Source organism: Dipodomys merriami, unplaced genomic scaffold, assembly GCF_024711535.1.
Source record: "Dipodomys merriami isolate MVZ:Mamm:240054 unplaced genomic scaffold, mDipMer1.0.p SCAF_7, whole genome shotgun sequence".
NCBI lineage: Eukaryota > Metazoa > Chordata > Mammalia > Rodentia > Heteromyidae > Dipodomys > Dipodomys merriami.
The window spans coordinates 46,526,619-46,669,645 of NW_027206290.1; the positions used below are offsets into that span (position 1 = coordinate 46,526,619).

The 143,027-nt window shown below is 44.5% G+C and overlaps 4 protein-coding genes and 1 pseudogene across 5 annotated transcripts; 2 read left to right on the plus strand and 3 right to left on the minus strand.

Moving 5' to 3' along the window:
- Positions 1–213: 213 nt before the first annotated feature.
- Glb1 (galactosidase beta 1) lies at positions 214–105,303 on the minus strand. The gene is made up of 16 exons (XM_070006499.1): positions 105,193–105,303; positions 80,831–80,997; positions 77,314–77,464; positions 76,264–76,324; positions 74,109–74,203; positions 65,296–65,476; positions 59,408–59,466; positions 55,506–55,627; positions 55,383–55,423; positions 47,016–47,128; positions 31,630–31,704; positions 27,606–27,695; positions 22,882–22,992; positions 20,335–20,466; positions 17,034–17,396; positions 214–742 (listed from the first exon to the last, which is right to left on the minus strand). The coding sequence occupies exons 1-16, from the start codon at positions 105,259–105,261 to the stop codon at positions 494–496; spliced, it is 2,079 nt and encodes a 692-aa protein (XP_069862600.1). The 5' UTR covers positions 105,262–105,303; the 3' UTR covers positions 214–493.
- Positions 34,768–36,475, minus strand: LOC138816621 (ATP synthase membrane subunit K, mitochondrial pseudogene; annotated as a pseudogene).
- Positions 96,196–102,055, minus strand: Tmppe (transmembrane protein with metallophosphoesterase domain). Its single transcript, XM_070006498.1, has one exon. It carries the CDS (start codon positions 101,961–101,963, stop codon positions 100,620–100,622), a length of 1,344 nt encoding a protein of 447 aa, XP_069862599.1. The 5' UTR covers positions 101,964–102,055; the 3' UTR covers positions 96,196–100,619.
- On the plus strand, positions 102,635–102,923 carry LOC138817164 (large ribosomal subunit protein eL33-like). Its single transcript, XM_070007548.1, has one exon. The coding sequence runs from the start codon at positions 102,635–102,637 to the stop codon at positions 102,911–102,913; it is 279 nt and encodes a 92-aa protein (XP_069863649.1). The 3' UTR covers positions 102,914–102,923.
- Positions 105,304–114,529: 9,226 nt separating the features above from the next.
- Positions 114,530–134,411, plus strand: Crtap (cartilage associated protein). Of its 2 annotated transcripts, none has more exons than XM_070006500.1 (7): positions 114,530–115,018; positions 118,472–118,621; positions 121,917–122,106; positions 126,078–126,206; positions 129,966–130,111; positions 132,068–132,151; positions 133,975–134,411. In XM_070006500.1, exons 1-7 carry the CDS (start codon positions 114,548–114,550, stop codon positions 134,026–134,028), a joined length of 1,224 nt encoding a protein of 407 aa, XP_069862601.1. In that variant the 5' UTR covers positions 114,530–114,547; the 3' UTR covers positions 134,029–134,411. The 2 variants fall into 2 exon arrangements, with proteins under 2 accessions (XP_069862601.1, XP_069862602.1); XM_070006501.1 differs by having other exon boundaries at positions 114,531–115,018; positions 121,935–122,106.
- Positions 134,412–143,027: the final 8,616 nt, after the last annotated feature.

Genomic DNA, 143,027 nt, shown 5'->3' on the forward strand with positions numbered 1-143,027 from the left:
TAGGCGTTGCCTGGTAGTTATCACAGAAATCCAAGAGCGAGTCAAATAAGGATCAGAAACGCAGCAGTCCACTAGATCAAACCAGGTCCATTTACGATTTCTTTGAACCTCTAGCAAGTGAAGTGGCTTATGCAGCCCACTCAAGTCTAGTTATGATTTAAGTCAGACAAGAACCGTTTAATACCAGCTCCAACATTAAAGAAAAAAAAGGAACACCATTGAATACAAATTTTATTCAGCAAAAAGACAACATGATTCTTCCAAAATCAGTGACACTTTTTCAGGCTTCCCTCTTTGCTGATTTGTTTGTGACTGCGCTGTCATCTCCCTTAAGTTCAAGGGAGAGAGGGAGTCAGGCACGGTGGGGCTCTAGGGAAACCTCCAGCGACAACCCTACATTTATTTTCCAATCTAAGTCTCTAGAGAGTGTCGGCTCTACTGGGGGGAACTCATGAGGGATGGGCAGGACGGGATGTCCAGGAAGCCTCAACCATCACTCATGGTTCTCTGTCAGGCCTCGGATTTGGTCGGTCTCCTCTGTGCTAATAACTGGCTCATCCACCAGTTCAACGATACACGGTTCCAGGGCGTGGATCCTGTAGGGTGCCCACTCCAGTTCCAACACTGTGATGTTGTTGGGTGCTGACGTGGTCAGGATGTGCTGTGGCACAAATAAGGTCTTCTGGGGTCCTCGTGCTGGCCAATAACGGCCAAGGTTAAAGCCATTGATCCACACCTGACCCTGAAGAGAGACAGAGGGAATATAAAACTGTCAACCCAGGGTGAGGTGACAGCTTTGAGTTACCACATCTTGGTTACATGTCCACTCAGTTTCTCAGGTGAGTAGTAGAACAATGAGGACAGAAGGAAAGAGCGCATGTCTACTCAGCATATGGCAGACCCTGAGAAACACTCATGTTCACATCCCACAGAGTAAGTCAGTGATCAAAAACCACCTGCTGGATTAAGTCATTTAGAGAAAGGATGACAGTTTCACACTTCTCAGAACTATTTTACTTTTTTTTTTTAAACCACGGGATGTTATCTCCATCCATCCTAAAAGATATATTCAGTGACTTTAGAGTCACTAGCTTTATATCAGCCTAAGATCTGCCAGGGCCTTGATTTCACAGTAATAGAGAACAGTAGCACTGACTCTTATGATAGAGGGAGAAAATGTCTGTGAAAGTAGATGAGCAGCACATGAGGCACAGCACAGAGGCTCAGGTTTCAGTGACACCTTCTTGGCCAATAACAAATAGAGCCAGGGAACAAAAATGAGCTTTGCAGATGTTCTACATCGATGAGTGAATCAAGAGCATGTGGTACATATGTACAATGGAATTTTACTCATCTATTAGAAAGGATAATAGACCATTTTCAGGGAAAGGGATGGACCTAGAAAAAATTACGTTAAGTAATGTATCAGAGAGCCCATGTATCTCTCACATGTGGAAGTTAGATCTAAATATAAACATACATAATAACATAGATGGGGGTTTATGCCTAGACACAAACACTGAAGGATGGTAACCATTGGACTCTTCATTCCAATGGTGTGATTCCTCTTAACAACCAACAACCTGTTTAACAAGATGAATACCAGGAAGCAGAAAATATGTTTTGAGGGGGAGGACAAAAGGAATGGAGGGAGGAAGGGTGAGCAAATGCAGCCATTATATTCAATGCACATTATGTAAAAACTGAACTACGTAACTGAGGGTAGGGACAGGAGGGGGGAAAGTGGGGGAGCACGAAGGAAGAGGTGACATTGATAAAAGACACATTGTATCTATAACCTAACTTACGGAATTGAAGCCTCTTTGTACAAGTACTTAATAATAATAACAAAACAACAAAAAATCTTGAGCTTTGGTCTTGTCTCACATCTTAGTATCTAAGAGAATGGCCCTCAATCCCTTGTGCTCAATGGTGTGCACTGATCTGCTAAGTAGGCCAAGAGCCATTCTGAGTCCCCGTGGCTAGGTGGCTGGGGATTGGGACTGGTGCAAAGAGAACTGAGCAGAGCCTGGGAAGGTGACATAGAAGCCATTGCTGCTTCTCCTAGGAAATCACCATGGTTGGCCTCGGGCAGATAGCAGTCTCTGGCATGTTCTAGCTTACTGCTGGGTCTCCTGGGTGCCACACCTTCTGTATCTTCCTGACTGCCGGTCCTGCTGGCCAACAAGCAGAGCAACTGTTCAGACAGATTTCTCTGTGGCTCCCTCAAATCCTACTGGAGTCTGGACTTGGATTGTGTGTGCATGTGCGCATGTGCTCAAGCACTCAGTGCCGGCCTCAAGTTTTTGTTTAGCTTTTCTGCTCAAGGCTGGTACTCTATCATTTGAGCCACACCTCTGTGTCTGGCTTTTTGCAGGAGAATTGGAAATGAATCTCTCAGATTTGTCTTCAGAGGATCTTGGCTCAAAGTGTCCTGAGTAGCTAGGATTAAAGGCATAAGCCACAAGTACGCTGCTAGGACTTACTTTCAGATTCCCTTTGGTCCCTGCCTAGGGCTCAGGAGAACAGGGGAGGTAAGTCTCACACTTCTGGTTCACCTTCCCAGCCCCTTCCCCTCTAAGCAGGTCTGGTTCCTTGAAGTGACTGCAGAGAGTAGCTGGCTCCTCTTCCCAGAATGAACCGTGACAGATATAAACCGCCGATGCCAGCAGCCTACTTTCTTTCCTCTTCACCCACTCTTCCTTCCTATCCACACCTGTTACCTGGGTCTGGGCTAATTTGCTGACGGCAGCACTGATGCCTGGAGAAGGCCTGTGATCTCATTATCAGACCACAGTCCCTCCACCTCCCTCCATCCTCTCAGCCAGTCTGCTCAAGGAGTCCTAATCAATGCGCTGTTAGATGACAGCAGCCTCCTTTCAGCCCTTCACATCTTCTACCAACTCCAGAACCACTGTCTCCTCTGCTCCACACCCAGTTCATCTGAATGCTGGCCTGCCCAGCAGCCGGTCTCCATACATTTCCTGCTTTCATCCTCCTATGACCCATGGCTCATGTTTCTTCCTCTCTTGCCTCCTCTGCTCTGCCCCTGCTCCCTCAGCTCTCCACGAGGCCTTTTCTCTACCGCTTTAATGCACCATGGCCATCTCACCTGCAAATCACTCATCTCCAGGCCTCAGCACTGTCTCCACATCTGCAACTTTTGGGGGTAAGCCACAATTGTACCTCATCTTCTCAAGAGGCAAAGCTGTGATCCTCCTGATCCAGGACTTCTCAGTCCAAGTCTCCCATCATCTCTTCACTCTCTTTTTGTATCTTCCTTTCCTTTTCTTCTCCCCGCTTTTTCCCTCCCCCCCCCTCTCCCCATTCTCCTTCTTTCCCATCACTGGAAAGGCACATCACGGCATCCCATTGATTGATGACTAGTCTAGCAATTATTTCAAGCAATATTGGCTTTATGAAGAGAAAGGTGGGATTCTCAGTACTGTATGTTCAATATAGCCTTATTCATTAGATGATAATTGTCATTCTGCCTGAGAAAAGGATTTACTGAAGAGGTGACATGAAGCCGGAACACCAAAGATACTTCTTGTTTCTCAGCTTTCCATTCAAGATTTTAAAAAATTATTTTTATTTTTTTGCTGGTCTTGGGGCTTAAACTCTGGCCTTATGTGTTGCCCCTGAGCTTCTTTTTAGCTCAAGGAGAGTGCTCTACCACTGGAGCCACAGTACTACTTCTAGTTTTTTTGAGTAGTTAGATGGAGATAGAGTCTCATGGAGTTTCCTGCCTAGGCTGGCTTCAAACCATAATCCTCAGATCTCAGCATGCTGAGTAACTAGGATTACAGATATGAGCCACTGGTGCCCAGCTTCCGTTCAAGATTTTTTTTTCTTTTTTTTCTTTTTTTGGGTCCGGTCGTGGGGCCTGAACTCTGGGCCTGGACGCTGTCCCTCAGCTCTTCAGCTCAAGGCTAGTGCTCTACCACTTGAGCCACAGCGCCACTTCCGGCTTTTTTCTTTTTGCTTATGTGGTGCTGAGGAATCGAACCCAGGGCCTCAGGCATGCAAGGCAAGCGCTCTACCACTGAGCCACCTTCCCAGCCCAGTCCATTCAAGATTTTTAAAAAATATATTACACATTGAAAGAAAAATAAAATGCCTTCCTTGACTTGGCCCTATCAAAAAATACTTTAGGTGGGCACTGGTGGCTCATGTTTATAATTCTAGTTACTCAGAAGCCTGGGATCTGAAAATTGTAGTTTGAAGCCAGCCCAGGCTGGGAAGCCTGGGAGACTCTCACCTTCAATTCACCACTTCCTGCAAAAAAGCCCCCAAAACAAAACAACAAAACAAAAAACAAAACAAACTGGAAGGAGAGCTATGGCTCTAAGTGGTAGAACACTAGTCTCAAGCATAAAAGCTCAGGGACAGTGCCCAGGCCCTGAGTCAAACCCCATGACCAACCAAAAGAAAAAACAAAACCCAAAGTGGAGGTTTGGTGAAATCTTAAGCATAAACAAGTTCAAGCTTTAGGACTAGCATCCCTGCCCTCTCTCCGCCAAATAGTACTTTAAAGCAGGCCCCAACAGCTCACATCTGTAATTCTAGCTACTTAGGAGGCTGAGATCTGAGGATCACAGTTCAAACTGAGCCAGAGGCAGACAAATCTGAGAAATTCTTATGTCCAATTAACCACCAAAAAAGCTGGAGGTGGGGCTGGGGCTCAAGTGGTAGAGTGCTAGCCTTGAGTAAAAACAGCTGAGAGAGCAGGGCACCGGTGGCTCACGCCTATAATCCTAGTTACTCAAGAGGCTGAGATCTGAGGATTGCGGTTCAAAGCCAGCCTGGGCAGGACAGTCCGTGAGACTCTTATCTCCAATAAACCACTAGAAAACCAGAAGTGGCTCTGTGGCTCAGATGGTAGAGTGCTCACCTTGAACTGAAGAGTACAGGGAAACCTCCCAAGCCCAGAGTTCAAGCCCCATGACTCACCAAAAAAAAAAAAAAAAAAACCCAAAACCAAAAACCAAAAAACAGCTGAGAGAGAGATGGGGGCCTGGAGTTCAAGCCCAAAAACTTGCATGAATGTGTGTGTGTGTGCATACACACGCACACACATACATATATACACTCACTCAAAAGTGTTTTAAGAGGGCTGGGAAGGTGGCTCAGTGGTAGAGCGCTTGCCTTGCATGCCTGAGGCCCTGGGTTCGATTTCTCAGCACCACATAAGCAAAAAGAAAAATAAAAAAGTGTTTTAAGAACTTGGTGGCTCAGGCTGGGCAGAAAAAAAGTCTGTGAGATTCTTCAACTACCAACCAAAAAGCTGCAAGTGGAGGTGTAGCTCAACTGGTAGAGCACCCAGCTGTGAGCAAGAAACCCAAGTGAGAGCACTGAGTTCAAGCCCCAGTGCTGCTGCCTTCCCCCCAAAAAGGAAAAACTTGTTTAAAGTATACTGTATGGCAGGCGCTGGTGGCTCATGCTTATAGTTCTAGCTACTCAGGGGCTGGGAAGGTGGCTCGGTGGTAGAGCACTTGCCTTGCATGCATGAGGCCCTGGGTTTAATTCTTCAGCACCACTTAGCAGATAAAGCCAGAAGTGGCACTGTGGCTCAAGTGGTAGAGTGCTAGCCTTGAGCTGAAGAGCTGAGGGACAGCGCCCAGGCCCAGAGTTCAGGCCCCATGACTGACAAAAAAAAAAAAAAAAAAAAAAAAAAAAAATCCTAGCTACTTGGAAGGCTGAGATCTGAGGACTGTGGTTCGAAGCCAGCCTGGGCAGGAAAGTCCATGAAACTCTTATCTCCAATTAGCCACTAGAAACCTGGAAGGGTGCTGTGGCTCAAAATGGTAGAGCACTAGTCTTGAGCCAAAAATCTTAGACAGTGCCTAGGCCCTGAGTTCAAGCCCCACGGCCGACATAATTAATTAATTAATTAATTAATTACTTTTAAAGTATTCTGTATGTATCCATGAAATTACCACAATGAAAATCTCTTGTGCTATTAATGTATGTTAATTTTAAAAACACTTTAAAAGAATGGAAGTTAGACAGGCACTGATGGCTCACGCCTATAATCCTAGCTCCTATACTCATGCTTATAATCCTAGGAGACTGATGTCTGAGAATTGTGGTTCAAAAGCCAGCCCAGGCAAGAAAGTCTGTGAGATTCTTACCTCTAACTACCAGAAAAGCTCAAAGTGGAGCTGTAGCTCAAATAGTAGAACACTAGCTCAGGGACAGCTCCCAGGTCCTGAGTTTAAGCCCCCAAGACAAGACAGACAGACAGACACAGACACAGACACACAGACACAGACACAGACACAGACACACACACACACACACACACACAAAGACTAGAAGTAAAAAAATTCTAAATATGTATGTTCATGTGTATATATGTACACACGTATATGTGAACATATATACATGTTATATGATCTATATGTTCTGATTTTTCTCTTTTTTTTTTTTTTTTTTTTTTTGGGTCCGGTCATGGGGCCTGAACTCTGGGCCTGGATGCTGTCCCTCAGCTCTTCAGCTCAAGGCTAGCGCTCTACCACTTGAGCCACAGTGCCACTTCCGGCTTTTTTTTCTTTTTGCTTATGTGGTGCTGAGGAATCGAACCCAGGGCCTCAGGCATGCAAGGCAAGCACTCTACCACTGAGCCACCTTCCCAGCCCTGATTTTTCTCTTTTAAAGTTATGCTGAAATTATTGGTAAATGTGACCTGAAGGAAGATAGCCTCCAAATTCATATGGTAAACTCTACAGAAAAACAAGCCTTTGTAGCACGTATTAGTGGCTTCCGGGGTGTCCAGAGGCTGAACCAGCTGCCATAGCTCCTGACACGTCTGCCTCTGACATCGCTTGGTATCCAGGTGCTTCCTACCCCCTTGCTCCCAACACTGAGCTGACAATCATAGAGGAATTCCCAGAAATGCCCACCCTGCTTCTTACTGCATCACCAATGAGTATGCCTGGGTATGTCCATCTGTCTTTTAATTTACCTGAATTTATCTTAATATTATCAGGAGGATATAAAATTTCAATACTATTTTAAGTTGTAGTTTACATTTTTTCAACTGTTTTCCCTGGGAGTACCTTTAAAAGTGGGACAAACACCACACAATCTGAAGGACATTTACCCATGTGGAAGAGTTGAAAAAGATGAAGGTCCAGTTCTGAAGTGGACAAAGGTTTTCAATACACATAACTCATAAACTGGAGAGTTAACTTGTGAGAAATAAAATTAAATAAGAAATAAAGGAATCCAGGAGTTGGTGGCTCATAGCTGTAATTGTAGCTACTCAAGAGACTGAGATCTGAACATTGAGGTTCAACACTAGCCAAGGCAGGGGCAGGAAAGTCTGTGAGAATCTTTGTTGTTGTTGTTGGTCTTGGGTCATGACCTCGGGGCCTGGGCACTGTTCCTGAGATTTTTTTTGCTCAAGGCTAGAGCTTGGCCACTTTGAGCCACAGCTCTGCTTCCAGTTTTTAGGCAGTTAATTGGAAATAAAAAGTCTCATAGATTTTCTCTAGGCTTCAAACCAAGATCCTTTTCCATCTCAGCCTCCTGAATAGTTAGGAATAGAGGAGTGAGCCACCAGCTTCTGGCTATCTGAGACTCTCATCTCCAATTAACCACTAGAAAAGCTGGAAGTAAAGGTGTGGCTCAGGTGCCAGTCTTGAATGCAAAAGCTTAGGGACAGTGCCCAGGCCTTGAGTTCAAGCCCCACAATCGACAAAGAGAAAGACAGAAAGAAAAGAAAGAAAAAAAAGAGAAGAAAGAAAGAGAAGAAAAGAAAAAAGAAACACTAAATCTTATATTGGTTAAGCATAATTGCAAATTGGGGCAAATAGAGTTTAAAAAAAAAAAAGCCCCTTAAGTTTAAAATGAAAGGGAGGAGGTCAAACAGCACAAAGCCATTGCGGAATATAGAGCAACAACAATAAAGGTCATTATCGTTTGCAGCAACCTCCCTGCAGAACTAGAATCAGTTTCTTTATCCTCAGATCTGGCAGATTTGACATGTCTTGTTTTGGTCAAAGAATATGGATGAAGTGTCCTGTGCTGGGCTGGGAATGTGCCTTAGTGGTGGAGTGCTTGCCTAGCATGCATGAAGCCCTGGGCCCATTCCTCAGTACCACATAAGCAGAAAAAGCTGGAAGGGGTGCTGTGACTCAAGTGGTACAGTGCTAGCCTTGAGCAAAAGAAGCTCAAGGACAGTGCCCAGGCCCTGAGTTCAAGGCCCAGGACTGGCAAAAGAAAAGAAGTGTCATTTGAATTTTGACTTGGGCCTTGAGAGAGAGAGAGAGAGGGAGAGAGAGGGAGAGAGGGGGGGGGAGTTCTAGTGTTTTTGCATTTAACTAGAGATGAGTCTCACAGACTTTCCTGCCCTGACTGGCTTCAAACCACAGTCCTCAGTCTCAGCCTCCTGAGGAGCTAGGAGTATAGGCGTGAGTCCCCAGTGCCTAGCGGCCATGTGGATTTTTGTTCTTTGAGTCCTGCCTCACATAATGCATAGGCTGAGGTCAGCTCTTGAGTGACAGGGACCCAGCCCAATCTTCTTGGTAGCCCAACTGACGGCCAGCTGACAGCCAAGGTTGCATGTCCACCCCAGCAGAATCATGCAGTTTGCAAATACTCTAGATTGCGAACTAAATCATTTAATTGCTTTAAACCACAAAAGGTAACTGATAGACATCTCCAGTGCCACAAAGCATGTTTGCATACTTTACAGGAAAGTAAATCAGATCTACAAACTAAACTTTTTTTTTTGTCAGTTATGGGCTTTGAACTCAGGGACTGGGCACCGTCCCTGAGCTTTTTTCACTCAAGGCTAGCACTCTACCATGGAGCCACAATTTTCTGGTGGTTAATTGGAGATAAGTGTCTTACAGACTTTCCTGCCTGGGTTGGATTTGAACCATGATTCTCAGATCTCAGTCTTCTGAGTACTTAGGATTACAGGCGTGAGCCGCCAGTACCTGGCCTACAAACTAAGTTTAAAACTGTAGGGTACAGGGCTTGGAGTGTGACCGAGCATTACAATACTTCCCTATCAAAGCACAGACTGAATTCAATCCTAGTACTATCAAAAAAAGAAGAAAAAAAGTAAGGTCATCCTGTTTGTCAACTCCTCTTTCACTGATCAATCCCCCAAAGTTCCCCAGCCATGCCAGTGGGTCTCATGGTTAAGTCAGAGGATACCCAGGTGTACTCTGCCAAGCAATCAGCAAGTGGATGCTCATGTTCTTCTTTCCCACAGGTGGACTTTCCCAGTCCTCACCATTACGCTCAAGTCAAAGCTTCATCCCTACCCCCTTCTCCAGCAGAAGGGCAGCTTTCAGGGCTGACAGGGAGGAAAAGCTGTTTCATCTCTTTCAAGCCAGCAATGCTGGCCTACAATGCCCCTTGAGCTTCCTAAGAGCTGGAAGATGGAAATGAGGGTCTGGCCAACTCAGTGGTAAAGATGGCATACCATGAAATGAAGGAGTGGCCCCAGGTCCAGGACTTAAGGACGACAGCCCCAAGGAAAGGCTAGGAGAACAGCTGTCTGAGTGACTGTGGCAGGTATTGAAGGTCTGAGAAATATCTGGGGCATGTGTTACCCTGGCAAAAGCCATCTCAGAAGGGTGTGGGAGAAGAGTAGAAGCTCTTGCCCACCTCCCTGCACTGCGGGGAGTCTTATCTGCTGGGTCCCTTGATGAACAGCCCACCTGTGTTCACTGGTGTCTTATGGACAGGGTAAAAATGGCTGACCTCTTCACACTAAACTCTAGTTGATGTTCATTCAGTGTGAAACAGAAAGCCACATCTGGCCAGAAAAATCAGAACTGATCTTTTTGTCTCATGAATCACGTTTATCAGTGATTTCATTCACTAAATCAAGCGTAATCAATTTGTAACAAATGAAGCATAAAAGTGGCCTTATCGAGTGCGGCTCATGCCTGTAATCCTAGCTACTAAGGAGGCTGAGCTTTGAGGATCACGGTTCAAAGCCAGCCCAGGCAGGAAAGTCTGTAGGACTCCCATCTCCAGTTAACCCCCAGAAAAGCGGAAGTGGTGCTGTGTCTCAAGTGATAGAGTGCTCATGTACAGTGCCTAGGCCAAGAGTTCAAGCCCCACAACTAACAACAACAACAACAATAATAGTTAAGTGGCTTCCTCTACTGATGGAAAGGGTTAGGGGTTAGTGTAATATGGGTTGTTCAGGCACCAGTGGCTCATGCCTGTAATCCTAGCTACTTAGGAAGCTGAAATCTGAAAATCACAGATTGAACCTAGCTGAGGCAGAAAAGTTGGTAAGACTCTTATGGCTGAGGTTTTAGGCATCATTTGGCCCACTCTCCTTACCTCTACACAAAACCATCTGTCAAAGTGGGAGAAGTCAGCAGTGTGGGGGAAGAGGTCTGTCTGATTATCCAGAAGTCTGGAGCTAAGGGTGTTCTCAGTAGCTAAGACCACAACAACCAGGGAATGCTAACTACCATGTCTGCTCAACATGCACTATATCTTCAGAGCTATTCAACTTGGATTCACAAATCTCTTGGATAGGCTTTCTTTTTCTTTTCTTTTCTTTTTTTTTAAAGTTAATTTGCTTTATTGTTATTATAGAGATAATATACAGAGGGGTTACATTTACATGAGTCAGGTAATTAAGTATATTTCTTTTTGCACAGTGTCATCTGTTCTCTTATTCTCTCTCTCCCTGGATGGGCTTTTCTGTGTATGAAGCTTTATTGATAGATATTTATCCACATACACACCCACACACAATTCAAGAAGAGATAAGACTGATTGTTAATATCTTAGGACAAGTTCTAAAACTACCCCTAAGGAACAGCAGGGCCTTTTAGTCAGCTGACTCCCAAAAGTGGAGAATTTCCTCTCATAATCAATTGCACTCTGCAGCTGGAGACATCACCTCATGGAAACCAGATTGCTCTCTTCAAGTAACAAATCAACTTCTCTGGAACCAAGGTAAACCAGAACTGAGGTAATGACCAGCCAGGCAACCTGGAATCAAGACTCTTAAATTATGTATCTCGTTATCGCCTGCTCTTAATTGTTTCTCTACTTGAACCTACTGCTCATGTCTGTACAGTGAAGATGGCTGACGGGGAAGGGTCATCTTCCCACAGCATCATTCACCAAATCTTTTTCTTGCATCTTTCTTTCTTTCTCTCTCTTTCTTTCTCTCTCCCTTCCTTCCTTCCTTCCTTCCTTCCTTCCTTCCTTCCTTCCTTCCTTCCTTCCTTCCTTCCTTCCTTCCTTTCCTCCTCCTCCTCTCCTCTTCTTCCTCCTCTTCCTTCTTTTTGTTGGTCATGGGCTTGAACTCTGGGCCTGGGCACTATCCTTCAGCTCTTCAGCTCAAGGTAAGCACTCTACCACTTGAGCCACAGCGCCACTTCTGGTTTTCTAGCGGTTTATTGCAGATATGAGTTTCACAGACTTTCCTGCACAGGGGGGGGGGGGGGGGGGGGGAAGGGCTGGCTTCTTCCATATTCCTTTTCCAATATTTTCCTATCTTTTTGTTGTTGTTGGTCATGGCAGGATTGAATCCAGGGCCTGGGTAGTGACCCTGAGCTTTTTTTTTCTTTTGCTCAAGGTTAGTGCTCTGCCACTTTGAGCCACAGCACCATGTCCAGTTTTCTGGTAGTTAATTGGAGATCAGGGTCTCATGGGAGACCAAAAGCTGGAAGTGGAGCAGTGGCTCAAGTGAGAGAGTGCCGGTCTTGAGCAGAAAAAGCTCAGGGATAAAGCTCAGACTGGTGCGTGCACATGTGTGCGCACACACACACACACAATTATCAAATCCTTCTCCTTTGAGAAGGATTTGATGAATGGGTAGAGACAGAAAGAATGAAAGTATATATCTGGCCAAAGGAAGTCCTAAAGGTTTACCTGTGCTTTGGGTAGGCTTCAACCATCTTACCCCCTAAAACCATTGTCTGAAGAATTAGTATCTTACTGGACTGACAGGTATTCTCCTGCCTCAGAAAGAATAAAAGCTTCAGATAGGAACTACTATTTTAGGTTCCATTTCCTGCATGGGGAACAGGAAATACTTCTCTCTCTCTCTTTTTTAATTTCTCCTTAACTTTAACCCTGCTATACTAAAATAAACCCTTGCTAGACTGTTCAGCTGGTGAGACTCTTTTTATAAGACACCTGAAATGCTTTATAACAGAGGACCTGAAGTTCCTGTGATTTTGTGGGCATACTGCAAATCCAAGGGAAACCCTCACCCACCCCCCAGGGACAATCAGGCTGACCAAATAAGCAAACACCATGCTTGGATAATGAGTCCAAGCTCCTTGCCTAGCTTTTTATATCCTGGTCCATGCCCCTGCCTTTCCACATGGACTTAGAGCTGGAAACCTATACCTCCTGCAGGCTACTCAGCTCTCCAAGCTGCCCACTGCTCACCTGCAAGCTGGAGATAGCCATAGGACATTCTGCACCACCGGTGACCAAGTCCTCCAAGTGCTAAGCAGAGGCCTGGGTGGGATCTAACCCGGCCAGGGTAAACCAACCCTGACCTCTAAAGTGCCCCATGCTTTTCATTTCTGTACCTTTGGTTGCACTAAGGAGGGCAGAAGAAAATAAGGGGCGGCGGGGGGGGGAATATGCCTGTTTGCTGAAGGGAATTGATCCAGGGAGGTGCTTCCTTTGGTTTTAGGTCCTAGAGCCTCCAGAGATCACTTCTTGGCTACGAAAAAGGAATTGGCAGAGATAGAAAGGAGAAATGAAGTGCAGGCTGGGTGGAGCAGTATGAGAACAGGGTTTTGGCCTGGAGGAAGAAGGTAGGGAGGGGATTCAGACCTCAGGCTTCCTCGTAGCAGTTCACTGGGCAGGAAGTGAGGGTAGAGGCAGAATCAGGTTTGACAGGAAGGCCCAGGGAACAAAGGAGTCACATAGTGAGGAGGATGAAGTCCTGGGGGAGGTGTGAGGTGAGGAAAGTACGGGAAGGCTTAAGGAGGTCAGGAGGTCTAGAAAGGCCAACAGAGGGGTCAACAGAGGTTGTGGCTCAAGTGGTAGAATGAATGCCTTCCTAGCAAGTACAGGGACCTGAGTTCAAATCCCAGTACCAACAAAACAAAACAGAAAGGCCAACAGGGAAGGGAGAAGAGAAACGAAGACTGAAAGCTTCTAGAGGCTGGAGACAGTGAGGGGACAGTGGCCATAACTAATGCATTGCAAAAGCCCACCAGCTCAGCTCAGTTATCCATGAACCAGCAGAGAAAAACCATAGTGGACCCCTCCCAAATGGAGGGAGAGAGGAAAGACAGGAAAGCAAGGGGTAAAGGACTCATAAAAAAAGGATAATGGGCCAGGTGCTGGTGGCTCATACCTCTAATCCTAGCTTCCCAGAAGGATAAAATCTGAGGATCATGATCGGAAGTAAGTCCTAGCAGGAAAGACTTTATTTTTTTTGGCCAGTCCTGAGACTTGAACTCAGGGTCTGGGCACTGGCCCTGAGCCTTTTTTGCTCATGTCCTGAACTCTACCACTTAACCACAGTGCCACTTCTGGCCTTTTCTGTTTATGTGGCACTGGGGAATCGAACCCAGGGCTTCATGCATGCTAGGCAAGCACTCTACCACTAAGCCACATTCCCAGCCCCTAGCAGGAAAGACTTTTATTTCCAATTAATCACAAGAAAAAAAAAGTTGGAAGTAGAACCATAACTCAAGTGGTAGAATGCTAGCACAGAAGCTCAGAGACAGTTCAAGCCCCACGACCGACAAAAAAAAAAAACAAAAACAGAAGCTCAGAGACAGCATCCAGTCCCAGAGTTCAAGCCTCAGGACTGGCACACATACAAAATAGTAGGCCAGGTATCAGTGGCTCATACCTGTAATCCTAGCTACCCACAAGCCAGAGATCTGAGGATAGCAGTTCAAAGCCAACCTAGGCAGAAAAGTTTGTGAGACTATCTCTAATTAACCAGAGAATCGGAAGTGGAACTGTAGCTCGAAGTGGTACAGTGATAGCCTTGAGCAAAAAAGCTCAAGAAGAGCAACTAGGCCCTGAGTTCAAGCTTCACAACAAAACAAACAAAAGACAACAGGGATGTCCAGTAGGAGGGAGTAAGAACTGAAGACCCAGTGTTCATGGTTGGACTCTACAACTCCCCTGGCCTGGTTTTTTGCTGGTTAAGTAGAGATGGAGTCTCTTGGATTTTCTTGCTTGGGCTGGCTTTGAACCTCAATCTTCAGATCTCTGCCTGCTAAGAAGTGAAGCTAGGAATAGAGGTATTAACCACTGTTTCGCTTTCTTATATTTTTAAGATCATTGTGTAACCATTATTAGCCCAGCCTGGCCTGGAACTCTCAACCCTCTTGTTTGAGCTTCACGTGTGCTAGGATTATTGGTGTGTACTATTGTATCTGGCCCTACATACAAGTCTTTCTGTGGATATGTTTTCTTTTCTCTTGGGTATAATCCTTAGGAGTGGATCTGCTGGTGCTACATTCCCATCAGTCATGCAAGATTTCCTTTGCTTCGTATCTTTGCCATTTTTTGTTGTCCCTCTTTTTGGGGAGGTGTCTGTCCTGATTTAACTTAGGATCTCATATGACCTGATTATTACAGTAACATTTTACTATGGTTTTGATTTGCATTTCTCTAGTGATAAATGATATTAAGTATTAGTAATCTTTTCATGTATTTATTACTTTTGCCCACTTTTATATTGGGTTTTCTTCCTATTAAGTTGTAAGAATTCTTTGTATGTTCTAGATTTGAGTCTCTCTTTTTTTAATAAAAGATATATATGATTTGAAAATTATTTTCTGTCAGTTTGTGGCTTGGAGTTTTATTTTTGTGATTTTTTTTATGATTAAGCATTTTTAATTTTGATAAAGTCCAATTTACCAAGTTTTACTTTTAATGCTTTAAGGTATTAAATCTAAGAAGGCTTTTGCTAACCAATGGCAATAATTTTCTCCTTCTAGAATTTTTATAGACATCAGATTGATTACATTATTTAATTAAAAGAGGAACCAATTAAAATGTTTTGACTGAACAACACAAATACATGTAAATGATTTTTTTTTTTAAGATACTGGAGTTTGAACCCTGGGCCTCCTTGCTATTCGTCAAGTGCTCTACCACTTGAGCTATGAGCCATGTCCCCTAGTCCTTTTTATTTTAGCTCTTTTTCAAATAGGGTGTCACTTTTTACCTGGGCCAGCTTGGACCATAATATTTCTAACTTTTCTCATAGTTGGGATGACCAGAATGTGCAGCCATGTCCGTCTTTTTATTGATTGAGATGGGGGGGGGTCTCATGAATATCTCTACCTAGTTTGGCTTTGAACCACAATTCTCTCAATCTTAGCCTCCGCAGTAGCTAGCAGTATAGATATGAGCCACCATGCTTGGCTAAACAATGCACTTTTGGGTCAAGAAAGAATTCATAAAGGAAATTAGAAAACATTTCAGACACAAGGATAATGAAAAATCTCTTTTTCTGGCAGTCCTGGGATTTGAACTCAGGGCACTTACTCTATCGCAATTGTATCATGTTAGCCTCCTACTTCAACAACACTTAATATAAAGTCAAAACTTGAAAGTGGCCTTTTCTCTATCCACTTTCTATACTTGCCACTCTCTCCAGCCACTTGGCCTTTGCAGATGTGGTTCCCTCTTCCCTGAATATACTTCTATCGCTTCTTAAGCTAGCACGCTACCACTTGAGCTACACCTCTAGCCTTCCCTCCTCTTCTTATTAATTCCTAATCATCATTCATATCTCTGTCAAGAATCACTTTTCTAGGGAAGGTATCTCTGTCACTCTTGGCAAGGTCAAATGCCCCAATTATTATCAATCCAATGATTAAATCTCTTGTTAACACTCATCATAGGTTTACCATTTTATTGGGATGACTATATGATTCAGGTCACCCTCTCTATTAGACCATAAGTTTTACAAGGGCAAGATCACATGTGGTTGTATTAATCATTGTTTCCCTAAGTACCTGACATGAACCTGAGCCATGGCGCAGCCGCAGTACAAGAATCTGTTGAAGGCCGGTACTGGTGGTTCACACTTATAATCCTAGCTACCCAGAAGGATGAGAACTGAGGATCAGGGTTCAAAGCCAGCCCAGGCATGAAAGTCTGTGAGACTCTTTATCTCCAATTAACTATTAGAAAACTGGAAGTAGCCGGGCTCTGGTGGCATGCCTACTCCTAGCTACTCAGGAGGCTGATATCTGAGGATCACAGTTCAAAGCCAGCCTGGGCAGGAAAGTCCATGAGACTCTTATCTCCAATAAACTACCAGAAAACTGGAATTGGCACTGTGGCTCAAGTGGTGGAGTGCTTGTCTTGAGCTGAAGAGCTGAGGGACAGTACTCAGGCTCAGAGTTTAAGCCCCATGACTGACAAAAAAGAAAAAAGAAAACTGGAAGTAGATCTGTAGCTCAAGTGGTAGAGTGCTAGCCTTGAGTAGAAAAGCTCAGGAACAGCACCCAGGCCCTGAGTTCAAGTCCCACTACTGACAAAAAAAATGTCGAATGACAATTTTTGTAAGGTCATGCAGGATGAAAACAGGATTTTCAGGGGTAAAGGAAGGGGAGTCAATGTCTTCAAAGAATCAAGGGAGTGACTAGTAAGGGGAATGGACAGAGTTGAGTTGGGCTTCATCTAGATTAAGACCAGACACTCAAGGATGTGTAGCTGAATGGAGGAGGGGACATTGGGAGTGCTGAACAGAGCACAAAGAAAATCAACTCTTCAGTCACTGCTGGACCAGATGAACTTTTGAACTGGATTTTCTTGTGGATGAAGAAGTTCTCATAAGCAGTGTTTATGACAGGAAAGTTGTCATTCACCAGTGGATGGTATCAATGAAAATGGAGCTGAGGGATCACCTCTAGGCCATCCCGAGTCCCTGAAGCCCTGCTACCATTCCATTCTTCAGGAATTGGTAATCAAACACAGAGAACCCCGGGCACCTCAAACAGAAGCACCCCATTAATGTTTCTTCCCAGTCCTTCTCAAACTAAAAATCTGAAGCTTGAAGCCTAAATAGAAACCCTTCCCATGAAAGTACATACCTTGGTCCAGCCAGGAAACTGAATGTAGGTGTCCTGGGGCAAGTCTGGGATTCCCCGGGGAATGGAGAAGTTGCCCACATAAAAGGCTGGGAGTGTGTATGAAGATGAGCCTCTAGGATCCTCTTTGGCAACATGGTGGCCAGATCTGTGGTGGCCAGCTCTGTGGTGGCCAGCTCTGTGGTGGCCAGCACCGTGGCGGACAGCCACACGGCGTCCAGCAACATGGCGTCCAGCATCACGGCGGCTAGCATGATGGTTTCTCCAGACTGCTAGGCGGCTGTGCAGCGCATCCTCAGTGTCCAGTGGGAAAATGGTCCAGTTTGTGAGAATATTGTCACCAAGGGTCAGGTTAGAGACTATACCCTATGAAGAAGAAATAGCACCATGAGCTGGGGAGGGAAGGAAAAGGACTTGCATGCCTCTGCATTCAGCACCGAATCCCTCGGAAAGCACACTGGGATTCAAAGCACCAACAAACTACACATACAAGCACCACAGCTCTGGCTTGAGGCCCAAATCACATCTTGGGAAGAGGTGTATGCCTACACTGCAGCATGTCCCTCTTTGGGAGGCTGTAGTCAACACAAGAGTAGATGAGAAGCCCATGGAACTCTTGGCCTCACTTCACCAATCCTCTGTGTTTGCTAAAATAGAAGACAAATGGATCTGAGAAAAGGGAAGGCCTCTGCTTCTCCCACAGAACCTGGAGCCAGTGTCGTATTGGAGCCCCTGAGCTCAGGATGCTCATACCTGAGTTCACCCAGCCACTGTGAAGTGAGAAACACTAGTTGAGAAGACTCTGAGGTCTATAAGAGGATATGAATGGCCATGGCAATAGTGGTGAGCCTCAGAATTGGTGTGGAATTACTCTATCTGTCCCAAGGGGCCAAAAGCTGGCAAGTCCCTGGCAACAGTTACCACACAGCAGCTTACACTCGAGACTATGTGAGAATACTGAAGCTTACCCTTAGCCTTGAGTTCTCACTCAGTTCAGTTGTTGACAACTGATGTGCTAGCACTTGAGCCACATTTCCAGCATGGAATTTTGCTGGTTATTTTGGAGATGGAACCTTACAGACTTTTCTGCCAAGGCTCAGTGCGAACAGTTATCCACCAAATTTCAGCCTGTTAAGGAGCTAGGATTACAGATATATACCTCTGGCACCTGGATTCTAACTTCTTCTTCTTCTTTTCTCTTTGGTGTTTTGAGACAAGGTCTCAGTATGTATCTCAGGCTGGCCTGGAACTCATTTGGTAGCCTAAGCTGGCCTCAAACTCACGATCCTTCTGCTTTTGCTTCCCCAAAGCTGGGTTTTACAGAATGTACCAATGGCACATTCTTCACTTTTTTTCCCAGTCCTGAGGCTTGAACTCAGGGCCTGGGCACTGTCCCCAAGCTTCTTTTTTTCAAGCTGCCATACTACCACTTGAGCCACAGCACCACTTCCGTCTTTTTCTGTTTATGTGGTACTGAGGAATGGAACCCAGGGCTTCATGCATGCTAGGCAAGCGCTCTACCACTGAGCCACCTTCCCAGCCACATTCTTGGCGTTTTATATGAGGAACTTTTCCATTCCCAATGAGATCCAGATTTGTTTCAGGATTCCTTCTGATACCAAGTTTCAACTGTCCATTTAGTGAGTGAGGTAAGTATATCACACTTAGTACTGCAATATGCAGCTATGTGGCACGCTTTTGGCTGGGTATTGGAGACTCAGAGACTACACAACAGAGTCCAGTCTCTTCAGAGGTCAGTATGGCCTATGACAGGCAGGCAGGGAAGACCCTGATTATAGCTGAGCCCAAGGATGATGAGAGACATTTATAATAGAGGCAAAGGCATCTAACACACAGCCTTTGTGTGTAATTGGTTAGCCTCTGAGCTGCTCCTGAAAGGGTCAGGAATTAGTCCCTGTCCTGTTCTAGACCAGGGGTGCATTTGTTTCTTCGAAGAGCCTTCTTTCCTCTTATAGACATCCTGTCGTTGTACCCTCCAGAAGCACCTTGTGGGGACACCCTGTAAGCTAAACAAAAATCTATGAGGCTAGAAATATTTGTTAGAACAACAGATTTTGACTAGACACCTGGATACAGAATAAAAGGCGAGAGTCAGTTCAGCAAGAAAAAAGGCTGTCCACAGCACTCAAGGGTCACAGATGTCCATGCAGCTGAGCTCTCCAGATGCTCAGCATGCTGGGTTGAAAAGGGAGTGTCTTTCATGAGCGAGGTGGGTTTTCAAAGCAGAGGAAGAGGAAGAACGTGGTGGAGAGGCTTCCGTTGCTTTCTGTGGGATGACCACACTCAAGCTCAAGGGAAGCATTCAACTGTTTATAAAGCTCCACTTTCTTATCACCTGCCAACGAAAGGAGCTCTTCAAAATAACTCATCATTTAGCTTGCAAAACAAATCAGGGAGGTTCACTCATCAAGCTTGGCAAATTGTGTGTGCTCTTAGAAACTGCCTCTCTCCTGTGACCATGTGTGACTGTGATGATCATGTCACAGTATATACATATATCAAAACATTAAGTTGAGGGTGGGCACCAATGGCTCATGCCTGTAATCTTAGTTTACTCAGGAGGCTGAGATTTGAGGATCACGGTTCAAGGTGAGCTGGGGCAGAAAAGTTCCTGTGAGACTCTTATCTCCAATTCACCACTCAAAAACCAGAAGTAGCACTGTAGCTCAAAGTGGTAGAATGCTAATCTTGAGCAAAAAGAGCTCAGGGATAGTGCCCAGGCCCTGAGTTTAAGCCCCCAAGACTGACAAAAGACAAATGAAAACAAAAGAAAAACCATTAAGTTGTACTGCTTAAATATAAGACATATGGGCTGGGAAGGTGGCTCCGTGGTAGAGTGCTTGCCTTGTATGCATGAGGCCGTGGGATTGATTCCTTAGCACCACATAAGCAGAAAAAGCCAGAAGTGGTGCTGTGGCTCAAGTGGTAAGCTGAAGAGCTGAGGGCACCCAGGCCCAGAGTTCAGGCCTCACGACTGACAAAAAATAAAAATAAAATAAATAAAAAACATATAAAACGTATTTCTGGGTGTCAGTAGTTCACAATTGGAATCTTAAGCTACTCAGGAGACAGATCTGGAGGATCAAGTTTCAAAGCCAGCCCAGGCAGAAAATGTAAGAACAAACAAATATAAAGCATATTAAAATTTGCTTCTATATTAATGGGAGTAGAGGCAAAGACTGCATTATGAGTTTTCAAATCAATCTATAAAACTTTCTCCAATTATTCAGACATATGCCCAGGAACCCTTCAGCCTCAGTCCTAACAGTGTTGCTCATCCTACCTTAAAATCGTTGATAGACTTGCCATAGTTTATGCGCCCCATGTTCTCTACCAGGATGTCCAATGTGGCTCCAGCTTTTCCCTTTATGAAAAGAAGGATCTTGTTGTTTCGCTCCAGGATTCCTTGAGGTACCTACGGGTTCAAGGTCAAATGAAAATAGAATGGAAGATATGAGAAGGAGCCTGTGTAGTTAGTCTCACACATTTCCTGCTGTTAGGGGCTACTGCACTTGTAGGGAGTATGTTGATAACCCTTAGCTCAAGTTACTCTAAGGGGCCAAGTTTCCCCAATCAAGGTCTCCTAAACTGCAGAACTGCCAAACACAGCTCTGAGCAAAGAAAGGGCCAGGCTGAGTTCCTTGGAATATTGTGCTGAGTGTCTGTTGTTGGTTTTGTTAGTAAAAGTAGTGCTGGGGTTTGAATGCAAGGTCTTATTATACGCTAGACAGACACTTTCCCACTGACAGCAAGCCCCCAACCTGAACATCACAGAAGGAACCAGAACTGAGGCAAAATTCCAGGGAAGCATTCCTAATAGAGGAACTATTTCATGGCTGCACAGTACAAAAGTCAGTTGTGAAGAAATAGCTTCTAAACAATGTGGAGAAATGAGACAAAAATCAGATAACTGAGATAAAATCAGAAAGTTAGGTGGGGTATTCTCACCTCAAAATGCTTGATATGATGCCTTAACCACAGAAATTACATAACAGAATGAAGGAAAACAACAGGCATTTTATCAGTTATATATTCCTAATTCTTTACAGGGAGTGTGTGTGTGTATGTGTGTGTGTGTGTGTGTGCGTGCTAGTAGTAGGGCTTGAACTCAGGGCTTTGTGCTCTAGCTTGGCTTTTTTACTCAAAGCTGGTACTCTAACACATGAGCTACACTTCTGACTTTCTGCTGGTTAACTAGAGATAAGAATCTCTGGGATTTGGGCTGGGAAGGTGGCTCAGTGGTAGAGTGCTTGCCTTGCATGCCTGAGGCCCTGGGTTCGATTCCTCAGCACCACATAAGCAAAGAGAAAAAAGCCGGAAGTGGCGCTGTGGCTCAAGTGGTAGAGCCCTAGCCTTGAGCTGAAGAGCTGAGGGACAGCGTCCAGGCCCAGAGTTCAGGCCCCACGACCGGACCCAAAAAAAAAAAAAAAAAAAAAAAAGAATCTCTGGGATTTGTCTGTCTGGGCTGGCTTTGAATCTTGATCCTCAGACTTCAGCCTCTTGAGAAGCTAGAATTATGGGCATGAATCATGTATACCTGGCTCTAAAGGTTACTTTTTTTTTTTTTTTAATACTGGCACTACTCTGACTACAAGTCATAAAGACAATTCATAAATTGGAAACCATGAAATAACCACCATAAATACAGCATAATATTTTAGAAACTTGTTCCCACTGAAATTAAAATAATGCATATATTTTCATTTAAAATCCTTTGAACTATGCCAGGCTGATGCCTCTAATTCTAGCTACTCAGGAGACTGAGATCTGAGAACTGAGGTTCGAAGCCAGCCCAGGCAGGAAAGTCCATGAGATTCTTATCACCAATAAAAAATACTTAGAAAAGGCCAGAAGTGGTGCTGTGGCTCAAGTGGTAGAGCACTAGCATTAAGCCAAAGGAGCTCAGGGACAGCGCCCAAGCCCTAAGCGTAAGCCCCAGGACAGTCACACATACATATAAATGCTCTGAATGAATTTTCTTGGTTTGGAATTTTTTTGTGTGTGTCTTTGCAGAGGACTGTTTCATAAGAAAGGGGGTGCTCTCTGTCTCTCTCTCCCTCCCTCCCTCCCCTCTTCCCTCAGTCTCGCTGTTTCTGTCTCTCTCTGTCTCCATTTCTCTCTTGGCTATGTAACCCAAACTGTCCTTAAAGTCACCATCCTCCTGCCTCAGATTCTTCAGGGTTGGGATTACAGATATGTCACAACACACATAGCCCTGGAATTAATATTCTCAAATGTACCTACATTTTGTTACACAACCAATCTTCTTGGTGCCTTTTAGTTATACCTGATGTGAGCACAACTCCAGATTATAACTTTTTTTGTGTTCTTATGTCAATACTAGGACTAGGGCATATGCACTAAGGCTAGTATTCTACCACCTGACCTGAGCCACAGCTTCATATCCAGCTTTTACTGGGTGGCCATTGGAGATAAGATTCTCATGGACTTTCCTGCCCCGAGGCTTTGAACCTTGATCCTCAGATCTCAGCCTCCTGAGTAGCTAGGGTTATAGACATGAGCCACTGGTATCTGGCCAGACTGTAACTCTTGATTTGCAGGAAGCACCAGGTTCAGAGACCATTATATACGACAAATATAAAAATGGGACTGTAGATAGAGGTTGTTCCCAAGGAGCAGAGAAGCAGGGTAGATCTGCAATTAGTCTCAGGATTAACATGGGCACAGGGTGTTTCTGGGCATAGGCAGGATGGCATATAGCTAAACCCCAGAAGGAAGAGGGCTGGCAGCTTGAGGCTGGAGAGGTGAATCATCATTTTGTAAGTACAGATTGCACAGACCCATGTGAGCAGAGAAACAGGGCTCTTACCCCATCCACAGCGACATAGGCCCGATCGTGGACCCCATTAAAAGAGGAGAGGGTCGTCTCGTTGCTGCAGTCTTCAGGAAGTGTGGTTCGGTACAGCACAAACCCATAGTACTGATTAGGAAGAGATTTAAGGAAAGCACATCACTCTTGGCTGTTCATTGAAAGTGAACTTGGTTTCCCCGATTTGTATGAAAACAAATGTTTCAAAACACCATCAAGAATGAAAAGCATGTCAAAATGAACTCCAGGAAATGAAAACGAGTTTTTCTTTTTTGCTGTTTTTGTTTTCTTTCCTTTTTGTTCTGTCTTTGGGCACCTAAGCGGAGGCACAGAAATGGAGAGCCAAAGGATAAACAAATGCAGCAGTGGTGCTCACTAGACACTATGTTGCAAATAAAGTATACAACTTGTGGGTGGGATGGGAAGGAAAAGCTGGGAGAGACTGAGGAAAGGGGTGTCATTGTTCAAAAAGAAATGTACTCATTAGCTGATTTATGTAACTGTAACTTCTCTGAACATCAGCTTTATAATAACAATAAAGATTTTTTTTTAAAGAATGAAAAGCAAAATTCAAATCCACAAGAAAGGAACTGGCTTCAGTTTTTTGTTTTTTGGTTGTGGGGCTTGAACTCTGGGCCTGGGTATTATTCCTCAGTTCTTCAGCTCAAGGCTAGTACTCTACCACTTGAGCCACAGCACCACTTCCAGTTTTCTGAGTGGTTTATTGGAGGTAAGAGTCTCACGGCCTTTTCTGCCTGGGCTGGCTTTGAACTGCAATCCTCAGTTTCTCAGCCTCCTAAATAGCTAGGATTACAGGCATGAACCACCATGCCTGGCTTTGGCTTCAGTTTTGATTATAGGATCACTATCCTGACAGCAAGCTTCTAGGAACTCTGGTGTGTCTTACCAAGCATTTCTCTTCCTCATAGGAAAACAACCCCAGGGAGCATAAATTGTTTACCCAGAAGGATCTGGGATCATCTATATCAGAAATTGCCAACATTAACTCCAAAAACAAAACCAAGAAAAACTACCACTAACAATAAAGAAGCCAGACAAACACCAACAAAACCAATGTCCTTGCTGGGCACTGGTGGCTCACGCCTGTAATTCTAGCAACTCAGGAGGCTAAGATCTGAGGATTGTGGTTCAAAGCCAGCCTGGGCAGAAAAGTCCATGAGACTCTTATCTCCAATAAATCACCAGAAAAACTGGAAGTGGCACTGTGGCTCAAGTGGTAGAGCGCTAGCCTTGAGCTGAAAGACAGCGCCCGCGCCCAGAGTTCAAGCCCCATGACCGAAAAAACAAAACAAAACAATGTCCAGGTCCTAGGGCTGGCTGACTGCACTCTATCATACAAACAAGACACAATCTGAAACTATGTAAAGTGGAAGTACAAGGGAAAGAGAGAGTTAAGGGACCAGGAAAGGGCTGTCTCCAAATCAAAAAGTTATTTTTTGATGCTGACTTTTGGGAAAGCCTTCGCTCAGCTCAGTGTTCAGTGAATTACTTGCTGACTTTGCCTGTTTCCTTCTTGCTGTGGATCTTACCAAGGCTGAACTGGAATGAAATCTGGAGTTATCAAAGAGAACCTCAAAAGAATCCCAGCATGAAACAGGGACAAAGTTCCCACTGCTGGGTTCTGACGTTGGAAGATGATTTGGGGGAGCCAAGGAAAGCATGAGCCCACTGCCCTGTGCAGACACACCCACAGAACACGCCATGTTCTTCAAGCACCAGTTTCTGCCCTACCATCCCAAGCATCTGCCCACCGTTTTTTTTTCAAAAGAAAGAAAAATAGTGTTTTATTAACTACCACACTGTTATCATACACTTTAAACGTACAATAAGGTAGCCTTTAAATTTGAGGTGGTCTTAAAGATAACAAATGAACAGAATTCCAAATTTCTGAAATAGGTGAACTGCTGCAGTTATAGGTAGGTATACATTTAGGAAAATTGTATAGCTCTTACAAGACCAGCAATGTAACTTTATTTTGTACACTTTTAATTGAAAATATAAACAATAATTAAAAAATAAAAGAAAATATAGCATAATAAAAAACATACCTTTCTCAATTAATGTATTGGATACATATAAATTTTAAGGGAACAAGCAAAAAAAAAGGAAAATGGTTGATATTTAAGTGCAGACTGACTACCTAGACAAAAAAAAGGCTTAAAAATATCATAAAACCTCTAGTTTTCTATGACTAATATCCATATGTTTGGAGTATTGTCACTATGGAAGTGATTTTGTTATGTGTTGCATATGTTATGCTTCACTGGTAATTTACATGATGGCTTTTAAAGCCCTGGCAGACATGGTTTTTGGAAACAAGATTGGATTAAAAAAAATTACTGCTAAGACACAATACACCTCATTTTTGGTCCTCCAATATTCAAGAAAATGCCCACCTTTTTATGTATTTATATCTTTTTTTTTTTTGCTAGTCCTGGGGCTTGAACTCAGGGCCTGGGCACTGTCCCGAGCCTCTTCAGCTCAAGGCTAGCATTCTACCACTGGAGCCACAGCACCACTTCCAGCTTTTTCTGTTGATATGGTACTGAGGAATGGAACCCAGGGCTTTATGCATGCTAGGCAAGCACTTTACCACAAAGCCATTTTCCCAGCTCATGTACTTATATTTTATAGACACGAATCAAAGGTGGGGTGCCACCTCTGAGGCTGAGGAAAAGTGTGCAGGGCTTTTAGGAGGAAGCAGAAGTCGGGGGGGTTCTTAGATGGCAGAGGAGGGCTGAGCCTCAAGAGATGAGGAGGAGTCACTGAGCTGGGCCCCACTACTGAACCCTGGAACTCCATAGGTTCATTGGAAATAAGTATTGTTTGAGCTTGTCCTAGAACTGAAAGAGCCAGGGCTCAGGATGTCAATGCCAGAGTGCTATAGGAGCCTGAGGTCAGATCAGGAAGAAAGGGCTAAGGACAATGGCTCAAGTGACCACTCGTTGACCTAGAGCTCTCTCCCCAGGCTCCAAGAGCAGTGTCCATGTTTTGTCAGGACTGCTCCATGACCCTGGAAAGCAGAAATAAGTGCCATTCTACTGATGTACACACATGTATAGGCAGGGTGTACGAGGACTGAGAACTTGTCCCCAGGGCCAATATAAATGTATGTGCACAGAGGATAGCATTCCTCAATGTACTGAACACAAGAGAGAGCTCAGCCCTGGTGGCCAGATTCCTATCTCCAGTTAACCACCCAAAAGCTGGAAATGGTTTGGCTCGAGTGGTAGAGCACCAGCCTCGTGCAGAAAAAGACCCTGAGTTAAAACCTCAGTATTGGCGGGGGAAAAGGAACGAAGGAAGGAAGGAAAGAAGGAAGGGAGGGAGGAAGGGAGTGAGGGAGGGAGGAAAACTGATCAGAGCCCATCCCTTTCCCAGCCTCAGTGGGGCTCATAGCCATGGCCAAAAGCACATGCACATGTACACACACATGTGCGTGCACACACATGTTGGAATAAAAGCATGAGAGTGAAAATAATTACAGTATACAAAAACTACACTAAGAGTAAACATGCTGTTACTATGTCACATTGCTTGCTGAAAGGAATCTCCATAGAAAATCAGACACTTCACAAAAAGGGGTTAAGACTACAGCACTGTGATCATGTTTGACACGGCAGCAGGGTCCAGGGACCCCACAGGCATCGAGGATCAGGCCCTAAGGAGAACATGTCTCTTCTGTTGTGAGCCTAATTAGTGAGGGGCAGTCTACAAACAGCCCGAATTATTCACAAATATCCAGGTTGTGACAGAGATGGAGGAACAGTGTCAGACGAGAGAAGTTCAAAGAAGGATTATAAATAAATGCAATGGGTTGGAAACTGGATTGAGCAAAGAATTAGAAAGGTACTACTGACATGACTAAAGATATTTGAACACAATACAAAATGTTATTAGATAATAGGGTAGTATTAATCTAAAATTTATTTTCATTTTAAATTACTTACTACTTGCCAGTACCAGGGTTTAAACTCAGGGCTTCAGCTTGCTTGGTTTGCTTGCTCATGGCTGGTGCTCTACTACTTAAGCCATGCCTCCAGCCTGATCTTTTTTTGGTGCCAGTACATGGGTTTGAACTCAGGGCCTCTCATCCTTGCTTGACTTTTTTACTCATCATTGGTGTTCTATCACTTGAGCCATGTCTCTAGTTCTGGCTTCTCAATGGTTCATTCAAAATGAAAGTCTCCTGAGTTTGTCTGCCCTGGCTAGCTCCAAACCCCAATCCTTTTCATCAGAATTTAAAAGTTGTAAAAAGCTTCTAAACAAATATGAGGCCAGTGCCTAGAGATTAAACCTATCCAAAACTATAGACACTAAAAACCAAAATATGCTCTGTTCTTTTCAAGAAGAAAAAATCCAGTCCAAGAATTTAGTCCCTATACTATTGAGCAAACTAAAACCAGACAAGCGAATCACCTTGTTAAGTATTAAAATGGTGTGTTCCATGTCCAGTACTAGGGATTTATTGATTAGATCAATTGGTGCACTCAATCTGTAACTCCTACAGGTGTGTGAAGCAAGCCAAGTGACAGGAAGAAACAAGAGGAAATATAGAAAGATCACCCACTGTGCCAGCCTCAGGCTCACGGCCTGGAGAGATGGTTCCCTTTCTTGAGCTTTGAATCAGTTGAACCAAGAATGTTTTGGCCCATCTTCAAAGCACAGTAGAAAAAAGGTGGGGTGTATCTTTGAAGGCCTACCTGTTTCACCTGGATAAATGTCAAGGGATAATAGCTTTGTATAGGGCCACCAGGACACAGAACATCAAGAGCTTCTGTCACGGTTGCTACCTGAAAAGAAGCAAAGGCAGTTTTCCAGTCGCTGTGGCCAGTGACCAGTAATCAGAGAAGCAGCTCCCATGAAGTCAAAATATCAAAGACATTGGTGGATTTGACCCAAGTCCTACTTAAACCTCAACCATTCAAATCCCACTCATTGTTGCTTCCCAGTCATTTTTCGGCCCTCCTCATCTCCCTCTCTTTTCTTTCTTTTTTTTGGGGGGGCAGGGTGCTGGGGACTAGACCTAGGCCTTGTACATGCTAGGAAAGCACTGTATATACCATTGAGCCACATTCCCAGGCCCTGTTCTTAGCTCTTGATGAAAAATAGGAATGATCAGCTAGGTGTCTGTGATCTAAGGATTGGGGTTCAAAGCCAGCCTGGGTAGTAATGTTCAGACATTTCTGCCCAGGCAACTCTTATCTCCAATAAACAACAACAACAAAAAGCCAGAAGTGGAGCTGTGGCTCAAGTGGTAGAGTGCTAGCCTTGAGCAGGAGCTCAGGGACAGCACCAGGCCCTGACTTCAAGCCTCAGGACTAGCAAAAAATAAATATAAATGATCATATCTTTTTTTAAAAAAAGTTTCAAATATATCCATTCAAATGATAATCTCCTTCAAGCTCCATGTGTAAGGTCCTAAAATGAATTAGAGATGAGGTTCAGAGGCCACCCCGTCTGAAAAGCTTTTTTGCAACCTCTCCAAGTGACATTAACTTGGAAGCAAAGAGAGGCCAAGGACTCTTAGCCTAGATACGCTGCTATCATGTCACTTCTCTGTGACAAGTTCAATTACTTTACCTCTTCTGATCTAAGCTGGGTCATTATCAATTTGTATCTCTTTCTCACCATACTATCAGCCCCTTGAATGCAAGATAAAGCACTCATAGCAATATCCAGCACCAATAGATCATTTTTAATATATATATTTTATTATAAAGATACTGTGCAGAGGGGTTACAGTTACATGAGTAAGGTAATGAACACATTTCCTATCAAGCATTGTTTCCTCCTTCTTTGTTTTTCCCCTACCATCCCTTCCCACCCCCACCTTCCTAACTCCTCCCTCCCCCCACCACTAGATCATTATAAATATTCACTATGTTCAATTCAATTCTGTATTCAGACGATCCAAGATGCTTAGTCCAGTGCAATAACAACATCAACACCCCCTCAATTATTGAGTCCTGTATACTTCAGGTCAGAAGGAGCATTGTACGATTGTACCATACCATGGTACCACTGTACCAAACCTTGTGAAGCTACTACCAGCCACCTAGGGGGACAGGCATGACTGTCTCCATGTTTATATGAGGAGCAGTCTCAAGAGGGCTCACTTGAGCAAATGTAGAGCCAAGATTTACCATGATGTTTGGCTCTCAAACCCAGGGCATTCCATGGCCTCATGATAATGGCTAACATTTATTTGTTTATTTATGCTGATATTGGATCTTAACTCAAGGCTTAGAGTTCTGGGTTAGCTTTTTCACTCAAAGCTAGACTAGCTGTGTCACTTGTACTATATTCCTGCTTCCAGCATTATGCTGGTTAATTAGAGATTAAGAATCTCTCAGATTTGTCTGCCCAGGTTGGCTTCAAACCTTTAGCTTCAGATCTCAGCCTCCTGAGTAGCTAAGATTATGAGCATGAGTCACCTGCACCTGGCTGGTGCAGAATCAAATAAGCGTTCTAAATTATGATTCTATGAAAGCAGCTACTCACATGGTGGTGTTCTGTTAGGACAACTAAAGGAATTCAACTCACAGTGAAAGCTTTATTCTATTAACTATGCTCTGCATAAATTTAACTCAATGTTCTGATATTTTTCCCTTCATGGTAAACATAATTCTGGTATTAAGCTACTCTGTGTGTGTGCATGCATGTGTGTGTGTGTGTGTGTGCGTGTGCAAGTGCAAGTCCTGAGGCTTGAACTTAGGTCCTGGGCACTGTCCCTAAGCTTTTTTGTCCAAGGCTAATTAACAACTCTATCACTTGAGCCACAGCCCCACTTCTGGCTTTTTGGAGGTTAATTGAAAGTCAGAGTCTCACAGACTTTCCTGCCTGGAGTGGTTTTGAACCATGATCCTCAGATCTCAGTCTCCTGAGTAGCTAGGATTACACGTGTGAGCCATCAGCACTCAGCATAAGCTACCCTTTTGTTGTTAATTTTATCATGTTACTTTAAACAATGGGAGTTATTTTCTGTTGCATCAAAGTAAATTTTCATAGCTCTAAAGCCAAAAAGCTTTTCCTTTAGTAGCTGTGGCAGTGAACAACTAGAAAACTCTCCCTTTGTAAGTGTGATTAATGTCTGATTGATCTAAAGGGAGATGCCTATCAGATCACAGTCTTTGAAGAATGTAGCACACAGACCTAACGCCAGGTGGAAACTATTACGACAGCTCAAGCAACCAGATCAGAAGGCTTCCTGAATGGAAAAATCATACAATCAGGTTTGGCATTTTGCTTCAAGATAAAAACTTACAATGCTATTTTAGAATCTCAAGATTTTTTAAGAAATAAGTAACCATTCATAGTTTCTCTTCTTGTAAATATATGTAGGAGTTAGGGATTATAAGGGGAAAACCTGAGGACCCAGAGTGCCAAAACAAATTGAATTTGGATAAAGTCATTTCTATTAAGATCTTTTAGTCTTTTCTAGAATTAAGATGATCATCCCTCCCTTCTTATTTATTTTTTTGCCAGTACCAGAGCTTGAACTCTGGGCTCGAGTGCTCAAAGCTAGAGCTCTAGCATTTGAGCCACAGCTCTACTTTTTGTGTGATTAATGAGGAGATAACAGTCTCATGAACTTTCCTGCCTGAGCAGGCATTGAAGTACAATCCTTAGACAGATCTCAGCCTCCTGAATAGCTAGGATTACAGGCATGAGTTACCAGTGCCCAGCATCCTCCTCTTAAAAAAAATTGGCTTATATTACTTAAGAAGGTGGGATGTAGAAAAAGATTATCGTAATTCTAATTTATGGTTGGTTTCTAGCCTTTCCCCCTGATGTCTCATTTTCTAATTAAGTCATAGGCCATAAAAGTTAGGACATGATTTTGAATTGAAACTAAGTATAATATGACAAGAGATATCAAAATTCCACAACCTGGGGAAATTCCTTAAAAAGGAGCAAAATGCCAGGTACTGGTGACTCATAGCTGTAACCTTAGCTACTAAGGAGGCTGAGATCTGAGGATCATGGTTTGAAGCCAGATGGGGCAGGATAGTCCATGAGATTCAGCTCTAACTGCCCACCAAAAGAGCAGGAAGTGGAGCTGTGGTAAGGGCTTTTTAAACTTGAGGACAGTGCTAGTCCCTGAGTTCAATTTTCAGTACTAGCATATGTGCACAAACGTACACGTACACATACACACACAAAAGGAAAATTATAATCTGGCAATGGTGGCTCATTGAGAGGCTGAAAGTGGAAGGATCATGGCTTTCGGCCAGCCTGGCAGAAAAGTTCCTAAGACCTTATCTTGAAAACAACCACAATAAAACTGGGCTGGAGTCACAGCTCAAGTGGTAGAGCACCAGCCTGAGTTCAAACCCTGAACTGCCCCCAAAACAAGTGGATAGGGAAAAGTATGGAGAAGAGCTTCTCAGGCCAGAATAATGAGATGGCCTGTCATATCCATAGAGTCCTAGCCCTGCCCGGGAAAGCTGAAAAGTGAACAGAATTACCTAAGAATGCCCACTACTCCATTTTGTACAAACGTGTACTTCCTGTCAACATGCACGCATTATCTTCTCATCTTCTCCTCTCCATTTCCCCAGAAACAGCGCCCACTCCCAGGCTCACTGAAACCCAATTCACAGAAAGCTCACGAGCCTTTCCCTGGCCAGCACCTCAACCCACTGCAGCTGAGCTCTACTTCCTCACTCCTGGCTTCCTCCCAGCACTGCTGTTATTTATGTACTTTATTTATGTATTACTTACCTTTTCCAGAACAACTTTTCCATATGCATATTTGGGTGTAGATGGAGGAATAGGTCCTTCTGGAATTCCTTCAAACTATAAACAAGACCAAAACAAAAAAAAAAAAAAAAAGAGAGCGAGAAAAGAAAAAAAAATGGTTAATCCATCAAAAACTGATCCTTAAAATTTGTTTTTCCAAAAGGGAGGCCAAAAATTCAAAGCTCAGGGCTGGTGATTCCTGGAAGGCAAAGGAACAAAGGACTTATTCTGGGAATCATACAGACAATTCTAGAACCAAAGGCTTGAAACAAATGGCAAAGATGAGCATGAGGCTAGATGCTCGGAGTTCAGGCCTGCAATCCTAGCTACTCAGGAGGCTGAGGTCTGAGGATCACAGTTCAAAGCCAGCCCAGGCAGGAAAGTCCACCAGACTTTTACCTCCAATTAAGCACCAAAAAAAAAAAACCCTCAAGTGGAGCTGTGACTCAAGTGGTAGAGTGCTAGCTTTAAGCAAAAAAGCTCAAAGGCAGCATCCAGGCCCTGAGTGATGACTTGGGAGAATATTTTCAAATTCTTATAAACCGTATAAAAGCCTGGCAGGATAATCCTAGTTACTCAGGAGGCTGAGATTTAAGGATTGCAGTTTGAAGCAAACATGGTAGGAAAGTCCATGAGACTCTTACTGCCAATTACACAACAAAGCTAGAAGTGGAGCTGTGGCCTAAGTGGTAGTGTGTTAGTCTTGAGCACAAAAGCTCAGGGACGTGCACAGGCCCTGAGTTCAAGCTCCAGGACTTGCTCCAGGACACACACACACACACACACACACACACACACACACACACTCCTGAAGTATTTAAGAGTAAAGGACTGTGTTGTATTCAACTTTCCAATGGTTTACCCACATACATACATACATTGGGAGAGAATAAACACAATAATAGAACAGAATGAAATACTGATATGTGTAAACTTGAGCAGAGAATATAACTTTTAACTTTGGAACTATCTTAAGTAAAAAGCTGAAAAAAATGTTATTAAGTATGTATTATATCCAATATGCTCACAAAATTGGAGCAGTTTCACTTAAGGCCTTTCCTGATTCTTACGTTCTTTGTTGTCTCTAAAATTATTTTTCTGTTTATTTCATCTTGGTCTATTTCCTATTGCAGTATTTATGGTTGTTCACATGTAGTGGCAATGCCAGGAGATGTATCAACTTTTCCAGAATCATCCTATCTAGCAGTCCTGTTCTGTAACAGAGCAAGTCTTGCTCACCTGGCAACTCTGTTTTAGGCTGATTTAATAGAGTTATATCAGGTGGAAGGTCTTTGCCCTTGGGTTGTTTGCTTTTAAAACTATTTTTAAAGAAAAAGATTTATAGGCCAGGTGCCAATGGCTCATGCCTGTAATCCTAGCTACTCAAGAGACTGAGAGCGAGGATCATGGCTCAAAACCAGCTGGGGCAGAAAAGTCCGTGAGACTTTTATCTCCAATTAACCACCAGAAAACCAGAAGTGGTGCTGTGGCTCAAGTGGTAGAGTGCTTGCCTTGAGCAAAAGATCTTAAGGACAGATTCCAGTCCCTGAGCCCAAACCCCAGTAACTGCCCCTGCCCCACCCCCTCCCCCACACACAATTAAAGGAAAAAAATTCACTTTTCTTGACTAGTGGAAATAGTCCCTCCCTGAGGAACTATCTGAGGGACAGAGGAATAAAAGACTAGATGAGAAATGCATTGGGATTAATTAACTGTCTCATTTCCAGCTCAATTATGTTATACCCTGTATTGTACTCTGTTATGGGCCTGCATTGCCATGACTGTAACAAAATACCTAAGGCAGGCTAGCTTTATAAAGAAAAGAGGTTTACTTGGCTTACAGAACACTGCAGCAAGGGCAGAGTAGCAGAATAAACTTTGGGGAGAATCTTGTGATGGATAGTGGGAAGACATGCAGAAGGAAGAGATATTACTTCACAACAGGAAGCCACAGAGGCCTAGTGGGGCCAGGCTCACATTTTCATAATAACTACCTTGGGAAAACAAACTACCAAAGTTCTAAGAAAAATACCTTAATTGATCTAAGGACCTTCTATTAGGTCTCACTTCTTTATTTCTTTTTGTGCCAGTGGTAGGGTTTGAACTCTAGGCTTTGTGCTCTCCCTTGGCTTTTTCACTCATGGCTAGAGATCTAACCCTTGAGCTACCCTTCTACTTCCAGCCTTTTGGTGGCTAATTAGAGATGAGTCTCATGGACTTTGCTATCTGGGCTGGCTTCAAACCACAATCTTCAGATCTCAGCCTCCTGAGTAGTTAGGATTACAACTGTGGGCTACTGGTACCCAGCTCTAGGCCCCAACCTAGCAATGCTGTTCGGTTCCTGAGCTCTTCAGCTCAAGGTGAGTGCTCTACCACTTAAGCCACAACACCACTTTGGATTTCTGGTGGTTAATTGGAGATAAGAGTCTCATAGGCTTTCCTGCCTAGGCTGGCTTTGAACCACAATCGTCAGATCTCAGCCTCCTGAGTAGCTAGGATTATAGGCGTGAGCCACCAGCACCAGGCTCTACTTCCTTTCTCTAGCAATCTTTTGAAATCCCTCATGCATAGACAGCTTCCCCTTGGTTGACTTCATTTTTTAAAATTTCCCTTCTTTTGTCATGGCAAGCTACATGGTAGGCTGAGATCAGGAGGACTGAGGTTTCAGGTGAACCCAGAGATAAGTATGAGTCCCTGTCACAACCTGTAGCAAGGTACAGTGGTTTGGACCTGTTATCCTAGTTCTGTGGGAAGCATGAATAGGCAGATCTTGGTCCAAGAGAACCTGGGTATACATTTGAGACAGCATGGCTAGGCCATTAGAATGCTTGACTGGCAAGCACAAGGCCCTGAGTTCAACACTCAGTATTCCCACCCCCATAAATCCTTTATCATCTTATAATATTTTGGAACAGAAAAGAGATGAATACAATAAGAACTTTCAATGAAAAAGTTCTTTGTGTTTCTAACATTCTATGAATCTGCATTTCTGTGACATTAAAAGAAGGCATTAGCTGAACTCTGCGCCCAGGCCCAGAGTTCAGGCCCCATGACCAGCAAAAAAAAAAAAAAAAAAAAAAAAAGGCATTAGCCAAGTGTAGTAGTATATACCTTATAATCCTAGCTAGAGCACAGAAATTTGGTCAGTTTTTAATATATTCTAGACTGTGAACTTGTGATCATTCAGTGCTGGGATTACAGGTGAGTACCTCAGACCTGGTTTCCTTAAGCTTTGAAAGTACTAAAAATCACTGTCTGTTATTCTCCCTGCTCCCAATCCTATGTCTACCTTTCTGAATCCTGGAATACATGTAAAGATTTACCAGCTCATTAATGTCTGAAGAGTAAGCCATTTCCAAAAAAACTCTGGAACAAAGCGTGTGTGTGTGTGTGTGTGTGTGTGTGTAGCTACTGGAGCTTGAACTCAGGGCCCGGGCACTGTTCATTAGCTTTTTCTTTTTTTTTTTTTTTTTTTTTTTTTTTTTTTTTTTTTTTTTTGTTCATTAGCTTTTTCTGAAGGCTGGTGCTCTACTCTACTAATTGAGCCATGCCTCTACTCCCAGCCTCTAAGTGGTTAATTGGAGATAAAAGTCTCATGTACTTTCTTGCCTGGGCTGGCTTTGAAATATGATCTTCAGATCTCTCAGCCTCCAGGTAGCTAGGATTACAGGCGTGCCACCAGTACCTATCTAGAACAAGTCTTTTTTTTTTTCCCAGGTTCATAATATTGTACAAATTGAGTATTACATGATGAGTTGATATTAGCTTCTCCAGGCTTGGGAATTTAACAGATGAGCTCAGAAAATGTAGAATCCATTTATGTTGCTTTCACCGCTGGAGTCTTTTTAGACCTTAACTTAAAGCATAAGACCAGCAAAGCAATGCCTCCATATGTGGCCAGTGCACAATTCATTCTACCCATGAGAGTATATGAGTTGAAATACTTCTTAATACCAGTGAACTGGAATTGGCCTTCATTTTCTGCGTCTGCCATGATGTCAATCTTTACCAAAGTCACAAATTTGATAGCCGACGTCCTTCAAACAACGAAGACACCGACTTAACCTAACCGGAAAGAGTACACCTGCCCCCGCCACTTGCACCCAACCGTAGAACAAGTCTTTTTCCCCCTCTGTTTTTATGTCTCTCCTTTAACCTCCCAAAGACAGATAAACAAAACAATACAAAAAAACAACAACACACAAAAACTTCTTGTTTCCATTTCCTGGAGTTCATTTAGATAAATATTATCTTCTTTTTTGTTGTTGTTGTTTCTCACTGGTTTGAACTCAGGGCCTGGGTGCTGCTCAAGTCTAGCATTCTACCACTTTGAGCCTCAGATCTACTTCTAGTTTTCTGGTGACTACTTGGAGATAAAAAGTCTCTTAGAGGGGCTGGGAAGGTGGCTCAGTGGTAGAGTACTTGCCTCACATGCATGATTGACTCCTCAGCACCACATAAACAGAAATGGCTGGAAGTGGTGCTGTGGCTCAAGTGGTGGCCTTGAGCTGAAGAGCTTAGGGACAGTGCCCAAGGCCTAGAGTTCAAACCCCATGACTGACCAAAAAGAAAGAAAAAAAAAAGTTTCTTAGACTTTCCTGCCTGGGCTGGCTTTGAACAGTGATCCTTAGATCTCAGGCTCCTGAGTAGTTAGGATTACAAGTGTGAGCTACCAGTGCCCAACTATAAATATTATCTTATATGATCAGAGGCACATAGGCATTGCATCTCTGGAATAAAACTCAAAGCAAGGTTTTTTATTTTTTTAAAGAAGCAAAGGGGAACAGTACTGGGTTTTGAACTCAGGTCCTTGAACTTTTTTTATGGGGGGGGGGTCCAGTTGTGGGGCCTGAACTCTGGGCCTGGGCGCTGTCCCTCAGCTCTTCAGCTCAAGGCTAGCACTCTACCACTTGAGCCACAGGGCCACTTCCGACTTTTTTCTTTTTGCGTATGTGTTGCTGAGGAATCGAACCCAGGGCCTCAGACATGCAAAGCAAGCACTCTACCACGAGCCACCTTCCCAGCCCTTGAACTTGTTAAACAAGTACTCTATAATTTTTTTTTTTTTTTTGGTCTACTTATGTGGTGCTGAGGAATCAAACCCAGGGCCTCATGCATGCAAGGCAAGCGTTCTACCACTGAGCCACCTTCCCAGCCCTGTACTCTGTAATTTAATGCCAGCCTCCAGCCCTGTTCATTTGCAGACAACTTTGGAGATGGAATCTAATGAACTTTCCTGCCTAGGCTGGCCTCAAACTTCGATCCTCCTCCAGACCTCCCAAGTAGCCTCCCAAGTAGTTTATGGGCATGAGCCACCAGCACGCAGCTTTTAAAACAAGTTTTAAATGTATTCAAAAGCATAAAAAGAAATTCAGCAGGAGGAGGGGACATTGCCCTATAGTATTATAGTTCATCCTCAAAGTCAAAGTGTTAACCATGTCTGGTTGAGATTTACCCACACCAAAGAGGACTATCTCAGAAAATGCAAATGTCATAAGCTTCCTCATGGCTTGAAGACTGTCATGCAAAGGTCTTTCTGTGCCCTTCAGCCCTTCACCACTGAGCACAGGCTAATGTAGTCTGCCTGCAAAGCCTCATCTCCTAAGTCCATGTGAGTGAAAGATACTGCCTATAACTGTCTAACATCCCTCCTCCTGAAATTGATTCAAAAGGAGACATTTTCCACTCCTTAAATCTTTGAATCACCAGAGCTCTATATGGAGGTAGTCATCCTTCAGTTGCCTTTCCTACATGCAAGCAAATATTTCATATACACCTTAACCAATCAGCCAACTGAATGTTTATAAAGGCTCATGAGAGAGTCCATACCTCCTCTTCTTGCATTTTGGGTGGTTAACTGGAAGTAAGAGTCACATGGACTTTTTGAACTACAGATCTCAGCCTCCTGAGTAGCTAGGATTAGATATGAACCACCAGTGCCCAGCCCCACTAAATCTTTTTTTTTTGCCAGTCGTGAGGACTGAACTCAGGGCCTGGGTCCTGTCCCTCAGCATTTCAGATCAAAGCTAGAGCTCTACTACTTGAGCCACAACACCACTTCTGGTTTTTCTTCTGCTTATGTGGTACTGAGGAATCGAACTCACGGCCTCATGCATGCAAAGCAAGCACTCTACCACTGAGCCACCTTCCCAGCCTAAATCTTTTTTTAAATTATTGTTATTATAAAGATGATATACAGAGGAGTTATAAGTTACACAAGTCAGGTAAAGATTTCATTTAGGGTGGGAGGAGACAATGCTATCCTTTCCCTTCTTCCCTCCTACTGAATCTTTTGAAGAAGGCTAAGTCTTTCTTCCAAACCTGAAATACTACGAAAAAGAAAAAGAAAAGGAAGAAAGAAAAGGAGGGAAATGATGACTAGATATTAGCCTGCAACCTACCACTTTTATTTCTAAAGCTGGTTTACGTTGTGTGTCTCTTACTCTGCTCACTAGTAGAAGAATATGTAGAAACCTCTGGAGTTATCTTTTGGCGGGCCTGCTGTCCTTCTCCCTGGCATTCCACATGAAGTCTCAGCCTCTACCTGGACTTCATTCCCATGGAGATGGTTAGAAATACCTCAGGTTATTGAAGCGTCACATAGAAATAAGGCTACCAGAGGGTGCTAGTGGCTCAGCTTCTCGGAAGGCTGAGATCTGAGGACCACAGTTTAAAGCCAGCCTGGGCAGGAAAGTCCAAAGTCCAACTAACTACCAGAAAATCAGAAGTGGTGCTGTGACTCAAGTGGTAGAATACTAGCCTTGGGCTGGGAAGGTGGCTCAGTGGTAGAGCACTTGCCTTGCATGCATGAGACCCTGGGTTCGATTCCTCAGCACCACATAAGCAAAAAGAAAGAAAAAAGCCGGAACTGGCGCTGTGGCTCAAGTGGTAGAGTGCTAGCCTTGAGCTGAAGAGCTGAGTGACAGCGCCCAGGCCCAGAGTTCAGGCCCCACAACTGGACCCCCCCCCAAAAAATAGAATACTAGCCTTGAGCTGAAGAGTTCAGGGACAGCCCCTAGGCCCAGAATTCAAGCCCCAAGACAAAGAAGAAAGGAGAAAGAGCCGGGCGCTGGTGGCTCACGCCTGTAATCCTAGCTACTCAGGAGGCTGAGATCTGAGGATCACGGTTCAAAGCCAGCCCGGGCAGGAGAGACCGTGAGACTCCTATCTCCAATAAACCACCAGAAAACCGGAAGTGGCGCTGTAGCTCAAGTGGTAGAGCGCTCGCCTTGAGCTGAAGAGCTGAGGGATAGCACCCAGGCCCAGAGTTCAAGCCCCACGACCGACCAAAAAAAAAAAAAAAAGAAAGGAGAAAGAAGAAAGGAGGAGGAGGAGGGGGGGGAGGAGGAAAGAAGAAGAAATATGGTTACCAACTAGAAAGGAAGTTGGCAATGCAGAGCTTACTTCTGAAGAAGGGTGCACCATCAGCCAAAATCTGGCAAGCAAACACACAGAACAGGTGAGCTGTTCCCCTTTTAACCCTAATGTAGTGGACCCTGCCTCTTTACCAGGATTGGTCAGGCTAAGGGTTCATAGTCTTTCATGATTGGCTAACAACTGGCCTTTGAACTACAAAGAGCAGGGAATTTTGTAGGCTGGCTCTTAATAAACAAAGAGACAAAAGGTTTGGCAGTGAAGAAGTTGAGAAAAGTCTGGCAGGACATTCATTAACAAAGAGTCCAGGAAGTCTTGGCCATACTCCCAACCTCACGTGGATAGAAAAGATTATCTCATATGTGATATTTGCATATCAGTGGCTGTCTTGCCTCTGCTCCCTGGAAAATAACCAGGTTTATTGGACAGATAACACCTGGATGTTCTCATGCACTTTGAAGTAAGCACGCCCACAGTTAAATTTGCCTTTGCCTCCTCTGCAAACACCTGTCTAAACTGCCAATCCCAATACCTACTCCATTATCTAGGTATTTTCCTTCTGCCAATCCAGCCAATCACCAAGTCCTACCAATCTGACTTCCTGTTTTTCAAGTCTGTTTCTTTCTTTCTACATCTTACTGTTCTTGCTGTTATCTTGCTCCTTGGAACCAGCTGGAATCCATTATCATCCACCTTTGTCTTCTGCATCTTCATGCTAGAAAGAGGTCCTAGCATGTGTCTATACAATTCGCAAAAGTAATGTAAATCAACCATGTTGTAGTTAACAGGTGTGCATGCAACTCTTTCTGGTTCAGCTTCTCTGTATCATGTCTTCTATGTCAGAAGGCTTCAAAGTGGTTACAGGCATCTTTATGACCCACCTACACTAGCTGGCTGAAGAGAAACATTTTAAAGCAGCTAGAGAAAGGAACTATCACCACCAAAGGAGCAACAACAACAGACAGCTAATTTTTCAGAAGAACTGATAGAAGTCATGCAACAGTGGAACCATATCTTGTCAATGCTGATAAAAAAAATAAAAATCAAACAAAACTATATAAGAGCTAGGCACTGATGGCTTATACCTGTAATTATTATTATTTTGCCAGTCATGGGGCTTGAACTCAGGGCCTGAGCACTGTCCCTGAGCTTCTTTTGCTCAAGGCTAGCATTCTACCACAAGAGCCATAGCACCACTTCTGGATTTTTCTGTTTATGTGGTACTGAGGAATCAAACCCAGGACTTCATAAATGCAAGGCAAGCATTCTACCACATTCCCAGCCCTTATACCTATAATTCTATGTACTGAGATCGGAAGATCATGGTTCAGAGCTGGCCTGAGCAGGAAATCCATGAGACTCTTAGCTCCAATTAATCATCAAAAAGCTGGAAGTGCATTATCCCTACCCATGAAGGAAATGCAAATAAAAACAACCCTGAGATACTGCCTTACCCCAGCCAGAATGGCCCATATCCTAAATTCAGCCAATGACAAATGCTGGCAGGGATGAAGAGAAAGAGGAACCCTACTGCATTGCTGGTGGGAATGTACACCAAAATAGCCACTTTGGAAAGCAATTTGGAGGTACCTCAGAAAGCTAACTATAGACCTCTGCTATGACCATGTATATCCCAGGCATCTACCCTGAGCAACAGGAACCAGGATACAAAGACATAAGGTACCTCCACGTTCGCTGCAGCACTGTTCACAACAGCCAAGATATCCAGATGCCCCACTATAGATGAATGGATCCAAACATTGTGGTACCTACATACAATTGAATATTATGCAGCCATTAGAAAGGACAAAATAGGGGCTGGGAAGGTGGCTCAGTGGCAGAGCGCTTGCCTTGCATGCCTGAGGCCCTGGGTTCGATTTCTCAGCACCACATAAGAAAAAAGCCAGAAGTGGCGCTGTAGCTCAAGTGGTAGAGCGCTAGCCTTGAGCTGAAGAGCTGAGGGACAGCGCCCAGGCCCAGAGTTCAGGCCCCACAACCGGACCCAAAAAAAAAAAAAAAAAAAAAAAAGGACAAAATAATGGCATTTGCAGGGAAATGGATGGAACTAGAACAAATCATTTTGAAAGGGTAAGCCAAGAACAGACAGACAAATGACACATGGTCTCCCTGATATGTGGATGTTAAATTCAAAATGCAAGGAGATATGACAAAGTAAGCAGGACTCAATAAACAAAGGAGCTCTACTTAATTTGCCATTATCATTTCTAAATGACGCCATGTTCTTGGCCACATATGGTATATATATATATATATATATATATCAACCTGAATAGATAGTATTACAGGTGTAAGCCACTAGTATTGGCAGTTCCACTGGCATAACATGACCTGACCTATGTATTTCTTTCTGCCTTTACCAGCCATGATCTTCTCTCACAGAAAGACCACCAAACCTTCTAGTTAAGTCTCTACTTAGCCTTCCTGCTACACCGCTGCTTTTTTTTTGCCTTTTCTTCCAAAGCTGTCTGTAGTACAGCAGCCTGAGTAAAATTTTAATTGCTCTGCCCAACTTGTCAATGGCTCTTCATTTCAAGGCCAGCCCAGGCAGAAAAATCTGCATGATTCCATCTTCAAAATAACCAGCAAAAAGTTGTGTTGAAGGGCTGGGAAGTTGGCTCAGTGGTAGAGCGCTTGCCTTGAACGCCTGAGGTCCTGGGTTCGATTCCTCAGCACCACATAAGCAAAAAGAAAAAAGCCGGAAGTGGCGCTGTGGCTCAAGTGGTAGAGCACTAGCCTTGAGCTGAAGAGCTGAAGGACAGAGCTCAGGCCCAGAGTTCAGGCCCCACAACTGGACCCAAAAAAAAAGTTGTGCTGAAGGCATGGCTCAGGTGGTAGAACACTAGCCAAGCAAGTGCAATACCCTGAGTTCAAACCCCAGTACTTACTAAAAACAAATGAATAAACAATCCTAAAGTTTATTGAGAGCCAGGTACCTAGGTATGCATCTTGACAAAATCATTTACATAATGTCCAAAATAGTAAAAATGAATCTATGATCAGTAGAGTAGTAAGCTCAGAGTGGGTAGGTGGGAGCTAAGGATGAGAAGAGGCACCAACAGACTCCTGGGTTGCTGGGCGTTGACCATAATTCTGTTTTCACTTTGCATAAATTCACTGAGGTATAAACATAGAAGGTGTGCTTTTCTGGGAATGCTATATTACACTTCAATGAGTAACCACTAAGAAAATAACATCCACATTAGAAGAAGGAAGTCAGAAAACAAAAACACCACCTTCAAACCATCCAAAAGAAAACAATAAATGGATGAAAGACAGAAATTCAACGTAAGATAGCTGATTATCTACATGTGCCAAGAATTATAAGCCAAGTGCTGTGGGCTCACACAGCAATCATAGCTTGGGCTGAGAATTGAAGGATTGTAATTCAAAGCCAGTCTGGGCAGAATAGCCTGCAAGACTCCATCTCCAAAATAACAAAAAAAGTTGCACTGAAGAGGTAGCTCAAGTGGTAAAGCATAGGTGAGTATACAAGCCAAACAAGACCCTGAGTTCAAATCCCAACAGTGGAAAAAAGAAGAAGGCTGAAGCAATGGCTCATGTAGTAGAGTACCTTTCCAGCAAATACAAAGCTCTGAGTCCAAATCCTAGTACCACCGAGGCTGGGAATGTGGCTTAATTGTAGAGTGCTTACCTAGCATGCATGAATCCATGAGATTGATTCCTCAGTCTCACAAGAACAGAAAAAAAACTCAAAGTGGTGCTGTGGCTCAAATGGTAGAGTGCTAGCCCTGAGCAAAAGAAGCTCAAGGATAATATCAAGGCCCTGAGTTCAAGCCCCAGGACTGACAAAAATAAATTAAATAAAATAATTTTTAAAAATCCTAGTACTCCCAAAAGAAAAGTTATAATAATAAATGAGAATTAATATATTAATATATTCACCAGTTAAAAGAAAGCACAAATTTTCACACTGGATGCTTAAATTTAGTTATGTTCTGTTTATAAGGATATACATAAAGAAAATAATAATGAAAATGTTAAAATTAAAGGTTAAAATAAAAGCACTGAAAAAAAACATGTTGGGTGCCAAAGGCACCTGTAATCTTAGCTATTTAGGGGGCTGAGATCTGAAGATCATAGTTCAAAGTTATCCCAGGAAGAAAAAAATGTTTGTGAAACTCTGCTCTCCAATTAACCAGCAAAAAGCTAGAAGTAGAGGTGTGGCAGAGCACTAGACTTGAGTTAAAAAGCCAAACAAGAATGAGAGCTCAAGACCCAGTATCAACTCGTACAAATACACACAAAAAGACATGTCAGTAAATGCTAACTAATAAAGATTGCATGCCAGGTGCTGGTGGCTCATGCCTATAATCCTAGCTACTCAGGAGCCTGAGATCTGAGGATCACATTTCAAGCCAGCCCAGGTAGAAAAGTCCCTGTGAGACTCTTATCTCCAATCAACTACCAGAAAACCAGAAGTGGAGCTATGGCTCAAAGTGATAGAGCACTAGACTTGAGCAAAAGAGCTCAGGGACAGTATTCAGGCCCTGAGTTCAAGCCCCATAACCACCACCAACAAAAAGAATACAGTAAGCCATATTAATAACATAGATTAAATTATTAATAACCGAAAAAAATCCTATAGAGCTAAAATATTACTAAAGTTTGAAGATTATATCATGAGGCTGGGGAGTTTAATTCTCAGTTTGCATAAACCTAATAAAGTAACCTAAAGATATTATGTATTTATTAAAGAATGATAAAATAAATAAAAGCACATCAAAGATGTCAATGGAACCATTGATAAGCTTTTTTTTTCCTGTCTGTCATGGAGCCTGAACTCTGGGCCTGGGCTCTGTCCCTGAACTCTTCAGCTCAAGGTTAGCGCTCTACCACTTGAGCCACAGAACCACTTCCAGCTTTTTCTGCTTATGTGGTGCTGAGGAATTGAACCCAGGGCCTCATGAATGCAAGGCAAGCACTCTACCACTAAGCCACCTTCCCAGCATTGATAAGCTTAATCTAACAAACAAGTACATAGAATATCACACCCAACTATAAAATACACATTATTTTCTTTCTTTCTTTTTTGGTTGGTCATGGGGCCTGAACTCTGGGCCTGGGCAATGTCCCTCAGCAATTCAGCTCAAGGCTAGTGCCCTACCACTTGAGCCACAGCTCCACTTCTGGCTTTTTCTGCTTATGTGGTGGTGAGGAATTGAACCCAGGGCTTCATGCATGCAAGGCAAGCATTCCACCACTGGGCCACTTCCCCAGCCCATATACATTATTTTCAATTACATGATGATCTATTAACCCTGGCATATGGTGGGATCAGAGACAAGGCTCACTGAATTTAAAGGGCTTAGTGTCATTCAGAAAACATTCTCTAATCAGAATACAAATATGCTACAAGTCAAGAGAACTAGGAAAATACTAATGCTTAATTAGTATTAATTAGTAGTAATGGGCTGGGCCTAGTAGCTGGCGCTTATAGCTCCATCTACTCAGAAGGCTGAGGTAGGAAAATCTCTTGAGTTTAGGAGTTTATGACCAACCTGGGCAATACAGTGAGACTCTATCTCAAATGCAAACAAAAAGAAAAATAAGAAAAGCCCTACACCACCCACATTTCTGAACATTTCAAGGTTCAATTTCAAAAGCAAATAATTATACAACAGCAATACTCACAAGACAATATGTTGGAAATGATCTGTACAACTTGGGGCAGGGGAGATTAGGGAGGGAGGGAGGGAGGAAGGGAGGAAGAAAAATGGGGGAAGGTATAACAAGTTAGATAAGAATGTAATCACTATCATACTTATGTAACTGTAACCCCTCTGTATATTACCTTGACAATAAAATTAAAAATAAAAAACAAAAGCAAATAATTATATAATCATTATATATATTATATATATATATATATTACATAAATAAATATATAAATAAAGTAGACAGACCTATAGTGGTACTGGAAGAGAATGTATTAACTCTGAGTTTTTCTTTCTTTTTTTTTTTGTCAGTCGTGAGTCTTGATCTCAGGACCTTGGTGCTGTCCTTGAGCTCTTTTGCTCAAGGCTATTACTCTACCACTTTGAGCCACAGCTCTACTTCTGGTTTTCTAGTGGCTAATTGGAGATAAGAGTCTCATGGATTTTCCTGCTTGGGCTGGCTTTGACCTTGATCCTCAGATTTCCGCCTACTGAGCAACCAAGATTATAGGCATGAGCCACCAGCACCCAGCTCTTCTTCCTTTCTCCTTCCTTCCTTCCTTCTTCCTTCCTTCCTTCCTTCTTTCCTCTTCCTCTACCTCCTCCTCTTCCCTCTTCTTCTTTTTGGTCTGTCATGGGGCTTGAACTTTGGGCCAGGGCACTGTCCCTCAGCTCTTCAGCTCAAAGCTAGCACTCTACTACTAGAGCCACAGCACCACTTCTGGTTTTTTAGTGGTTAATTGAAGATAAGAGTCTCATGGACTTTTCTACCTGGGCTTGCTTTGAACCTCAATCCTCGTATCTCAGACTCCTGAGTAGCTAGAATTACAGGTGTGAGCCACCGGTGCCTGGCTCTTTCTTCTTTTGTATTTCTTTATTTTTTTATTTTTATTTTTTTGCCAATCCTGGGGCTTGAACTCAGTGCCTGGCCATTGTCTCTGAGCCACTCTGTGCTCAAGGCCAGTGCTCTACCACTCAAGCCACACCACCACTTCCAGCTTTTTCTGTTTATGTGGTACTGAGGAATCAAACCTGGGGCTTCATGCGTACTAGGCAAGCATTCTACCACTGAGCCACATTACCAGTCCCTTTCTTCTTTTTTAAATCATCTTTAAGTAGTTATATAAAGGAACTTCTATTCAAAATGTCAGTTTCTGAGTACAATGCATCTTGATTTCTCCCAGCCTCACCCATCCCCTCAATTTACCCAGTTTCATTTTCACAAACGTACATTGCATATTATGACTGCAGCAAAATGCGCAACTTTGTATATGTATTAGACAAGGAGAAGGCTGGATCAAAAAACCCTATGCTTCACATAAAAGAAGGAAATAATAAAGGCAGGACGTGAGAGCTTTGAAACAGAGAACAAATACAGGAGAAAGCTTGGGAGATAATCACTTCTATTTCCCAGATGTAACCCATAATAAAAGATTAGCACCAGTCACAACACAACAACTGCATGTGAAGATTTAGACAAAATGAACAAATTCTAGATTGCATTTTTCTCTGTTTAAAGTGCTTCTTAACACAGAATTTAAACCCATGCTTAAAACTGATACTACATTATACTTAAAAAACCCAGACCGTTTATAGGCAGAAAAGTTGTGTGTGTGTGTGTGTGTGTGTGTGTGTGTGTGTGTGTGTGTGTGTGTGTGTGTGTGTGTGTGTGTGTGTGTGTGTGTGTGTGTGTGTGTGTGTGTGTGTGTGTGTGTGTGTGTGTGTGTGTGTGTGTGTTTAAACTTCAAAACTCAGGTGACTGAGCAGAAAAACTGTGGTGTTCTTTTGTTTTGTTTTGTTTTTCCTCCACCGCAGAGACAGGAAACCCCACCTGGGTGCTTTAGGTAGCTGAAGAGGTTATGCTGCTAGCAGGACTAAGCAGTTTAGAGCAGGCCAGAAGGATCTGATAATCACTTCCCCCAGGTAGAATAGTAGAATATTGCTTCTCTCCTGCTGGTGCTATGTTCCTTTTTTTCCGCCCTAAATATTTCAGCTATTTAAGGGGACACACATTTTCTTGCCTTTAGTATAAGCAATGGGAATGGCTACCACCTATTGTGAACAGGTGGTCCTGGATGGCGTTAAAAGGTCCTTTTGACCCTCTCCTAATCAGGTGTGATCATCCCAGTTTTACACCATCAGTAGAGTAACTTGTTCAGAGTCTTACCCCTAGTTGGTGTTTAGGACACTCAAGTGGTAATTTCTTGTCACCTACTCTTTTAAACATGCAGGCTCCAGGCAGGAAGTCATCTAGAGCACAATGAGCTCAAAGCACCATCACCCTTTTAAAGCACTCACCTTCTGGATTACCTTGCGAATAGCAAAATACTTCCCAGTGAGGTCCCCGGCCTCGGTCAGTGGGGCATCATAGTCGTAGCTGGTGGGCTGTGCTGCATAGGGTGTGTTGGCCCCTATGAGACAAAAGCCATGCCACTAGTTACTCCAGAAAGGCCTGACTTGGGACAAGTTCCTGGGGGACCCATGACCTCAGGATCTTGGAGAAGATAAATAAAGCACACGTTAAGTCAACTGCTAAAAGACACTGAAAAAAAAAATTTTTTTTTTCTCAAGGCTAGTGCTCTCCCACTTTGAGACACAGCTCCACTTCCAGTTTTTTGGTGGCTAATTGGGAGATAAGAGTCAAACAGGGACTTTTCTGACCTGGCAGGCTTTGAACTGCAATCTTCAGATCTCAGAGAGCTAGGATTACAGGTGTAAGCCACCAGTGCCAAGCTCACAGAAGTACTTTTTAGAGAGGTAAGTTTGTTCTACAGGTGTATCAAGCACCCTAGAGTCCCCACAGCAGACTTTCTATCCCTCCTTCCCTCCTCCCCTGACTTTCTGGAAGCTCATAGCTGTCATTCTAACAGATATCTCCTCCTAGGGATAAGCAAAGTACCTGGATCTTCCTTCCCCCACCCAAAATCTGTTAGCATCTCAGGACCAGTCATGGCAGGGCATATGACAAAATGTCCCTATTAACCTCTAATCCAGGGTCTTTTTTTCATGTCTTCAACCTGAGAGGTAAGTAGGCAAAGTAACGTGGGGAATGACTGCAGACAGGCAGGCCTTTGGATCTGCAGATACAAAGGAGGCAGCTGCTGTGCGCTCTTGGCTCCCCTCTTCAGGACAAAGGCACAGTCACTGCCTTAATGCCAGGGCATGGCTACCCACACTTCTCAAATGTGACCCTCGTGGGCGTGGCCTCTGCTCAATTGCCTTCCCCTAGGTTACAAGCCCCTAGGGATAGCTTGCATCCAAAGCTGATCAGGACAGTGACATACACACAGCCAGTTGCCTCAAAGGGCAATCCTGGCTTCAGAATTCCCTCCAGTGGGCCAAAGCCATTCATAAAATGGCATTACAACCCAACTCTGCAAACCTTTCCTCCCATGCTGTCTTACAGATGTAGTCCTGAGGGCAGCCCAAGGGCACAGTCATCTTGGACTTGTGTTTCCCAAGAAACCTGACCCACCTAACACACAAAAAAAAACAATGAAGGGCATCAATGCCTTGCCTACAAAAAGGCTAGCATTGTCCAAGAGTCTAGAGCACAGGCATCCTCTGTGACTAGGTCTTGATTCTGATGTTTACAGACAGAAAGCTGTCTGTAATAGTAGGAGGTCATCAAATTTTTGATCCTTGACAAGAGTCACATGGAGAGACTGTTAAGATACAATTTTTGATCTGGGGATATACTTCAGTGTAAGGTCCTGTCCTAATCTCCAGTACAAGGAAAGAGAGAAAGAAAAAAAAGAGAGAAAGAGGGAGAAGAGGAAGAGAGAGAGAGAGGGAGAAGAAGAAAGGAAGGAAGGAAGGAAGGAAAGAAGGAAGGAAGGAAGGAAAGAAGGAAAGAAGGAAAGAAAGAGGGGGGAAGAGAGGGAGAAAGAAAAAGGGGAGGAAGGAAGGAAGAAGGGAAGAAAGAGACCCCCACAATTTCTATTTTTATTTTTTTCTTGCCTGTCCTGGGGCTTGAACTCAGGGCCTAGGCACCGTCCCTGAGCTTCTTTTTACTCAAGGTTAGCACTTACCACTTGAACCACAGCACCACTTCTGGCATTTTCTAAGTAGTTTATTAGAGATAAGAGTCTCATAGACTTTCCTGCCTGGGCTAGCTTCAAACTGCAATCCTCGGCTCTCAGCCTCCTGAGTAGCTAGGATTTCCGGCGTGTGCCACTGGTGCCACTGGCTCATAACCCCACAGTTTCTAAGGCCCACCTCCAGAGACCTTGATTCAGCAGAGAGAACCAGATGGCACCCAGCTTTGTATTGGCTGAGATAGAATTTTGGAAGCTTTTTGTCTAGAGTGGACTGGAACCACAATTTTTCTTATCTGAGTACCTACTGAGTGACTAGGGTGACTGGAGGCATGGGTCACACCATACCCAGCTTGAGACTGCATTCTTAACAGGATCCTGGGTCATGGTACCCTCCTGGGTAAGGCCAGCTTGGAACCAGAAGGTTTTGTACCTTTCTCTTGTACTTCAAAAGACCCCTCAGCAACACAAGAAAGTGATTTTAGGGTTTCATCTTTTATCCAATCTAACTTATAATTAATTAAATGAGGCACAAAATAAGGTAGATCTGCCAGGTATGGCAGTACATATCTCTAATCCTGGCACATGAGAGGTGGAGACAGGAAGATTGGGAGTTCAAGGCCAGCCTAGCTTACATAAAGAGCCCCTGTCTATATTCTAAAAAGAAAAGAGACAGCTCACCCCAATATTAGCAATAAATTCCTTAAGACGGTTTACAAATGATGGACAGAGGGTGATTTTACCATTGGTGGAGGTAATGAGTGAGGGAGACTAAGGATCAAGGCAAAAGTGGGGTTTTTTAAGGGGGTGGGGGTCAAAGTTCTCTGCATAGAATCCCTATCTTTGAAGACCTGTCTCCCTCAACCAACTAATCTTCTTCCATTTCTTCTTAGCAAGGTCATAGCCAACAGGTCTGCCCGCCTTAGGGGAAGCACAGGTTAAAACACATCCCTTCATGTGAGACATCAAGAAACATAAAACCACATCCTCCCTCCGGGAGCTCACCTTCTTTGTGGCTCCGCTTCTACCGGGGAAGGTTCTCACTCAGGTCTTGCTCTGCACTGAACCTGCTCCCCTCCAAGGACTGACTGCGCCTCAGCTCTTTAGTCACGCCAAGTACAGTGCAGGCTCAGCAAGTGGTGCCACCCTTGAGTGGAACAGTGAGGCTTTGGAAACAAACCCATCAGGCCTCAGCCTCATCAGGCAGGGAGACCAAAGCTTTCATCTAGTTCTACCCTTCTTCCTGTGGATGCCTCCAGACCAGCCCAGAGTGGGGAAATAGTCCATGTTCAAGAGGATGACAAGCAGGAAGGCAGTAGAAAGGGGGAGACAGTGTGCTCCTCAATTCTCCACACTGTGGAGACAGCCTGGGTCTCCCAGGCAGCTGTCACACACATGTGGACACGCAGAGACACGGGATATGGGGACAAAAACGGCAGATGGAGGACAGACAGGCCAGAGAATGCAGCAGGGCTGGTTCGGGGGCTGGCTCAGCGACTGCAAAGGGCAGTGGCACTGGTTAACTGAGACCTGAGCTTGAATCCAGGTTCTACCCTATGCCAAGAAACATGTGGGTATTTGTGCACCCAGATACTCTTATCTATCAATTGCTGTTGACCTTCTCTAGCCCATCTGAGTCTGATATGAGAATTAATTGAAAATAGAGCAGAAAGAGGGCTGATGGATTCGCGGTAGAGGCAGGAGGAAAAGGAGCTGTGTGAAGACAGATTTTGCTTCCTGAGTGATGGGTTTTGTTTTATTTTTGGTGTGGGTACTAAGGTTTGAACTCAGGACCTTGTACTCTTGCTTGTTTGTGTTTGTTTGTTTGTTTTGCACTCAGAACTGGCACTCTATCATGTGAGCGACACCTCCAGTTTGGCTTTTATTGCCTGTTGTGAATTGGAGATGAAGTCTCAGGGTTGGCTTTAAACACCGATTCTCAAACCTCAGCCTCCTGAATTACAGGTGTGAGTCCCCGGTGTGTCGCTGAGTGATAGTTTTATTTTGTCTAAATTTCTTCTCTAAAAAGAATGTACTAAACAGTAACATTAGTGGGGAGGGGGATGGTAGACCTGGGGCTTGAACTCAGGACCTCTTGCTTTCACTCAGCTTTTCCATTCACAGCTGATGCTCTACCAGTTGAGTCATACCTCCACTTCTGGCATTTTGCTGGTTAAGCGGAGAACAAAGTCTCTCAGATTTGTCTATGTGGGATACCTTTGAACCATGATCCTCAGATCTCAACTTCCCAGGTAGCTAGGATCACAGGCATGAGCCATCAGCTTTGCCATAAGATTTTTAAGCCAGGTGCTGGTGGGTCATGCTTGTAATCCTAACTACTCAGGAGACTGAGATCTAAGGAATGAAGTTCAAAGCCAGCCCAGACAGGAAAGTCCACGAGATTCTTACCTCCAATTAACCACCAGAAAACCAGAAATGGTGCTGTGGCTCAAGTGGTAGAGCACTTGCCTTGAGCTGAAGAGCTCAGGGTCAGTGCCCGGGCCCAGAGTTCAAGCTCCATGACCGACAACAACAAAAAGAAAAGATTTCTAAAAATAATGTCACGCACTGTAAAGTTATATAATGTTCCAGTCTTTCTTCTTCAACCAATTAGCCTCAGTTCCATCACTGGCACCTGAGCTAGGTGGGGCCCCCTCTGCTAAGTGAACAAGGTATCACCCAGACTCAACCCTAGACACACAGAAAGCCTCACTCACATCCATAGCCAACCTCAGTGCACTACTTTTTGTCTGAATGCCAGGGCTGGTGCTTAAGCTTAGGGCCTTGCACTCTCACTTGGCTTTTTCACACTCTACAATGGCAGCACACCTTTACTTTGGGCTGTTGGTGGTTAATTGGAGTTGAGACCTCATGGACTTTTCTTCACTGACTAGCTTCAAACCATAACCTTAGATCTCAGCATCCTGAGTAACCAGAATTAAAAGTATAGCCATGATAGCCGGGCACTGGTGGCTCATTCCTGTAATCCTAGCTACTCAGGAGGCTGAGATCTGAGGATCGCAGTTCAAAGCCAGCCCGGGCAAGAAAGTCTGTGAAACTCTTATCTCCAATAAACCACCAGAAAACCAGAAGTGGCACTGTAGCTCAAGTGGTAGAGTGCTTGCCTTGAGCTCAAGAGCTGAGGGAAATTGCTCAGGCCCAGAGTTCAAGCCCCACTACCTACAAAAAAAATAAAATAAAAGTATAGCCATGAGTACCTAGCTTCAGCACACTTTTAAGACTGTCTTTTAAGCAGTGAGGGGTTTTCTACTCTCTTCTGCTTTGCTCTGACAACAGTAATGACATTGGCAACATTTGTAAGTCTGGGCTTCTCCTAGCCCATCTCACTCTGCCAGACAGATAGCAGACAAAAGGGAGCGGTTGGTCATGGGGTTTGAACTCAGGGCATGGGCTCTGTACCTGAGCTCTTTTGCTCAAGACTAGCACTCTATCATGTTGAATCACAGCGCTATTTCCAGTTTTCTGGTGGTTAATTGGAGATAAAGAGTCTCATGGACTTTCCTACCCAGGCTGGCTTCAGACTGTGAGCCTCAGATCTCAGCCTCCTGAGTAGCTAGGATTACAGGCATGAGCCACCAGCACCTGGCTTGAAACTCCATTTCTTAATAGTTGAAAGTACCTAATTTTAGATCCTGAGAGATTCACTCCCATACAGTTTCCAAAATACAACATTCTGGCATCATCAATAATTCAATGAGATAAATGCAGATGCTGAGAGGTGGGGAATGATGATTATACACAACACGTCATCTGCCTTTGTAAAATTAATAAAAATGCTGAGGAATTTGTCATAACCTTCCATATCCTCCCTCGAGATATGGGAATGTAAAGTGGTACTATCACTTTAGAAAACATCACAACTCAGAGTTACCATACAACCCTACAATTCCACTCCTATGACAAACTCCAAAAAAGCAAAGATCCAGACACCTATATTCCTACATCCACAACATTATTCACCAAAGCCCCAGAGTAAAATTAACCCACGTGTCTATCAACCAATGAATGGATAACAAAATATTGTATAACCACATCATAAAATAGTATTTAGTAATAAACATTTTTGAAGTGCTAACACATTCTACAACATGGACAAGCCTTAGGAATATTAGTTTAGCTGGGCACTGGTGGCTCACATCTGTGATGCTAGATATTCCAGAGGTTGAGATCTAGCATAGGCAGACAAATCTTGAGCGATTCTGATCTCCAATTAACCAGCAAAAAGTTGGAAATGGAGCTGTGGCTCAAGTGGTAGAATGCCAACCATGAGCAAAAAAACTAAGGCCCTAAAAGAACAATAAAGAAATATTAGGCTAGATGAAATAATTCATTTTTTAGTGTTCCTTTTTTGTTGTTGTTGTTGGTTGTGGGGCCTGAACTCTGGGCCTGGGCACTGTCCCTCAGCTCTTCAGCTCAAGGCCAGCACTCTGCCACTCACGCCACAGTGCCACTCCCAGCTTTTTCTGCTTATTTGGTGCTGAGGAATAGAACTCAGGGCCTCATGCATGCAAGGCAAGCACTCTACCACTGAGCCACCTTCCCAGCCCCTAGATGAAAAAGTTCAGATTGGAAACCTACATATTTCATGGTTTCATTTATATGGAATGTTTAGGACAGGTCATTGACAGGGATGGGCATGGAGGATATGAGATTCGTTTAGGTGTAACAAATATGTCCCAGAATTACTAACATAATAGTTAAACAATTTTGAGGATATACTATTATACAGTGTTTCATACAGTAAATCATATCTCAAAATAAACAAATCATAACTCAGCCAAACAAAGCATTAAAAAAAAAAACCAGGGGTCTGGGAATGTGGTTTAGTGGTAGAGTGCCTGCCTAGCATGTGTGAAGCCCTAGGTTCGATTCCTCACACCACATAAAGAGAAAAAGCCGGAAGTGGTGCTGTGGTTCAAGTGGTAGAGAACTAGCCTTGAGGACAGAGAGGCTCAGGGACAGGCCCAGGCCCTGAGTTCAAGCTCCAGGACCACAACCAACAACAAAAAATTCATTAAAAAAAATCCAGGGGGACTGGGAATGTGACTTAGTGGTAGAGTACATGCCTAGGATGCATGAAACCCTGGGTTCGATTCCTCAGTACCACATAAACAGAAAAGGATGGAAGTGGCACTGTGGCTCAGGTGGTAGAGTGTTAGTCTTGAGCCAAAGAAGCTCCAGAGATTGCCTAGGCCCTGAGTTCAAGCCCCAAGATTGGTAAAAAAAAAAAAAAAAAAAAAAAAAAAACAAAGAAAAACAACAACAAAACAGGACCATGATAGAAAACACAAATATCCACAGTCATAGTTTATGTCTGTGTGAATTCCACCCAGATACTCTGGTATTCGTAAGGCTTTTTTCAATGCTTACAACATGTCCCTTGATTCAAAAAAAAAAAGTAAATTGAGGTTAAGTGCCTATAATCCTAACTACTCAGGAGGCTGAGATATGAGGATTGTAGTTCTAAGCCAACCCAGCCAGTAAAGTCTGTGACTCTTCTCTCCAATTAACCACCAAAAGCTAGAAGTGGAGCTGTAGCTCATGTAGAGTGCTCTAGCCTTGAGCAAAAAAGCTCAGGGACAGCACTCAGGCCTTGAGTTTAAATACCAGGACTGGCCCCAAAATAAAGTAAATGGAGCCAGGTACCAGTGGTTCACAGCTGTAATTCTAGCTCCCAGAAGGCTGAGATCTGAGGATTGAGATTCAAAGTGATCTTAGAAGAGTTCATGAGACTCATCTCCAATTAACCACCAAAAACCAAAGTCAGAGGTGTGGCTCTAGTGGTTGACAGCCTTGAGCAAAAAGCTGAGGGACAGGGGCTGGGAAAGTGGCTCAGTGGTAGAGTGCTTGCCTTGCAGCCTTGCATGCATGAAGCCTTGGGTTTGATTCCTCCACACCACCAGCAGAAAAAGCTGGAAGTGGCGCTGTGGCTCAAGTGGTAGAGCACTAACCTTGAGCTGAAGAGCTGAGGGACAGTGCCCAGGCCCAGAGTTCAGGCCCCACAACTGACCAAAAAAAAAAAAAAAAAAAGCTAAGGGACAGTGCCTAGGTCCTCAGTTCAAGCCCCAGAACCAATGCATACACAAAAAAAGCTGAAAATAAAGCTGTCACTCAAGTGTAGAGTACCAGTCTGGAATGAAAAAGCTAAAGGGACATAACCCATGGACACTCAGAAGTAAATTAATCATATAGGTAATTCTCATATATGAAAAAATTTAGAAAACAAATTTAGAAAATAATTGTTCAAAGCTGGGCGCCAGTAGCTCACACCTGTAATCCTAGCTACTCAGGAGGCTGAGATCTGAGTATTGCAGTTCAAAGCCAGCCTGGGCAGGAAAGTCTGTGAGACTCTTATCTCCAATAAACCACTAGAAAACCAGAAGTGGCACTGTGGCCCAAGTGGTAGAGCGCTCGCCTTGAGCTGAAGAGCACCGGGACAGCGCCCAAGCCCAGAGTTCAAGCCCCACGACTGCCCAAAAAAAAGAAAAAAAAAAAAAGAAAGAAAATAATTGTTCATAGGTCTAATAATTGTTCATAGGTATACTTCCCCAAATCAAGCACCAGAAACATACATAGCTTCTACAAACAGATATTAAATTGTTCTTACCATTCCAATAGGCAAAATTGGTCCCGCCTATAAACATGTACCTACAAGGAAATAAGAGAACACACAGAACTTCATTGTAAGCCAAGATGGCTGGGGAGCCCTCCCCCCATATCTAATACTTACAAATTCACACTTGCCCCTCGGGAAAGGATATTAGTGAGAGTGGAGACCACAGTTGCCGTACTGACTGTGGAATGAGGCTGGCCCCAGTGGTCTAACCAGCCAGTATAGAATTCAGAGTTGATCTACAGGAGAAAAGGGGAAGTAGAGCATGTGGCTGAAGTGTTCAAGGACCAGTCTTGAATGAAAAAGCCAAGAAAGAACTTAATGCCCTGAGTTCAAGCCAGTAGCAGCGCGCACGCTCGCATACACGCACACACGCACACACGCACACACACACACACAAGAACAGAAAATGGAGCTTAGGACAGACTCATGACTTCTGGATGCTTGGGCACTCCTGTAATGCCCCTTCTGCCCCATCCAGGGACAGCAGAAAGGGCATATTGACATGCACTGTTTAACCCAAGAGTTGGTGCCAACTTGCCATGAGGTCTCATCTTCACAGTTTAAGTGCAGCCAGTTCTCATACCCATGGACTCTTCATCCATAGATTAAATCAAACATAGATCAAAACTATTTGAGAAAGCTGGATGTCAATGGCTCATGCATGTAATCCTAAACTACTCAGGAGGCTGAGATCTGGAGGATTCAGGTACAAGGTCAGTCCAGGAAGAAGAGATTCCATCTCCAGCAGTGGCTTATACTTGTAATCCTAGCTACTCAGAAGGTTGAGATCTGAGGATTGCAGTTCAAAGCTAGCCCAGGCAGAAAAGTCCTGTGAGACTTTTGTCTCCAATTAACCACTTAAAAACCAGAAGTGGTGCTGTGGCTCAAGTGGTAGAGCACTTGCCTTGAGCTGACGAGCTGAGAGACAATGCCCAGGCCCAGAGTTCAAGACCTACAACTGACAATAAATAAATAAATAAAATAAAAAAACAGACGTAGTGTACTGGCACATGTGGTAGAGAGCTAGCCTTGAGCACAAAGAGGCTCAGGGACAGCACCCAAGCTCTGAGTTCAAGCCCCACAATTGACCAAACAAAAACAAAAATCTGGAAATTGGGCACTGTTGGCTCACAGCTATAATCCTAGCTCCTTGGGAGGCTGAGATCTGAGGATCACAGTTCAAAATCATACCAGGCAGACAAGTCCATGAATATCTTTTACCTCCAATTAACCAGCAAAAAACCTGAAGTGAAGCCATGGCTGATGTGATAGAGCACCAGCCTTAAACAAAAAAAAAGCCAAGCAAGGATGTGAGGCCCTCAAGTGGTAGAACGCTAGCCTTGAGCTGAAGAGCTGAGGGACAGCGCCCAGGCCCAGAGTTCAGGCCCCACGATCGGACCCCCAAAAAAAAATTTAGAAGAAGACAAAATAAACAGTAACTCTAAATTCACATAGCATTTACATAGTATTTTGTTTCCTGGAGATTATTTAAAGTATACTAGAAGATGCCTGTAGGTCAAATGTAAATATCTGCTCCATTTTAATAACGGTCTTGAGCACCAACTGATTTTTTCCTGAGGAGAAGTTCTGGAACCAATGCCTGTGGATACTGAGGGGTTGCTCATTACTGGAAGGAGCAGGGTGCTAGCAAGCCCACCTCAGGGTGCTCAGCAACACCTACCCCATACGATCTTGCTGTTTGCTAAAAATGTAAGCCATCAAGCTCTATCCATACCCGGGAGACTTAATTTTTCCATTTTAATCAACACCTTTATTCCTAAAAGGTTTCACTACATCTATTTTGGTAGAAGTTCCCCAGTAGAAAAGTTTACTTGGGCAAAAGATTGTATAAAATAATCAGCTCCAGGGCTGGGAATGTGGCTTAGTGGTAGAGTGCTTGCAGGCAGGAAGTCCTGGGTTCCTTAGTACCACATAAACAGAAAAAGCTGGAAGTGGTGCCATGGCTCAAGTAGTAGAGTTGCTAGCCTTGAGAAAACAGCTCAGGGACAGTGCCCAGGCCCTGAGTTGAACAAGCCCTAGTATTGGCTGGCACACACACACACACACACACACACACACACACACACACACACACACACACACACACACACACACACACACACACACACACACACACACACACACACACACACACACACACACACACACACACACACACACACAGTCAGCTCCAAATTGCTGTTTTCATACCATTCATCATTAGTTTGAACACAGATTTTTTCAGATCTCAGGCTGACTTATAGAATGAAGACCCCTTGTCCAAGTTCATTTGCTTACTGGAATGGTAAGAACAATTTAATTTCTATTGTTCTGGGAGGGGGTGGAGAGAGAGAAACATGGATGATGCAGGTTCCAGGAAATAGCTCCACCCAAAATCTGTGTGTACAGGCTCGGCCCAGCTCACAAAGCAAAGAGTGGATGAGAAAAGGCTGTTTGTAAACAAGGCTTGCACACAGGTGCTGAATGAATAACAGCAACCACGCTGAAGAAGGAAAGGGCCTGCTAAGCACCAGTGGCTCATGCCTATAATTCTAGCTATTCAGGAAGCTGAGATCTGATGACTGCGGTCAAAGCCGGCTGGGGCAGGAAAGTCTGTGATACTCTTACCTTCCAATTAAACAACAAAAAGCCAGAAATGCATCTGATCATACAAAATAATAATTATCACAATGAAATCCAGAAAATGGAAATGAGCATTTTTTTCTTTTTGTCTTCTTATCCTTTTGTTTGTTAGCTGTCTTTGGGAAGGTAAGGAGGGGGCACAGAAATGGAAGGTAGATAAATACAGCAGTGGTACTCATTAGAAACTATGTTGAAAACAAACTATACAACTTATTGGCAGAGAAGGAAGGGAAAACTGGGAGAGAGAGAGAGCGAGGGAAGGGGAGACATTGTTAAAAAAGAAATGTACTCTATACCTGCCTGATGTAACTGTAACCCCTCTAAATACCACCTCACAATAATAATTTTTTTTTAAAGCAGAAGTGGAGGTGTTATTTCATCCTTGAGAGAAAAATCTAAACAGGAGCTTAAGACCTTGAGCCCCAGTATAGAACCAGCACAAAAGAAAAAAAAAGGGGGGGGGGTAGAGTGGGGGAAGGGCTTCAAAACATTCACACAATCTCCCCTGCCACAATCTCCTCTTCCCAGTAGCTCCACAATGTGCCAGCAAGCCCACTACAGGGCAGTGGGCAAGCTACATCCCCAGTACCACCTGGCTGCCTGAAAATGCAGTTGTCACGGCTCCATTCAGACTTGGCAGAGTGAACAGCATATTTTAATCAGATCCCTAAGTAATTCATAAATACTTGAAAAGTGGACACGTTCTGCCACAAAGAGCTCTCAAAGATACATACAACTTGCTGGGCACCAATGGCTTACGCCTGTAATCCTAGCTACTCAGGAAGCTGAGATCTGAGGATCATGGTTCAAAGCCAACCTGCACAAGAAAATCTGTGAGACTCTTATCTCCCATTAACCACCAGAAAAGTGGAAGTGGTGATGTGGCTCAAAGTATAGAGCACTAACCTTGAGTGAAAAAGCTCAGACAGTGCCCAGACCCTGAGCTCAAGACCCATGACAAGAAAGAGAGAGAGAGAGAGAGAGAGAGAGAGAGAGAGAGAGAGAGAGAGAAAGAAAGAAAGAAAGAAAGAAAGAAAGAAAGAAAGAAAGAAAGAAAGAAAGAAAGAAAGAAAGAAAGAAAGAAGATCTGAACCAGATCACAACCTAGCCACTCCTGGCCTGTGCAAAGTGATATATGCACCTGTGACTCATTGTACATTGGGACACTAGGACCACTTGTGGGATTTGCCTGGTCCACTCATGTTAATCTGGCTTTGGTTTCAATTCACTGGGTTGTTTCTGCTGTTATCTATGAGTCCAGAAAGTTATATCATCCTTCTATGCATATGCTGATCCCACAGCCAGACAAATGAAGGATGTACTATGTCTCTCTTGAACCAGCAACAGTCTCCAGCCCGTATCCCAATTCTCACCAAAGGTCCTTGGGGCTCAACATTCCTCTGGAATAGGAAAGCCTCTGTGACGTTGCTGTCTGAAAAGTAAAAGGAGGAAAGGAAAGGTCAGCTATCAGAATGGCAGGAAGTTAAGCAACAAGGACCTCCATGGGACTTGAGCTAATACCCTGCTATGGGTGAAATTGCACCAACCACTCAAAATTCGTAATTTGGAATCTCATCTCTAATATGACAGCATTTTTGGGGGGGGGGGATCCTGTCGTGGGGCCTGAACTCTGGGCCTGGGCACTGTCCCTCAGCTCTTCAGCTCAAGGCTAGCACTCTACCCACTTGAGCCACAGCGCCACTTCCGGCTTTTTTCTTTTTGCCTATGTGGTGCTGAGGAATCGAACCCAGGGCCTTAGGCATGCAAGGCAAGCACTCTACCACTGAGTCACCTTCCCAGCCCCAATATGACAGTATTAAGAGGTGGAATCTTAAGCTCGATGCTGGTAGATTAAACCTAAGGATCAGTGGTTCAAGCCAATGTAGGAAGACAAGTCCAAAAGACTCTTATCTCCAATTAACAATCAAAAAGTTGGAAGAGAGCTAGGCACTGGTGGCGGTTCATTCCTTCAATCCTAGCTACTCAGGAAGCTGAGATCTAAGGATTGCAGTTTAAAGCCAGCCCAGACAGGGAAGTCCATGAGACTCTTACCTCCAATTAACTACCAGAAAACGGGAAGTGGCACTGTTGCTCAAAGTGGTGGAGTGTGTGCTAGCTTTGAGCAAAAAAGCTCAGGGAGGCTGGGCACCAGTGGCTCATGCCTGTAATCCTAGCTACTCAGGAGGCTGAGATCTGAGAACGGCAATTCAAAGCCAACCCAGGCAGCAAAGTCAGCGAGACTCTTATCTCCAGTGAACCACCAGAAAACTGGAAGTGGTGCTGTGGTTCAAGTGGGAGAGTACTTGCCTTGAGCTGAAATGCTCAGGGACAGCACTCAGGCCGAGTTCAAGCCCAATGATGATGACCACCACCACCAACAACAACAACAAAAAGTGCTGATCGTGAAGGAGCAGAAGAACTGCATTTACTACAAAGTCACATTTTCCCTGTCTCTGTTGGTCTCTCTCTCCTTCCTTCTTTCCTTCCCTCCTTCTGTTCCTTCTTTCCTTCTTCTTCCTCCTGGTATCAGGCTTTGAATTCAGGGTTTCACTCACTTGACTTGCTTTCTTGTGTTCTATCACTTGAGCCATGCCTCTGGTCTGGTATTTTGCTAAATGGAGATGGAGTCATGAGGCAGACTTTTCTCAGCCTGGGCTGGCTTTGAACTGTCATCTTCTGGATCTCCACTTCCTCTGTAGCTAGGATTCAGGCATGAGCCACAGATACCTAGTAGAGTTCCTTGATATTAAGTACTGGATAGCTTGATACATGGTACTCAGAATAGCCACTCAAGATCTAACTGTACCTTATTGGGCAGGACTCCTCCTCCTCTTACAAGTGACGCTGGCATGACCTCAGACAGAGCATGACTGCCCCAGGCACCGGGATGCCACAGTACCCTCTTTCTTCTTCTAAACAGCAATAGTCACACTCACAATCATCTTCAGTTTGTGCATCTCAACAGAAATATGCTAAGCTTTTTCACTTTGAGAGGAGATATGCAGGAGGAAACAGGCACACCACTCATCTGCAGCTGGGTAGATGAGCTAGGTCACCACCAGCATTGACCAATGGATGGTTCTAGAAATACTCAAATCACTTCATGTTAGTTGTTCTCATCTCTTTTATGGAAGGCTCTCCACAAAAATGTAATTTCAAGCCGAGCACTGATGGCTCATATCTGTAAGTCCTAGCTACTTGGGAGGCATAGATATAAGAATCAGGGTTAGAAGCCAGCCTGGGCAAGAAAGTCTGTGAGACTCTTAATTGCCAAACAACCACCAAAAAAAAGCCAAAAGTAGAGTTGTGGCTCAAGTGGTAGAGTGCTAGCTCAGGGACAGCGCCCAGGCCCTGAGTTCAAGCCCCAGGACATACACGCATGCATGTGTACACACACACACACACACACACACACACACACACACACACACACACACACACACACACACACACACACCATAATTTCAGGAAGTGAAGGTGTGGCACAAATGGTAGAGCAACAGCCTTAAGTGAAATAAGCCAAGGGAGAAAGCACAGACATTGAGTTCAGGTGCCAGTACTGGCACATGCGTGTATGTACATGTACACACACACACACACACACACACACACACACACACATACACACACACAAGAAATTTCTAATTCTCAAACTCTGTCTTCTGCAGTCCCTTCAGAGAGATGCAATGGGTTTGAGTGTCTTATCCCTCCAGGTACAGCAAAATCTTTATGCAACTTGCAGAGCTGGTCTTTTATTTTGCGGGGTATACCGAGGATAGAATCCAGGGAGGCCTTGTGCGTACTAGCACCGTCATGGGGCTTGAACACAGGGGCTGAGTGCTGTCCCTTAACTTTTTCACTCCAGGACTTCTGTTTTGTTTTGTTTTGTTTTACGTGACTAATTGGAGATAGGAGCCTCATGGCCTTTCTTGCCTAGTCTGGCTTTGAACTGCAATCCTCAAATCTCAGATCTCAGGAGTGAGCCACTAGCATCTGGCTGCCACATTTATTTTATCAGCCCTGCTTTCTACATACTTTTTTCTGAGCCATGTAAAATTATATCAGCCATGAGGGTCTTTTGCTTCTAAATTTGTGTTGAGGACAGGAGATTCTTTACAAAGTATAATATAGGAATATAGGAATAATATAGTGCATTCCGTAATCCCAGCTACTCAAAGACCAAGACGAAGGATTAAAATTAGAGGCCAAACTGAAGAAGTCAGTGGGAACCCTATTTGATAAACTAAAAGCAAAAGGAACAAGGTGCCAATGGCTATACCTATAATCTAGCTATTCAAGAGGCTGAGAACTGAAGAGCTTGGTTCAAGGTAGCTTGGGCAGGAAAGTACATGAGAGTCTTATTTCTAATTAATCACAAAAAAAAGCTGGATGTGGAGCTGTGACTCAAATGGTAGAGTGCTAGCCTGGAGTGTAAAAGCTAAGCGACCGAGTCCAGGCCCTAAACTCATTTGCCCAGTACTGGTACACACACACCAAAAAAGCAAAAGCACAAGGAGTATGACTCCAGTGGTAGAACATTTGCCTAGCAAGCAGGAAGCCACATACACACAAATCACTAATACGACAGGCTACAAACTTTAAAAGATTATCATTTTCTCCATAATGCCCTTCAATGGCAAAATAAATAAACAAATGAAGTCCGGTATAGGAGCCCCTTCAGGATCATCCCCTGGCCTTGGCCTGTCACATCCTTCAGGAACGCTGCTCTGAGTCTAAACAAAGGATCCGTTAACTCGCCCCCTCCCCTCTCTCTTTTGTTGGTCACAGGGGCTGAACTCTGGGCCTGGGCACTGCCCCTCAGCTCTTCAGCTCTAGTGCTAGTGCTAGTGCTCTACCACTTGAGCCACAGCACCACTTCAGGTTTTTTTCTACTTATGTGGTGCTGAGAAATCAAACCCAAGGCCTCATGCATGCGAGGTAAGCGCTTTACCACTGAGCCACCTTCCCAGTCCTCTCTCTCTTTTTTTAACAGCCAAAAACATTCACAGCCTGCCCATTCAGAACATTTTATTTGTTGAATCTTACATCTGACAGGACAACTGCCCTCGCATCTGGCAAATGCTGCAGCTCTGAGTTATGCAAAAAGATATTTACCTGACAAATATCTCGGGTTTTTTTTTAGTCATGGGGCTTGAACTCTGGGCCTGAGCACTGTCCCTGTCCTTTTGCTCAAGGTTAGCACTCTATCACTGAGGCCACAGCTCCACCTCCAGCTTTTTTCTGTTATTTATTGGAAATAAGAGTGTCTGTCATAGACTTTCCTATCCTGGCTGGCTTCGAACCTTGATTTTCAGATCTCTGCCTCCTGAGTAGACAGGGTTATAAGTGTGAGCCACCAGTGCCCACCCCTGACAAATATCTTAAGAGCGGGGCTCAGCTCACAGGCCATTAATACCAGTCAGTGGCTGACTTCAAAATTTGCGAAGGCTACAACATGGCCCTGAGAATCCTGCCAAGATGGGAGACAGGGAAAGCTGAGTAGTAGGGAAAGGGGCGACAGAAGATGGGAGGAGAGAAGAGAATGGACAGGAAAGGAGAGGAGGGCAGGGAAGGGCGAGAGAGGGGAGGGGAGAGAAGGAAGGGGATGGAGGGGAGGGGAAGGGAGCACTCAGGAGTACTTGGGAGGAGAGCACATGGAGGGGAGGGGATGGAAAGGCAGGACATGGGAGAGGAAAGCAAAGAGGAGAAGGCAGGGTGGGGGTGTGGGGGGGGGACAGTGAAGTCTTCCTGGGACTGCTCAGCCCCTTCTTCATCCTGTCTAGACAGCCCAACCACTGAGAGAAGATACACCAGAGTCCAGGCTAGCTGCACCTGTGTGGACATCAAGACACACTAGAAACTCCCCTCCTACAGGTAGACATAAGATAACCTTCTGCAAATAAGGGGTATAATGACTCCATTTTACTTGTTGATTGATGCTGCAGTTTAGATCTTAAATATCCCCCAAAAGTTCATGATGCTACTTGTAGACAGAGGAAGTTTTAAGATATGGGCCTAAGCTGGGCACTGGTGGTTCACCCCTGTAAGCCTAGCTACTCAGGAGGCTGAGTTTGAGGATCAAGGTTCCAAGCCAGCCAAGAGTCTTATCTTCAAAAGATTCCAAGTAGGGCTGTGGTTCAAGTGATAGAGCATCAGTCTTGAGTGAAAAAGCTAGGGACAGCAATCAGCCTCGGAGTTCAAGCCCCAGTATAGTCACAATCTCATACACACACACACAAACATGTGGGGTCTAGTAAAAGGTGTTAGGTTACTGGAGGCACTGTCTCTGAAGAGGATTATGGGAGCCTGGTCTCTTCCTCCTCTTTCACTCCCAAGCTAAATATATCCTGAATCAAAATGCTACAGCACAATTATGGACTGAAACCTTTAAAACGGTGTGAGCCACACAAATGGAAGCCAGGAGGAGGAACAGAATAAGTGGGAACAGCCTACACTAAGCAGAAGGAAAGAAATGTAAACATCACCTGATGTGGAAAAAATGACTTGTATTGTCAAAGCTCATAGAATTCACAGACTGTATGGACCATGATGGTGACAGTTTGCCTTGTGAGGGTTGGAATGTGTTTGTGACTTTAACTAAGTATCACTATTCCACAATACTGTGAAATATGTGAAATTTAGGTAATCACCTAATCTCAATTAAAGAAAACAAGTGAGAGAAGGGATGGGTTAGGAGAGGGTGACAATGTTGTCAGACACTTTGTACTCATATACTGTTTTGTAGAATGGGAACTTCTTTGTACAACTACTTAAAGATAATAATAATTAAAAAAAACTGTGTGAGCCAAAAATGAATCTTCCCTCTTTTTAAGTGGATTGTCCCAGGTATTTTGTTACAGTAATAGATGAGCGCACTTGATAAAAAAAAATCTGAGTGATCGCACTGAATCTGCTCATGCCACTTAAAACAATAGCTGCTGCCCACAGTGACCAAGTGTAAGCTGCGTTTTCTTTTTCTTTGTTCCTTTTTTTTTTTTGGTTGGTCGTGGGGCTTGAACTCAGGGACTGGGTACTGACCCTGAGCTTTTTCATTCAAGGCTAGTGCTCTACCACTTTGAGTTGCAGAGCCACTTCTGGGTTTCTGGTGGTTATGGAGATAAGATTCTCAAAGACTTTCCTGTCCAGGCTGGCTTTGGACCACAATCCTCAGATCTCAGCCCCTGAGTATCTAGAATTACAGATATGAACCATTAGTGCCCAGCTATAAGCTGCATTTTCTAGTTACTATACAAACACTGACCTGCTCCAAAATCCACTGTGGCGTAGAGGCCCTGTAGGGTACCACAATGCAGGTAATTTTCATTTGCTCCATCAGTGGTGAACAGTAGCACATCTTTACCCAAGTAGTAGAGGAAGCGGTTTTGCAGGAAACGCAAATAGTCATAATCACAGGCAAAGTAGGAGCCATATTCATTTTCAACCTGCAAATTTAAAAAGGGAAGAGGGAAAACAGTAAGTCTCATGTAGACATTCTAATAAAAGCTTTTCTTTTTATTTCCCCCAATACTGAACTTGAATTCATGCCTGGATGCTGGTCCTTAGCTTTTTCATTCAAGGATGGTACTCTACCACTTGACTCACCACTCCATTTCCAGCTTTTTGCTGGTTAACTGGAGATGAGAGTCTCATGGCTTCAAACGGAGATTCTCAGATCAAGGCCTCCTTAATAGCTAGGATTATAGGTTCAAGCCACTGGTACCTGGCCTGATGCAAACTTTTTGGGAAACATTCCTGACACTTGCTGAAATGACAAGACCTCATGATCCCCAGGAAGCCAGGAGAGTCTCTGCTGAGACATCAAAACTTTTTTTTTTTTTGGTTGGTTGTGAGGCTTGAACTTTGGGCCTGGGCGTTGTCCTTGAGCTCTTCAGCTCAAGGCAAGCACTCTACCACTTGAGCCACAGCTCTACTTCCGGTTTTATGGTGGTTAGTTGGAGATAAGAGTCTCACGGACTAGCCGGGTGCTGGTGGCTCAAGCCTGTAATCCTAGCTACTCAGGAGGCTGAGATCTGAGGATCTCGGTTCAAAGCCAGCCCGGGCAGGAGAGACTGTGAGACTCCTATCTCCAATAAACCACCAGAAAACCGGAAGTGGCGCTGTAGCTCAAGTGGTAGAGCGCTCGCCTTGAGCTGAAGAGCTGAGGGACAGCGCCCAGGCCCAGAGTTCAAGCCCCACGACCGACAAAAAAAAAAAAGTCTCACGGACTTTCCTGCCCTGGCTGGCTTTGAACCGTGATCCTCAGATCTCAGCCTCCTGAATAGCTAGGAATACAGGTGTCAGCCACTGGCACCTGGCCAAAACTCATTTTTTTCCAGAAAAGCAATTCAGCATGGAAATTGACCCTCCATGAATCCTTCCTACTGACAGACAAGTGAACCACCAAATTAGCTTTAGATTATAATGATATTCTCTTCAGTAATAACAGATACTTTGATCTTACATAGATAATACCTTTCCATGCTATATAGAAAAGAAAATGTTAGAAAAAAAAATCATCAGGAGCTGGGAAGGTGGCTCAGTGGTAGACTGCTTGCCTTGCATGCATGAGGTCCTGCGCTCGATTCCTCAGCACCACATAAGCAGAAAAAGCCAGAAGTGGCGCTATGGCTCGAGTGGTAGAGCGCTAGTCTTGAGCTGAAGAGGTAAGGGACAGTGCCCAGGCCCAGAGTTCAGGCCCTATGACCAGCCAAAAACAAAAACAAACAAACAAACAAACAAAAATCATCAGCCAGGTGTTGGTGGCTTATGGGTATAATCCTAGCTGAGATCTGAGGATCAAGGTTCAAAGCCAGCTGGGGCAGGAAAGTCCATAAGACTCTTATCACCAATAAACCACCAGAAAACTGGAACTGGCACTGTGGTTAAAGTGGTAGGGCACTAGCCTTGAACTGAAGAGCTGAGAGACAGCTTCTAGGCCCAGAGTTCAAGCCCCATGACTGACAAAAAATAAATAAAATTTAAATTAAAAAAAAAAAAACCATCAACCAGGTGCTGATGGCTCACACCTGTAATCCTAGCTACTCAGGAGGCTGAAATATGAGGATCATAGTCCAAAGCCAGCAGGCAGGAAAGTCCGTGAGACTTTTATCTCCAATTAACCACCAGAAAACTAGATGTGGTTACTTGTGGGTCAAAGTGGTCGAACACTAGCCTTGAGCAAAAAAAGTTCAGGGACATTGCCCAGGCCCTGAGTTCAAGCCCCACAACTGAAAAAAAAATAAAATAAAATCACCCACTAATTCCATTTGTAAGAAAAGTGACTTAGTTATGAAAGTAATTAGCTTTCTGTTAATCTTGAGAGAACTGTTTTTCTGAAGGGTACCTGTTTTGGCTTGGCCCTTACTAGTTGTATTTTAGTTACATACATCCTTTTCCTGCTGTACTTTAAATAGGACACTCTATTAGAAGCTCCTTGAATTTTACTTATGTACTGTTAATTAAGCTACATCTTTTTGCAGATTGTGAGCCTGAGCTCATCCGATGTGAGCAGAGGGGCAGGGCCTGCCGTGTTAGGGATAAAAAGGGAGCAGCCTGCCTGCTCTGTGTGCTCACTTGCCAGGTTTTTGGCTAATGGCCATAGCTCTGAAAAAGTAAACTTTGCCTTAATGAGTTCCTAATTAGTCTCTATTCCTGTGTGTCACTTCAACATCTCAAGCTATTTCTAATGGATAACCATTGTAAGCATTTTAGTAGATAGCCCTCCAAGTTTACATAATATACATAGCATCTTCTTTCCTCAAAATGGTGTATATTTATACCAGTTATAATAACACTGCGTTCTTTACCTATTACTCAAATTATCCAAGGTAGGTAGTAAGGAGGGCAAATGCAAGATATAAATGCACCATGATTTGACTTATCTTCAGCTGTCAAAGACCCAGGGTATTTCTGGCTTTGTTCTCCATAATCAACACCTGGCTTGAGCTTAATAACATCAGGATTTAAACCAGCTCTCCTCCATCCTTCTGATAGGGGACATCCTGCAATGTCCAGAAACATTTGGGTCGTCACCACAGTGATGACCCAGAGGGAATGGTGCTAATGGCACAAAATGGATTGAGGCCAGGGACACTGCTAAATATCGTTCCGTGCACTGAATGAATACCAAGAGCATGAACTCAAGACCTCATGTTCTTGCTTGGCTTTCTTGCTCATGGCTGGTGCTCTACTACTTGAACCATGCCTCTAATCTGGTTTTTTGCTGGCTAATTGGAAGTAAGTCCCTCAGACTTTTCTGCCTGGGCTGCCTTCATACTGAGATGCTTAGATCTCAGCCTTCTGAGTAGCTAGATCTATAGATATGAGCCACCAGTTTCTGGCATCTATTTTCTTTATATATAAAACACAGGTATGTGTTTATATACAAGATAATTTGGGTATATATACATAAACAATCTTACACTATCTCAGATATCACATTTCCATGAGAGAATGGAAGGAAAAGCAATAAGAAAATAAAACCTAAGAAAGTTTCTTAGGGAGAAAAAGGAAAAATTCAGTAAAAGAAACATTGCTCTTTAATAAAATGAACTTCCAGATTTACCCACTACTACTACTACAACAAAGAACCTTAGAAATATAATGTATGAGGGGCTGGGAAGGTGGCTCAGTGGTAGAGCGCTTGCCTTGCATGCATGAGGCCCTGGGTTCGATTTCTCAGCACCACATAAGCGAAAAGAAAAAAGCCGGAAGTGGCACTGTGGCTCAAGTGGTAGAGCGCTAGCCTTGAGCTGAAGAGCTGAGGTACAACGCCCAGGCCCAGAGTTCAGACCCCACAACCGGACCAAAAAAAAAAAAAAAAAAGAAATATAATGTATGAAAGAAATGTGATACTGAAAAATACACCATCCAATACTCAGTGGAAACCTCAAAAACTCTTGAGATTAGACTATAAACTACTATTTCCACCAAAGCCAGGATAGGGGAACAAAATGAAGTATGATCAAAGATACTTGGGAACCTTTTAGGGTGCTATTTCTTTTCCTTAGGTGGTGTTATATGGTTCCTTATGTTACAACAATTCATTAGAGTGCTCATTTATGTAATTGTGCTGTATTTCATAACTTCATATAAGTTTTTTTTTGTCTAAGAATAAAATTTCAACCTGCAGGCTGGGTGCAGTGGCTCATACCAGAAATCCCAACTACTCTGAGGGCACAGATCAGGAGAACTGAGGTTTAAAGCTATCCTGTAGGGCTGGGAAGGTGGCTCAGTGGTAGAGCGCTTGCCTTGCATACATGAGCCTCTGGATTCGATTCCTCAGCACCACATAAGCAAAAAAAAAAAAAAAAAAAAGCCGCAAGTGGCGCTGTGGCTCAAGTGGTAGAGCGCTAGCCTTGAGCTGAAGAGCTGAGGGACAGCACCCAGGCCCAGAGTTCAGGCCCCACGACCAGGCCCTTCCCCACCCCCCTCAAAAAAAAAAAAGCTAGCCTGTAGAAAAGGTTAGAAAAAGCTGGGTGTGGGTGTGGGTGGTCTGAACCTTTCACCCAAGAGGAGGCATAAATAGGAGGGTTGTAGTCTGGGCCAACCCAGGAAAATATGCAAGACCCTAATGGAAAAACTGTAAGTCAAAAGGGTTGGAGAGTCAGGCACTGGTGGCTCATGCCTATAATCCTAGCTCCTCAAGAGGCAGAGATATGAGGATCATGATTCAAAGCCAGCCCAGGCAGGAAAGTCCATGAGACTCTTATCCCCAATTAACCACCAAAAAACCGAAAGTGGAACTGTGGCTCAAAGTGGTAGAGCGGAAAAGCCCAGGGACCGTGCCCAGGCCCTGAGTCCAAGCCCATGACCAGCCAAAAACTAAAAAATAAAAAGGAGGTATTTGATACACACAGAGTAGAAAACTCTACCTTGGGTAATTTTTGCTGACACCCTTGTCTCATGAAAGTTCCTTTGAAATCATTGAGATGCGTGTTAAGAAAAGCTTTGCAAATTCTGGTAAGGTTCTTTTTTCCCTCATTTTCTTCACGCCTCCTCTCCCTTTTAAGAGCTACATAAATGACTATGCTGTCCTTTATCATTTGACTGCCAAGAAATTCAGAGCTAAATTTGAGGGTCAATTCTAGAAACTAAGTGAGCCAGAGCCTCTATACCTATGTCCTTTTCTGCCACCAGCCTTGGTTTCCTTCCCATAACCCTACCTGTTCATTATATTTATCTATTACCAACCAAACACAAAGTGGCTTCTAATGAATACATGGACATTTATTTATTATAAGGAGAGGAGAAAGGGGAGGGGAGAAAGGAGGAGAGAGAGAAGGGAGGAGGGAGAGAGGGAGAGAAGGAGAGAGTGGGGAAGAGAAAAAAAGAGAAAAGGGGGGGAGAGAAACATTTACAAAACAAAGCCCAGCAGCATGCCTGTAATCCTAGCTACCCAAGAGGCTGAGATATGAGGACCACAGCTTGAAGCCAGCCTGGGCAGAAAGTCTTATCTCTAATTAACTATTAAAAAATTCCAGAAGTGGAGAGCTGAGGCTCAAGTAGCAGAGCAGCCTTGAGCAAGAAAACCTCAGGGCCGTCCATTAGAAAGAATAATATTTCTGTCATTTGTGGGGAAACAGATGGACCTAGAACAAATCATGTTGAGTGGGGTAAGCCAAACTCAAAGAGATGAGCAGCACACATGTGATAACCTAAACATGACCCCAGGCATTTACATACAGAGGATACTGGTAGGGGAGGAACCCAAAGGTTCCTGAACATATAAAATATTATCTATTGAAACAAATTCCGGGAAACAGAAACATGGGTGGGTTAGGTTTTTTTTTTTCTGCTTCTTATGAGGGGAGCAAAGGGAAAGCGGTTACAGAAAAGGGAGGAGGAATAGTGAACAAATGCAATCAAGATATTCATTACACACCAAGTAGAAACTGCATCTTGTGGGCAGGGACAGGAGGGAGACCCTGGGGGAAAGTGAAGGAAGGGGTGATAGTGTCCGAAAGAGAGATATGTATTACCTGAATTGTGAAATGGGAATCCCTCTGTACAATGTCTTAATAATAACCATAAAATTATATTTAAAAAAAAACCTTCAGGACCAATGTCCAGGGCCCAAGTTCAAGCTCCAGGACTGGTACCAAAAAACAAAAACAACAACAACAAAAAAAACAGCTTAAAGTCATGGTCATAAGCATCAGAGGTCTCTATTGGCTGCATGCAAATCTGAGCTCTGCCACTTCCTGTCCATGGGACTCCACCTGTACAAGGGTTTCTCATCTGGAGAGGTTGTAACACCTACTTTGCTGAGTTGTTATGAGGTTTAACTGAGTCAATTCAGGAAAAGACCTTTGTATAGTACCTAGCCTCTGCTTAGTCCTCAAAAAGCTAGCAAAGCAATGACGACCAAACTCAAGTTTTACATCACTGCCAATTAGTAAAAAAATAGAGTTGTGCAAATGTTAGGGCTGAGAGTGGGAAAAATGAACACAAACAGAAAAAGGCAAGACTCACAGAAAAGTCACAATGAGATTCAGAAGAACACCAATTTTTCTAGTGTTTAACAAACTTTTTCAATGAAAAACCAGGAAGTGCGGCGTCAGTGGCTCACATCTGTAATACTAGATACTCAGGAGGCTGAGATGTGAAGATCGTGGTTTGAAGCTAGCCTGGGCAAGATAATCTGTGAGATTCCTATCTCCAATTAACCACCAAAAAGGCAAAAGTGGAGATGTGGCTCAAGTGGTAGAGTGCTATCCTTGAGTGAAAAAGCTAAGGGACAGTGCCCAAGCCCAGAGTTCAAGCCCCACAACAGACCAAAAAAAAAAAAAAAAAAAAAAAAAAAGGAGAGCAAGAAAGAGATCCTGAGATCTGCGGAAATAGCATGAAATCCTGACTGCCACATGACAACTGGGTGGGCGTGGCCAAATCACTTCATCTTGAATTCCTCCAATAGCAGTTTTCAGCATCCAGGACAGAGCTGGATATCATTAAATAAGTATACTATAAGAACTAGAGCTGGGTGCCAGTGGTTCATGCCTATAATCCTAGCTACTTAAGAGGCTGAGATCTGAGGACTGAAGTTCAAAGCCAGCCTGGGCAGGAACATTTGTGAGACTCTTATCTCCAGTTAACCACCAGAAAACTGGAAGTGGTGCTGTGGCTCAAGTGGTAGAACACTAGCCTTGAGCTAATTGCTCAGGGACAGGGCCCAGACCCAGAGTTCAAGCCCCACAACCGACAAGAAAAGAAAAAAGAACTAGACATTGCAGTGAACTCCTGTAGTCCCAGCTGCTCAGGATCCTCCTGTTGAGGCAGATAGAGCTCAAACTCAGGAGCTAAGGGCCAAGTGGGCAATACAGTAAGACACAAACTCTTTGTGTGTGTGTGTGTGTTGGTCCTGGGTCTTGAACTCAGGGCCTAGGTGCTGTCCCTGCACATTGGAGCTCAAAGCTAGTATTCATGGATTTTCCTGCCCAGGCAGGCTTCAAATTGTGAACCTCAGATCTCAGCCTCAGCAACACAGGAGGTATTACAATACCAGATTTCAAATTATACTATAGAGCCATAATAACAAAAAGAATCTGGTACTGGCACAAAAACAAATATGAAGATTAATGGAACAGAAGACCCAGAAACAGAAACACACAGCTTCAGCCACCTAATTTTTAATAAAGGAGCCAAAAACATACATTGGAGAAAAGATACCCTCTTTAACAAATGGTTCTGGCAAAACTGTTTATCTACATGCAGGAGATTGAAACTAGAACCTTATCTCTTACCTTGTACAAAAATCAGCTCCAAATGGATCAAATATCTAAATGTAACATCTGAAACTCTGAAATTACTACAGGAAAATTCTAGATCAAATAAGCACAGGTAATTATTTTCTGAATATTAAGACTCTACTTGCCCAGAAAATGAAAGCAAGAATGAACAAAATGAACTGCATCAAATTAAAATGCTTCTGCACAGCAAAAGAAGTAATTATCCAAGCCAAGAAACAATCCACAGAGTGAAAGAGTATCTTTGCCAACTATTCATTTGATAAATTTAGCCTGGCGTCAATGGCTCACACCTGTATTCCTAGCTATTCAGGAGGCTGCGATCTGAGGATCGCAGTTCAAAGTCAGCCCAGGCAAGAAAGTTTGTGAGATTCTTTTTTTTTTGTCAGTCGTGGGGCTTGAACTCTGGGCCTGAGTGCTGTCCCTTAGCTCTTCAGCTCAAGGCGAGCGCTCTACCACTTGAGCTATAGTGCCACTTCTGGTTTTCTGGTGGTTTATTGGAGATAGGAGTCTCACGGTCTTTCCTGCCCGGGCTGGCTTTGAACCGAGATCCTCAGATCTCAGCCTCCTGAGTAGCTAGGATTACAGGCGTGAGCCACCAGCGCCCGGCTAGTCTGTGAGATTCTTATCTCTAATTAACCACCAGAAAATGAGAAGTGGCACTGTGGCTTAAGTGGTAGAGCACTTTGCCTTGAGCTGAAGAATTCAGGGACAGTACCCAGGCCTAGAGTTTAAGCCCCACAATCAAAAACAACACCCCTTCCTCCCCCAAAAAACAAGAAAATGTCATTAAAAGCTGTTAAACAATAGGAAGTGGCAGAATGGGAGAGAGAAAGAAATCAAGGGGATTATTCTGATTAAGATATAATATACGTACATGAGAATATTCTTGGTACAATTAGTATATACTAGAAAAGAGAATGATAAGAGAGGAAAACCAGCTCTGCTGAGGGAAGGGAATCAGCTTCTGAAGCATGAAGGGCGAATGAAGAGAGTAAAGAGGACAAAAACACTGTCAGAGTAGTTTACTTGTGCATATGAGAATAAAATGATGAAACCAGCTGAAATTACTTTAAGAGGAGTGAGAGATAGAGGAGAGTGACAGAAAGGGTGCGGGTGGTAGTTCTCTTGTATGCATTTATGGAAATGTCATACTGAACCCCCTTTTTATTAAAAAAAATCAAAATATGATATATTAAAGTATTTAAGTAAAAGCATCATCCATAGCATCTCCTCTTCAAGTAACAGATTGACACGGTGTGTGTCCACATCTATCATGTATACAGTATAGAGGATGGAAACCCACCCCTTAGCTCAGTTCCACATTTACCTGCACTGTTATAATCGGTCCTCCATTCTGATAGAGAAGAGGCCTCATCTTAGGCAGAAGGACTCCCAACCACTTATCCACAGCTTTGAGGTAATCTAGAAAACAAGATTGGTGTGACGCCTTAATATACTTTCAGAACCAAGACAGTGCCCAGGCCCAGAGTGCAGGCCCCACGACCGGACCCAAAAAAATTAATTAATTAATTAATTTTTAAAAATGAACTAATTTTCCATAGAATAAACTTCATATCATCCACTATTACAATAATCTCCACCATCCCCAAGAGAAATGGAGTCTTCAGGAAACAGCAATTCAGTGAAATAGGAATTTCTGACTGTTCAGGGTTTAGAGCTAAAATAATCTCTATTTTTTTTTTTTTTTTTTTTTTTGCCAGTCATGGGGCCTGAACTCTGGGCCTGGGCGCTGTCCCTCAGCTCTTCAGCTCAAGACTAGCACTTTACTGCTTGAGCCACAGTGCCATTTCTGGCTTTTTCTGCCTATGTGGTGCTGTGGATCAAACCCAGGGCCTCATGCATGCAAGGCAAGCACTTACCACTGAGCCACCTTCAAAGCCCCTCTCTATTTATTTATTTTTTTATATATTTTTTATTTTTTTATTGTGAACATACTGTACAGAGGGGTTACAATTACATGGGCAAGTTAATGAGTACATTTCTTATCAAGCATTGTAGCCTCCTCCTTTGTATACCCTTCACATCCCTTCCCAGCCTCTCCCGGAAAAGGTAGACCTCGCCTTACTCACTAAATTTGTGTGCCATTTTATTTTATTTTATTTTTTATTTTTTTATTTTTTGGGTCCGGTCATGGGGCCTGAACTCTGAGCCTGGGAACTGTCCCTCAGCTCTTCAGCTCAAGGCTAGTGCTCTACCACTTGAGCCACAGCACCACTTCCAGCTTTTTTCTTTTTGCTTATGTGGTGCTGAGGAATCGAACCCAGGGCCTCACGCATGCAAGGAAAGCACTCTACCACTGAGCCACCTTCCCAGCCACGCCCCTCTCTATTTAAAAAGATAAGAAAAACCAAGTGCCAGTGGCTCATGCTTCTTCTGAACTGGCCCTGGCTGAGCCTGGTTCAAAGCCAGCATAGGCAGATAAATCCAAAAGACTTTTATCTACAATTAATCAGCAAAAAGCCAGAAGTAGAGACATGACTCAAGTGATAAGAGTTTCAGCCTTAGCTGGGTGCTGGTGGCTCACGCCTTAATCCTAGCTACTCAGGAGGCCGAGATCTGAGGATTGAGGTTCAAAGCCAACATGGGCAGGAAAGTCCATAAGACTCTTATCTCCAATTAACCACCAGAAAACAGGAAGTGGTAGAACACTGGCCTTGAGCTGAAGAACTCAGGGACAGTGACCAGACCCAGAGTTCAAGCCCCATGACCAACCTCCCCCCCACCAAAAAAAATGCCAACCTTGAGTGAAAAAGCTAAGCAAGAGGGCTGGAAATGTGGCTTAGTGGTAGAGTGCTTGCCTAGCATGCATGAAGCCCTGGGTTCCTTCCATTCATTAGTACCACATAAACAGAAAAATCCCGAAATGGCACTGTGGTTCAAGTGGTAGAGTGCTAGCCTTGAGCAGAAAATCTCAGGGACAGCACCTAGGCCCTGAGTTCAAGCCCCATGACTGACCAAAAAACCACTAAGCAAGAGTACCAGGCCCTGAGTTCAAGCCCCAGTACTGGTATGCATGCATGAATGAATGGTTGAATTAATAAATAGGTAAGAATGTCTTATAAATGTCATCCAATTGTCACTCTATATAAGTAGACACTACAGCTACCAAGAAATCTAGTTATATCTAGAAAGTACATATGGCATTTTGATTATCAAAGTATCACAGGCTGTGTCATACATTGAATATGTAAAAAAGAGAAAGAGCATCATTAGTGGGCCAACCACAGAGTTCAATGCCAATTCAAAGTGTTACCAGGCTATCTGTAAGATCTGGCCAAGGGGTGCAAGGAAGCCAATCTCCTACATCTTCAATGTCTGGTGTGGTGTGGTGCAGGGTATTTCATACTCACTCTGCCAAGCTCTTAGAAGTACTTGTATAGTAGCTCAGCTTTCAAATGATCTGTCTCCTTCTATTAAACTGTCTAATTATTTCATAAATTCTGAGGATCTCTCTGACTTACCTGGGTCAGAAGAGCGGAGAATAATAGATTCCTTCTCTAATAGCCAAGCAGGCAAGCCCCCCTATGAAGAGAGAAAAGGGATGAAAGCTATTATCATGTCCTGTTCGTGAAAGGAGCTTAAAGAAGATTGAAATTGCTGTTAGCAGTATATGCTTCAGCTGTCTGGTTTGTAACTTTTGGGAAATTGGAACATAGTAAAACTAAGATCCCAGTTGTTAATTTAGAGATTCAATGCTATTTTATGTAGATGACTCCAGTTCATTTCACAGCCCTGTGTGAGAAAGAACAGACATCATTAGCTGCTGCTGTGTGTGTGTGTGTGTGTGTGTGTGTGTGTCACACACACACACACACAAACACACCAGTACTGGGGCTTGAACACAGGGCTTTGAGCCCTGTCCCTTAGTTTTTTCACTCAAGTTGTTGGTACTCTACCACTTGAGCCACACCTGTATGTCTAGCTTTTTGCTAATTAACTGGTGAACTTTCCTGTATGGGTTGGCTTTGAATTGTGATCCTCAGAGCTCAGAGTAGCTCCTGAGTAGCTAGGATTACAGGAGTGAGCCACTGGTGCCCAGCAGCTTTTGACAGATAAGGAGACCAAGTGATATGAGTGATCATAGAGAGGACTCATGCTCTCACCTCAGCTGCTCCTCTCTGCCCAGCTCCTAATATATACCTGTGCTGCACAGTCACAGGCCTCACATTAGCTAGACATACAGTGTGTGTGTGGGGGGGGTGTGTATGTACATGTGCATGCATGCTGGAACTACGGCTTGAACTCAGGGACTGGGCACTCTCCCTTAGCTTTCTCTACTCAAGGCCCGTGCTTTACCACTTGAGCCATAGCTCTATTTCTGGATTTTTGCTGGCTAACATGGAGATAAGAGTCTCATGAACATTTTTGGCTTTGAACTGTGATCCTCAATGCTCAGCCTGTTGAGTGGCTAGGATTACACATGTGAGCCACTGCACCTGGCTCTACAGTCTTATTTAGACTACTCTAGTTGACTTTGCCCAGGTGCCTGCCTGCCAGCCCGCCACACTCACCATGTCCCACTCCGCACAGATGTAGGGCCCCGGCCTCAGGATGACGAGCAGTTCCAGCTTGTGAGCTAGCTGAAGAAAATACTCCACATCATGATCTCCAGAAAACTGGTAGTGTCCTTGCTGGGGCTCATGAAAGTTCCAGGGCACATACCTGTAAAGACACACACAGCCTGTCTGCAGATAGTTGGCAGGGGTGAGAAAGAAGGAAGGGGCAGAGATCTTCTTAGGACAAAAGGGTGAAGAAGGGGAGGGCTTTGAGGAATATAACCCAGAACTTGGAAATAAGGTCAAAGGCTGACTGTTTATTTCTTCTCAGTATTGTTCTGGAGATTATTCAAGATTATTACTAAGACTTCTTTTATTCTCTGGGGGAAATAATGTAACTAGTAAGTACTGATTAAGGCAAGTTATGGATTAACTTATACTTGTTATTGCCTTATAAGGGTGTCAAATGGCTGCTGCTGTATAGAAAAGACAATTCCAAAAGGAATATCAAATATCACCTTTGTGTGTGTGTGTGTGTGTGTGTGTTTTCTAGTCCTAGGGATTGAATTTGGGGCCCTGATGCTTTCCCAGGCCCCAATCTGTTCCCTTGGAAGTGTTTTCTTTCACTCTAGGTTGGTGCTGTCACTTGAGCCACAGCTCTACTTGTGGTTTCTTACTGGTTAATTGAAGAGTCTCTTGGATTTGTCTACCTGGGCTGGCTTTGAACTCTGATCTTCAGAGCTCAACCTCCTGAGTAGTCCAGCAACCTCACCTTTTTTTTTTTTTTTTTTGTCGGTCGTGGGGCTTGAACTCTGGGCCTGGGCGCTGTCCCTCAGCTCTTCAGCTCAAGGCGAGCGCTCTACCACTTGAGCTACAGCGCCACTTCCGGTTTTCTGGTGGTTTTTATTGGAGATAGGAGTCTCACGGTCTTTCCTGCCCGGGCTGGCTTTGAACCGCGATCCTCAGATCTCAGCCTCCTGAGTAGCTAGGATTACAGGCGTGAGCCACCAGCGCCCGGCCCAACCTCACCTTTTATGGTATTATATTTATCAGTTTAATTTCCCAAGATAATTAATTTCAGCTCCACTTTCTTGGCTCAATCTATAAACATCTCTTCCTCAAGGTCTCCTTCAATTAGGCTTTACCATTAGCTAGTTGCCTCCATTATAAGTAAAACCATTTTTGTTTATTTGCAGTGCTGGGGATCAAAGCCAGGCCTTTTTTTTTTTCCTCCTCTATGTGTGGGTCCCAGTACTGCCTTTGTAGGTGTGTGTTCCAGTACTGGGGCTTGAATTTAAGCCTTGAGCTCACAGTGAGTGCTCTATTATTTAAGCCACACTTTTGAGTTCCTCAAAACTAGGACTTGATTATGCTCTACCATTGAGCCACATTCATAGCCCCCTATGACAACAATCTTTACAGAAACTGTGTGACAGAAAGGGGGGGGGGTGGAAACAATGATAATTGTTTTGTTTAAATAGTGTAAATATAAAGCAAAAACCAGAATAACATGAACACTAATTCCCATTATAGAAATGTTATATATGCCTGTGTAAAGCATATATACCAAGTAGCTTGCTAAACTAGTAAGAGGTATATTTAAAGAGATAAAACTTCACCAGGTGTTGGTGGCTCACACCTATTATCCTAATTACTCAGGAGGCTAAGATCTGAGAATTGCTGTTCAAAGCTAGTCCTGGCAGGAAAGTCCAAGAGACTCTTATCTGAAGTGGCGCTGTAGCTCACGTGGTAGAGCACTAGCCTTGAGTAAAACAATAAGCTCATGGGGGCTGGGAAGGTGGCTCAGTGGTAGAGTGCTTGCCTTGCATGCATGAGGCCCTGGGTTCCATTCCTCAGCACCACATAAGTAGAAAAAGCCAGAAGTGGTGCTGTGGCTCATGTGGTAGAATGCTAGCCTTGAGCTAAGGAGCTGAGGGACAGTGCCCAGGCCCAGAGTTCAGGCCCCACTACCGACAAAAAAAAAAAAACAACTTCACAACTTGCCTCACAAGTAGGAAGCCCTGAGGTCAACCCTTAGTACCACTAAAAATAAACTTTAACAAAAGTAGAAATAAACCAATGATCCTAGCACTTGGGTGTGGAGGCAGGAAACCTGCAAGTTTGAGGTCACCTGAGCTCCATAGTAATATCCTGTCAATAAATGAACAAATCCCTCAACCCCTATACATACACAAATGATTTTGTCAGGAATTAGCATGGAGGAGGTAAAAATAGCCAACATTTCTGCCAATACTTCCAGCTATCTCAGGAAGCAAACACAAACACGGGGCCAGCCAGTTCTATCACGAAAATCACTTTGATGACCTTGGCCTGAGTTTTTCCCCAGTGTCAGGATTTCAGGGCTCCCTCAAACCTACTAGAACTCATGTATAAACGACTTAAGGGGGAACTTGGGTTTGCCCCTCCCATAGAACCAGAAGAGCATTGAACCATCTGAGGTTGTTATTCTTTTGATACTTGAATAGTTATTGGCCATCCATATCAGCTCTGCCAAAACCAACAAAATAGAGACTAGGTGAGGATGACTGGGTTGACTTATAGCATGGGCATATATAGTCACCCCCAGCAAACCAAGAAGGCATAGGGGTTCAGATATCTACCTAAGCACAAGACTTAAGTTATAAGAGCCAAGAGAAACTATGGCTGCCTACAAACTCCCTTACACTCCAATCCTAGCTGGACCCTTGCCCAAAGATATGACCTTGGGGGAACTTGAATTTTACCAGCCTACCTTAGAGAAATGGGACATAAGGAACATGGTACCTCAAAGTGCTGTCACTTGCCTTTATTGATTGATTGACTGATGGATTGATTATACTGAGGATTAAACTCTGGGCTTTGGGGCTTACTCCACTTGAGCCACATGCCCAGCCTTTTAATTGATATTCAATAAGGTCTCCAGACCTTAAATGGTGGAATCACATCAAATGGTGATTCTACTACCTGCCTAGCTGGGATTACAAATAAGTACCACAAAGCCCAGCCCACCTTTACCTTTTTTTTTTCTCCCCAAATTTCTAACTTTCATGGAGCAACTAGTCTTTATCAAGGTCTATAAAGTTTGTGAATTCTATGAGCTTTGACAATACAGCTATTTCTCCCGCATTAGGTGATATGGACATTTCTTTCCTTTTGCTTGGTGTCAGTTGGTCCCTCTTTCCCTCTCATTCCCTCCCTCCCATCTCTGCCACTGAGTTGCTTAATTCCTTTTGATTAATAACCAGTGCAGCTGATGGGTCCCGCTGTTGTATGTTTTCCTCTGTTTCCCTCTGTTTCTGTGTCCTCCTCCTAGTTTCCACCTTTATCTTTTTAAGCTGGTATTTCATGATGACTGGAAAAAGTAGCAAATTATCTGAATGCAGGTCTAATCAAGTTCATACCAAACACCTCCCAGAAGGCCACTGGCGCCTACTTCCCCATTCCTGAGCAACAAAACAGCTGCTCTGAGAAATGCAGCTGTACTGTTTTCCAAGGCACTCAGTCCCCAGTGGGCACTGAATGTCGTACTTACGTCTGGATGGCATTCAGCCCGGCCATCTTCATCTTCAGCAGCCGGTCCATCCAGTAGAAGCGAGGCACTCGGAAGTAGTGGATGCTTCCTGAGATGTAGCGGAATGGCTTGCCATCCTTGAGGAAGCAGTCCTGATCGTAGTCTACCTCAAATGTCCGGGAGGTATTCTACAAAGCAAGGTGGAGACAAATGAGAACTTCCATCTTCTTCAGAGTTGCAGGCGACGCCCTGCCAGCTCATTCCCATCATTAATGCATGGTTTTCTGGTCTATCAAACAAACTCCTGCTAAGCTAAGTCAGGACCACCCTGTGTGAACTCAGGTAACTGAGTCACTAGGATTCCATAGCTCTAAACCCTCAGAGAGTACTGGTCAAACAGGCTGAGACCACATTCCATTGTGCTGCTCATGGAGACTGGGAACAAAACCACACACATCTGAGCACTTCCATGAGCTCAATATTAGTGTCAGTGGGATCACCAGAACCCATTCAGAAAATTCTAATACAGAGCAAAAAGAAATGGAATAAAAGCTTCATTCCTAGCTGCTTCTCTGCACCCCATAGCAACCCTGTTCCCTTTCTATTCCTACATCTCATCCCTAACTATCCAACCCTGGATCTGGTACCCAGCAGACTAGAGGAATTTTTTTATTTTTTATTTTTTGTTGGTCATGGGGTGTGAACTCTGGACCTGGGCACTGTCCCTCAGCTCTTTAGCTCAAGGTGCATGCTCTACCACTTGAGCCACCATGCCACTTCCATTTTCTGAGTGGTTTATTGGAGATAAGAGTCTCACAGACTTTCCTGCCCAGGTTGGCTTTGAACCGCAATCCTCAGATTTCAGCCTCCTGAGTAGCTAGGTACAGGCGTGAGCCACTGGCGCCTGGCAGCCTAAAGGAATTTTAAGGCAACATTCTTTTTTCCAAGTTATAGGCTGTAATCCAATTTGTTAATAATGAACTGAATTAAGGCAGTGATCAGTATCTTTTTGAAAAGAGAGAATAGAAAAGCATATAGAGTATATAGCAAAGTTTCACTTTATGAAACTTTTGTTGCATATATGTATGTGGTTACATTGTATCGATGTCTCCACTGGGTTGGAAGGTAAGAGTAGAAACATGGTTTGAGGATCATCTGAGGAACTAAAATGCTAGGCTGTAAGATAGAAAAGACCAGAGAGGCTGGTGCAACACTGCACCCCAGTGGATAAAAGAGGTAACAACAGGCTACAGGTGTCCACACAACCCGGTACAAGAAACCATGTGACCAGTGTTCTCCAGCTCAAAGGTCACAGTACTAGTCCATGGTAGGCAACCTATTGGGTGTTACCCTTGAAACCATATAGCGAAGCACTATGAATACTAGATCACATGTGGCCTGAATTGAAGGCAAATAGTTCAGAGTGCACAGAGGCAAATGGATAACATGCAATAAAAGCTAACCCAAGCCAGGTGCCGGTGGCTCACACCTATAATCCTAGCTACTCAAAAGGCTGAGATCTGAGGATCGTAGTTCAAAGCCAGGCCGGGCAGGAAAGTCTGTGAGACTCTTATCTCCAATAAACTACCAGAAAACCGGAAGTGGTGCTTTGGTCGTAGTGGTAGACACTAGCCTTGAGCTGAAGAGCTGAGGGACAACGCCCAAGCCCAGAGTTCAATCCCCCATGACCAAAACAAAAACAAAAAGCTAACCCAAAATAAACAAAATAATTTTTGTGTATGGGTGTCAGGCCTTGAGCTTTTGATCATTAGCACTTTCTTTTTTTTTATTTTTATTTTTTTGTCAGTCATGGGGCCTGAACTCTGGGCCTGGGCACTGTCCCTCAGCAATTCAGCTCAGGGCTGGTGCTCTACTACTTGAGTCATAGCACCACTTCCAGCTTTTTCTGCTTATGTGGTGCTGAGGACCCGAACTCAGGGCCTCATGCATGCAAGGCTAGCACTCTACCACTTGAGCCACAGCACCACTTCCGGTTTTCTGGTGGTTACTTGGGAGATAAGAGTCTCAGGGACTTTCTAGCCCGAGTTGGTTTTGAACTGCCATCCTCAGATCTCAGCCTCTTCAGTAGCTAGGATTATAGGCATGAGCCACCGGTGTCCAGCTTTTTGTTTTGTTTTGAGACAAGGTTTCATCCTATAATTGGTCTGGAACTTTCTAAGCAGCCCAGCAAAGTCTGAAACTTGTGATCCTTCTGCCTCTCTTTCTTTTTTTCTTGACAGTCCTGGGGCTTGAACTCAGAGCCTGGGCACTGTCCCTGAGCTTCTTTTGCTCAAGCCACAGCACCACTTGAGCCACAGTGCCACTCCCAGATTTTTGTTTCTGTAGCACTGAAGAATTGAACCCAGGGCTTCCTGCATGCTAGGCAAGCACTCTACCACTAAACCACATTCCCTGTCCCTGCCTCTCTTCTTAAAATGCTGGGACTCAGGCCAATAATCCTAGCTACTCAGAAGGCTGAGATCTGAAGATCATAGTTTGAAGCCAGTCTGGGCAGGAAAATCCATAAGGCTCTTTTGTGCCAGTCCTGGGGCTTCAATTTGGGGTCTGGGCACTGTCCTGAACATTTTTTGCTCAGGCTATCACTCTATCACTTACACCAAATCTCCACTTCTGGCTGTTTGGAGATAAGAGTCTCAAAGAATTTCCTTCCTGGCTGGCTTCAAACCACGATCCTCAGATCTTAGCCTACCAAGTAGCTAAGATTATAGGTGTGTGCCACAGGTGCCTAATTATGACTTTTTTAAAATTTATTTTATTTTATTTTTGTGAACACACTGTACAGAGGGGCTACAATTACATGGGCAGGATAATGCATACATTTCTTATCAAGCATTGCAGCCTCCTCCTTTGTTTACCCTTAACATCCCTTCCCAGCCTCCCCCCCATCCAATCCTCCCCGCCTCCCCCCCCCACCAACGTTGTAAAGCTCGTTTTCAACATGACAACTTGTACTTCTCATTGTTGCAACAGGTCCACCTGTATCCTTAAACGACTTGTTTTTCCCCATCTCCTCTACAAGTTATACTGACATCAAATATAGTGAAAGCAGGGGTTATACTGTGGGGGAAGGACATACAAAGCAACAAAGAGATAATCTTATAAAAGCGTTAGAAATAAATGCATGAAAGAAAAAAACATTAAAATACATATCTAAGGGTTCATTTTCCTAACATCACATTATCTGACCTTTTCCGCTTGACTCATACATATACTAGATATTGCAAATAAGGGAAACCATGGGACCTATGTTTCTTTGGGCCTGGCTTACTTCACTTAATATGATTTTTTCCAAGTTTTTCCATTTCCTAACAAATGGGGCAATGCCATTCTTTCTGATGGAGGCATAGAATTATGACTTTTAACTCCAATTAATCACCAAAAATCCAGAAGTGAAGCTGTGGCTCAAGTGCTAGAAGGATAACCTTGAGCAAAAAATCCAAGGGACAGTGTCAAGACCCTGAATTCAGTAAGAATTGCCCCACCTCCCCCCACCCCCAAAAACCTAACAGCCCCATGCACGTATTTCTGAGGCCACAGATGAGAACCACAGTTGGAGTGCTTTTCTGCTGGGCAACTGTCCTCCCCCCCAACTCCTTCGTCCCATTTTCTTGGTGCTCTATCCCTTACCTTACTAGCCAGGCTTCACTGTGAGTCCCTAGGTATCTTCTGTGATAGACGTAACTATCGGGGGCTGTGCCACATCTGTGTTTCAGAGGAACCACACATCTGGTTACTCAGCACATAGGTACTTGCTAGTATACAAGTGTTAGAGAGATGTTCGAGCTGAATTGGAGGTCATTTGAATAGTGCCTATTATATGTCAAAGTCAGATTCCACTATCAGCCACCATCTAGCGTTACCTCCGGCTCCACTGAGTTCCTTCCTCTTACACAGGTGGGCCTTCAACTGCCTTCCCTCACCCAGCCCTGCCCAGACTTACTTTGAAATCTCAGATATCAGCCTCCCAATAGATAGGGTTACAGGCACCCATCCTTGCAACAGCTTTTAAAAACAGCAGTCAGGGGCTGGGAAGGTGGCTCAGTGGTAGAGTGCTTGCCTTGCATGCATGAGGCCCTGGGTTCGATTCCTCAGCACCACATAAGCAAAAAGAAAAAAGCCGGAAGTGTCGCTGTGGCTCAAGTAGTAGAGTGCTAGCCTTGAGCTGAAAAGCTGAGGGACAGCACCCAGACCCAGAGTTCAGGCCCCACAACTGGACCCCCCCCAAAAAAAAAAAAAAAACAGCTGTCAGGCTTTTCCTGACACTTGGGGTTTCGGTGGTGATGAGTCACCAGTGCCCAGGCACTGTATTTCTTAAAACTCCCCAATTATACAATATGCAGGCAAGGAACATTGGTCTAAGCCAAATCCTAGGATGCAAGAATCAGCAGAGTGGAAAGGACAAACTGTGGAAGGACTGGCAACACCAGGGCAGAATTGCTGACAAGGAGTACAGGACTGCATTGCAGAGAAAACACCACAGCTGCGGAGGTAGCAGGCGGGGCTGGAAGAAATGGACCCTCAAGTTCAGGCTCAAGAGGCTAAACTTGATGCCAGTGTGTGGAGAACTTAAGAATGACAGGTGTTTTCAGTGTTTGATATTCTGGTGTTTTCCTGAAGGAACAAAGAAGAAGCAGCTAGTGATACCAGGTAGACAGAGGGCAGAAAATGGAACCCACAAGACTGGGTGGTGGTTTAGATACAAGGCACAGGGATTCATTTAACAGGGATTAACAAGTGCCTACTGGCCTTATGGGGGAAATATGAGAGGGGAAGGACTCAGAGGCATAGAGACAGATAGACAGCTGGATGCTGGTGGCTCATGCCTATAATCCTAGCTACTCAAAAAGCTGAGATCTGAGGATCAGGGTTGGAAACCAGCCTGGGCAGGAAAGTCTGTGAGACTCTTATCTCCCAATTAATCACAGAAGAAAGCTAGAAGTGGTGCTGTGGCTCAAGTGTCAGCCGTAAGCAGAAAAAGGAAGATGCCAAGTAAGAATGCAAGGCCCTGAGTTCAAGCCCCCAATAAAACAAACAAACAAACAAACAAAAACCCAGTGAGTTAAACACAAGATGTGGGATGTTCCAAAGTTCGATGATCCAGTTGCTCCAACAAAGCAGTAGTATTAAAGCAATAATATCAATAGAGTATTACTAGAAAATAAAGAACTTAAGTAGAACAACAACCTGGCTTGGATCCTGATTCTGACAAAATGTTTTAAAAACAAAACCAACATTCATTTAAGAAAAATCTGACAAAGGACACAAGACATAGATAGTATTCAAAGAATCAGCATTAATTCTGTAACAATTTATATATCAGCTGGGCGCTGTTATATAATCCCAGCTCAGGAAGCTGAGATGGTTTGAAGCCAGCCTGGACAGGAAACTCAGTGAGACTTTTATCTCCAATTAACTACCAAAATGCCAGAGGTGGAGCTGTGGTTCAAGTGGTAGAGCACTAACATTGAGCAAAAAATCTAAGGGATAGTGCCCAAGCCCTGTGATCAAGTCCTACTGGCACAAAAAAGAAAAAGAGCTTAAAAAAAAAATAGAAGTCCTAAATTCTGGGGCCTGCATGTGGAAGGGTGTTCATGCTGTGTTATCTCATAGAAAAGCTGGAGGGATAAAGAGTGTCTGGGAAGAAGGAAACAGGAGAGACAGCCAGGTGCCAGAGACTCACACCTGTAATTCTAGCTACTCAGAAGGCTGAGATCTAAGGATCACGGTTTGATGCCAGCCCAGGTAGAAGTCTTTGAGACTCATCTCCAATTAATCAGCAATAAAGCTGGATTGGAGGTGTGGCTCAAGGGGCAGAATGACAGCCGTGAGTGCAAAAGTCAACACAGAAGGCTGTAATCCTAGCTACTCAGGAGGCTGAGATCTGAGGATCGTGTTTCAAAGCAAGCCCGGACAGGAAAGTCCGTGAAACTCTTATCTCCAATAAACCACCAGAAAACCGGAAGTGGCGCTGTGGCTCAAGCGCTTGCCTTGAGCTGAAGAGCTGAGGGACAGCACCCAGGCCCAGAGTTCAAGCCCCACAACTGACCAAAAAAAAAAAAAAAGAAGTCAACACATAGACAGGGAGAGACAAACTCACTTATAACAAAACCAGACTTGGGATAAGGAGTCTGTTCTTATTATAACAAAACTAAATATCGTAAAGATCCTACTTCTCAGCACTGTTGCACTGATGATAAATTTTCCAACACATGAACTCTAAGGAGAGTGTAAAGGCTGCAGGTATTGCATGCATGCCTCGCATGCATGAGGCCCTGGGTTCAATTCCTCAGCACCACATAAGCAGAAAAAGCCCAAAGTGGTGCTGTGACTCAAGTGATGGAATGCTAGCCTTGAGCTGAAGAGCTGAGGGACAGCACCCAGGCCCAAAGTTCAGGCCTCACAACCGACCAAAAAAAAAAACAAAAACAAAAAAAAAAAGAACTTTCTTAACATTGGTATTATTCTATCATTGGATGAGGCTTTTGGATTCTGTAGATATAGTCACCTGTTAAAGTTCATCAAGTAGTCCACTTTAGATTTGTGCATGTAAATGTTGCCCTACAATAAGAACAAAAAAGAGCTACAAATATTGATCTCTATAATGCATGCTGAAGCATTTGGGTGGGAAGTGAACACTAAGGTCTACAAGTTACTTCGAAATTAATTTTTTAAAATAATAATGGTAGTGGTGGAATCTTTTTTTTTTTAATTTAATTTTATCTGTGAACATACTGTACAGAGGAGTTACAATTACGTGGGCAGGATAATGCGTACATTTCTTACCAAGCATTGCAGCCTCCTCCTTTGTTTACCCTTCACATCCCTTCCCAGCCTCCCCCCTCCCCCCCAGTGGTGGAATCTTTTTGTTTTTTGGTTGGCCATGGGACCTGAACTCTGGGCCTGGGCATTGTCCCTCAGCTCTTCAGCTCAAGGCTAGCACTCTACCACATGAGCCACAGCACCACTTCCAGCTTTTTCTGCTTATGTGGTGCTGAGAAATGGAACCCAGGGCCTCATGCATGCAAGGCAAGCACTCTACCACGAAGTCACCTTCCCAGCCCTAGTGGTAGAATCTGAATCATAGCCTCTTTCAAACTAGTCTGATTTTTTTTTCCTAGCAAAAGCCTGAAAAAAATTGAAAATTCATGTTATGTTGGGTACCGGTGGCTTGCACCTGTAATACTAGTTACTCAGGAGCCTGAGAGCTGAGGATCACAGTTCAAAGCCAGCCTGGGAAGGAAAGTCTGTGAGACTCCTATCTCCAGTTAACCACCAGAAAACCAAACTGGGGCTGTGGCTCAAAGTGGTAGAGTGCTAACCTTGAGTGAAAAGCTCAGGGACAGTGTCCAGACCCCTGAGTTCAAGCCCCACAACACAAAGAAAGAATGAAAGAAAGAAAGAAAGAAAGGAAGAAAGAAGAAAGAAAGAAAGAAAGAAAGAAAGAGAAAAAGAGAAAGAGAGAGAAAGAAAGAGAGAGAGAGAAAGAAAGAGAGAGAGAGGAAGGAAGGAAGGAAGGAAGGAAGGAAGGAAGGAAGGAAGGAAGGAAGGAAGGAAGGGAGGGAGGGAGGGAGGGAAAAAGGAAGGGAGGGAGGGAAAGGGACGGAGGGAAGGAAAGAAGGCAAGTAAACTGATGTTATCAATATGGTCCCAAGGAATATCAACCAGTGCAGTAGCATATACATGTACACACATAAGCTCAGCATACTTGGTTCTGCAGTCTCATCTCAAACTCAGGTCTTCTTGCCTTCCTGTCCCTACACCAGAAGGATGTGCTGAACACAGAGGCCAGGGTTGCTCGAGTGCAGGCCTCTAGGTGCAGCCCTTAGCCACTTGGGGACATAAAAGGCATGCCACTACCTTCTCCTATCTTTTCAGGAAGGTTCTGGCAGAACCATCCGTTGTCCACAGTTCTATGTTACAGAGGTTTATTTATACAAGCTTTTCCCTTTTTTCCCCTCTTGAATGCCTTTACAAGCCTCCTGCATGCTGAACCTCTGGTTCATATTGTTTCCAGAGGAACCCAGGTTAAGGTAAGTGGTACCAGGAAGGGCCTAAACTGGTGCTCAAAATCAAATACCAAGTCCCTCACCTATGCCGGGCTGAGAGGTCCAGGCAGGACAGAGAAGTGCCGAGGTGTCAACAGCTCTCTTTAGTCGCTGCTAACTCATAAGGATCATGAACTGGCTGGCTTCCATCAACGTATATGGAAGCTCTCAGGAGATAAGACTACGTTCCTTTTGATAAGGAACATGTTCATGAGAGAGGCTCTGTGGGTCCCTGGTTATTACTGGGGATGAGAACATCTTTGCATTATCAAGGAAGGACCACTATACCCATTAAAGCTGGTAGATACAATGATCAAGAAGGCCCAAGCTGGGTGCTGGTGGCCTACACCTGTAATCCTAGCTACTCAGGAGGCTGAGATCTGAAGATCACAGTTCAAAACCAGCCCAAGCAGGAAAGTCTGTGAGACTCTTTATCTCCAATGAACCACCAGAAAACTGGAAGTGGTGCTGTGGCTCAAGTGGTAGAGTGCTAGCCTTGAGCTGAGGAGCTGAGGGACAGCACCCAGGCCCAGAGTTTAAGCCCCATGACTGGAGGGTGGGGGGGCAGGGGCAGTGGCAGCTAATAGCGATCTTATGGAATGGCCCATAAGCCATAGCATCCAGCATGGTGAGATGTTCAGGCAATTGGTGGGGCTGTTGCTTAGTGTGTTTAACAAAATTAAAAAAAAAAAATCTGGCTCACATCCAGAATCCCACCTACTCAGGAGGCTGAGATCTGAGGATCACAGTTCAAAGTCAGCCCATGCAGAAAAGTCTCTGAGACCCTCATCTCCAATTAGCCACCAAAAAGCCAGACGTGTAGTTGTGGAAGCCAAGCTAGAATGTAAGGCTCTGAGTTCAAGCCCCCAGTACCAACTAATGAATGAATGAATGAAAACTTGTGAGTAAAAGGGTGATGTCAGCCACTGCAATGGAAAACTGTGATGCCCTCATTCAGTTCCAGCTTTGGACCAGATCTCTGACATACAGCCAACTGGATGAGGAAGGTCTCTACAATGCCATCCCAGCTACATAATGAATATTCCCCAATCCCTAAGTCCCCTAGACATAGGGTACTTGTGTCCTAAGAGGCACCTCAGGCCTTGCGAATGCTACTGGTTATGAGCTGACACTAATACCAAGGCTATACAATGCTATCATTCCACTGCTTTTACAGTGGCCAGGGGATTATGGGAATCTTGACCCAAGTCCTTCACATAGTAAATCTAGTAAGTCAGAGGAGCACTCTGTGGTTATTTCCCTGGTCCTGAGTGCCAATTGGGATAGTTCTAATTAACAGCCAGCAGAACCCTCTCTGTGTGTAAGAGCCTTTAGGGATCAAGTGGTAATTTCCAAAACTTCTTGCCCTCCCCTTCCCACCCAAAATCAATCTGAAGCATGATCACACTCTGGGAATAGTAGCTGTTGGTGTGTCTTTCAATAAATATTTAAAAGTCATTCCCATTATATCTTCATTCATATATGGTGTGTGGCCCTTTAAATGACAAACTAATTGTGGTGGATGAGGGTAGGCAACTTATTTAGCCAAGTACAGTTCTTGTGGCAGCAACCTTGGTTAGTGTTCAATTGTTACTGAGCAGGTAAAATAACTCAGTCTCTAATACTTGGTCTGGTAGGAATGTTCTAATCTTGTTTCAACCCTATGGCTACAAAGGCATTTTGATCAAAGGCAGTTTGATCAAAAGTAGGACAATAATGTACTCATTCTTTCTTGTCTCAGGGCTATTCTCGCTGTCCAACTCCATAACGTGACTAGCTCTGTCTCTTAGGACATTAATGGACTGTCTTGCTTGACCAACAACAAAGGGCACTACATTATTTGGCTCATATGAGCAGGGATGAGTCTCTGAAACTGAAATGCAGAAAATAAGCAAGGGGGGGGAGTACTAAATCAGCTCCAGAGGAGGTTCATCTAGGGTGCAGCTTGCAAACGAACATCACAGCCAATGTGAACAAGGACAATCTACCTTATGAATTCAAAGTGATGGGGTTAGAGGTGTGGCTCCGTTGGGAGAGCATCAGTCAATGAACAAAAGCATCAGGTCTAAGATCCATTCCTGGTGCTGAACAACAACAACAAAACTGAATTCAAAATCTTCTCCTCTGAGAAGATTCTACCTGAAGTGTCAGCTTCATTTTGAACTTCCTGAGCTGTAGCACCATTGACAGATGATCAAGAAATGGGGTAGGAAGCTGGGCACAAGTGGGTCATCCATGTAATCCTAGCTAATCAGGAGGCTGAGATCTGAGAATCATAGTTCAAAGCCAGCCTAGGCAGGAAAGTCCATGAGACTCTTATCTCCAATTAACTACCAGAAACCTGGAAGTGGTGCTGTGGCTTAAAGTGGTAGAACATTAGCCTTGACCAAAATCCACTCAGGGACAGCACCCAGGCCCTGAGTTAAAACCCACGACTGAGGGAAAAAAAAAAGGTTAGGGAGAGTAGGAGAAAGAAAATCAGAAGAAATGGGGGGGAGGAAAGGAAGCTGCCTTCAGAATTTTTTTTAAATTACACTAAAACACAAATATCTCAATTTCCCTTGTGTGCAAATTCTGAGCCATACCTTGAGCCATAACTCCACTTCTGGCTTTCTGCTAGTTAATTGGAGATAAAGAGTCTCAAGGACTTTTCTCGCCTGGGCTGGCTTTGAACTGCAATCCTCGGTTCCCAACCTCCTGAGTAGCCAAGATCACAGGAGTGAGTAACCAGGGCCTAACAAATTCTCTCTCTTCTAAATGAATTGGCACTGGAATGGAATACTGAAGAAAGATAATTTTATTTCACAGTTGCAGGGGTATGGAAGCATTATTACTTACAAGGCATGAGGTCACAGGTTTTACTCAAATCAAAAAGGAATCCAAGCAAAACAAAACTCACACCTTTTCAGGGCCCCCATATATATATACACATATAATGCAAGCAATGCTGGAAACAAAAACAGTTAATAGAAATGAAACGTCCTTGGACCAAAATATACATCAAGGATCTAATACTGACAAGTGTGATTTTTTAAATTATTTATTTCAGTGGTAAATAAGCATCTTGTAAAAAGAAAAAAAAAACAACACATCAAACATACCATACGTACATAATATTCACATCACCAAGTAACATGAAAATCCCCAACTTTCCTGACTCTCAGGAATAAAAATATTTGTATTTACATTGCTTATGTACATTTCTTGAGTCTCACAAAGAAATAGAAACAGTTCAGTGATATCAGATCACAGGTCATGCTGATTTCATGGAGACAGCTATTCTTTGGATCATTCCAGAAAACTCTGATACCAACCTACTCCATAGGTCTCCATCCCTAGCACCCTATAGACCCTTCCAATTCATCCCAGAGACCAAGGACCTGGATAATTCCTGACATGAGCTAGTCACCTGCAGGGTGGCAGATGCCCCAATCCCTTCTTCACTGGCACCCAAAGCTAAAGGAAGAGGGACAGAGGCTAGGGGACAGGCAGGAGTGAAGGGGGGGGGGTTGTAAGCCATGGGCTTCTCAGTCCCCTCAGTTCATAGATCAAAGAGAAAGGAAAGAAATACTGGAGAAGTATTTCTGGTGATTATAGCCAGGCTGTGGTCATGCCTAAAGCTAAGAGACTGTTGTGGACACACCATTATTTTGGATGGACTGGAGAAGCGACAGAATTGATCATTGGTGGCCATCACTTCCAAACAGAATTGATCATTGGTGGCCATCACTTCCAAGAGAGAGGTGGATGATCAGCTCTGTCTTAAAGTCTACGTTTGTTCATTTATGCATACCCATTTTGTGCTAAAAATATTTTCCCCCTATTCCAAAAGTTTGTAGATAGGAAAGATAAATTACAACAGAAGAGGAAGGAAAATGGTGGGTGGCAGGGAGGCAGAGGAATGAAGGGAAAGCAGACAAGCTGAGTAGTTCTGGATTGCACTCATGTGCATTCACACATTGAATAAAAGTTTTAAAAATACTTTTGGTTGTTGTTTTTTGGTCCATCCTGGGGCTTGAACTCTGGGCCTGGGTGCTGCTGTCTCTGGGCTTCTTTTGCTCAAGGCTAGCACACTACCACTTGAGCCACAGTGCCAGTCCCAACTTTTTCTTAGTAGTTTTTATTGGAGATAAAAGAGACTCACAGACTTTCCTGCCCAGGCTTGGCTTCAAACCACAATCCTCAGATCTCAGCCGCCTGCGTAGCTAGGATTACAGGCATGGACCACGGGCACCTGGCTTGAAACATTTTTTGAGACAGGTCTTGTTATATAGCCAGCCTGCCTCAGCTTCCTGAGTTGAGATTCCAGGCATGCAGCCACTATGCCTAGTTAAAACAATTCTTAACTATTAAAAAACAGAGTGAACAAATGCAGCAGTGGTACTCACTCGGCACTATGTTAAAAATGAACTATACAACTTGTGGGTGCAGCTGAGGGAAAAACAGGGAGGGAAGGGGTGACACTGACTAAAAAGAAATGTGTTTATTACCTGACTTATGTAACTATAATCCCTCTATATCGCTTTTACAACAATAAAATATTAAAAATTAAAAAAAATTAAAAACAGACCTAACTTTCCACATAGGCAAAGGATTAGTTCAACTGAACTTGAAATACTAATTTGACTGCCTTTTAGCCCAAGGGGAATCAACCATATTCAATAGATTCCATTTTGGTAACAACAGGGACTTTACAGTTTCAAATCTAGTAACCTACAGAGTAGGAGAAAGTAATTATATCAGGCCTAGTAACATATAGAGTAGAATAAAGTAACTATATCAGGTTACTAGAAACTAAAAAATTCAGCACAAAAGCCAAATATTTTTTTTTTTAATCACAAGACTAGTACCAAAAAAAGCAGCTTAGAGACAGTGCTCAGTACCTGAGTTCAAGCCCCATGACTAACAAAGATAAAAAGAAAAGAAAAGACACTGCAGCCAATATTCCTGGCGAGTGCTGAGGCAAAAATCACTAATAAGCTGGGAGCGGTGATTCAACTATAATCCCAGCTCCTCAGGAGACTGAGAGCTGTGAATCACACTTCCAGGGCCAGCCCAGGAAAGAAAGTCCACAAGAGGAAGTGGCGCTGTGGCTTAAGCGGCAGAGCGATCGCCTTGAGCGCAGGGACAGTGCCCAAGCCCGGAGTTCAAGCCCCACGACTGACAAAAAGAAAAAGAAAAAAGTCCACAAGATTCCTATCTCCAATTAAGCACCAAAAAGCCAGAAGTGAAGCTGTAGCTCAAGTGGTAGAGAGCTAGCCTTCAGCAAAAAAGTTCAGGGATAGCACCCAGGCCCTGATTTCAAGCCCCAGTACCAACACTAAAAAAAGAAAGGAAGGAAGGAAGGAAGAAAGAAAGAAAAGAAAAGAAATCATCAATGAAATACCAGAAAGCTGAGCTGAACATATTAAAAGTACTATACAAAGTTGGGTGCCGTGGCTCACGCCTGTAATCCTAACTACTCAGGAGGCTGAGATCTGAGAATCATGGTTCAAAGGCAGCCCAGGCAGAAAAATACATGAGACTCTTATCTCCAATAAACAACTCTGAAAACCAGAAGTGGCACTGTGGCTCAAGTGGTAGAGTATTCACCTTGAGCTGAAGAGCTCAGGGAAAGCGCCCAGGCTCACAGTTCAAGCCCTACCATGAACAAAACAAAGTACTACATATATCAGGTGGGGCTTATTCCTGGAATATAACCTTAGAAAGTCATCCATCTGGGAGAGAGCAGGGGAAAAAAAAGAAAGAAAAGAAAAAGTACTCTTTATCTAACTAAGAAAATTCAAAAATAGAAAATCAATCCATGTATTTTTACCTCATTAATAGAATGGAAAGTAAAAATCACATGACTACCCCATCTGAAGCCAAAGAGCAAAATTCAACCTCTTTCCTGACTAGGAACAGAAGGAAACTACCACAACATAATGAAGGCCATAAATGCAAAGCTCACTGCTAATATTATACTCAGTAGTGAAAGAGATTAGGAATGAGGTAAAGACAGCTGTTCTTGTCACTTAAATTCAAAAGAGTAATTAGGGCTGAGGAAGCATTCAAACCAGAAAGGGAAGAAGTAAAATTGTTTATGAATGATCTGGTCTTACATACACATAAAAACTCATAAAGATTCTACAAAAGGACACTGTTACAATAAATGAATTCAGCAAAGGCACACAATACAAAATCACCACAGAAAAATCAGTTATTTCCATGCACTAACAATCCCAAAAGGAAATGAAAACAAATCCATATATAAAAGTATTAGAAAGTATGAAATGAGTTTGATCCTTGTGGTTCACGCCTATAACTCAAGCTACTCAAAAGAGCTGAGAACTGAGGATCAAGTTTTGAAGCCAGCATAGACAGAAAAGTTTGTGAGACTCTCATCTCCAAATAACCAGCAAAGAGCCTAAAGTAGAGGCATGGCTCAAGTGATAGAGTACCAGCCTCACGCAGAAAAAGCCAAGAAAGAGCACAAAGCCCTGAGTTCAAGCCTGAGTACTGGCATGCATGCACACACACACACACACACACACACACAAAGAAATAAAATGTTTAGGAATAAATCTAACCAAGGAGAAAAAAAATCTTCTTTTTTTTTTTTTTTGTCGGTCGTGGGCTTGAACTCTGGGCCTGGGCGCTGTCCCTCAGCTTTTCAGCTCAAGGCTCTACCACTTGAGCTACAGCGCCACTTCCGGTTTTCTGGTGGTTTATTGGAGATAGGAGTTTCAAGGTCTCTCCTGCGGGGGGGGGGGGGGGGGGGGGGGGCTTTGACCCGCGATCCTCAGATCTCAGCCTCCTGAGTAGCTAGGATTACAGGCGTGAGCCACCAGCGCCCGGCTAAAAAAATCTTATAAAGTAAAAACAATAACACGGGGCTGGGAAGGTGGCTCAGTGGTAGAGCGCTTGCCTTGCATGCCTGAGGCCCTGGGTTTGATTCCTCAGCACCACATAAGCAGAAAAAAAAAAGCTGGAAGTGGCGCTGTGGCTCAAGTGGTAGAGCACTTGCCTTGAGCTGAAGAGCTCAGGGACAGTGCCAGGCCCAGAGTTCAAGCCCATGATCAACAAACAACAACAAACAATATTGAGCCGGGCGCCAGTAGCTCACACCTATAATCCTAGCTGTTCAGGAGGCTGAGATCTGAGGATCGCGGCCATCCCAGGCAGGAAAAGTCTGAGACTCTTATCTCCAATAAATCACCAGAAAACTAGAAGTGGTGCTGTAGTTCAAGTGGTAGAATGCTAGCCTTGAGCTGAAGAGCTGAGGGACAGCTCTCGGGCCCAGAATTCAAGCCCCATGACCCCCCCCAAAAAAAAAAAAATATATATATATTACTATATATATATATATATATAAACACACACACACATATAGAAAAAGAACAAAAACAAAAGACTCATATTTACCAATTTTTCAAAACATATTACTTAACACAGTACAAAATAGTATGGTAATGGTATAAAGACAAACATTAATGGAAGACAACAACAGAAAGCCCATGTACATGTTCAAATGATTTTTACAAAGATGTCAAGACCACTTGAAGGAGAAAGGATAGTCTCTTCAACACGGTGCTGGAAAATTAGAAATCCATATAGAAAACAGTGAAGCTAGAGTCTTATAACATAAAACCCAAAGAGGGATAAGGTTGTAGATCAATGACACAGCACTTGCCAGGCATGAGGCCCTGAGGTTGATCTCTAACCCCACAAATTAAAAAGAAACCTGATTCTGGTGGCTCAGGGCTATCATACTAGTTATTCGGGCGGCTAAGATCTGAGGATCAAGGTTTGAAGCCAGCCCCCCCACACTTAAAAAATTTCAATGAGACTCTTATCTCCAATTAAACACCAAAAAAAGCCAGAAGTGGAGGTAGTAGAGTGCCAGCCTTGAACAAAACAAGCTAAGCAAGAGTTCGCAGACCTGAGTTCAAGCCCCAGTGCTGGCATAAATAACTAGATAAATAAATACTATTGTCATCCATTGCGAACATCCATCCCCCCTTTTTAAGGAATAAATCTGAGACAAAAATCACATAAAATGAAAACTATAATAACAGCATACTACACTGTTTTTTCTTTACCTCGTAACTTAGCCACCTAACCATGAGCAATACAAGGAAGAAACACAAGTTAAGAACATTGAGCCTGGGTGCTAGTACCTTATACCTGTAATCAAGCCTAGCTGTTTGGGAGGCTGAGATCTGAAGATTGCAGTTCAAGGCCAGCACAAGCAGGAAAATCCCGAGAGGCTTATTTCCAAATATTTAGCAAAAGGCTGAAAGTAGAAGTGTGCCTCAAGTGGTAAGAGTGTTGGGCTTGAGCACCTTGAATTCAAACCCCAGAACTGGCACTCAAAAGAAAAGAGCATCATTGGACAGAGTCGCCAAGGGTACCATGGGGAACTACAGTCCAGGGCACATTGGACAGCAGTGGAGATGTTTCTGCTGCCCAGGCAGCAAAATCAGACAAGAATGAGAAGCTACAGACTGCACATATCCATTTCCTTTCTGCTAATAGAAAAGCACTGGTCAAGCAGACTTTGGAGTGGATGAAAACTATGACATCTAAAAGAAAGTGGAGAGATAAGGATGCAAGATAAAATAAAAACAAAACTTGAGGAAAGCTTATTTCACCAAGCCTGGAGTAGTGATGGGAAAAATCCAAGAAACTACTAGTATGAAGGGCCATAGTGGCTCATGCCTGTAATCCTAGCTATTCAAGAGGCTGAGATCTGAGGAACATGGTTCAAAGTCAGCCCAGGAAGTGAACTCTTATCTCCAATTAACTATCAGAAAACCAGAAATGTAATAATCCTAGCTACTTGGAAGGCTGAGATCTGAGGCTACAGGTTTAAAGCCAGTCCAGGCAAAAAAGACCCCAGGAGACTCTTTATCTCCATTTAACTCACTCAAAAACCAGAAGTGGAGCTGTGGCTCAAAGTGGTAGAGTGCTAGACTTGAGCAGAAGAGCTCAGTGACAGTGCCCAGGACTTGAGTTCAAGTCCCACAACTGACAAAAAAGAGAGAAAGAAAGGAAAAGAAAGAAAGAAAGAAAAAAAGGAAGGAAGGAAGGAAGGCAGGAAGGCAGTCAGGCAGGCGCTGGAAGTGGCGCTGTGGCTCAAAGTGGTAGAGCATTAGCCTTGAGCAGAAAAGCTCAGAAACAGTATCCAGACACCAAGTTCAAGCCCCATGGCTGAAAACAAACAAACAAAAAAATAGTAAAGTAACAGGAATGGCAACTAAGCTACTGACTAGAAGCAGCACCAAAAGGTAGGAAAGAAATGGCACCAACTGGTTAAAAGGTGAGACACATGAGAACTGAAAGGGCACATGAGAATAAACCCCAAATGGGGCTGAGTCACAAGGGTGGCAAAACTGGTAGAGGTAGCCAGCGGGAGGCAGGCAGGAACTGAACGCAGATACACCCCTCCAGAATCCCAGCATTTCCGTAAAGGCTTTATAAAAGAGACCTTCCTACCGACAGAAGCACCTCCCAGCTCACTGAGCACCAGGAAGCACTAGGTATCATGCTGTGCATTCCCAAGCCCCAACTGTTCCAAAAACTCTGACCACTAAGTCCAGCAGAGGTCTTTACCAGGCCCCAATGTGTTAAAAACTTAAGGTAACACAGAGTACTCATGGCTTATGCTGGGCCACACAGAACTCAACAATCATCCAACAAGACAGTCTTATGCGTGACAACGTTACTTTAAGATTGAATAAAACCAAGGCTCTGTGAGGTCAGCTCACTGCAGGATGCTGTCCCCTTGGTGAGCAGCAGGGTGAGCCCCTCTGGTCAGAGAGGGCTGTCTGTGTGCCTAATCACAAAGACTTTGAGCACCAAGTCTAAAAATTACCCAGCTAGACATCACTGCTGAACCCAGGGCCCTCTCAGTGAAGACTCAAGGGCGTCCCAAGATCAAAGTCTCCCTAGCCTCTAGCAAGGACAGAACTAACAAGTTCCTCCTCCAGAGGGTAATCTCTCCTGTTTTGCTGCAGGACAGAGGCTCCAGCAAGGCTCAACCTCAGATGAACAGAGCCAAAAGCCACTCCCAGGCCCAGCATATGGACTGGAGTTTGCCCAGTAGGAAGCACTGTGCCAACATTCCACAGCCAGGGCGGGAGAAGGAGGAAGCAAGCTGACCCTACACAAACAACAGCTTCTTCATAGTACACAAAACCTGCGCTTCCCACGAAAAGATCCAAAGCGGAAGGCTGGAGGAGCTCGTTTCCTGCTTCCTCACATGGAACAGCCAGCCAACACAGAAACAGGCAACTCCTTTACAGACCTGCCTTCTGCTAGGTAGAAGTAAATTGAAATCAGCCTCAATCACTGTGAAGGAGTATCAGGTTCTAGGGTTCTGTTTGTCTTCTTTTTATATTTATTTGCATGAAACTCATTGGGAACATATAAAGCTACTTAACCATTGGTCTATGGAAAGAACTTTCTGTCAGAGGTAGACCTGGTTTCTGGCCCCAAATATCTGAACACATACACATAAATACACACAGACACAAAGAAGACAGACAGACAGAAACAGACAGACAGACAGACAGACACACATACACACACACACACACACACACACACACACAGTGCTGGGGCTAGAACTTAGGGACACACACACACACACACACACACACACACATACACACACACACAGTGCTGGGGCTAGAACTTAGGGCTTCTCCCACACTAGGCCACATCCTCAGCCCTGGTAACCTATCTTGTCAATTGGTAGTCCCCTATCATTCTTTTTAGTTTCCTCTTCTCTCAGTAGGAAAGCAGCCTCTCCTAATTACCTCACCCAAGGGTTATATAAAATGCAACCAGGCAGGCAAAACCCTTCTGAGGTTTTAAGCAGGAGCTGCATCACCAGCGCTGGCCACCATGCTCATAGTTTCTTTCTACCCACTCCAGCCCTGTCCAGGCCAGCAGCGGGCAGTTGAACAGTATCACTCAAGTTAAACAGTGGGATGTGTTGTTTCAGTAGGTTTTACAAGTGCCTTCAACAAAGATGATTCTGACAGAATCAAGAAGGGAAATAACTTCCCTTCCCAACCAGCAGGGCTTTCCATCTGCTTGTTTCCCTGTATCACCTAGCAGCCTTGCTCCATACCCAGAGTGATTGGACCAACAATTCTAGAAACTATCCACATAGTAAAAGGAAAGGCTCCTGTCCCTTCCCAACTCTTAACTTTTCTGGGTGGGGAGGGGGGCGGCTGGTCATGGGTCTTAAACTGTGGGTCTAGGTGCTGTCCTTTAGCTCTTCAGCTCAAGATTAGTGCTCTATCACTGAGCCACCATGCCACTTCCAGCCTTTTCTGTTTATGTGGTGGTGAGGAATCAAACCCAGGGCTTCATGCATGCGAGGCAAGCACTCTACCACTGAGCCACCTTCCCAGCCCTCCAACTCTGCATATTCTTAAAGCTCTTTCTAAACCCCCACATTGTGGATCAACATGGCACACGGTGCAGGAAGGCCTTGTGCCACCTCTGCTGGAAAACAGAATCATGGCCTCTGTTATGTGCCTTAATGCATCTTAAAAGCAATTGACCACCTAGAGTTAAGCCTGCCTGAAATACCAGGCAACCCAATCATAAACCATTGTCCGTGACAGGTTGTGGCCAAGGGGACCCTGGCAGGGCTGGGCAGGAGAGGCTGGAGGAGCAAAGCAGGCAAACTACTCTGAAGGATCAGGCTGGGGTTGGGGGGAAGGAATGAAGGACAAGGGCAGGGGCACTCAGGGTGCCCGCTGTAGAATGAGCTCGGTGATCTCCGCTCTGCTCCCCAGTCTCATGGGTATCCCATAGTAGGCCGTGCCTGGGCTGACATATACATATGTTTCCTGGGCCACTCGGTAGAGCCCAGCAAAGAAAGGGTTCAGGAGATACACTGCCACATTCAAAGGGAAAATCTGCCCAGCATGTGTGTGCCCCGAAAGGATCAGATTAATATCCGGACGTTCCTGGAGGGCTCTCTTGGCAGCCAGGGGTTGGTGAGCTAGCAAGATAGTGGTGTGGCCTGGGCTACAGCCCCCCAAGGCTTTGGCAAGATCCATGCCATGACCAGAATAATGAAGAATGTCTGCTTCGATATCATCCACCCCTGCCAAGCAGACCCAGTCTTTTTCTTCCCCACCCTCGTGCTGGGTCTGGGTGGCAGAAATCTTCACGTTATCATTGTGAAGAGGCCGGACGTGGAGGGATTCCAACAGTGCAAACCAGTTGCTGACATCTGACGTGTAGTATTCATGATTGCCTGTGACAAAGTAGGTGCCGAGTCGAGAACGAAGCTGGCCCAAAGGAGCGACAGCCGTGCGCAGGACGGAGGCTTCTGAATCAGACAGGTCACCCACAATCACGGTGATGTCTGGTCCCAGGGCATTCACCATCCTCACAAACATCTCCATCTTGGTCCTGCCCACTGTGGGCCCCAAATGAATGTCTGAAAGAAGCGCAATCTTGAGGTTGTTCATAGAAGAGGGCAGCTGATGAATGGGCACCTCCACAGTCTTCACAGCTGGGGGCTGCGCAGCATTCAGAAGCCCAACCACACTGAGCAGAGTGGTCACGAGGACTGCCAGCACAGGCCTGAGTACCAGCTTCCTCGTCTTGTCAAGGCTGCCCACAACCCTCCCACTTCGCCAGGCCAAGAGCTGGTAGGCCTGCTCCATGCCGCTGAGGATACAGAGGAAGAAGAGCATGATGATATAAGCGCCCAGGCAGGAGTAGGCTGCCAAGGAAAGGAGATAGGGCTCCTCGGCCACTAAGAAGACCATGGTGAAGAAACTGGAATGTGCCAGGGCCAGAAACAACATAACAACCAGCTTCCAAAGCTGAAAGCAGGTGGACTCCCCACTGGGGAAGGGGCAGAGGTTGCTCACTATGCTCCGCCATATGTAGAGGGAGCCAATAAGCATGAGTGAGTTGACAAAGAAGGCAAGCTGCAGGCGAAACAGCCACCGCCAGGCCCTGAGCTCAAGGCTCTCCGCCAGAAAGGAGCGGGAAAGGATCATGGAAACGAAGACAGTGACAGCAGCCAGGGCAGCCTTAGAGCCCAGGGACAGCTGCCTGAAGAGTGCCATGTTCTCTTGCTCCTGAAGCGTCCCCACCAGTTCTGTGCAGGTGGGCACTAGAAGGTGAATTCCTTAGAAAGGACAGTGGCCAAGAAGAGACTTCCAGGTCAGCTCCGCCTGCAACCAGGAACCGGCATCAGCTTTGTGGGATATTATAGAATCCTTGCCCCCATTCAAAACCCAAAGGCTGCTTACATCTGTCCAACCCACCCTGAATCTAAGTCACTCAAATATCATTAAGTGGCTACACTTGACTATTAAAATATAGAGCGTTGAAGTGATGAGCAGATAGGCAGTGTGTTTCCATTTTGGTTTTTTTATGTGTGCATGCCAGTTTTGGGGCTTGAACTCAGAGCCTGAATCCTGTCCCTGAGCTGTTTTGCTCAAGGCCAGCACTCTAGCATTTGAATTATAGGCATAAACCACTGGCACCCTGATAACTAACAGTGTTCTGTATAAAATGTTTCCAAAGAGGCTGGGAAGGTGGCTCAGTGGTAGAGCGCTTGCCTTGCATGCCTGAGGAACTGGGTTCAATTCCTCAGCACCACATAAGCAGAAAAAGCTGGAAGGGGGGGGGCTGACATTCAACTGGTAGAGTGCTAGCCTTCAGCTGAAGAGCTGAGGGACAGCACCCAGGCCCAGAGTTCAAGCCCCACGACCAAGAAAAAAAAAAAGGCAAAATGTTTGGAAGGCTATGGTGCAAGGCCATTTTTGCTGGCTATAAGCTGGGTCTCTGGAAACAAAGGGAGCACACGGCTCTCCTTAAAATTGAAGGCATTTATGCCCGAGGTGAAACAACACAGTTAGGCAGCAAGCCTAACAAAACCAGAGTAATCTGGGGAAAGGTAACGCGTGCCCACGGAAACAGTGGCATGGTTCATGCCAAATTCCAAAGCAACCTTCCTGCTAAGGCCATTGGACACAGAATCCGTGTGATGCTGTACCCCTCCAGAATTTAAACTAATGAAAATTAAAGTAAATCTGTGCTCTTGTAAAAAAAAATATTCCAAAATGAGTATGAACTGTTTTTTTGTTTAAACAAGAAAATCAGTCAGGCACTGGTGGCTCACGCCTGTAATCCTAGATACATGTAGGAGGATGAGATCTGAGGATTGCAGTTCAAAGTCCACCTGGGCAGGAAAGTCTGTAAGACCCTTATTTCCAATTAACCACCAGAAAACCAGAAGTGGTGGAGTGCTAGCCAAAAACACAAAAGCTTAGGGACAGCGTGTAGGCCCTGAGTTCAAGCCCCACAGCTGACCAAAAAAAAAAAAAAGAAGAAAAAGAAAAAAGGAAAGAAAGAGAGAGAGGGAAAAACATTACATTAGTACCTCCAAAAGTGTGGTCTGGGAGCCTCTCAGAGCAGGTCCATTTAGTCAAGACTTTTTTCATAGTAACCCTAAACCATCACTGTTTCCATTCTCTCTCCCCATGAGTGTACAATGGAGTTTACCGGACATGTGCTCTGGCAACAGACCATATGCAAGAATGTAAACAAATGAACTCCTCCCTCAAATTATGGCATAGATACTCTTATTTCCCTTGAGATATATTGTTTATATTAACATTTGAGAGATTGTTTTTCTTTTTAAAGAATAACATATTAAATTTTCACCTATGATAGTTGTAAATAAACCCAAACAAGGCAATGATGGAAAGCCAGCCTGGAAACTTCCTTCCACTCTAGATCCAGGAGTCTAGTAGGAACACCTAGACACCTAAGTATTCCTGGGTTGATGCCAGCTTCCCCGTGTGGACCACCTAATGATGTCAGCATGGTGACCTAGAATCTGAAGGCTACTTACTCAGTCCACCAGTTCCTCCTTCCCTTCCACCCTGATAATGGTTAAGATTTGCTGTCTCCCCTTCTGCCTGAGTCTGTTTCCTTGAAATCTACCCCAATTCCACCTTCACCACTGGTTCTCACAACTCACTAGCTCAGACCCAGAGCTGCTCCAGGTCTACAAGGAAGAAAACCTAGTCTACAAAAGAAGGCAGGAGAGGGAGTAGCAATTTGAGAGGGTGTCTTCCCAATGTAAAAGCATTCTTAGCAGCTGCGTTCCAAACACTTAAAATTTTCAAGCACGGGTGCTGGTGGTTCATGCCTGTCATCCTACTCAGGAGGCTGAGATTCTGAGGATCACAGTTCAAAGCTAGACTGGGCAGGAATAGCCCGTGAGACTCTTTATCGTCAACAAACTACTCAGAATACCTGAAGTGGTGCTGTGGCTCAAGTGGTAGATCTCTAGCCTTGAGCACAGAGTCTCAAGGACAGAGCCCAAGCCCTGAGTTCAAGCCTCAGGACCAGTAAAAAAAAAAAGAAAAGAAGAAAAAGGAAAAAGAAAGAAAGAAAGAGAATCTCTCCATTTTCTACCTTGGTTTTTAAGTTTCTGAATTTTCTCTGTTCCAGACCCACATATGCATAGCATTTTATCAAATGCTATGTAACTTAACACGTCAATGGGCACAAATTTCACTAACCTGTACTTAAAACATGCCTTTGATCCCAGGAGATACCCAAGTTTAAGCGCCCCGCACGTGCGGCCGGGCGCCTGCCCCTCCTTCCCGCAGAGGCCAGGCCGACCTCCCAGAGGCGTCCCCGGGCCTCACCTACTTGCTCCTGTGCGTGGCTGGAGGCTCCCTGCAGCTGACCTGGTCCCCCATTCCACCCGCACCGCCAGACCCCAAAGGAAAAGCGTCCCCACCGACGCGACGGGACACCCAAGCCCAAAAGCAGGCGGCGGGGACTGGCGAGAAGCCGAGTAGGTGCGTGAACAGGGAGATTACCCAGCAGGAAAAACTCCCTCCACCCTCCCTCCCGCAAAGGGGGGCCTTTCTGACCCCACTTTTCTCCTTCCAGAGCGTTCTGCAGAGCACCGGCTCGAGAGGGGTGGGCGGCCCGCATCCGAGGCCGCGCGAGGGCGAAGTCCCTCCGGTGGCCTCCCGCTTGCTCAAATGGGGAAGCAGGTCCACGCGAAAGGGGCGAGCAGAGCGGAACACAAGCGACCCAGCCTGCCGGGAAGGACCCGCGTCCGTTCCGCCCTCCCGCCCGCCCCTGGCAGCGGGCCGGTCCACTGCCTGCGCCCCGTTGGCCGCCTGCCCGGCCGGCGCCAACACGTTCGGGGATCCCCGGATCCCCGCCCTGCGGTGCGGGATGGCGAGCGGCCGCGGCCTCGTCCCCTTCCCAGCCATCCTGCCCTTCCCGGTGCATCCCCGCGCGGGGATGCCGCAGACTTACCCAGGGTGCAGAGTCCAGCAGCAGCGGAGCCAGCAGCAAAGAGAGTGCGGGAACCAGGATCGCCGGCATGACCGCCCGTGCGCCCGGCCTCCGCTGCGCTCCGCTCCGCAGTGGGCGCCGGGGCCAGCCGCTTGGCCTCCCCGGGCCGAGGACCCGCCGCCTGGGCCCGCCCCGCGCAGTCTCCGCCCCGATCCCTCCCCTGCCGCTCAGAGGTGGCCGGGAGGGGGGGTTGCGGGCGCGGTGGAAGGGGGAGCCCGGCTCTGCCTGGCCGACCGCGTGATTCAATGTATAGGCTTAGGCTTTGACCCGAGAAGACCCTTTGGAATGGCGACCCAGAGGCCCTGCTGTCAGCAGCGTGATAACACGCACATTCAGAGGCATTTCCTTGCTCCTCCGCGAGGAGGGGAAAGGAGGAGATTGATAACAACTAAACCTAAATGCGCTACAAAGAATCTTAGCCTCATAAAACCCTACTCCGGGGACTGCAGGTGTGGTCCATAGTCCATCTAACTGGAGAGTACCAGGAATTTAGAAACGCTGAATCATAGAACATAGGGAAGAGGCCTAACTTTGGTTATCTTATTTTACAAACTCTCCAGGTTATTACAATGCATGATAAAGTTTGAGAACCTCTGTTCTGGTTACTGAGTTAGTCCAAATGCCAGCCAGCAGCACCCAAAGAAAGCACCAGGCCTAGAAAAGTTTTATTTCATCACAAGGTGTTGAAGAATGGCAGGTACATTTGATCCTCTCAGCATTTTTATGTTTGCAGGAAGATCTGCAAAATGGCCATCGAATAGTTTTTTTGGGGGGTTGTTGTTTTTGTTTTTTTAGTGTGTGTGTGTGTGTGTGTGTGTGTGTGTGTGTGTGTGTGTGTGTGTGCAGGGCTGAGAACTGTACTCTTTTTTTTGTCGGTCATGGGGCCTAAACTCTGGGCCTGGGTGCTGTCCCTCAGTTCTTCAGCTTTTAAGGCTAGCTCTCTAGCACTTGAGCCACAGCACCACTTCCAGCTTTTTCTGCTTATGTGGTGCTGAGGAATGGAACCCAGGACCTCATGCATGCAAGACAAGCACTCTACCGCTGAGCCACCTTCCCAGCCCAGAAGAGGCTGGGTACTCTTGCTTACCTATTTCACTCAAAGCCACTACTCTACTTTTTTGGTGGTTAACTAGAAAGTCTTATGGAAATCCAGGTGTCAGGGGCTCATGCCTGTAATCCTAGCTACTCAGGAGGCTAAGATCTGAGGATCATGGTTATTTCTAATAAACTACTCAGAAAAAGCTGAAAATGGTGCTGTGGTTCCAGTGGTAAAGAGTTAGTCTTGAGGGGCTGGGAAGGTGGCTCAGTGGTAGAGCACTTGCCTTGCATGCCTGAGGCCCTGGGTTCAATTCCTTAGCACCACATAAGCAAAAAGAAAAAAGCTGGAATTGGCGCTGTGGCTCAAGTAGTAGAGCGCTAGCCTTGAGCTGAAGAGCTGAGGGACAGCACCCAAGCCCAGAGTTCAGGCCTCACGACCGGACCCAAAACAAAAAATTAGTCTTGAGCAAAGGAAGCTCAGGGACAGTGCCCAGGTAGAGTTCAAGCCCCAGGACTGGCAAAGTCTAAAAGAATCTCATGGACTTCCCTGCCCAGGCTAGCTTTCAACCAGGTAGCTAGGATTACAATTGAGTTAGTTGAGTTAGTTGGTTAGTTTGAGGCTGGGTCCAGGCTGGCCTGGGACTTGCTCTATAGTTCAGGCTGGCCTCCATTCCAGTATCCCCCTTCATCAGCCTCTGCAATGCTAGGTTTACTAGCATGCATGCACTTTTCCTTTGCTCAGCTGTGGAAAAAGAAAGGCAAAATTGTTGTGTGAAATGACTTTTCCCAGACCTCCAATAAACACTAGATCTAGTTTAAAGTTAATAACATTTTTCTATCTGGTTCCTTGATTGCCTGAAAATCCAACTGTCATCTCACAGAATGTTTTAGCTTTAATAACTACTGAGTGTAAGGAATGTTTAGATTGCTTTTTTTTTTTTTATTTTTTGCCAGTCCTGTGGCTTGAACTCAGGGCCTAGGCACTGTCCCTGAGCCTCTCTGTGCTCAAAGTTATCGCTCTACCACTTGAGCCACAGTTCCACTTCTGGTTTTCTGGTGGTTTACTGGAGATAAGAATCTCAATCTCCTGCCTGGGCTGGCATGGAATGGAGATCCTCAGATCTCAGCCTCCTGAATAGGTAGGATTACAGGCATGAGCCACCAGCACCCAGCAGTACCAGTCCTTATAAAATGTTTTATGCTTAAGTTTTCCCAGCTATATTGAGTCATAATTAACTTACCAAAATCACAGTCATTTAAGATATTGTTTTTTTATTTTGTTTTTTGGTGCCAGTCCTGGGACTTGGTGCCTGGGCCTGGGCACTGTCCCTGAGCTTCTTTTGCTCAAGACTAGCACTCTACTACTTGAGTCAAAGCACCACTTTTGGTTTTTTCTGTTTATGTGGTACTGAGGAATTGAACCCAGGGCTTCATGCATGCTACACAAGCACTCTACCACTAAGCCACATTCCCAGCCCTTTTATTTTGTTATTCTTACTTTGAAAAGTAAATGGGAGCCAGATGCCAGTGTCTTAAACCTGTAGTTCTACCTGAGAGACAGCACCCAGGCCCTGAGTTCAAGCCCCAGTACCAAAAAGATAAAGAAAGAAAGAAAAGAAAAGAAAGAAAAAAAAAGAAGTCTTTTTAGGGGAAAGGTCTTTATCAGTAGCTTAATTTACCTCCCCCCCACCCCACATGGGGTTTGAACTCAGGCCCTAGGTGCTGTCCTGAGTTCTTTTGCTCAAGGCTTGCTTTATACCACTTTGAGCCTTAGCTACACTTCTAACTTTCTGGTGGGTATTTAGAGATAAGAGCCTTATGTATTTTCCAGCCCTGGGTTGGCTTTGAACTGCCATCCTCAGATCTCAGCCTCCTGAATAACTAGGATTACAGGTATGAGCCACCAGTGCCCATCCTAATTAGACTTTACTTGATTTTTTTTCAAGTTATCTAAGAGAATTTTCTTTTCCTTTTTAAACAAAAGTGTATTATTTTTGCATCTGACTCAACCAGTTCAGAAAAAATATGAAGAGAAAAAAATGGAATTCTAGAGTTGGTATTCCAGGAATAAAAAAAACCTGGGAAAATACAACAAATGTGGGAAAAGTGTTACTGTTTGGGAAATCAATGAAGTAGTTCTTTGAACTGTTTCTTCAACTATTAAGTTTTTTGAGCCACAGTTCCACTTCCAGTTTCTGAGTGATTAATTGGAGATAAGGGTCTCATGGGGACTTTCTGCCCAGGCTGGCTTTGAACTGCAACCTTCAGATCTCAGCCTCCTGAGCCACGGTTTTTTTGTTGTTTATTTTTTATTTTTTTACTTTTTTTTTTTGTTTTGTCGGTTGGGGGGCCTGAACTTTGGGCCCGGGCGCTGTCCCTCAGCTCTTCAGCTCAAGGCTAGCACTCTACCACTTGAGCCACAGCACCACTTCCAGCTTTTTTCTGCTTATGTGGTGTTGAGGAATCGAACCCAGGGCCTCATGCATACAAGGCAAGCACTCTACCACTGACCTACCTTCCCAGCCCCCCCTTTTTTTAATCTTTGTGTATGTGTGGGTGTGTGCACACCAGTTTTGAGGCTTAAACTCAGACCCTCACAGTCTTGCTCACTTTTTTTTGCCCATAGCTGGTACTCTGCCACAGTTTTGTTTTTGTTTTTTGTTTTGAAAATTGAAGATAAAGTCTTTTGGATTTGTCTGCCAAAACTAGCTACAAATCATGATCCACAGATCTTAGCCTCCTAAATAGCTAGGAATACAGGCATAAGCTAGTGGTATTTTGGCCTTGCTTTCATTTTTTTTTAGTAATCAATTTTATATATTTAGAGAAAGATGAGTACCTTATAGATAGAAAAGAGCACTATTAACAGAAGACACAACCCTGAGCCTTCACCAAAGGTTGCTGGTGGAACATAGACACCTTAAGAATAGTGATAGCAATGAGAACTAGAAATGTGCTGCCCCCTAACACAGATTAAAATTGTTTTTTGTCTGGTGCCAGTGGCTCATCTGTAATCCCAGATAATCAGGAGGATGAGATCCAAGGATCAAGCTTTAAAATCAGCCCTGGAAGAAAAGTCTACAAGACTCTTATCTCCAGTTAACCACCAGAAAGCCAGAAGTGGCACTGTGGCTTAAAGTGGTAGAGTGCTAGCCTTGAGAGAAAAAGCTCAGAGACAGTGCACAGGCCCTGAGTTCAAACCCCAGGACTGACAGAAACAAAAACAAAAAACAAAACTTTTTCTGCCTAGTGGAACTCCACATGCAAGCCCCAACCTCAATCTGTTTTCCTGATGGCCTCAACAGACCCTTCTTCCTGCCCTCAAATTTCAGCTCACAATTTCAGTTTCTGACCAGTGTAAACTTAGCTGCTTATACTGCTAGTATTTTTTAATGCTATTCAAATGTTTGCAACGTACGTTTTAGGAATAGTTAAATGAAATATGTTCACAACAAGGGGGAATAAAAAAGGTACCCCCTAGATATATGACAACTAAAATGTGCTATGTGATGTTAGACTGAATCTTGGACCAGAAAAATAGTAGTGATAATAGCCTGGCCCAGGTCATTCAGGTCTGTTATTGAATTGAATAATAAAAGAAGAATGTGAAAAATGAGATGTTCAGTTAAAACATATTCTGCTGAGCAGCAATCTCTTATCTTCCTACTTAGAAATTCCTGAACCATGTATCTTGGGCTAAGTTGTGCAACGGATACATTTGGTTATGAAATAATGAAAAGGTAAAATTGTGACATAATCAGCCAAGAGTTCCCCCACAGATCTCAGTAAGTTAGTGGGTGAGTGTCAGGAACTGGACCATGCATGGCAATCATGGGTTTGGCCACATTTGTTCTTTCAGAAGTTTGAGATACTTGGGAATAGCAGATGCCCCAAGTGAGACCTGTCTCACAGGGAACTAAGATGATTTTGTTTCAAACATGTGTCTTTCCTAACTTCTTCTATAGTTTTCGTTCAAGGGTTCTGCTTCCTGCACCTATGCAGGATTTCTCTGCTTTGCTGTTGTTTTGTGTTTGGTGTGTCCCCAAATCCTCTACTGCCAAAGCCTCTACTACCTCTACTACCCCTAGATTTATCCCACCGTCTCTCTGGATTTTTTTTTTTTGGGGGGGGGAGCAGGGTTGGTGCTGGTACTGAGGCTTGAACTTAGAGTCTCATACTCTTGCTTGGTATTTTTCAAGGCTGGCATTCTACTACTTGAGTCATACCTCCACTTCATCTTTTTGCTGGTTAATTGGAGATAGATGTCTCAGACTTTCCTACAGAGGCTGGCTTCAAAATGAAATACTCAGATTTCAATACTTTGTAGCTAGGACTATAGGTGTGAGGCATGAGTGCCTAGCTACCACAGTCTATTGTTTTAATAACTAAACCTGCAGTTGCTGATCTCTCAGTGATTATAATAGCTTTGTGGTTACATCAAAGATCCCAGCTAGATGTGACCCAAACAACTACATGATTTGACCCTCAACATATTGGTGAGTAACTTCATTGAAGTACTATATTCATCAACAATTAGTTAGGCCAATATACATAGTCTGGATTTCTAGTTTCTCCTCTTAGATCCTCCTGGTTATACAAGGTCCATAGTCCTATGAGGTAAGAGTAGACAGGAAATTTGCCCTGGGACACTTAAGGCTGAATAATTCCTTCAAGTTGGGATGTTTGTTCTCCATCTGGTTCACTTCACGTGTTTTTAAATTTTTTTTTATTGTTATTATAAAAGTGCTATACAGAGGGGTTACCAGTTCATAAGTCAGGTAATAAGTAACTTTCTTATTTATTTATTTATTTTTTGGTCGGTCTGGGGGGCTAGAACTCTGAGCCTGGGTGCTGTCCCTCAGCTCAAGGCTAGTGCTCTACCACTTGCGCCACAGCAACACTTCTGGCTTGTTCTGTTTATATGGTGCTGAGGAATCAAACCCAGGGCCTCATGCATGTGAGGCAAGCACTGTACCACTGAGCCACCTTCTCAGCCCATAAGTACATTTCTTTTTGGACAATGTCACCCCTTCCTTCATTCTCCTCCAGTTTTTCCTTCCCATCACCACCAATTTGTTGTTGCTGTTTTTTTTGTCCGGTAGTGGGGCTTGAACTCTGGGCCTGGGCGCTGTCCCTCAGCTCTTCAGCTCAAGGCTAGTGCTCTACCACTCGAGCCACAGAGCCACTTCCGGCTTTTTTTCTTTTTGCTTATGTGGTGCTGAGGAATTGAACCCAGGGCCTCAGGCATGCAAGGCAAGCTCTCTACCACTGAGCCACCTTCCCAGCCTCACCATCCAATTTGTATAGTTCATTTTTTAATTTTTCATTTTGTTGGTCATGGGGCTTGAACTCTGAACCTGGGCACTGTCCCTGAGCTCTTCAGCTCAAGGTGAGTGCTCTACCACTTGATCCACAGCGCCACTTCTGGTTTTCTGGTGGTTTATTGGAGATAAGAGTCTCATGGACTTTCCTGCCTGGGGTTGGCTTTGAACCTCCTGAATATCTAGGATTACAGGCTTGTGCCACCAGTGCCCAGCTGTACAGTTCATTTTCAACATAGTTTCTACTGAGTACCTCTGATGCATTTGTTCACCCGTTTCCTCCATTTCTGTGCCCTCTTTATTCCATCAAAAACAGATCAATGGGGCTGGGAAGGTGGCTCAGTGGTAGAGAGCTTGCCTTGCATGCCTGAGGCCCTGGGTTCGATTCCTCAGCACCACATAAGCAAAAAGAAAAAAGCTGGAGGTGGCGCTGTGGCTCAAGTGGTAGAGCGCTAGCCTTGAGCTGAAGAGCTAAGGGACAGCGCCCAGGCCCAGAGTTCAGGCTCCACAACCGGACCCAAAAAAACAAAAAAAAACAAAAAAAAAACAGATCAATGAACAAACAAGACAAAAGAAAAGAAAAAAAACCTCCATTTCCTGGAGTTCATTTTGATAAATATTATTTTACATGATCAAAGGCACTGTGCCTTTGTGTTCCTCCCCTAAAAGTATCCTCCTTTGGTTTCACTGTGTGTGACAGCCTAGAGTTCTGTATAATTTATCATGTATTTTAGATCTGCTTCTGCATATGAGAGAGAATTTGTGTCATTTGTCACTGTGAACTTGGCTTACCTCACTTAATGTGATTTGTTCTAGGTCCATCCATTTCCCTGATGACATAGTATTCTTTTCTAATTCCACTTCACTTTTTATTTTTGGCCAGTCCTAGGGATTGAACTCTGGGTGTGGGCACTATCCCTGAGCTTCTTTTGCTGAAGGCTAGCACTCTACCACTTGAGCCACAGCACTGCTCCTGGCCTTTTCTGTTTATGTGATTCTGAGGAATAGAACCCAGGGCTTCATGCATGATAGGCAAGCACTCTAGCACTAAACCACATTCCCAGCCCCACTTCACTTTTAATATGATCTCTAGCAGGCTCCAAACTGGACTTACATTAACAACTTCTAGGGCAGTGAGTCTCAATAGTAATGATGATGGCCGAGTCAGACTTTTTTTTTTTTTTTTTTTTTTTTTGTCGGTCGTGGGGCTTGAACTCTGGGCCTGGGCGCTGTCCCTCAGCTCTTCAGCTCAAGGCGAGCTCTCTACCACTTGAGCTACAGCGCCACTTCCGGTTTTCTGGTGGTTTATTGGAGATAAAGAGTTTCACGGACTTTCCTGCCAGGGCTGGCTTTGAACCACAATCCTCAGATCTCAGCCTCCTGAGTAGCTAGGATTACAGGCGTGAGCCACCGGCGCCCGGCCCTGAGTCCGACTTTTGCAGCCGTTTATCTCCTGAATCCTTGGCTGCCTGATCCACCACAGCTGCTGCTGAGGCATCTGCCATCTAAAGCTAACTGTCTGGGGTCTCTGGCTCCTCCAGACACTTCTGAGGAACTATTTGATGAGCTATTTGCATGTTTTTTTCTGGATAACCTGGTCAGTCATTTGCTCTGTCCCAGTGGCCATCCAAGACAGGTTGTCTTTAAACCAGTGGTTTGCCCATGACATCCCATTCCATAGCTTCTCCTCCCTTGCCTCCTTTCTCCTCCTTCTGTCATGGACTAGAAATCCCAAGTGAAGGACTTGACATTTTATTCCTGTCAGGTGCTGGTTTCTAGAGGGCTCCAGATGAGATCATTACTTGATCAACATAATGAAATTGAACTTTCTGATTAGTGAATCTCCTTTTTGTTCCCTATAAGATCATGACGACAAAGATTTAGGGGCCTGTGCTTATTGCCTCTTTTTGTCCTTGCACTTAACAGGCACCTTACTTTTTTTTTTTTTTTAAGCCTCACACCCTCCATTTCCTTGTCAGGCAGGTTTTGTCCTAATAGCTTATCCTGTCGATCTGTAAGTTGTGTAGACTGGAATTCTGACTGCAAGTCTTTTTGACTGACTCCTTCCTATCAGCAGGGCAGTTATTTGTGAAACTTAAAGAGCATATAGTTTTGCGTTCTATTACTACTTTATTGCAAATAATCTCAAAGTAAGTTCAAAGAGATTACTTCTGTGTGTGTGTTGTGTCTTGTGCGCACAGGTGCCGGGGCTTGAACTCGGGACCTGGGTGCTGTCCTTCTCTTTTCCACTCAAGGCTGGCGTTCTACCATTGAGCCACAGCCCCACTTCTGGCTTTTTGGTGGTTAACTGGAGATAAGAGCCTCATGGACTTTGCTGCTGGGGCTGGCTTCTAACCACGATCGCAACGTTTCCACCTTCTGAGTAGCTAGGATTGCAGAAGTGTGCTCCCAGATTAAAGCGCTACTTTTTATTTGTATCTCTCAACGCCCATGCTACAAGTTTTCCGTTTCTTCAGCCTGACTAGCTAGTGTTCATAACGTTTCTCGATGTTACTCAGAATCATTCTCTCACTTAAACCTACAGACCCATGGCAGCGCTATTCAATGCATAGTTCCAGGCGGCTTGTTAGTTAGATAAATCCTCGGACCCTATCCTAGACCTGAGTCAGAAATTTGGAGGGGAGGCTTCCCAGAAACCTGCGAATTCACAGGTCGGCCTAAGTGATGGTAAAATTTAACCTAAGACCCACTGGGTCCGCATGTGGTTTGCAGCCCACCTCGAAGCAAAGCAATCGCTGACACCTCGGTGGCACCGGGTAGGGACCAGCGGGCCGGGCGCACAGCCGGGATCCCCCAGCTAGGCGGGCAGAGGCGGCCGGACAGGGCGGGCCCGAGCTCGCGTCCCCGCCTCCAAAACTTCGGGCCTGCCGCGTCGCGCGGTCCCGCTCCTTCCTTTCCCTCGCTTCCTCCCTTCCTCCTTCCTTCCGCCGGGCGCGATGGAGCCAGGGTCCCGGGCGGCTGCAGCGCTGCTGGCGCTGCTGTGTGCGGGCTGCGCGCTGCGCCCCGCGCGCGCCCAGTACGAGCGCTACAGCTTCCGCAGCTTCCCCCGGGACGAGCTGATGCCGCTCGAGTCGGCCTACCGGCACGCGCTAGACCAGTACGGCGGCGAGCACTGGGCCGAGAGCGTGGGCTACCTGGAGATCAGCCTGCGGCTGCACCGCCTGCTGCGCGACAGCGAGGCCTTCTGCCACCGCAACTGCAGCTCGGCTCCCCAGCCCGAGCCGGCCGCGGGCCTCGCCCGCTACCCGGAGCTGCGCCTCTTCGGGGGCCTGCTGCGCCGCGCGCACTGCCTCAAGCGCTGCAAGCAGGGCCTGCCCGCTTTCCGCCAGTCGCAGCCCAGCCGCCAAGTGCTGGCGGAATTCCAGCGCCGGGAGCCTTACAAGTTCCTGCAGTTCGCCTACTTCAAGGCAAGTCAGCCCCGCCCCACCCTGGCTTCCAGCCCCGCCCCATACCAGGGCACGCCTCTTCCTCCCCGCCCACCGAGGCCCCGCCCCCGCGAAGGCCGCACCCCCCTCCCTCGGCCCTAGGCCCCACCCCCAGGCCAGGACGCCTACATCCTTGGCCCATCGAGGCCCCGCCCCTTGGAGGCCCCACCCCTACTGAGCTCACCACCGCCCCTACCCAGAGTCTGTTCTAGACCCCGCCCCGCCCCCTGGACTCATTCCCTGGCTCCGCCCCCAAGCCGGGTCTTCTCCGCCTGGGGTCGTGTTACGCTAGCCTCTGGACCCAAGTCTCACCTGGCTCTCTAGATCCTGCCTCTTAAAATCTTCAAGGTAGAAATGAAAATCCCCTCTTTGAAGCCTTGTTCTAAGGCTAAAAAGTAGGTAGGTGCACAGGACACTGCAGTGTCTGGAGCCCAACAAAGAGCCTCTGATCCACGTTGCCTGTCGTTTGAGATCTTTTTTGTAACATACCATTTAAATTGTCTTTCTCAGAGGAGTTGGGACTTTGGATAATAAAGCTTAGAGAATTGCAGGCGTCTGCAGTTTTGGAGGAGTCAGAAGTGTATCTTTAGGCCAAGGCGTGGTAGGAACTCAGGACACATTCCAAATAGGGAGCAGGCAAGTTGCTCTGTGTGCTTGCTTGCCAGATTTTTGGCTACTGGTACACCCTTCTGCAGTAAATTTTGCCTTGCTGGTACAGTTTTTTATTTTCCTGTCTATAGTTGTGACTCCAGTGGTTCTTACAGAGCATATTTATAATACACCCCAGGACTAGCACCAAAGAACAACAACAAAATAAAACCACCAACAACAAAAAGATGTGTTCTCATTAAACTTAACCCAGTTAGCCTCTGGATCTCAACCTCCTCAGTAGCTAGGATTACAGATCAGGCCACCTCACCTGACTAAAAACTCATTCTGAATGTCAAAAGCCAGTTATTTTTATTGCTATATTCATCATATGTCACCAAAAAAACCAAATTGCTAGCACTCTCTTAGATGTACAGAGGTATTCACTGAGACACAATTAACAAACAGATAGATGAATATCTTTTATATTAGCTTTAAGCTTGAGTTTTTTGAATTCCTGGTAGCTGTTTAACATGCCTGATTTTCCCTAATCTATTCTGTCTCAATAAGAGTCTCAGGAACTTTCCTGCCGAGGGCTGCCTCAGGTCCTCAGATCTGATCCTGAGATCAGATCCTCAGATCTCAGCCTCTTGAGTAGATAGGATATAGATACGAGCCATCAGCATCTGGCTAACTTCTGTATTTTGACCTGGCACCAACTTCCCCCAGGCAGAAAAACTTAGTATTGGCTGGCCACTGTTTCAACAAGCAGAAGAGAAGGGGAACAAACAGGAGTTAACTTTATAAAATGCTAGGTAAAGCCAGGCGCTGGTGGCTTACTTTTGTAATCCTAACTACTTAGGAGGCTGAGCTCTGAGGTTCACAGTTCAAAGCCAGCCGGGTCAGGAAAGCCTAATTGGAGATAGGAAAGTCCTAACTCCAATTAACCACCAGAAAACTGGAAGTGGCGCTGTGGCTCAAAGTGGTAGTGTGCTTGCCTTGATCTGAAGAGCTCAGAGATAGCACCCAGGCCCAGGCCCAGAGTTCAAGCCCCATGACTGACAAAGAAAAACAGTTAGGTAATTATGTTATGTCGTTGAATCATGGATACTTAGCATGTCTGTTCTAGTCCCAAGAATGCCAGGCACCAGGAATGAAGACACAGTTGGGCCCTCCAGGGATCCAAGTCTAATGGGGGAAATAGACACAATGTTTGAGATTACAGAGTGGTGTAAGAATGGGGAGCCAGGTGCCAGTGGCTCAAGCCTATAATCCTAGCTACTCTGGAGGCTGAGAACTGAGGATCATGGTTCAAAGCCAGCCTAGGTAGGAAAGTCTGTGAGACTTAATCTCCAATTAACTACCAGAAGAGCAGTACCAGAAAACCGGCAGTGGCACTATAGCTCCAAGTGAAGGAGTGCTAGCCTTGAGCAAAAGAGCTCAGGAACAGCACCCAAGCCTAAGTTCAAGCCATACCACCAGAAACAACAACAAATTGGAGAGCCAAACCACAGAGGTAACAGAAAAGAGTCTTTTAATTGAGGTTCCCAGCTAGTTGTACATTCCTATAATCCTAGTTACTTAGGAGGCCGAGATCTGAGAATTGTGCTTCAAAACCAGCTTTGGCAGAATAGTCCAAAGAGACTCTATTTCTAATTAACCAGGAAAAAAATAAAAGCTGAACTGGATGTATGACTCAAGCAATGGAACACCAGCCTTTGAACAACAACATACAACCGAGGGTTCTATGAGAGATTTCGGAAAATGTATGTCAGGGTTCCAGCAGAGAAGTGGCACTGGTCACTCAGAGTGGGAGGGCACTTGGCTGACTAAGGTGGTTGTTTACAAAGGTATGGGAATGTGGACACCCACAGGAACAGTAGTATCCTAGGGCTGAGATCAGTTGTGAGGGACCAAAGGAGCAATCCTGGAGCAATTACTGGTACCTGGAAGGAGGCACTACCTGGAGAGGCCAGACAATTGAATCATGAGATCTTGCTGGAAGGGAACCTGGAGGCGAAGTGACCCCACCAGCTGCAGCCCTTACTCATCTCTCCTATTTCCTCATTGGAAGCCGGAGGACAAAAGAGTGGGTTGTAAAAGCCCACACAAAGTAGCCTCTGATCACCCAAAATGGCCCCAGGAAGCTGGGGAAGGGCATGTGGAGGCCCTCCAGTTAGCTTCAGGGGACATACCTTCTGGGGACAAAAGCTCCTCAGAATATCTAGACCAGGTCTTGCTTGGTCCTAGATATAATTGAACCCTTAGCCAGAAACATTGTTTGGGGACATAAAATTAATGAAGGGCTGCTAGAGCGACTGAGAAGACATTTTTTTTAGTATCTATTTTTTAAGTCACAAACACCTTTTAATCTTCACAATGATGGTTATCATTATCTTAATCTACATTGCTCATGAAGTCTATGACCTTTAACACCACAACACAACTAATTTTTTTTTTTTGTCAGTTGTGGGGCTTGAACTCTGGGCTTGGGGGCTGTCCCTGTGCTCTTCAGCTCAAGGCGAGCGCTCTACCGCTTGAGCCACAATGCCACTTGCGGTTTTCTAGTGTTTTCTTGGAGATAAGAGTCTCACGGACTTTCTGGCCCAGGCTGGCTTTGAACCATGATCCTCAGATCTCAGCCTCCTGAGTAGCTAGGATTACAGGTGTGAGCCACCAGCGCCCGGCTCACAACTAATTTTTTGGGGTACAAATCAGGTGATATGTACATTTCTTTCCCTTTGCTTAGTTATCTGCTTTTTCCTCTTTGAGAAGACATTCTTGTTTAATAAAATGCACTGGTATGGCATCCATGTACTAGCTGGCATCACTCTTCTTTGTACTTAGGCAAACAATCTCCCGAAAGCCATCGCAGCTGCGCACACCTTTCTTCTGAAGCATCCTGATGATGAGATGATGAAGAGGAACATGGCATATTACAAAAGCTTGCCCGGCGCTGAGGATTACATTAAGGACTTGGAAACCAAATCATATGAGGTACATTCAGATTTTACACAGCAGTTAATAAGATGCTTGTTAATTGTGTCTCAGTGAATACCTCTGTACATCTAAGAGAGTGCTAGCAATTTGGCTTTTTGGTGACATATGATGAATATAGCAATAGAAATAACTGGCTTTTGGGGCTGGGAAGGTGGCTCAGTGGTAGAGCACTTGCCTTGCATGCTCGAGGCCCTGGGTTCGATTCCTCAGCACCACATAAAAAAAAAAGCTGGAAGTGGCGCTGTGGCTCAAGTGGTAGAGTGCTAGCCTTGAGCTGAAGAGCTGAGGGACAGTGCCCAGGCCCAGAGTTCAGGCCCCACGACCGGACCCCCCCCCCCCCCCCAAAAAAAAGAAAGAACTGGCTTTTGGCATTCAGAATGAGTTTGTAGTCAGGTGTAAGGTGGCCTGATCTGTAATCCTAGCTACTGAGAAGGTTGAGATCCAGAGGCTAGCTGGGCTAAGTTTAATCTTGTTGTTGTGTTTTATTTTGTTGTTGTTCTTTGGTGCTAGTCCTGGGGTATATTATAAATATGCTCTGTAAGAACCACTGGAGTCATAACTATAGACAGGAAAATAAAAAACTGTCCCAACAAGGCAAAATTTACTGCAGAAGGGTGTACCAGTAGCCAAAAATCTGGCAAGCAAGCAAACAGAGCAGGCAAGCTGCTTCCTATTTATTCCTAACCAGCAGGCCCGGCTCCTCTGCTCAGATTGGTTGAGCTCTGGTTCACAATCTGCTTGTGATTGTCTACTTTACATAGGGAAAAGTGTATTTACATAAGTAATCCCAAAATATTCCTACATCCTTGACTTTTTTTTTTTGTCGGTCGTGGGGCTTGAACTGTGGGCCTGGGCGCTGCCCCTCAGCTCTTCAGCTCAAGGCGAGTACTCTACCACTTGAGCCACAGTGCCACTTCTGGTTTTCTAGTGGTTTATTGTAGATAAAGAGTCTCAGCCTTGGGGCTGGGAAGGTGGCTCAGTGGTACAGCGCTTGCCTTACAGGCATGAGGCCCTGGGTTCGATTCCTCACCACCACATAAGCAAAAAGAAAAAAGCTGGAAGTGGCGCTCTGGCTCAAGTGGTAGAGCGCTAGCCTTGAGCTGAAGAGCTGAGGGACACCGCCCAGGCCCAGAGTTCAGGCCCCACGACCGGACCTCAAAACAAAACAAAACAAAAAAGAGTCTCAGCCTTTCCTTCCCTGGGCTGGCTTTGAACTGCATTCCTCAGAGCTCAGCCTCCTGAGTAGCTAGGTTTACAAGCGGGAGCCAAGGGCCCTTGACTGAGTATTTTTTGAACTGAGGTGTATTTTAATTCCATCTTGAAAAGAAACTTGTCTTAAAACCAGAGCCAAGCCACCTGGCCAAAAGCAGGAACTTTGAAGCCACATACTTGATAGGAAAATGTTTTCCCACTAGCTTAGGCATTGTCCCTGATCATTTTGTGCTCCAGGCTAATGTTCTACCATTTGAATCACAGCCCCACTTCCAGTTTTGTTTATTTTGGTGGTTGGAGTTGAAAGTCTCTGAGACTAGCCTTCTTGGGCAGGGGGTGGGTCACAGCTTGTTTGGGTTGTTATTACAAAATACCTTAGAGTAGGTAATTTATAAACAACAGAAGTTTATTACTCACAGTTCTGGATGCTGGAAGGCCCAAGGTACTACAGATTTAGTGTCCGCCCAGGGCAATCTGTTGCAAAGGCTTCACTTTATTGCCACATCCTGTCCTTGCAGAAGTGAGTGGGGAGCTCTTTTCTTATCTTTTTTTTTTTTTTGGTGGGTCGTGGGGCTTGAACTCTGGGCCTGGGCGCTGCCCCTGAGCTCTTCAGCTCAAGGTGAGCGCTCTACCACTTGAACTTCCAGTTTTCTAGTGATTTATTGGAGATAAGAGTCTCATGGAGGGCTGGGAAGGTGGCTCAGTGGTAGAGCACTTGCCTTGCATGCATGAGGCCCTGGGTTCGATTCCTCAGCACCACATAAGCAAAAAGAAAAAAGCCGGAAGTGGCACTGTGGCTCAAGTGGTAGAGCACTAGCCTTGAGCTGAAGAGCTGAGGGACAGCACCCAGGCCCAGAGTTCAGGCCCCACGGCTGGAACCAAAAAAAAAAAAAAAAGAGTCTCACAGACTTTCCTGCCCGTGCTGGCTTTGAACTGAGATCCTCAGATCTCAGCCTTCTAAGTAGCGAGGATTACAGGGGTGAGCAGATACCCAGCTTTTATTTATTTATTTATTTGGCCATGGGGCTTGAACTATGGGCCTAGGCGCTGTCCCTCAGCAATTGAGCTCAAGGCTAGCTCCCTACCACTTAAGCCACAGCGCCCACTTCTGGCTTTTTCTGTTTATGTGGTGCTGAGGAATCCAACCCAGGGCCTCATGCATGGGAGGCAAGCACTCTACCACTGAGCCACCTTTTTTTTTTTTAAAGTGGTTAATTGGAAATAGTGTCACAGACTTTCCTGCCTGAGCTGGTTTAGAATTGAGATTCGGAGATCTCAGCCTCCTGAGTAGCTAGGATTACAGGCATAAGCCATCAGTGCCCAGTGCTGCCTGACATTTAAACTCCATGTTTTAAATCAGATGTATTTCACTATTAAGTATACAATTCAATAACTTGTGACAACTATAAGCAGATTATTGACTGCCTCCAGGAACAGGAAAAAAGGAGTATTTTAATCCCCTCTGACAAGTTCCCTCCTGTCCCTTGGAAGTTCTGCCTTTGTCCCCGCCCTCACTCCTGGCAGCTTCTGATCTGATCTCTGTCACTTTTCCCTTCATTTGAATTTGATTTTATTATTAGTATCAGCTACTTTTTAAATTGAATGGGATAAGTATAGAAAAATCTAAATCTAAAGTAAGTGGAATAGTGGCTTCTTCAGGCCTGGGGAGAGTAGTTTGGAGATGGTCTTGATTCCTTTATACTTTTTGCTGTTACTCAGGTTTGAACTTGGCTTTGGGCTTGCTAGGCAAGCCACACTTGAGTTATACTTCCAGCATTTTATTTATTAGGCTGAGTATTTTTGGGATAGGGTTTTGCTTTCTAACTAAACCTAGACTGCCTATTTTAGGCTTTCCATCATAGCTGGGATGAAAAGTGAATCTGCCATGTCTAGCTTCTTTTGTTAAGGTAGAGTCTCTTGGGCTTTTCTGGCCAGGCTGGGCTAGGCTAGGAGTATGATCTCCTGATCTCAGCCTCTCATGTAGCTGGAATGACAGGTGTGATCCACCAGCAGCTGGCTTTTTGATTCCTTTTGAGGGGATGTGTCTGCCTCCTTTTCCGGCCCAGGATAAGCTTTGTAGGCTTTCTCTGCTTTTCAGACCCTGTTCATCCGAGCAGTGCGAGCATACAATGGTGAGAATTGGAGAACGTCCATCACAGACATGGAGCTGGCGCTTCCTGACTTCTTCAAGACCTTTTATGAATGTCTTGCAGCCTGTGAGGGTTCCAGGGAGATCAAGGACTTCAAGGATTTCTACCTTTCCATAGCAGGTTGGTTGGAGGGTTGGGTCCTGGAGTAGATGTCATGGTTACCATTGTGGGCGGCTTCCTCAGATGTCTATTTTCTGTCTAGATGCCTACCAGTGTTGTAAGGGGCCTCTCCGGGATTTGTAAGATTAAATATTAATGAGTGGCTAGGGCCGGTGGCTCATGCCTGTAATCCTAGCTACTCAGGAGGCTGAGATCTGAGGATCATGGTTCAAAGCCAGCCTGGGCAGGAACGTCCGTGAGGCTCTTATCTCCAAGAACCCACTAGAAAACCAGAATTGGCATGGTGGCTCAAACAGTAGAGTGCTCACCTTGAGCTGAAGAGCACAGGGACAGCATCTAGGCCCAGAGTTCAAGCCCCACGACTGGCCAAAAAAAAAAAAAAAATTAATTAATGAGTAACTGGGGGTAATGGACATCAATCTAGATGAGTCCATGGTGTGGCAGAGCCTTCTGGCAAAGCACCTGACAAAACATTCTAGCCCAGGCCTACAGAGAAGTCCTGGTATCTATCTTGCTTTATTGTACTTTGCTGAGGCTTTTAGAAAAATAAAAATGGGCAGCTGGGAATGTGGCTTAGTGGTAGAGTGCTTGCCAAGCATGCATGAAACCCTGGATTCGATTCCTTAGTACCACATTAACAGAAAAAGCCGAAGTGGTGGTATGGCTCAAGTGGTAGAGCCCTAGCCTGGAGCATAGAGAGGCTCAGAAATAGAGCCCAGGCCCTGAGTTCAAGCCCTAGGACTGGCAAAATTAAAAAAAAAAAAAAGAAAGAAAAAGAAAAGTAGAAGCTGGGATGGCTCAGCTGTGAACTGAGGATCAAGGTTTGAAACTAGCCTGGGCAGGAAAGACTTTTCTGGAACTTCAGATATTCTCACTCTCAGCTTCCCATGGAGTTCACTATGACAGACTAGTGTCAGGCTTCAAGCCTTTGTGTGTGTGTGTGTGTGTGTGTGTGTGTGTGTGTGTGTGTGTGTGTGTGTGTGTGTGTGTGTGTGTGTGCGTGTGCGTGTGTGTACGTAAATGTGAGTAAGAGAGACAGACAGAGAGACAGAGAGACAAACACTGGAGTTACACTAAGGGCCTTGAATTCTTATTTGACTCTTCACTCAAGACTGTTCTACCACTTGAGGCACGCCTCCACTTCCAATATTTTGCTGGATAAATGGAAGTAAGAGTCTTATGGATGTTCAAACCTCAGATCTCAACCTCCTGAAGAGCAGGAAGTAAGCTACCAGCACTTAGCTAATGAAGCTGTCTTTGCATGCACTCTCCATTTGTACTAGAATCTTTTCATCTTTCTGTATTGAAACTTTACTTGTTAAACAATAATGTTCTTCCTTCCTGGTAGCCATCCTTCTAAATTTTGTCTCTATGTATCTGACTACTCTAGATGGATTGATATGATATGTAACATATAAGTGGAGTCATAGAGTATTAGTGTATTTGTGACTGATTTATTATACTTAGTGTAATGTGTTCAAGGTGTATTCATATTGTAGCTTTTTTTTTTTTTGTCTATCATGGGGCTTGAACTCAGGCCTGGCACTGTCCCTGAGCTCTTTGACTAAAGGCTAGCGCCCTACCTCTTTGAGCCATAGTGCCACTTCCAGTTTTATGGTGGTTAATTGGAGATAAGAGTCTTTTAACCGGATGTACGCCTGTAATTCTAGCTGCTTAGGAGGCTGAGATCTGAGGATTGTGGTTCAAAGCCAGCCTGGGCAAGAAAATCCATGAGACCTATCTCTAGTTAACCACCAGAAAACTGGAAGTGGTGCTGTGGCTCAAGTGGTAGAGCTAGCTTTGAGCTGAGGAGCTGAGGGACAGTGCCTAAGCCCAGAGTTCAAGACCAATGACTGACAAAAAAACAAAAACAAAGGGGCTGGGAAGGTGGCTCAGTGGTAGAGCGCTTGCCTTGCATGCATGAGGCCCTGGGTTCGATTCCTCAGCACCACATATGCAAAAAGAAAAAAGCCAGAAGTGGCGCTGTAGCTCAAGTGGTAGAGCGCTAGCCTTGAGCTGAAGAGCTGGAGAACAGCGCCCAGGCCCAGAGTTCAGGCCCCACGACTGGACCCAAAAAAAAACAAAAAAAAACAAAAAAACAAAAAAAAAAACACAAAAGTTCCTGCCTGGGCTGGCTTTGAACCATGCTCCTTAGATCTTAGCCCCCTAAATAGCTAGAACTAAAGGCATGAGCCACTGGTATCCAGCAGAGATTCCTAATCTTGATTTTGCTGATTATACCTCCATTTTCCTGAGTCCTCCCTCCTCCCTCCCCTCCTTCCCTCCTTCCTTCCTTTCTTTTCTCTCTCTCTCTTTCTTTCTTTTTCTTTTTTTCTTTCTTTCTTTCTTTTTCTCTCTCTCTCTCTTTCTTTTTCTCTCTCTTTCTTTCTCTCTTTCTTTCTTTCTTTCTTTCTTGCTTTCTTTCTTTCTTGCTTTCTTTCTTTCTTGCTTTCTTGCTTTCTTGCTTTCTCGCTTTCTTGCTTTCTCGCTTTCTTTCTTTCACTGGGAATTGAACTCTAATGCTTTATCTTGCTGGGCAGATGTTCTATCACTTGAACCATGCCTATGCCTCTGTTCCTGTATTTTTTGCCAGTACTGGGGCTTAAACTCAGCATCTTCAGTTTTGGGTTTTTCCACTCATGGCTGGTGGTGTACCACTTGGACCCCTCCTTTTGTTGGTTAATTAGAAATAGAATCTTGAAGACTTTTGCCCTGACGTGACTAGTTAGGATTACAAGGGTAAGCCTCCAATGACAGGCTAAAAGTTGCAAATATTCTTTTCTTTCACTTTGATGTTCATAGGAGAGGCAGAAGTACCATATATATACATATATATATTTATTTAAATTATTATTATAAAAGTGATGTACAGAAGGGTTGCAGTTACATAAGTCAGGTAAAGAGTAAATTTCTTTTTGAACAGTGTCATCCTTTCTCTTGCTGTCTCCCAGTTTTTCCCTCCCATCCCCACCTACAAGTTGTATAATTCATTTTCAACATAGTGTCTAGTGAGTACTACTGCTGTATTTGTTCACCCTTTGTCTCTCCATTTCAGTGCTCCACTTTACCATCCCAAAGACAGATAAACAAACAAAAAAGACAAGGAAAAAAACCCTATTGTTTCCATATCTTGGAGTTCATTTCAATAAATATTATTATTTTTTGATCACATGTACATAGGCATTACGCCTTTGTGTTCCTCTAAGAATGTCCTCTTTTTGTGTCACTGTGTGTGAATGCCTGGAGTCCTGTATAATTCATTATGCTCCAGTGTCAGAAGTACCAAATTAAGAAAGCAAGTGGAGCCAGGTGCTAGTAGCTCATATCTATAATGCTAGCTACTCAGGAGGTTGAATCTAAAAATCATGATTCAAAGCCAGCTCAGGCAAGAAAGTACATGAGACTGTTATCTCCAATCAATTACCAAAAAAGCCAGAAGTATTGCTGTGTCTCAAGTGATAGAGCACTAGCTTTGAGCAAAAAAAGCTTAGGGACATCGCCCAGGCCCTGAGTTCAAGCCCCAGAACTTATGTGTATGCATGTGCGTGCGCGCGCGTGCACACACACACACGCACGCACACAGAGAAAGCGGTGGTTGGAGATGTATCTCAGTGGTATAGCGGTATAGCACTAACTAAGCTTGTGTGGTACTCTGGGTTTGGTTTTTTGTCTGCCTGTCCTGAGGCTTGAACTCAGGGGCCTGGGCACAGTCCCTGAGCTTCATTTCCTCACTTCTACCACTTGAACCACAGCTCCACTTCTGGCTTTTTCCTCTGTTTATGTGGTACTAAGGAATCGAACCTGGGGCTTCATGCATGCTAGACAAGCATTCTACCATTGAGCCACCTCTCCAGCCCAACCTGGGTTCTATCTCCAGCTCCACAAAAAACAAAACAAAACAAAAAAACAAAAAACAAAGGTGAAACAGAAAGTAATGACTGCATGGCTCTGAATTTTGTGTATGTTTTCAGATCATTATATTGAAGTTCTACAATGCAAAATACAGTGTGAAGAGAACCTCACGCCAGTTATAGGTGGCTATCCGGTGGAGAAATTTGTGGCGACCATGTATCACTATTTGCAGTTTGCTTATTACAAGTGTAAGTAACCTATGGAACTGTGGGTAAAGTTTTGAATCCCATGTGGACTTAGCTTTTGCATTGGTAAAGTAGATGTAACAGCCCTTATCTGTGGTAGCTGAGTCCATCAAGTTCATGTTGATTGACAGCTCTGCGGATGTACTCTATGTGAAAAGGCAGCAAGGCCCAGGATTCAGGCCTAGACACTGGAGTTACAATGCTGGATTTGAACTTCAGCTCTGTCACTTTCTAACTTCTCTGTACTTCAGTTTATTTTTCTGCATAATAGAGATAATAGTAGTTACTTCAGATTGTCACAAAGAGTGAGTTTATGGGTATGAATTGCTTGGGGTATTCACACACTGGAGCATAACAGCGTATACTGGGTAAGGTTGTAGTTGTCATTGTCCATTCTTCCCATCATCAGTTTTACTGTGTGTGTGTGTGTGTGTGTGTGTGTGTGTGTGTGTGTGTGTGTGTGTGTGTGTGTGTGTGTGTGTGTGTGTGTGTGTGTGTGTGTGTGTGTGTGTGTGTGTGTGTGTGTGTGTGTGTGTGTTGGTACTGGGGTTTAAACTCAGAGCTAGAACCCTACTACTTGAGCTATAGCTGTACTAGTTTTTTTTGTTGTTGTTGTTGTTGTTGTTATTGTAGGTCTTGAATTCAGGGTCTGGTCTCTGTCCCTGAGCTCTTTTGCTCAAGGCTAGCACTCATACCACTTTGAGTCACAACTCTACTTCTGGTTTTCTGGTGGTTAATTGGAAATAAGAGTCTCATAGAGGGGCTGGAAAGGTGGCCCAGTGTTAGAGTGCTTGCCTGGTTTCTGAGGCTGGTTTCAAACTGTGATCCTCAGATCTCAACCTCCTGAGTAGCTAGAATTATAGTCATGAGCCATCAGCGCCTGGCTGCCTTCCCTGTTTCCCTGTTTTGAACTCTCTCTCTCTCTCTCTTTTGTTGGTCATGGGGCTTGAATTCAGGTCCAGGGTGCTGTCCCTGGGCGTTTACACTCAAGGCTAGCAATTTACCACTTTGAGTGGTAAATTGGAAATAAGAGACTCATGGACTTTACTGCTTGACCTGGCTTTGAACTGTGATCCTCAGATTTCAGCCTCCTGAGTAGCTAGAATTACAGGCGTGAGCCATTGGTGCCTGATTCTTTTTTTTTTTTTCCTTCTTTTTTTTTGGGTCCAGTCGTGGGGTCTGAACTCTGGGTCTGGGCGCTGTCCCTCAGCTCTTCAGCTCAAAGCTAGCGCTCTACCACTTGAGCCACAGTGCCACTTCCGGCTTTTTTCTTTTTGCTTATGTGGTGCTGAGAAATCGAACCCAGGGCCTCATGCATGCAAGGCAAGCACTCTACCACTGAGCCACCTTCCCAGCCCCTCTTTTTTTTTTTTTAATGGTTATTATACTTAAAAAAATTATCTTTGGGGCTGGGAAGGTGGCTCAGTGATAGAGTGCTTGCTTGGCATGCATGAGGCCCTAGGTTTCATTCCTCAGCACCACATAAGCAGAAAAAGCCAGAAATGGCGCTGTAGCTCAAGTGGTAGAGCACTAGCCTTGAGGTGAAGTGAGAGGGACAGCGCCCAGGCCCAGAGTTCAGGCTCCACGACCGACAAAAAAAAAAAAAGTTTTTTCTTTAAGCAGTTGTACAAAGGAGGTGCCGTATTATAAAGCATACAGTGCATCTTGGTCAACATCACTCCAACATTCTCACCCACCCCTTCCCTTTTTTTTTTTTTTGACAGTCCTGGGCCTTGAACTCAGGGCCTGGGCACTGTCCCTGAACTGCTTTTGCTCAAGGCTAGCACTCTACCACTTGAGTCACAGCACCATTTCCGGCTTTTTCTGAGTAGTTTATTGGAGATAAAAAATCTCACAGTCTCCTGTTCCGCTGGCTTTGAACCGCAATCCTCAGATCCCAGTCTCCTGAGTAGCTAGAATTACAGGTGTGAGCCACCAGTACCAGCCTTTTCTTAATTTTGTGGTATAGCTAATGAATTCTTGACTATGTCCTACCCCCCACCCGCCACCATTCATCTACCCTTCTTCCCATGGCCCCATCAGTCCTCTTGGATATACCCATTTCTTGGTGTTGATTTTGTTGGGCTTTGACCTGGTCTTTCCAAAAGGTAAACTACTTGAGCTCTCTATAGTCTACTATTTCGGTTAATTCATTTGTGACCACTTGCATGTGGCCTATCTCAGTGTGTTCTAGATTTATAGGTACATTCATTCTGTCTATCACAAATGAAGGAAACCATGCCACCTTTGTTTCTCTGGGTCTGGCTTACTTCACTTAATATTTTTTTCCCAAGTCTTTCCATTTCCTTACTAATGGTATAATACCATTCTTTCTAATAGATGAGCAAAATTTCACTATGTATATATTCCATACTTTCTTGATCCATTCATCCGTGGAGGGACATCTATCTAGGCTGATTCCCTATCTTGGAACTCCTTTTAGATTTGTACCATACTAAATTTCCTTTCTTTCTTCCTTTCTTCCTTCCTTCCTTTCTTCCTTCCTTTCTTTCTTTCCTTCCTTCCTTCCTTCTTTCCTTCTTTTTTTTTTTTGCCAGTCCTGGGGCTTGAACTCAGGGCCTGGGCACTGTCCCTGAGCTTCTTTTGCTCAAGACTAGCACTCTACTACTTGAGCCACAGCGCCACTTCTGGCTTTTTCTGTTTATGTGGTACTGAGGAATCAAACCCAGGGCTTCATGCATGCTAGGCAAGCACTCTACCACTAAGCCATAGTCTCAGCCCCCATACTAAATTTCTTGAGGGCAGGTGTTAACTGTGTTTCAATTTGAAACCTTCCTTAGGATTTTAGGTTGTTATTATAGGAAACAGCCACTGGGTGGCAAAATACACCCATTCCGAAGGCTAATTACTTTTGCCAGCCAGAGTTTTGGCAGAAATATTCCTCTCTTGTAAATTGTAAATTGGGGAGGAACATGCCAGAATAAATACCTCAAATGTTCTGACAGTGATATGGGTGGGGATATCCTAATAGGGAGGCTGGAAGAATATCCCCAGTCCCCAGGAGACAACATGACTAAGTGACCTCAAAGGTACCATCCTTTCTAAGGGCAGCTCAGGTCACCAGAGCCTGAGATGGCATCTGGGCATGCCTGCCAAGCATCTGCCTAACAAGTATCTTCTATGCCCCCCCCCCTCAGTACTGGGGGTTGAACTCAGGTTCTCAGACTTTTTCAATCAAGGCTGACACTCTACCACTTGAGCTATGCGTCCACTTCTGATATTTTGCTGGTTATATGGAGATAAGAATCTTTTAGAGGAGCTGGGAAGGTGGCGTACTGGTAGAGCACTTGCCTTGCATGCATGAGGCCCTGGGTTCCATTCCTCAGCACCACATAAGCAGAAAAAGCTGGAAGTGATGCTGTGGCTCAAGTGCTAGAGAGCTTGCCTTGAGCTGAAGAACTGAGGGACAGCGCCCAGGCCCAGAGTTCAGGCCCCACGACTGAACAACAACAAAAAAGAATCTCTTGGATTTATCTGCCTATACTGCCTTTGAAACCTCAATTCTTAGATATCAGCCTGCTGGGTAGCCAGTTAGGATTACAGGTGAGGCCACTGGTGCCTTGTTCTTCCATGCTTCCAACTGGCCAGCGAGACTGTCTGCTCTGATTCTGATGGCTCGTGGGGAGTGGAGCTGTTCCATGATCTTTTTCTCTAAGAAGCAGAGCTTGCAGGAAGTGTGGCTGGAGGGAAGCAGTTGGAGGACAGGACTCATTTCCCCATCCTATTCTCTCCCGGTTCTAGTGAATGACCTCAAGAACGCTGCCCCCTGTGCTGTCAGCTACCTACTCTTCGACCAGAATGATAAGGTCATGCAGCAGAACCTGGTGTACTACCAGTACCACAGGGACAAATGGGGCCTTTCTGATGAGCATTTCCAGCCCAGACCGGTGAGTGCCAGTGCTCAGAATCTCATAGTCCTTCTCTCCCTTCATCCCTCATCTTCCTTTAAGGAAACTTCTTTCCCCTAAAGCAAAAGGGCTAGTTCAGAAATAAAGCAATTGCATTAAATTTTTTTGGGGACATTTTACTGCTTTTAAAAAAAATTTCTAACTCTGTACACATTCTACAAATGTCAAACATTATAAAACTATCTGGTGGCTCACACCTATAATCCTCGCAACTCAAGAGGCTGAGATCTGAGGTTCACAATTTGATGCCAGCCTAGGCAATAATGTCCATCAGATTCTTATCTGTAATTAACCACCCAACAAATCTAGAAGTGGAGCTGTGGCTCAAGTGGTAGAGTGCCAACCTTGAGCACTAGCTCTGTTCAAATGCCAGTAACAGCACCAAAAACAGAAAACAAAACAAAACAAAAACATTGAGAGATTTTCTCATAACTCTACCGATTCTCTACTTAGTAAAACTGTCTGGTAGCTGTACATTTTCTCACAAAGCCTGAATTTATTTATTTATTTTTCACAAAAGCTGGATCTACTCCCCATACTGTGAATATTTGTCCATGACCCATTCATGTAATTACTTTTTGTTCCTTTTCAATAGCACCATGTAGGTACTTTTGTGACTGGACCATCTTTTAATTTCCTGGTGGACCAACTTTGAGTTGTTGTTAGGGAACTTCCCAAAAGTGTTTTTCAGTGGGTCTTTGTATTTTCAACACAATTTCTGTATGCTATCTTGCTTTATCATAAATTCATCTTTAATGCCTCTCCTATTTTTTTTATTTATTTGTCTGTTTATTATTCTGGGGCTTGAACTTAGGACTTTATGCTTACTTGCTTTGCTTACAAAGCTAGAGCTCTACCATTTAAACCACACCTCCAGCCCATCATTTTGCTAGTTACTTGGAGATAGAATCTCATGAACTTTTCTGACCAGGCTGGCTTTGAACTGCAGTCCTCAGATCCTAGCCTCCTAAATAACTAGGATTACAGTGCCTGGCTCATTTGCTATATTTTATTTTATTTTATTTATTTATCTATTTATATATATATATATATATATATATATATATATATATATTTATTTATTTATTATTTTTTTGCCAGTCCTGGGGCTTGAACTCAGAGCTTGGAACTGTTCCTGAGGTTCTTGTGCTCAAGGCTGGTATTCTTCAACTTGAGCCACAGTTTTACTTCCAGCTTTTTCTGTTTATATAGTACTAAGGAATTGAATCCGGGACTTCATGCATGTTAGGCAAGCACTCTACCACAAAGCTACATTCCCAGCCCTTATTTTATATTTTTTTGTGCTAGTACTAGAGCTTAAACTCAGGGCCTAGGCACTGTCTTTTAGCTTTTTCACTCAAGGCTGCTGCTCTACCACTTGAGCCACACCTCCATATCCAGGTTTTTGCTGCTTAATTGGAGATGAGTCTCACAGACTTTCTTGCCCTGTTTGGCTTCTAACTATGATCCTTAGATCTCAGTCTCCTGACCAGTGTCCAGTATTATGTACTAATTTTAAATTGAGATATAATTTATATGCCATAGAATTTCTTTATTTTTATTTTTTTGGCCAGTCCTGGGGCTTGAACTCAGGGCCTGGGCACTGTCCCTGAGCTTCTTTTGCTCAAGGCTAGCACTCTACCACTTGAACTAGAGTGCTACTTCCAGCTTTTTCTGTTTATGTGTTACTGAGGAAATCGAGCCCAAGGCTTCATGCATGCTAGGCAAGCACTCTACCACTAAGCCACCTTTGCAGCCCGCCATAAAAATTTTTAATATGTATAAATCAGTAGTTTAGAATGTTCACAGTTGTGTAACCCCTCCCACCATTGGGAGGAGTTCCATTATCCCATACTCTGTGCCCACCTCCCTCCCCTCCACCAGTTCTAACATTAAAGGCTGGCTATCTAAGCAGTTCTGTTTGTGTCTGAACAGGAAGCAGTTCAGTTCTTTAACGTGACTACACTCCAGAAAGAGCTGTATGACTTCGCTAAGGAAAATATAATGGATGATGATGAGGTAAGCTTCCATGCTTAGCACACGTCTGCTGAGAGAAACTATTACTCACATCTTTGCTAACGTCACTTGAAGGCTGAATTGTCCCTGAAATAAGAAACAGAAGGCAGCCTTGAGAAAGACACTTGCTATGGGTGTTTTAATGAAAGCCAGATCCCTGCTATGGAAAATCACAGCTTTCTAGGAAGCCCAGCTGAAGTGTCATATTTCCTGCTGGCCAAGTGTATTGGGAGTGATGGTCTAGAAATCCACAGGAGTCACCCAGCAACCCTGGGGCTTTCATTTAGGGCTTGAATTAGGGCCTTGCACTCTGGTTTGGCTTTTTTACCGATGGCTGGTGCTCTAACATTTAAGTCACACCTCCACTGGGCTCCAGTGTAATCCTTGCTACTCAAGAGGTTGATATTTAAGGATCACAGTTCAAAGCCAGCCTGGACAGGAAAGTTCATGAGACTTTTTTTTTTTTTTTAGTTGGTTGTGGGGCCTGAACTCTGGGCCTGGGCATTGTCCCTCAGCTCTTCAGCTCAAGGCTAGCACTCTACCGCTTGAGCCACAACACCACTTCTGGCTTTTTCTGCTTATGTGGTGCTGAGGAATTGAATCCAGGGCCTTATGCATGCAAGGCAAGCACTCTACCACTGATCCACCTTCCCAGACACCCCCCTACCCCCGACTCTTCTCTCCAATTAACCACCAGAAAACTGGAAGTGATGCTATGGCTCAAGTGGTAGATTGCTCACCTTGAGCTGAAGAGCTCAGGGACAGCACCCAGGCTCAGAGTTCAAGCCCAACAACAACAACAACAACAAAAAAGTCACACTCCCACTTTGGATTGGGTCTCTTTAAAGCTGAGCCTGTTAGAGTCACTGGGATACTGTGGGAGCCAGTCCCCGAAGGAAGAATGCTAGCTACATATGTACAAAATTAGCTGCCGCAGTTTGGGAAGTGTGATCTGATGGTTGTGGAAGGAAGGGGACAGATACGGATAGGAGAGATTTGTCAGTGGATGGAGAGAGAGGACGGGATGTAGAAATGCCCACACAAGGGCACCAGGTAGAGAGGCTGGACTGTCTACTTCATATAGGCCATTTATAGGGTATCATACACATAACACTGAGTTCAGACTGGCACCAGTGGCTCACACCTGTAGTCCCAGTTACTCAATAGGCTGAGTCTGAGGATCATGGTTTAAACCAGCCCCAGTGGGGGAAAGTCTGTGAGGCTCTTTTTTTTTTTTTTTGGTCGGTCATGGTGCTTAAACTCTGGGCCTGGGCGCTGTCCCTCAGCTCTTCAGCTCAAGGCTAGTGCTCTACCACTTGAGCCACTGTGCCACTTTCAGTTTTCTGGTGGTTTATTGGAGATAAGAGTCTCACAGATGTTCTGCCTGGGCTGGCTTTGAACTGTAATTCTCAGATCTCAGCTTCCTGAATAGCTAGGAATACAGGTGTGAGCCACCAACACCCAGCTGTGAGACTCTTATCTCCAATAAACTACCCAAAAGCTGGAAGTGGAGCTATGACTCAAGTGGTAAGAGTGCTAGCCTTGAGAGAAAAAAAAAGCTAAGGAGACAGAGCACAGGTCCTGAGTTCAAGCCCTAACACTGGCATAAAACAAAACGAAGCAAAACTATCAAACAAAACCACTGAGTTCACATGGAGAATCTGAGCTCCCATCCTCAGGGAGAAAGAAATCAGGTCCTTTGGGTCAAGTCAGTAGAGAACACATGCTTCAGCCCAAGCAGGGAGCCACCAGTGACCTCTTGGGAACAATCTGCCTGGTAGCCAAAGTGGACCTACCCAACAGAGATGTTGCCTTGTCTCTCGCAGGGAGAAGTTGTGGAATATGTGGATGATCTCTTGGACTTAGAGGAGACTGCCTAATCCCCAGGAGCCAGAGACTGCTCTGCAGTGTTCAGGAAATGTTCTCTATCCTCCTTTTCCGAAGAGCCCTGGTGCTGATACCTCAAAGACTTCTCTTTAAATAGTGTAAGGGAAACCCCCATCTCTTCCATTATGAGTAACCAGGGGCCTGGCCTCCCTGGGTTCATATTGGTCTCCCCCTCTTCATATCCATCTTTCCATCTTCACACCTGTCTCATGTTCACACCTGTCCTCTGTTTACACCTGTCTCTCATGTCCATACATTCCTTTCTCACTACTGTGGTAGGAAAGATGGTCTTCATGGTTTGTTCCTCTCCTCCCCACTGAGAAAAATCAGTATTATTTTTTAAATAAGGAAAAAGAATACTTTTCAAAGATGGCAATCGTGAAATCCTCCTTGGGTCTCTTTGCTTTTCCAGATTTTAATCTCCTTTTGCTCATCCTCGAAAGATGGCAGAAGACAAAGGGTAAAAGTTCTCCAAGTCTTGTGATGGTCTTTGCTGGGTCAACCTGTACCACTTTATTTTTTTTGGTGCTAGTACTGGGGTTTGAACTCTAGGGCCTCAAGCACTCACTTAGCTTTCTCATTCTAAGCTGGTTCTCCACCATTTGAACCACATCTGCATTTCTGGCTTTTTGCCAGTTAATTGGAGATAAAAGTCTCATAGACTTTTTTTTTTTTTTTTTTTTGCCAGTCGTGGGGCCTGAACTCTGGGCCTGGGCGCTATCCCTCAGCAATTTAGCTCAAGGCTAGCATCCTACCACTTGAGCCACAGTTCCACTTCTGGCTTGCTTTGTTTTGTTTTGTTTTTTACTTATGTGGTGCTGAGGAATCAAACTCAGGGCCTCATGCATGCAAGGCAAGCACTCTACCACTGAGCCACCTTACCAGCCCTCTCATAGACTTTGGCAGACTGGACTACTTTTGTTCCCAGTGACAGGCACACTGAATAGATGTGTTAAATACAGAACTATAGCTTTGGCCTAACACTGAAAGTCTTACAAAGGTTATACAATCTCATTTAAGAACAATACTCAAGCTGGGTGCTGGTGGCTCATGCCTGTAATCCTAGCTACTCAGGAGGCTTAGATCTGAGGATCACGGTTCAAAGCCAGCCCGGGCAGGAAAGTCTGTGAGACTCTTCTCTCCAATAAACCACTAGAAAACCGGAAGTGGCGCTGTGGCTCAAGTGGTAGAGCACTCGCCTTGAGCTAAAAAGCACAGGGACAGCTCCCAAGCCCAGAGTTCAAGTCCCATGACCGACAAAAAAACAAACAAAACAAAACTCAGATAAGTCTTGAATTAGAAATGAAAGAAAGGCCAGGTGCTAATGGCTTATGTCTACAATTCTAGCTACTTAAGAGGCTGAGATCTGAGGATTATGCTTTGAAGCCAACCCAGGCAAAAAAGTTTGTGAGAGCTCAGCCTCCTGAGTAGTCCAGCAACCTCACCTTTTTTTTTTTTTTTTTTTTTGTCAGTCGTGGGGCTTGAACTCTGGGCCTGGGCGCTGTCCCTCAGCTCCTCAGCTCAAGGCGAGCGCTCTACCACTTGAGCTACAGCGCCACTTCCGGTTTTCTGGTGGTTTATTGGAGATAGGAGTCTCACGGTCTCTCCTGCCCGGGCTGGCTTTGAACTGCGATCCTCAGATCTCAGCCTCCTGAGTAGCTAGGATTACAGGCGTGAGCCACCAGCGCCCAGCTTAAAGGTTTTCTCATCTTTTTTTTTTTTTTTTTGTCGTGGGGCTTGAACTCTGGGCTTGGGCTCTGTAGTTTTACTCATTTTTTCAGTAAATGTTGAGTGTGTTCTGTGCCTGGCATTGGTCTAGACACTAGATATACTTCACAGAATAAAACAAATACTTCATAGAATAAAATAAAATTCCCGCCCTTACAGAGCTTACATTCTTCTTTTGTTGTTGTTGGTTATAAGGCTTGAACTCAGGGCCTGGGCGCTGTTCCTGAACTCTTTTGCTCAACGCTAGTGCTCTAGCACTTTGAGCCACAGCTCTGCTTCTAGTTTTCTGGTGGTTAGTTAGAGATAAGAGTCTCACTTTCCTGCCCAGATTGACAGATCCTCAGAGCTCAGCCTCCTGAGTAGTTTAGATTACAGGCATCAACCACCAGCATGCAGCAAGTTGAGCTTTTTTTACTTCGACTTATTCCCTCATCCAAATAAGACAGGACCCTCACAGGTAGAGGTAGGCCCAGCATTTGGGAGACAGGATTTTTCAAGAAAGAAAGCAGACAGTGTTTGGGGCCTTTGTACCATGAACAATGAATGGGAGTGGAAAGCCCATACATTCATGCTTTTCCTAGATTCCTTCCTCCTGGGAATTTGGTACATCCTTCCTTTCTCTCAAACTCTCTCCTTCCCTCAGGCCTTGGTCCTCTGGAGAGCTCATCCTTGTTCTCCTGTATAAGAGTCTTTATGGCAAGTTTTCCTTGTAGGTTGCCTAACTCCATGCAGTACCTTGCCAATGTCTGTCTTTGGCAGCACCTATCCCTGCCAATATGGGTCTTGGGCAAAAGACTGGGTTTCATTACTGGAACGCTCATGGCCCCAGCATCTTTGCAGTTGGGTACCTTCTTGCCCAGTAGAGAGTTGGATTTTATGTGGCTTCCTGGTGGAGAGATAGTCCTTGTTTCAGAAAATGCTGGGTTTTCCTTGCTTTCCATTTCCCACCCTCCATTCTTCTAGAGAACTTTCCTTTTGAAGTCCCTGGGGAAGAAGGCCATGAGGCATTCTTCTAGGGCTCCTGAGTTTGTGCAGACTGCCTGGTAGTGTGTGTGTGTGTGTGTGTGTGTGTGTGTGTGTGTGTGTGTGTGTGTGTGTGTGTGTGTGTGTGTGTGTGTGTGTGTGTGTGTGTGTGTGTGTGTGTGTGTGTGTGTGTGTGTGTGTGTGTGTGTGTGTGTGTGTGTGTGTGTGTGTGTGTGTGTGTGTGTGCCATACCTCCACTTCTGGCTTTATTCTGTTTGCTTGGTGAGAAAAGTCTCTTAGATACATCTGTCCAGGCTAACTTTGAACCTTGTTCCTAAGATCTCAGCTCCCTGAGGAGGATTAAAGATATGATTCACTGCCACCTGGCCCTGACAGTTGTTGACTTTACTCCTGACTGCAGCCATCCTTCCCAGCTATGTGAAGCTACAGTTCCAGGGCCCAGCCTGGGCTGTGGGCTCATGCTCAAGCCTCTGTGTGCCCTGCAGAGCCCTCATCCCATACATATCCTTTCTCCCACTAACCTTCCTCCTCCTCCCCTTCCACTCCCCCCCCCTTTCTTCTCAGAGCTTGGGTGATGTGGTTGTCATTGATGGGGTTGGGGTTGAATTGGGGTATAGAAAAGTCCTTATCACCCTCTGACGTTGACCCTTTACACTGGGACTTGGAAAGGCACTCTCTCCCTCACTCAGGCAATGTCACTTGAGAAAGACACCTAGTGACAATAGGGCTAACACTGACAGCACTTTGCTTTGATTAAGGCTGTGAACTAAGTCAGTATGTTTTATTTCAAAGGAAATCAACCTTTGAAATAGAAAAGGGAGGACTAGAGGTGTGGCTCAGATGGTAGAGTATCAGCACTCAGTGAAAGCTTCAGATACTAAGTTTGAGTCCTGGTCTTGAGCAAAAAGAAGCTCAGAGATAGTGCCCAGGCCCAGAGTTCAAGCTTCAGGACTGGGAAAAAGAAAAAAAAACACCAAAAAAGCTTATCATGAGTTAGGTACTAGTGGTTCATGACTGTAATCGTAGCTACTCAGGAGGCTGAAACCTTGTTTGAAGCCAGCCCTGGCAGAAAAATCCATGAAGTTGTTTTTTGGCCAGTCCTGGGGCTTGAACTCAGGGCCTGGACACTGTCCCTGAGCCTTTCTGTGCTTAAAGCTAGCACTCTATCACTTGAAACACAGCACCACTTCTGGCTTTTTCTATGTATGTGGTACTGAGGATTTGAACCCAGGGCTTCATGCATCCTAGGCAAATACTATACCACTGCACCACATTCCCAGCCTGTCCTTTAAGTTTTTATCTTTAACTACCAAATATCCAGAAGTGGAGCTGTGACTCCAGTAGTAGAGAACTAGCTTTAAGAAGCTCAGGACAGTATGGTCACTGGTTGTTTACACCTATAATCCTCAGGAGGCTGAGATCTGAGGATTATGGTTCAAAGCCAGCCCAGGCAGGAAAGTATGAGACTCTTCAATTAAGCACCAGAAAAGCCAGAAGTGATGCTGTGGATCAAGTGGTAGAGCACTAGCCTTGAGCACAAAAGCTCAGAGATAGCACCCAGGCCCTGTGTTCAACCCCCAAAACTGGCACAAAAAACAAAAACAACACACACACACACACACACACACACACACACACACACACACACACACACACACACACACACACACACACACACACACACACACACACACACACACACACACACACACACACACACACACACACACACACACACAGAGCTCATGGACCCTGGCCAGGCCTGGAGTTCAAGCCCCAGCACTACCAAAACAAACAAAAAACCTATCTTGGAACCTATATTCAAGAACTTCATGCAATGCTTCCTTTCCTGAGTTTCTTGGAAGAGCCTAAACATTTTATGGACTGAAATTCCGTAAGATCAACAGTGGTTTGCCCTGTTTTTGTTTTGGGGGTGTTTTTGGTTGTTATTGCTGTTGTTATTGTTTTTGATTTTTAAACAAGCACATTTTGATTTTGAAGTTCTGTGGGAGTTTCCAGGGCCTACTTGTCCTCAGTAGATGCCATCTGAGAAGACCCTTAATGGCCGCCATATTGGATTTCCTCAGGCTGGTCCCATGGAAACCATGGCCATGCATGATGGGCCATCTGTCCAGTCACATAATTGTTTGGTGCCCACTGGGAAGTGTTTTAAAGAGTACTCATGGGGCCACTTGCATTGCGAAGGATGGAGGGGAGATGTGAATACACATGTATGTAAAAGTGACTCATGGGCTGAATATAATACCAGCTAACAGATTCAACATGAGTATCTGAGTTTGAGATCCTAATGTCTGCCACTAACCTGTTCTGCTCACCCTGGAATCCAGAACCATCCCTAGTTACTGACCACAAAGGCTGCCTAAGGAAGGAAATGTGTGCTCTCAGAAGTTCATTTTAAGAACACAAAAATTTTATTGAATCCCAACTCAGTGACAAAACAGAAAATGATTTGTTAGCTTGTCACTGGGAAGAGAGTTTATTATGTCTGCTGGTGGTATAAACAGTGGCCAGTTTCTGTCAACCTTTACGGAAATACCTTTTTTTTTTTAGTTTTAAATGTGAACTGTAAACCGAAGCTACCTCAGTTAAGAATTTTTTTTTTTCAATACTTAAACTGTGGGGAGAAGATGGAGGGGTGCCAGAGAAAACATTCTCATTTAATAGTGTTTGAACATGGGACTGCAACCCAGTTTGTAGGGAGGCTCTGCGAAGAAACCACAACTAATCCTTCATCGCAGCTGTCTGAACTCTTGATCATCTGCCATCCCCCAAACAGCGACTTCTTTTTTTCTGGTGACTCCAGGCTTGAATGACCTAGTGTGGAGAGTTTAAACTATGTACAAGGGAGGGGTGGGGAGAGGAAGGAAACTTAAGTGAGCCTCAGCCAAAGGTTTTTATGCATTGATCTTCCTGTGTCTGCAGCCAGGAGCCAGGCTGGTCCCCACGCCTGTTTCTGTGGCATATCCCTGCAGGAGGAGACAGCACCACAATCCACCTTTGCCTTGACTGACCCACTTTCATTGCAAAAACAAAAGTCAGGAGCTCTGATGCGGTAGATAAGAGTGCTTTTGTCTTCAGAGCACACACAGCAGTGGCCAGATCCTAGTACCTAATGCTGTCTGCCACAGCTATCTGGCTTTGGTTGCATGTTGATCTGGTTTGATTTTTTTTTTTTTTCTTGGAGCTAGTAGGTAAGATCTTGGAACTTCATTTTATAAGCAACAACAGGAGCTGGGTGTGGTGTTACATGCCTGTAATCCCATCACTCAGGAGGCTGAAGCTGAACGGTTATACATTTTAAACTAGTCTGGGGTATACAGTAAGAGTCTGTCTCAAAACAAATAGGGCTGAGTGTGTGTGGTGGACATACCTGTAATCCACACGACACAGGAGATAGTGACAGGAAGATCGTGGTTTGACAGCATCTAGACGTAAAAATTCAGTGAGAACCCCTCATTCTCAAAAATGCTAAGAAGAAAAAAGATTAGGGACATAGTTTAAGTAGTAGAGCTCAGGCTGGAGCAAGCATTAAGCCCTGAGTACAGTCTCCACTCCCACCATATGAACAAGGAAAAGAAGAAAGAAGCAATGTGGCCAAGATAGAAGACAGCAGTTTTCTCTCTCACTCAGGGTAGCTATGAGGAAGCCAAACCATGAATGTTATTGCTGGGGTCTTTGAGTTGTAGCAATATATACAACTGTCTTAAGTTCTGTAGGAAATTAGAACCTGAAAAATAGTTGAAAATAGAAACTTTAAAAAAATCACTTAAAAATGTTTCACTTTGCTTATTTCCTGCTGTTTTCCTTTCTATCCCCTGGATGAGAGTTTCCTAGCCACACCCAGCCATTCCAGGACACATGTAATAAGTAAGCTCTGTTTTCTCAAATCCATGAAAGATCTGACATTCATTTAACAAAGCAGAACCTTGCACTAAGGAATACTGGCACTCAGAAAGTGAAGGTGGTCACTCCTGCTAGTCCTGAACTAGCCAGGACCTGGTAAGGCAGCCAAACTTCTTCCTACACAGGAGATCTTGGATCTGTTTCAAAAAAGGACCTCAAACATCTTCAGACATGACTGCCAACAGTAGCAGATCCATGTGTTCCTAAAGGGCAAGCAAGGGGACAGAAAAGAGGAGGCAGGTGGAAAGAAGGAAAAAAGTCCATGTTAGCCAGGCACTGCTGTCTCACACCTGTAATTCTAGCTACTCAGGAGGCTGAGCTCTGAGGATCACAGTTCAAAGCCAGTCCAGGCAGAAAAGTCCCTGAGACTCATCCCCAACTAACAACCAGTAAACCAGAGGTAGAGCTATGGCTCAAATTAGTAGAGCACTAGCCTTGAGCTGAGGGACAGCGCCCAGGCCCTGAGGTCAAGCCCCATGACCGACCAAAAAAAAAAAAAAGTCCATGTTAGTTTAGATGTCAGCTCTTAGAAGACAGATCAACACAGGGATGTTGGTGACTTCATCCCAGGAGTTCCCAAGGTTGCAGGAGAAAGTGGATTGGACAGGAATGGAGGTTTAGGGAATGAATTTGAGCACTGATTAGTGTCCTGTATCAGAAGCCTTGAGCAAGTGGAGTGCTCTCAACAGACGGTATGTAGACAGGATGCAGGCCTAGCTGGCAAGGATGCTCTCTGTTGGTTCAGCTTCAGCCCTATCTCACTGTGGCCTAGTGCATGGATGATACCATAAATCAAGCCCCATCTTAAAGAGCTGGCCTATTGTATCCCCCTGGGCAATCAGTCTAGCCAGGTAAATGGGTATTCTTAGGTGCTTAACTACGGAATTTTTTTTGTTGGTTTTTGGTTGGTCATGGGGCTTGACATCAGGGCCTGGTTACTGTCCCTGAGCTTTTCTGCTAGCACTCTACCACTTTGAACCACAGTTCCACTTCCTTGTTTCTTGGTGGTTAATTGGAGATCAGATTCTCACAAACTTTCCTGCCCTGGCCTGGTTTGAACCATGATCCGCTGATCTCAGCCTCCTGAGTAGCTAGGATTACAGGCAAGAGCCACCAGCACCTGGCTCTAATAAATATTTTAGTGTGGTCTGGTACTAGGGCTTGATCTCAGAGCCTGGACACTGTCCCTTAGCTTTTTAGCTCAAGGATAGCACTACACTACTTAAGCCTCAGCTCTACTTCTGGCTGGTGATTAACTGGAGATAGTCTCATCCTGCCAGGGATAGCTTCAAATGTTATCATCAGATCTCAGCCTCCTAAATTGCTAGGATTAGAGACAAGAGCCACCAGCTGCCAGCACTAATGAGCATTTCAATAGGAGATACTGAGGGAATCTAGAAAAGGGTTCAGCTGCCTGGTGAGGATCTGGGTGGGATCTTTACAGTATTCACACATGCAGGCTTTGCAGGCATAGATGCTCACTGGTGCCACAGTGCATATGGCATTGATGCTGGCAGTCTTTGAGCTTTTTTTTCTACCTTTACCTGATTCCTATGTCCATGTTGGCTGAGACCCCTTGCCTCTAACTTATTGCAAATGGAACATGCCTACAATAGATTGCAGAGTGAGGGATGAGTTGGGTTCTCAATATATTTGCTTCTTCCTTTTTTTTTTTTTTTTTTGCCAGTCTTGGGTTTGAATTCAGAACCTAGCACTGTCCCTGAGCTAGCTTGCTTGCTTGCTTGCTTTTTCTTTCTTTCGTTCTTTCTTTCTCTTTCTTTCTTCCTTCCTTCCTTCCTTCCTTCCTTCCTTCCTTTCTTTCTTTCTTTCTTTCTTTCTTTCTTTCTTTCTTTCTTTCTTTCTTTCTTTCTTTCTTTCTTTCTTTCTTTCTTTCTTTCTTTCTTTCTTTCCTTCTTTCTTTGGCTTGAACTTAGGACCTGGGCACTCTCCCTGAGCTTCTTTTGTTCAATGCTAGCACTCTACCACTTGAGACACAGCACCACTTCTGGCTTTTTCTGTTTATGTGGTACTGAAGAATTGAACCCAGGGCTTTGTACATGCTAGGCAAGCACTCTACCACTAAGCTACATTCCTAGCCACATTGGCTTCTTTCAAGCCACTGCTAGACAGTAGCTTTTTCTCCACAAGTCAGAAGTCTTTTTTTTTTTTTTTTTTTGCCAATTTTAAATATATTTATTTAAGCCATTGCATTTTCCACTTACAATACAGTGCTTTATAAAGTGCAATGTTTATATTTTTCCCTATGTACATGTTCCATATTCAAGTATTGAGAATGCCCAGAAATTTACTACAGCAATTTGGCTTTTAAAAACAGCTATAGAAAAGCCAGAGTTCT

Excerpts from the sequence above, each read along its gene's own strand:
- Glb1 (XM_070006499.1), bottom strand. The coding sequence starts at position 105,261 with ATGCCGGCGATCCTGGTTCCCGCACTCTCTTTGCTGCTGGCTCCGCTG. Across the intron at positions 74,204-76,263 it reads TCTCCGCTCTTCTGACCCAG|ATTACCTCAAAGCTGTGGAT; the intron begins GTAAGTCAGAGA and ends CTTGTTTTCTAG. Across the intron at positions 31,705-47,015 it reads TTCGCAAGGTAATCCAGAAG|TTTGAAGGAATTCCAGAAGG; the intron begins GTGAGTGCTTTA and ends TCTTGTTTATAG.
- LOC138817164 (XM_070007548.1), top strand. The coding sequence starts at position 102,635 with ATGTTTGGAAGGCTATGGTGCAAGGCCATTTTTGCTGGCTATAAGCTG.
- Crtap (XM_070006500.1), top strand. The coding sequence starts at position 114,548 with ATGGAGCCAGGGTCCCGGGCGGCTGCAGCGCTGCTGGCGCTGCTGTGT. Across the intron at positions 115,019-118,471 it reads TGCAGTTCGCCTACTTCAAG|GCAAACAATCTCCCGAAAGC; the intron begins GCAAGTCAGCCC and ends CTTTGTACTTAG. Across the intron at positions 126,207-129,965 it reads GCAGTTTGCTTATTACAAGT|TGAATGACCTCAAGAACGCT; the intron begins GTAAGTAACCTA and ends TCCCGGTTCTAG.
- Tmppe (XM_070006498.1), bottom strand. The coding sequence starts at position 101,963 with ATGGCACTCTTCAGGCAGCTGTCCCTGGGCTCTAAGGCTGCCCTGGCT.